General features: G+C 37.9%; 17 protein-coding genes and 2 pseudogenes across 22 annotated transcripts; 8 read left to right on the top strand and 11 right to left on the bottom strand.

The window, feature by feature from the left end:
• Nucleotides 1–4,890: 4,890 nt before the first annotated feature.
• On the top strand, nucleotides 4,891–9,214 carry LOC141819916 (pyrophosphate-energized vacuolar membrane proton pump). Its single transcript, XM_074707179.1, has 8 exons — nucleotides 4,891–5,245; nucleotides 6,532–7,106; nucleotides 7,227–7,606; nucleotides 7,686–7,772; nucleotides 7,859–8,189; nucleotides 8,267–8,677; nucleotides 8,760–8,819; nucleotides 8,892–9,214. The coding sequence occupies exons 1-8, from the start codon at nucleotides 4,999–5,001 to the stop codon at nucleotides 9,096–9,098; spliced, it is 2,298 nt and encodes a 765-aa protein (XP_074563280.1). The 5' UTR covers nucleotides 4,891–4,998; the 3' UTR covers nucleotides 9,099–9,214.
• A 536-nt stretch (nucleotides 9,215–9,750) lies between these two features.
• On the top strand, nucleotides 9,751–16,973 carry LOC141820023 (protein S-acyltransferase 24-like; annotated as a pseudogene).
• Nucleotides 16,974–17,599: 626 nt separating this feature from the next.
• On the bottom strand, nucleotides 17,600–21,487 carry LOC141819927 (homeobox protein knotted-1-like 2). The gene is made up of 6 exons (XM_074707189.1): nucleotides 20,715–21,487; nucleotides 19,969–20,089; nucleotides 18,854–19,053; nucleotides 18,625–18,756; nucleotides 18,066–18,202; nucleotides 17,600–17,936 (listed from the first exon to the last, which is right to left on the bottom strand). Exons 1-6 carry the CDS (start codon nucleotides 21,384–21,386, stop codon nucleotides 17,933–17,935), a joined length of 1,266 nt encoding a protein of 421 aa, XP_074563290.1. The 5' UTR covers nucleotides 21,387–21,487; the 3' UTR covers nucleotides 17,600–17,932.
• Nucleotides 21,488–31,654: 10,167 nt separating this feature from the next.
• LOC141819968 (putative WRKY transcription factor 4) lies at nucleotides 31,655–38,995 on the top strand (annotated as a pseudogene).
• Nucleotides 38,996–43,067: 4,072 nt separating this feature from the next.
• LOC141819924 (acetyl transferase GW6a-like) lies at nucleotides 43,068–45,059 on the bottom strand. The gene is made up of 3 exons (XM_074707186.1): nucleotides 44,853–45,059; nucleotides 44,636–44,769; nucleotides 43,068–44,059 (listed from the first exon to the last, which is right to left on the bottom strand). Exons 1-3 carry the CDS (start codon nucleotides 45,057–45,059, stop codon nucleotides 43,204–43,206), a joined length of 1,197 nt encoding a protein of 398 aa, XP_074563287.1. The 3' UTR covers nucleotides 43,068–43,203.
• Nucleotides 45,060–49,144: 4,085 nt separating this feature from the next.
• On the bottom strand, nucleotides 49,145–54,467 carry LOC141819925 (nucleoid-associated protein At4g30620, chloroplastic-like). Its single transcript, XM_074707187.1, has 7 exons — nucleotides 54,309–54,467; nucleotides 53,350–53,489; nucleotides 50,930–51,030; nucleotides 50,806–50,845; nucleotides 49,827–49,898; nucleotides 49,592–49,648; nucleotides 49,145–49,507 (listed from the first exon to the last, which is right to left on the bottom strand). Exons 1-7 carry the CDS (start codon nucleotides 54,376–54,378, stop codon nucleotides 49,439–49,441), a joined length of 549 nt encoding a protein of 182 aa, XP_074563288.1. The 5' UTR covers nucleotides 54,379–54,467; the 3' UTR covers nucleotides 49,145–49,438.
• A 3,056-nt stretch (nucleotides 54,468–57,523) lies between these two features.
• LOC141820088 (uncharacterized) lies at nucleotides 57,524–59,302 on the top strand. The gene is made up of 4 exons (XM_074707372.1): nucleotides 57,524–57,631; nucleotides 57,931–58,001; nucleotides 58,755–58,968; nucleotides 59,043–59,302. Exons 1-4 carry the CDS (start codon nucleotides 57,524–57,526, stop codon nucleotides 59,142–59,144), a joined length of 495 nt encoding a protein of 164 aa, XP_074563473.1. The 3' UTR covers nucleotides 59,145–59,302.
• Nucleotides 59,303–59,645: 343 nt separating this feature from the next.
• Nucleotides 59,646–61,805, bottom strand: LOC141820087 (uncharacterized). Its single transcript, XM_074707371.1, has 3 exons — nucleotides 61,697–61,805; nucleotides 61,168–61,598; nucleotides 59,646–60,637 (listed from the first exon to the last, which is right to left on the bottom strand). Exons 1-3 carry the CDS (start codon nucleotides 61,803–61,805, stop codon nucleotides 59,963–59,965), a joined length of 1,215 nt encoding a protein of 404 aa, XP_074563472.1. The 3' UTR covers nucleotides 59,646–59,962.
• A 523-nt stretch (nucleotides 61,806–62,328) lies between these two features.
• Nucleotides 62,329–65,587, top strand: LOC141819998 (uncharacterized). Of its 2 annotated transcripts, none has more exons than XM_074707274.1 (5): nucleotides 62,329–62,578; nucleotides 63,955–64,039; nucleotides 64,386–64,594; nucleotides 64,694–64,867; nucleotides 65,319–65,587. In XM_074707274.1, exons 1-5 carry the CDS (start codon nucleotides 62,390–62,392, stop codon nucleotides 65,403–65,405), a joined length of 744 nt encoding a protein of 247 aa, XP_074563375.1. In that variant the 5' UTR covers nucleotides 62,329–62,389; the 3' UTR covers nucleotides 65,406–65,587. The 2 variants fall into 2 exon arrangements, with proteins under 2 accessions (XP_074563375.1, XP_074563374.1); XM_074707273.1 differs by having other exon boundaries at nucleotides 63,871–64,039; nucleotides 65,319–65,586.
• Nucleotides 65,544–68,703, bottom strand: LOC141819999 (CBS domain-containing protein CBSX1, chloroplastic-like). 2 transcript variants are annotated; one of them, XM_074707275.1, is made up of 8 exons: nucleotides 68,430–68,699; nucleotides 67,123–67,210; nucleotides 66,964–67,028; nucleotides 66,673–66,721; nucleotides 66,381–66,433; nucleotides 66,116–66,231; nucleotides 65,816–65,873; nucleotides 65,544–65,740 (listed from the first exon to the last, which is right to left on the bottom strand). In XM_074707275.1, exons 1-8 carry the CDS (start codon nucleotides 68,589–68,591, stop codon nucleotides 65,666–65,668), a joined length of 666 nt encoding a protein of 221 aa, XP_074563376.1. In that variant the 5' UTR covers nucleotides 68,592–68,699; the 3' UTR covers nucleotides 65,544–65,665. The 2 variants fall into 2 exon arrangements, 1 of the variants encoding a protein (XP_074563376.1); XR_012601112.1 differs by having other exon boundaries at nucleotides 65,704–65,740; nucleotides 66,019–66,231; nucleotides 68,430–68,703.
• A 1,603-nt stretch (nucleotides 68,704–70,306) lies between these two features.
• LOC141819928 (putative E3 ubiquitin ligase SUD1) lies at nucleotides 70,307–77,212 on the top strand. The gene is made up of 9 exons (XM_074707190.1): nucleotides 70,307–70,766; nucleotides 72,012–72,707; nucleotides 73,894–74,673; nucleotides 74,770–74,981; nucleotides 75,066–75,437; nucleotides 75,526–75,683; nucleotides 75,766–75,929; nucleotides 76,004–76,150; nucleotides 76,244–77,212. The coding sequence occupies exons 1-9, from the start codon at nucleotides 70,440–70,442 to the stop codon at nucleotides 76,745–76,747; spliced, it is 3,360 nt and encodes a 1,119-aa protein (XP_074563291.1). The 5' UTR covers nucleotides 70,307–70,439; the 3' UTR covers nucleotides 76,748–77,212.
• Nucleotides 77,213–77,766: 554 nt separating this feature from the next.
• LOC141820061 (uncharacterized) lies at nucleotides 77,767–87,384 on the bottom strand. Of its 3 annotated transcripts, XM_074707341.1 has the most exons (9): nucleotides 83,451–87,384; nucleotides 83,020–83,167; nucleotides 82,723–82,873; nucleotides 81,828–81,927; nucleotides 79,745–79,829; nucleotides 79,366–79,636; nucleotides 79,238–79,280; nucleotides 79,054–79,157; nucleotides 77,767–78,610 (listed from the first exon to the last, which is right to left on the bottom strand). In XM_074707341.1, the coding sequence occupies exons 1-9, from the start codon at nucleotides 87,382–87,384 to the stop codon at nucleotides 78,161–78,163; spliced, it is 5,286 nt and encodes a 1,761-aa protein (XP_074563442.1). In that variant the 3' UTR covers nucleotides 77,767–78,160. The 3 variants fall into 3 exon arrangements, with proteins under 3 accessions (XP_074563442.1, XP_074563443.1, XP_074563444.1); XM_074707342.1 differs by lacking the exon at nucleotides 77,767–78,610 and having other exon boundaries at nucleotides 79,105–79,126; nucleotides 83,451–87,309; XM_074707343.1 differs by lacking the exons at nucleotides 77,767–78,610; nucleotides 79,054–79,157; nucleotides 79,238–79,280; nucleotides 79,366–79,636; nucleotides 79,745–79,829 and adding an exon at nucleotides 79,836–79,934 and having other exon boundaries at nucleotides 83,451–87,309.
• A 3,002-nt stretch (nucleotides 87,385–90,386) lies between these two features.
• On the bottom strand, nucleotides 90,387–91,620 carry LOC141819988 (ethylene-responsive transcription factor 3-like). Its single transcript, XM_074707260.1, has one exon. The coding sequence runs from the start codon at nucleotides 91,346–91,348 to the stop codon at nucleotides 90,725–90,727; it is 624 nt and encodes a 207-aa protein (XP_074563361.1). The 5' UTR covers nucleotides 91,349–91,620; the 3' UTR covers nucleotides 90,387–90,724.
• Nucleotides 91,621–93,515: 1,895 nt separating this feature from the next.
• Nucleotides 93,516–96,317, bottom strand: LOC141820066 (plant UBX domain-containing protein 4-like). Its single transcript, XM_074707349.1, has 4 exons — nucleotides 95,777–96,317; nucleotides 94,642–94,933; nucleotides 94,095–94,190; nucleotides 93,516–94,017 (listed from the first exon to the last, which is right to left on the bottom strand). The coding sequence occupies exons 1-4, from the start codon at nucleotides 96,268–96,270 to the stop codon at nucleotides 93,634–93,636; spliced, it is 1,266 nt and encodes a 421-aa protein (XP_074563450.1). The 5' UTR covers nucleotides 96,271–96,317; the 3' UTR covers nucleotides 93,516–93,633.
• Nucleotides 96,318–97,142: 825 nt separating this feature from the next.
• LOC141820004 (histone-lysine N-methyltransferase TRX1-like) lies at nucleotides 97,143–110,468 on the bottom strand. Of its 2 annotated transcripts, none has more exons than XM_074707279.1 (25): nucleotides 109,765–110,468; nucleotides 109,593–109,644; nucleotides 109,439–109,513; nucleotides 108,871–109,090; nucleotides 107,800–107,923; nucleotides 107,468–107,572; nucleotides 105,973–106,172; nucleotides 105,721–105,813; nucleotides 105,424–105,521; nucleotides 105,011–105,172; nucleotides 103,542–103,667; nucleotides 103,269–103,316; nucleotides 103,065–103,182; nucleotides 102,924–102,989; nucleotides 102,790–102,851; nucleotides 102,585–102,641; nucleotides 102,358–102,426; nucleotides 102,041–102,236; nucleotides 101,637–101,918; nucleotides 101,443–101,504; nucleotides 101,290–101,367; nucleotides 99,579–99,674; nucleotides 98,603–98,706; nucleotides 98,352–98,524; nucleotides 97,143–97,446 (listed from the first exon to the last, which is right to left on the bottom strand). In XM_074707279.1, the coding sequence occupies exons 1-24, from the start codon at nucleotides 110,331–110,333 to the stop codon at nucleotides 98,383–98,385; spliced, it is 3,204 nt and encodes a 1,067-aa protein (XP_074563380.1). In that variant the 5' UTR covers nucleotides 110,334–110,468; the 3' UTR covers nucleotides 97,143–97,446; nucleotides 98,352–98,382. The 2 variants fall into 2 exon arrangements, with proteins under 2 accessions (XP_074563380.1, XP_074563381.1); XM_074707280.1 differs by having other exon boundaries at nucleotides 97,143–97,282.
• Nucleotides 110,469–111,163: 695 nt separating this feature from the next.
• LOC141820042 (membrane magnesium transporter-like) lies at nucleotides 111,164–113,185 on the top strand. Its single transcript, XM_074707322.1, has 4 exons — nucleotides 111,164–111,343; nucleotides 111,449–111,501; nucleotides 111,660–111,760; nucleotides 112,856–113,185. The coding sequence occupies exons 1-4, from the start codon at nucleotides 111,271–111,273 to the stop codon at nucleotides 112,947–112,949; spliced, it is 321 nt and encodes a 106-aa protein (XP_074563423.1). The 5' UTR covers nucleotides 111,164–111,270; the 3' UTR covers nucleotides 112,950–113,185.
• A 3,284-nt stretch (nucleotides 113,186–116,469) lies between these two features.
• LOC141819917 (protein NUCLEAR FUSION DEFECTIVE 4-like) lies at nucleotides 116,470–123,802 on the top strand. The gene is made up of 3 exons (XM_074707180.1): nucleotides 116,470–116,948; nucleotides 117,067–117,932; nucleotides 123,190–123,802. Exons 1-3 carry the CDS (start codon nucleotides 116,628–116,630, stop codon nucleotides 123,668–123,670), a joined length of 1,668 nt encoding a protein of 555 aa, XP_074563281.1. The 5' UTR covers nucleotides 116,470–116,627; the 3' UTR covers nucleotides 123,671–123,802.
• A 1,386-nt stretch (nucleotides 123,803–125,188) lies between these two features.
• LOC141819920 (uncharacterized) lies at nucleotides 125,189–128,646 on the bottom strand. Its single transcript, XM_074707182.1, has 2 exons — nucleotides 127,787–128,646; nucleotides 125,189–125,306 (listed from the first exon to the last, which is right to left on the bottom strand). Exons 1-2 carry the CDS (start codon nucleotides 128,644–128,646, stop codon nucleotides 125,189–125,191), a joined length of 978 nt encoding a protein of 325 aa, XP_074563283.1.
• A 1,756-nt stretch (nucleotides 128,647–130,402) lies between these two features.
• On the bottom strand, nucleotides 130,403–131,807 carry LOC141819921 (thaumatin-like protein 1). Its single transcript, XM_074707184.1, has 3 exons — nucleotides 131,675–131,807; nucleotides 130,914–131,595; nucleotides 130,403–130,619 (listed from the first exon to the last, which is right to left on the bottom strand). The coding sequence occupies exons 1-3, from the start codon at nucleotides 131,727–131,729 to the stop codon at nucleotides 130,457–130,459; spliced, it is 900 nt and encodes a 299-aa protein (XP_074563285.1). The 5' UTR covers nucleotides 131,730–131,807; the 3' UTR covers nucleotides 130,403–130,456.
• Nucleotides 131,808–134,611: the final 2,804 nt, after the last annotated feature.

The following is a 134,611-nucleotide window of genomic DNA, read 5'->3' as shown; positions in this document are numbered from 1 at the left end:
ATATTTTATTTTATTTTGTTTATCTAATTGTTATATTAATGTAATAATGATGTAATTAGTGTGATAAATAATTTAAATATTTATTAGAAGAATTTATTTATGTTCATTTAATATATAAAAAATTAATTAAATAAATAAATTTGATCACATATTTGTTTATCTCATTAATATTCATGAATAAAAATTTAAATTACTCATCAATGATATCCATGGATAAAATTTTATAAATTATATTTATTGACAAATTTTTTATTAAATTTATAATTAAATAAACAAATATTAAACTGACTAACTAGTAAAAAATGTATAACTTTTAACCATCTAACAAAGCTTGAATTAGGAGCTACCAAATTCAAATCAAACTCAAGCAAAAAAAATCTTGATAATCATTTTAATAGTTTAATTTATTTTAAATTTGATTTATTTTGACTCAATTATCTTATCAAATAAAGACTTGTTTATCATCCTAAATGTGATAAAAAGAAATATTTTTTGCCATGCCATTATTCTTTAGGTGAGATAATGATGCTGTTAGTGATTGAAGAAAATGTGAAAATTTGAAATGTTTTAGAGGTCTTTTATGATATTATGAGGATTGATTTTAAAATAATATATAAATACGGAGGTCAATTGAAATTTCTGTTGTATTTGGAAGTTTGGAACGTTTGCCGCGAATACTAACGCTCGTAAATGACCATCTGGAAGGCAGTTATTTACGATAGTTGCCATCGAGCTGTGATTTGTTGGATCTCCAATAGTTTGGATTTTAAAATTTAAAATGCTAAAATTATTTTTTTTAAACATTGAATTTAAACTAAAAAGGTTTTAGTCCTGTCCGTTAAAAAAACAAAACGTTTTCAATTTTCTATTTAAAAATTAATCTAAATTTTTAAAAGGAAATAAAAAATTATTTGCCAGTTTTGCCATTTTTTATCTTTTATTTTTTTTCAACTTTTACCAATAGTAATTTTTTTCGAAAAGGAAATGATTCGATATGACTGCTGTACATGGTTAGAATAGAATAATTATGAATTTTTAGTAATCGGCCAACTAAAAGTAGTTAAATTGATGATAAATTAAATTCTGTCAGTAATATGGGTCGAAGATTCTCGATCTCCAGCAAAAATCAAATGCTAGTAGATGCGATTGGCGATTACTCTCTTTTGTAAAAGAAATAGCAATAAAATAATGATTAGATAAATCAAAAGGACGTAATAATTCAATTTTAGTTGAAGGGAAAAATAAAAGAGTGCAGTGTCACGCGAAATTGAAAAAGGGGAGGAGAAAAGAGAGACTAAAAGTGCAGGTAATAAATGAGATTTATAAGTAAAAAAGAAAATCACAAGATAGAGAATAATTGTTTGAATATATCTAAATAGATAACGTAGTATATAAAAGGTAGCACAACATAATTATGAATATAATATAGTATAAGTATAAAATTATCAATACTTGTGATTAGAATATCATAGATATACACTATTACTAGATCTAACTAAATATTATTATTAGATCTTGATTTTTTTTCTCTTTAATAACAGATATTTACTTAGATATAGTAATTTAGTGTATAAATTTATGGTAAAATAATTTATTAGATAATAATTTTAGCCTTAAGTTCCTTCTAATATCGCCTTATATTTGTCAATTAAATCACCCACCTAATTTAATCGATCCAACTGAACTTGTAAATTTGATCGGTTCGATTAATTTAGAAATTTAATTTTTTATTTAAAAAAATATTGCTTATATCGATTTGGTCTTGATTTTAAAATTTTAAATTAGATTAAATCAAATAAATGTTATTAGTAATGGACTGTTAAGTTTAAAAATCAAATAAATTATTTCATAATCGATCGTCGATCGTTAGACTGGATTATTTATAATCAATCGATTGTTAGAAAGCAGCAATCGGCTGCTAGTCCATCACCCAATCGATTGTTGATGAAAAAATCAATTATTTTGATCTTTGACCAAATTGATCAATGTTTTATCAATTCCGTTTTTTTAAAAAGTTCTATCAGTTCGATCGATTTAAAAAAAATCAATTTCATAGATTTTGATTTGTTCGATTTTGAATCGATTGTTCACCCTTATCTCTAGAGGCAAGCATGCCCTATAACATCTACTCCTGCCATACTGTTTGTATCAATGGCCCTATCTCCAAACGATATGATCTCTATCGTCGTCGCCCAACTTCTTTTTCTCTAGTGACAAAATAACATGTACAATGTTGATTTTATATAGTTATTTATGTTTGATAAAGTACCAGATCTAAATGAATATATAGAAAGACATACACTTATACTCTCTTGAAATATACTATACTTTAAATTAATATCTTCAAATATACTATAATTTCTTTTTTGCTATACATAATTAATATAATAGATTATATGTTAAAATGTCTAGCCTTTGTTGGAAGACTCAAAATATATGTCTATACGTAGACATCTTCTACTGCATGCACAACCACTGTCAAATCCTTCTTCAGAAATCCACAAATCTGAGAATGATCGATTCAGTCCTATAAAAAATTTTCATCGATTATCAAAGTAAATTCAAAAAACACGTATATCTATGATTAGATAGTCCAACCAATATCATAAGTGATTCGAATATCACGAATATTTGATAATCATCAACCGGAGAATTGAATCCTAATAGCATGGGGTATCCATAGCGCCGTTCACCATATATAGCATGGTTGTTCCACGTTAGTGTTCTTTTGATCACATATATAATGTAATTAATTAAAGCTCTTGTCCAATATTGATAGCTTTTAGCTTGTTTGTTAAGTCACGATTATTATTATTATTTGATAAGCACGTGATTTATCTGCATGCAACTAATGGACGGTGGAACAACCGTGCGTTAGCCCATCAATTAATATATCATCTGGCGCAAAAAATAAATAATAATAATAATAATACATATTTTAGAATTTAGTATACTATATTTTTAGCGAAAAAAAAAACATATCACCCTCTAAATTTACTTATCTTTAAAGCAATCTTAAAAAAAATAATTAGCAAAAATACCTTCCCAAACCTTTATTTAATTAGCTCTTATGGCTTCCCCCTAGTTATTCAAATAATGATTTAAATGTAAATGAAAATAATTTAAAATTTTAGGTGCAGGTTGTCATTTGAGACCTCGCGCGAGAGAGATCAAACTGGCAAATTTTTAAAAAATGGGTAAAATGAAATATTTCTAATATATATATATTTTATAAAAGATAACTATTATATATATGATAAAATAAGGTGTATAATGTTTGTCTTAATTAACTACTCATGTCTCATAAAATATATAAATAGATTACTAAAGACTTATATACATGCACGTGTATAATTTTCATTATAGAAAAAAAAATGAAATTCATCATCTATATACAAGGTCTCATAATCATTTGTGAAAAAGTAAATCGAGAAATTATAGTTGATCACAGGAAAGAGTATTTTTCTCAATTTTATCGAGATTCTGCATAATTTTCATCTTTTTCTGTAAAAAGCGAAATTCGCCACCCCAATGGCCCCACATGGTCGGTCTCATGATCATCTATGAGGAGGTAAATCGAGAAACTGCAGTTGGTCAAGACGGAGAAGGATATTGTTTCGATTTCATCGAGATTTGAACCCTTGTCTTCTTCTGCAAGTCTACTTCATCGTAACCAACTCAGTTATGCCCCGGACATAATTCTCATAGTTGTTTGATATGTTGATATGGTCCAACATCCATTGTCTATCACATGTTAAATTGGCTCACTATGTCTTACCACACCTTACTTAAATTGGGCGAAGACATTATGTATAAAGTGGAGATATAATGTGAAAGAAAAAAAAATTTAGTATCTTTTTCTTCCCTCGTAGTCAAATTCGCTCGATTTAGGATGAAATTTAGTTCAAAAACAGTAAATGAACGTAAAATGACCAATAAGAGTTATAAATTTGTAAAGGACATTTGGATAATTTAAATTATTTTAAAATAAATAAAATTTAAAATGGGATAATATTTTTTTTCATCACTTGAAAACTTTCTAATAAAGTTATAGAAAACCTAAACAATTTCCATTAAAAAAAAAGACATTTATTAATTTTATACTAATCACTACTTCTTTCTTCAGATGATTATAAATGTGTACTAAATTTGATTAATTAGTAGTTTTTTGAAAGAAATTTTCATGCTTAACATTTATAATACATTTTGTTCTAAATAAAATTACATACAAAACATACGTATTTAGAAGGGAATTTTAATATTGTAAAAATTGCCCTTTGTTAATATATTATTTCCATATAACATATATTTTTTAAGTGGAAATTTTATTTGATTTTATCTTTTCCTTTTCTAATAATGTGGTAATATTTCAACTTCAAAATCCATGATGATGTTTAATGTTTTTTGAAATTTTAAATGATGATTTTTTAAAATTAGAGAATATCAAAATACAATTTCACTCTTTATTTATGAATATATATAGTTTTTAAAATTAAAATAAGGTCCCTTGTTATTCCATTTTGAAAATTATTTAAATGAGATATATTTTTAATTTTTATCTTCTGCAAAATTAATAGACGTATACGGATTATTAAAAAAAATGAAATAATCTATTAATGAGAATGAAAATAATTATCTTAATTTTATCTTAATTTTAATAATTTAGTTTATATTGAAAGAGAAAGCTCAACCCATGAAATTATTTATTTCGCATTTATTAATCTAAAAAAAATGCCAGCTGTCCTCTCACCAAAAAGAATTCTCCTATTGTCTACCCAAAAAGATACCCACGGCCAATCTTTCTCTCCGGGAGCAACGCGATCCAAATGGCCTTCCCTCGGCCATTCTATATAAATAGCGCAGACCCCGAGGCCTTTCGATCGTGTGAGATCGCCAAGTGAGGCGGAGCTCGGAAACCTTCGAAGCAATTTCGTCCGTGTTGGTCGGTCGATCGATCGATCTCCGAGCGTATTGGACGGCGGTGTGGTAGATCCGGCGATGGGGGAGGCGATCCTTTCGGATCTTTTCACCAATGTCCTAATCCCGGCGACGGCCGTCGTCGGGATCGCGTTCGCGCTCCTGCAGTGGGTTCTGGTCTCCAAGGTGAGATTGTCGCCGGCGGAGGCTGACGCGGAGGGCACCGGAAAGAACGGGTACTCCGAGTACTTGATCGACGAGGAGGAGGGGCTCAATGATCACAACGTGGTGGTCAAGTGTGCCGAGATCCAGAGCGCCATTTCGGAAGGTGAGAGCCATCGCTATATTTGATCCTTATCAAATTTTTTTTTTTTCGGTCAGATCTGCGCGGTTCAGTATCGAATTCGAAGTGCTTGTGTGAAGTATCTTGTGCAGAAGCAGTATGATTTTAGATAACTGGATCTGCTTGTTTTATTTATTTATTTTCTTTTTTTTGGTTTTCTTCTTGGACATATTTTGAAACAAAAAGGAATTTATAGTCAAAATGGCTTTTTAAATCTATTTCGAATTTGTCTTGATATGCGATCTCAAAACATTGGTTCCTGCCGAATTTTGCACGATAAGGAGTCGAAATCTGGATCAAAACTTCTGATCTATTTTAAACTATATTTACGTTGCTCCTTCCCGAGTTGTACATTTTCTCGATTTTGGGTTCCTGTTGGTTTCATGAAAATGCACACTTGTTCATGGAATGATATTATTTGGAAAAAGGAATTTTGTTTGAGTTTTCTGGTTCTACTGATTAGTTTATAGCATCGTTGTGCGTTATCCTGTCAGATCAACTGTGATCTGCACAGTTGCGCTGATCAGGGCTACTGCAGGTGAATGTAGTGGATCCCACTTGCTGTTTACTTGCATATTCGATTAAGAAATCAGATTTTATATACATCTTACACTATTAATTACTATAAAAAATGTGAATCAAAGCCAACAATTGTACCTGTTAATTTGTCACTAAGTGCAAAATAGATTTTTAATTCTTAGCTGTGTGCTGCCAAATCAAATATCGAATCTCTTACGTAGTGTGGCCTTAAGAAGGTTAGATGTAATTCCAGCCATAACAATCTGTAATAGTAGATTGAGACTCTGTGTAGTTTAGGAATGAAAATCGTAAAAGTGGAACTTCATTGACTGTATGTGCAAACGGAGAAATTACTAGACATTACTTTTGCTTTTTTTTGCTTCCATCTCATCTGAAGGACTCTTCAGCAAAATCTACTTTTATATCTCTCATCTTACCACTAGTCGTCTTGTTAGGACTAGAATTATGATTGGCTCCTGTGCTGAATTCTTAACCAGGAAGTTTGTAAATCAGGAGAAAGGTGGTCCTATAGAATTAGATGATTAAGATTGTGTTTTCTATGCAAAAAAACATCTTTGGCCTTTGATTATTCTTTATAAATCTTAGATCTACCTTTTGTATCTTTGTTCTCGAAAAACAAGGTCATCAGTAAAGAATTAATGTTTTTTTAAAGCTAAGCTTAAGTTAATTTCATGATTTTATAATTAAATTTGTCATATCTGACATGAGGTTTCTGCTAACATTTTGGACAGGAGCTACTTCTTTCCTTTTCACTGAATATCAGTATGTTGGGATCTTTATGGCTATTTTTGCCATACTGATCTTCCTCTTCCTTGGTTCGGTCGAGGGCTTCAGCACAAAGAGCCAACCCTGCACTTACAGCAAGGACAAGACTTGCAAGCCAGCCCTTGCCAATGCCATCTTTAGCACATTGTCTTTCTTACTTGGAGGTATCACCTCTGTGGTATCTGGATTCCTTGGCATGAAGATTGCAACATATGCCAATGCCAGGACAACTCTCGAGGCAAGAAAGGGTGTTGGGAAGGCTTTCATCACTGCATTCCGATCAGGCGCTGTCATGGGCTTTTTGCTAGCTGCTAATGGACTTTTGGTTCTCTTCATTTCTATTAATTTATTCAAATTGTATTATGGTGATGACTGGGAAGGTCTTTTTGAGGCTATCACTGGCTACGGCCTTGGTGGGTCTTCCATGGCTCTCTTTGGTAGGGTTGGTGGCGGTATCTATACCAAAGCTGCTGATGTTGGGGCTGATCTGGTTGGAAAGGTCGAGAGGAACATTCCCGAGGATGATCCAAGGAACCCAGCTGTAAGAATCTTGTTGAGCATCTCTTGTTCCTTGTTTACTGCCTGCTTAATTGGTCATGTTATTGTCATGTTAATTCTTTAAAATGTTAAAAATGTATGCTCTTTGTTGTGTTGTTTACAGGTTATTGCCGACAATGTCGGCGACAATGTAGGTGATATTGCTGGAATGGGGTCAGACCTCTTTGGCTCTTATGCTGAATCTTCATGTGCAGCTCTAGTTGTTGCTTCAATATCTTCCTTTGGAATTAACCATGATTTGACAGCAATGTTATACCCTCTATTGATTAGTTCCATGGGGATCATTGTTTGTCTTATCACCACACTTTTTGCTACTGACTTTTTCGAGATTAAAGCCGTGAAGGAGATTGAACCTTCGTTAAAGAGGCAACTTATCATCTCCACTATCCTCATGACCCTTGGAATTGCAATTGTTAGTTGGGTAGCCCTTCCATCCACCTTTACAATCTTCAATTTCGGTGTTCAGAAATCTGTCAAAAATTGGTAGCCTATTTCCTGCCCCTATCTTTTTTCTTTTCGATAAAATTTTCAAGGTAACTTATTGTATGAGATGGTTTGGTAGGGAGCTCTTCTTCTGTGTGGCGATCGGCTTGTGGGCTGGTTTGGTGATAGGATTCGTAACCGAGTACTACACAAGCAATGCATACAGGTAAACAACAAAGTTTTATGCTCGCAGTTGTTTGTTGTTCATATAATCAGCTTTCTTACCTCATTTTCATGGATCTCTACTGTCAGCCCTGTGCAAGATGTTGCTGATTCCTGCCGAACTGGAGCTGCCACCAATGTCATCTTTGGCCTTGCTTTGGGATACAAATCTGTTATCATTCCTATTTTCGCGATCGCCATCAGTATTTTTGTTAGTTTCAGTTTGGCAGCCATGTATGGCATTGCCGTTGCCGCTCTCGGAATGTTGAGCACCATTGCCACTGGTCTCGCCATCGATGCCTACGGGCCTATTAGTGACAATGCCGGTGGAATCGCAGAGATGGCTGGTATGAGCCACAGGATCCGCGAAAGAACTGATGCTCTCGATGCTGCTGGCAACACCACTGCTGCTATCGGAAAGGTAAATGATCAAGTTCTTGTGATCCCTTTACAATGCCAATTTGTAAATCTATTCACATGTTTTTATCATTCTGTCAGGGTTTTGCTATCGGCTCAGCTGCCTTAGTGTCCCTTGCACTCTTTGGTGCCTTTGTGAGCCGTGCAGCCATCTCTACTGTGGATGTTCTAACACCCAAGGTTTTCATTGGACTGCTCGTCGGCGCCATGCTCCCTTACTGGTTCTCAGCCATGACCATGAAGAGCGTCGGAAGCGCAGCTCTCAAAATGGTCGAAGAAGTTCGGAGGCAGTTCAACACCATTCCCGGTCTCATGGAAGGAACTGCTAGACCAGACTACACAAACTGTGTCAAGATATCAACCGACGCCTCCATCAAGGAGATGATTCCTCCCGGTGCGCTGGTCATGCTCACTCCGCTCGTCGTCGGGACTCTCTTCGGAGTCGAAACTCTCTCCGGTGTCCTTGCCGGCTCTCTTGTTTCCGGAGTTCAGGTCAGTAGATCTCCCCCACTTCAATACCCATCCAAACAAATTCCCGCCATTTGATCAGAATTTCAAACTGTTTCATCCACAGATTGCCATCTCTGCATCAAACACTGGTGGCGCATGGGACAATGCAAAGAAATACATTGAGGTAAAGCATTGATTGTACTCTTTATAGAAACTATATATTCAGTTGCTAATTCTTGCTTCCTGAGTTGATCAGGCTGGAGCTTCAGAGCACGCTAGGTCGCTCGGCCCGAAGGGGTCAGACCCCCACAAGGCTGCGGTGATCGGCGACACGATCGGCGACCCACTCAAGGACACATCCGGGCCATCCCTGAACATCCTCATCAAGCTCATGGCTGTGGAGTCACTTGTGTTTGCTCCATTCTTTGCCACTCATGGCGGTCTCCTATTCAAGTTATTTTAAGCTGCATTTCGTAGAGTTTGTTGCTAGTTATCGATGCTTATTTGGCTCAAAGCATTACAATTTTCCTCCTTGGATAAATATTATTATGCTAATAATTCAGCATGTCCTTAATTCAATTATCGAAAACTGTAGTTTATTCTTTAGTTTTTGCTAATTTTTCATAAAAAATTTATTTTTTGAGATGAATTGCAAGGTAAAATAAAATTTAAAAGAAGGAGATGAAATAGAAATATTAAATAATGTAATCTTACATAAATTTTAAATATTAGCAACGAATTTATAAATACAATTTAAAAATTAATATTTCATCTGATATGATAATGATAACTATTCTTTTGCTTTGACAAAAATATATAAATTATAACATTTGGTAGATGATCGCATTATTACTATGAAATAATAAAATATAAAAATCTTAAAAAATAAACTAATTTACTGAGGGGTGAAATTAAATTTCTACACAATTAGTTCATTTGGGGGGCTTAAATACAAAAGTACGCGCCTGAGTCGTCTCCTTCTCATCTCTCTCTCTCTCTCTCTCTCTCTCTCTACAAGGACATCTTTTTCCTCGCTTCTCCTCCGCGTCCTGCGGCTAGGGCTGGCCGGATTGTGTTGATTTCTGGGCGCGTCGGAGGCGGCGGCGGCGAGTACGATGGCTTCGGAGATCGAGGCGGTGGACGAGGGGGCCGAGCCGCCGAGGTCGCGGGAGGAGCAGCGCCGGCGGGACGGACGAGGAGTCTTCCAGGATCGACGTGTACACTGCAGCTGCGTACGGCGATCTGGAGAAACTCCAGCGGCTGGTGGACGTAGAGGGGTGCTCCGTCTCCGAGCCGGACGGGGCAGGCTACTATGCCCTCCAGTGGGCGGCTCTCAATAACCGCACCGCGGCCGTCCAATACATCATCGAGGTATTCCTCTTCCGTCTGAGTAAAATTAGGGTGTTTTCTCTTCTGGTTCTCGATCGTTTCGTTCCGTTATTTTAACCTCTAATTCCCATGATAGATTGTTCCCCCTTCGTCCCCTGTCGGATGGAGTTATTATGCTATTGTTGACCTTCGAGATCCTGTCAGATTAAACGCTAAATTTTGTTGTTTGGATCAGCATGGAGGAGATGTAAACGCCACTGACAACACGGGGCAAACAGCTCTCCATTGGAGCGCAGTGCGAGGACACACCCAGGTCGCCGACGTATTGCTCAAGGAAGGTGCTCGAATTGATGTATCAGACTTATATGGATATCAGGTCTGTTTCTCCTCATAATTACTATGAACAAAATCGTGACTTGTTAACAGCACTTCATATTGGTTCTTGTCTGATCAATTGAACTATTCTTGGGTATCTATTGCAACAGCGAGATAGCAATCACTCTTTACTAGTGTGTCAAACAACTCGACTTCAAGATGTTTGTGCCAAATTAATCTATGTTATTCGTATAAAGTCTATATTGGCCTTCCATAGACTTATCTGTGGTTTGATGTTTGCACAATCTTCAACCAGTTTGCATGAATGAGCTTTTGTTTAAATGAAGCTTCCTTGTACATCTTGTTCTCCTAACCTGTTTCTCCTAATTTGATCCTTGATCAATATGATTTCCTTTTCACTTTTCATTCATTGGAGATCTTCATGAACTAGGTACTTTCTTTCCATATTGAAAATTTTCAGAACAAGAAATGCCTACAGGTGAGGTGGAAGGTCTGTAGAGTCATGCCGTATAGGTCTAGCAACTTCTTTAGTTTTCTTACACATTGGCCGTCAAAGTGTATTGGAGCACAGATAGAATGGTTTAAAATTTGGACCTTTTCTAACATCTTACAGAACTCCTTTTATTTATAATCTGTAAGAGTATGAAAGGCTGAAGCATTCTCTGTAGTTATGATTAAAATTGCAGCCTGTATATGTTTTCTTTCTTTCTGCAGGAACTCTATTTACCAACAAATTTAAGGTTTTCATACTCAGTCCTGAACGTTAAACTGAGCTGAACCAAACTTATGCAGTTCATTCAAGTTGAATTACAGGGGCAAAAACCACTTTATAGAATGGATTGAGAAAATAATATTTTGACCACTTAAGATTCCATAATATCGTGAATTAACTGAAAATCGATATAGCTACTTGACTTATGTTGTAGCTATACTTTTTTTGTACTTGAAACTGAAATACAACTATATTAGAAATGTAGATACAGATTTTTGTTGTTCACTTGTTCGCACGAACATACATTTTTTGGTACATTGATGATAGCTCAAATAGATCACCAAAAAATTTAAGTTACATGACCAGACAGCATGCATTTCTGGGACTAGTTAAGTGAAGACAATATGCTTATTTTGGATCAGTATTATCCATTAGCAAAACGGCTTTGTTTGACATGTAATGTATTTGCTGATTTGATTTTGTAATTACTCACTAACTGCAACATACTTGATTTTAACAAATTTACATTAAGTGAAGCATGACTATGCTAACAATGAATTCTTCTTTGGTGTCTTCATTAGCATGATTTGATCGAACATGTTAATACATGTATGATTCTGCCTATTGTATTTTTCCAGTTTGAACCTGGCATATGATCTCTTTATTGTTTCCACTTGACTGCAGAGCACTCATGTTGCAGCCCAGTATGGTCAGACTGCATTTCTCTATCATGTTGTCATAAGGTGGAACGCTGATCCAGATATCCCTGATAATGATGGAAGGAGCCCTTTACATTGGTACTTATAATTCTCCTACTTGTGGAAACTTGACATTACATCTTTATTCTCTTTTTTTCTTGGAGGCTTTCTGGCACATTAAATTCACAATCTGGTCTCACCAATTCAAGCTTATGTTGCCCAACAAATTAGTTTAAGTTTTGAAGTAAAAGTTCTCTATGAACTGTTTGTACTGACTGGTAATTTATGTTTATGCTCAATTGTTCATCATGGTAGGGCTGCTTATAAGGGATTTGCCAATTGCATACGTCTTCTTTTATTTCTAGACGCCTACAGAGGGCGGCAGGATAAAGAGGGTATGCAATTTTGTTTTGTTTTTGCTTCCTGCATCTATAATTTGAAAATTTTTGGTTTGTTTTATAATTTATTCTCTCATTAGGTTGTACTCCGCTACATTGGGCAGCTTTAATTGGAAATCTAGAGGCATGTACAGTTCTAGTTCAAGCTGGGAAGAAAGAAGACTTGATTATCACAGATAACTCTGGTTTAACTCCTGCTCAGCTTGCATCGGATAAGGGACATCGCCAAGTTGCTTTTTTCCTTGTAGGTATCATGTGTTTCAAATATATTCTCTCTCTCTCTCTCTCTCTCTCTAAGAGTGTGTCAAATAGTTGTCCACTGCATTTTATTGCTGTTTGATGGCAGATGTTTTACATCTGCACAAATTTATTTGAGAGATAATTCTAGCTTCTTTGGCATCAACCTCATCACAATAGGTGATCAAGAAGAAACCCAGTCATCCGACTTCACCCAGAGGCTTTTCGTCAGGTTATGTTTAGGTTTTCTTATAAAACCTGAGCGCATGACTGCCGCTAGTTTTAGCTATAAATAAATAAAAATGCACATATTAAGAGTACAATATTTTATAAAATAAGGAAAACTCTTCAACCCATTATCACTTAATCCACTGTATTTTACTCAATCACCCAAATTTGACTTTGTTCATGTAATCAAACTTGAATCTTCTTGGCCTTGAATATAACTAACACATTTTCAACAGGTTTAAAGTGAGACTGTTTACATTCTTTAAGTTTTATCTCTATATAATTGTTTGTTGTTGCAGCTCCAATATAAACCTTACACCCAAACTTTGGATTTCCTGGTAAAATAAACAATCTCTTCTCACACGCTATTTCGTTGTGTTTCTGTTCTTGTTTTCTGGAAGTTCCTAAAACTGTTTCCCAACATATATTTCATTCTTTTAGGGCAATGCTAGAAGGGTGTTTGACAGGCGATGTGATGGAAGTAGTAACCTTGGTAGGCTATCAAAATTAGGACTTGCACCTGTTCTTTGGTGTGTGATAATTGCTATGCTGTTTACCTATGTACAATCAGTTATTGCAGGTATATTTGCTTTAGATCATCAGAAAAATTCCATTAAATAAACTAAAAATATTCATGTATAAATCATTTATAATTTTCTTTTGTTTTTTGTGAATCTAGGTTCTTATGACTTCAGCTTAACAACTGCCTTTGGGACTTTTGCCTGGTCAGGAGTTTTCCTAGCAACTATAGGATTAGTCATGTTTTATAGATGTAGCAGGTAGACTCCATTTTATAATCAGATTTCTTTAAAGTTAGCTACAATTTTGACTAGGTTATTTGCAAATAAAGATTCCCAAGGCCGATTCTTATGTGAATTATTAGGATCAAAACATCTGTCACGGGTAGTTACTAGACAAAGTATTATGTTACATTTTTCTCTTTATATTTCTTTGCTTTATGTGAAATAGGAATATACAGTTTGTGATACACATGTACTTTTATTTCATTTATCCTTTTTAATTTTTAATGTAACCTAATTAAGATATGCATATTCCTTTCCCCAAACGATCAGGGGCTTACATGTTTCTCACCTCTGCCACATGTTTGAATCAGGAAAGATCCTGGCTTCATCAATAGAAGCACACGGGACGTACAAAGCCTCAGAGATGAAGTAAGACACATGCTCGGCTTTGCGACTGATTACTGTACCTATTTATGCTAATATATTGCAATGAAATACCAAAATCTACCAGTTCATATTTGCCTTTACTTTCTTGACTACAATCAAATATTATCAGTAAATCAACAGTAAGCTCTATGTTCACTATAACTTGGTTTGATCCAGACATGCATGCTTTGTTCAGTTGATTTTTTATGCATTCAATAGTTAGAAACTTTCTCTTTATCTGTTGAGATGAAAATACTCTTAATACATTTATTTTGGCAGTGATCAGTTGATCAATTAGAGATGAAGTTTTTTAGAGGTAGGGGGAGATTTAATAGATGGTATAACCTTGCAAAAAGGTTCAATGGCTGGAAAAGGTGTATGCATCCCTAATATTTGAGACTAAGACACGTATTTTTGTTGCACTTTACTTTGGTGTAATGAGATGTAACTATAGACAGAAGACATCAATGAGCATACACATCCTGAAGTAAGAATTCATCCATGACTATGCTGTAAAGTGAAAGTGGTACTGACTTCGACAAAATGAATAAGTTAAAAAAAACATTCTGAGGCCTGAATGTGCAATTAAGGATTTCCTATCGAAATGAATCCATTTTTTATTGTTTGCTATTGTGTGAACTGACTTGTGTGTCACAGTGACAGTCAATTTAAATAGAGAATTGCAGTTACTGCTGTGTCTAATCAATTTCTTACACACTGCTTATCAATCCTTTGCTATGCTAACACATGAATGACAAGGACACACTTCCAGTAAAACCTTAGATAAACAAATTTACATCTGTGTAGGGAAATAAATACGATTTTATGGTATTTCAATCTAACGGCCACAATTATGTTTGAAAAATCAAATCTGAGACGATGACATGTGCAAGTAGTGATTTAAGTGAAAGCATCTATTGATAATGAGAATTTTCTGGGGGGCTTCTTTTCTAGGGTTTAAGTGAAAGCATCTTTCGATAGTGATAGTACTCTCTGGGGCTTCGTATTCCTTTCTTTCTTTGATGCTATATCTTCTTTGAAAGCTCTTTATGTTTCGTATCATGAGAGGGCCCTTCAGTTTTTTCTATTACTGTCCATAACATATCCCAAATGCTTTAGACTAGAAAAGGCAATCGGCAATCTGATTTCTATAAAATGGCTAAAATAAAAATAAAATAAAATTGTTGTATTACCTATCAACCTTGGCATGCCCCTAGGATCTTATTATTGACTTCCAAGTATGTGGTATAGAAATGAACTCAATTCTCCCTTGAGCATGCTTTGTCTATGGAGGCACAAGTATTTTGTACCAATATTGATGTTTTAATGAACTAAACGATATTTTCTTCAGTTTTTTTAGCATAATGATCTATGGAGATTTGAATTACAGGAATATTGATGGCTCATTTCCCAAATACTAACAACAAAACTGGTGACCAGATAACCAACAATTCTATGATTCATCATTGCTATTTGTGCTTATAGGAACCCTTACTAAAGACAGATTAAATCACCCTGCCTTGTTGGCCGGAAATTGGTCTCAGCTGTGTGCAACATGCAAGGTAAATCTTTTTTTGTGTGCATCGAGGCAAACTGACTTTGTTTATCATTTTTCGGTTGCATTTGATTTAGTTGCTTGAATTGATACTCAGATTGTCAGGCCAGTACGTGCGAAGCATTGTTCCACTTGCGATCGATGCGTCGAGCAGTTTGATCATCATTGTCCTTGGGTATCTAATTGTATTGGCAAGGTCCTTTACACTCATGCACGCCTCTCTTCGTTTTTGTTTTCTCTTTTTTCAAGTTCTATCATATTGTTATTCGTACGATAAATGCTTTCCCTACTTCACTAGTATCTTGAGGTTCTGATTCGTTAATGATCATTAATCTGCAGAGAAATAAGCGGGACTTCTTGATGTTTCTCCTTCTTGAAGTTTCTGCCATGGTCATTACTGGTTTAGTTGCCATTACGAGTATGTCTCTTACAGTAGGCTTTCTTTTAAGCTTCGTACGAGATACAGTGGCATGCTCACTGAGAGGAGCACTACCAATCCTGCAGGAATAGTGAGGATCCTTCTGTGCCTTCTTTCGGTGGATGGTTGAGTCATAATACGACGGAGCATCCTGGAGCCGTAGCATTTCTAGTAATGGACCTTTTTCTTTTCTTCGGAGTGGCTGTTTTAACTTTTGTCCAAGCATCCCAGGTATGCTGTTACATTCTCTCCCCCACTTCGTGAAAAACTGATTTCTTTTTGGATTCTACACCGCGACAATCTTTGAACCACATAAATTGCTGTTTCCTTTTCATTATACACGACGATAAAAAAATATAGTCATTGCCTGGTGGTTCTCGTCGGAGCAGGCTTTCAGTTTAATTAATAATTTACTGGTGTGGTTGATGAAGTTGTTAGCTGAAATATGATTTTGAGAATTGATTAGAATTGCATAGCTTTTTTATTTTTCTTCTAGTGGAGTTTTGCAGACAGATGAGCTGTACAATGTTCTTCGATCTATTGCTTTCGATAACCCAAAGAGAACCTTTATCTGTGTTTTGATCTGTTACTATCACTCACTATTTGCTGCAACCAACATTATTTCTTGTCTTCCAGATCTCGCGGAACATAACAACCAACGAAATGGCAAATGCTATGAGATACAGCTACCTTAGAGGTCCAGGTGGGCAGTTCAGAAACCCATATGATCATGGAATTCGCAAGAACTGTTCGGATTTCTTTTCAAAGGATACAATGAAGATGTGGAGCTGAAGGAACAGACACCGCCATTTGAAGAGATGGGGGTGACTCAGATGACCAGAAGCTTGAATTTGCAGAACGGAGAGCTGCATCAAGTAAACGGGCATGGCCGGAGTCATGTCTGTGTCGATGTTCAGGTCAAAAACTCAAAATCTCATGGCCATGATAATCCCTCCGTGTTGCGATAACAGCAGCAAGACTGAGAGTGTGCCGCTGGGGCTTGGCTCGGGCCTCGGTGAAACAATCAGCACAACTCGAGGATTCTTCCATTGTGATGCTCAATGCTGCAGGAGCTTCAGCTTCTTCTTCTTCTTCTTCATCATGTATCATAACTATCGAAATGCTTTATTGCATTCTTGAGGGAGTCTAGATCATTGTCTTAGACTGTTGTATCATCTGGAAGCAGTTTTGCCTTGTGGTGTTCTGCCAAACGATAAGATTGTTTATGACGAAGAACATTCTCGGATAAGAATTGAAATAGTTGCAAGGAAAAGGAATCATCAGTTGAGTACATGAAAGGAGAAACTTTTCTTTCACGAACAATCTTAGTGTTCGGCTCCATAAAGGTTGTTTATATTCGTTTAATAATAAAAGAACTATGAAATATACAAACTTGAACACTTGTAAACTTAATTTGTTAACGTTCATTCATGAATGATTAACTTATGTAAATTAATTATAAATTTAATTTTTAATTTTATTAAACATATAAAAATATATTAATTTATAATCTTTAATTATTTATAATGTGCTAAAAAATAAGAAAATAATATAACTTTCGTGTATTAGATACAAAATTTAACCTAATTTATAAGGACAACAATGTTATTACTTGAGCTCTATAAAAAATTCGAGTTTGATAAATTTTTTAATAAATATATTTGAATAGGAATAAAGAAGCTTGAACACAATTCAACTCTGTAGTCAAGACTTGAAGTACAAGAGGAAAATATATCATATTTAGATATATTACTACTGATAACCCCTTTTAATAATATTATACAGATTTAAAGCCTTATATATTAATTAAAAGCTTTATAAATCTAATTTGTCAACATTAGATTGAATAACTGTCTAAATTTAAAACTAAAAGCCTCATCCACATAATCCTGAAAACAAACACATTTGTTTTACTGAATGCAAATGAACATCTACTTATATTCACAAGCCACATGTATACATAATCCTGGAAACTTCAAATTTGTGAGTGGACAAGAAGATTTTTTTTTCAAGATTTTCTCAAACATTTTTCTTTTAGCAAAACAATACAAACCTGTAGCACCAAATATTTCCATGCCACTGGCATGGCTCAAATCAAATCATCCTCCTTCATAGAGATTTAATATTAGTCATTAGTTTCTGGAAGGAGATTGCTGCTTCACTTGATGGAAGTTGTCGATTAAGTCTTGGCAAATAGAAGGCACCAACAATGGCTCTTTATCTGCACAGTTTATGAATCGTGTTAGTTGAAAATAAAATGATGATAGAAAATTAGAGCATGTAATTAACACATTGATCAATCCTTTTGTTTTTATGAAGATCAAATATTTTTCCATATAAAAAAGCAGACCTTTTGCGCTTGCTCTTTAGAGAAGTTGATGAAGAGGGATTGCTATGCCAGTTCCTCTTCCTCTGGTTGATGAACCAGTTATTAATCTGCTTTAGCTGCAATCCTGTTTCTTGCACTAATCTTGCTTTGTCATCCTCCTACATGAATGGAATAGAGATAAAATTATGGGAAATTAATGTATCACTCACAAAAACACCACTGTAAACCGACTCTATTTGATCTGAAGACTTAAATTTTCCACATGGTTCTATGTCAATGGAATAGAGATTAGCTAATGTCTCACTCATTTACAGTGAGTTAGCTTCATCGATTGGATTTGAAAGCTTGAAGTTCTCTCATGGTCTATGTTAATGAAATACAGATGGAGCTAATGCTTCTTTTTTTCAGTCTGAAAAAACTTTGATAAACCAACTTGATTCAAACTGAACTTTCATTTTCCTCATGATCTATGTTAATGAGATAGAGATGAAACAAATGTCTCATTCATTTATGATGAGTTATCCTTGTTTCACTCCAAAACAACCTCAGTAAACCGACTTAATTGGATCCGAAAACTTACCGTTGGATATGGCCACTTGGAGTGGGACTGCCACCAAGCTTTCAGCATAGAAGTGCTATCACCTGGCAGTTTCCCAGCTCTTCTCTTGCGAAGAATCTCGTCTCTGATGTCTATAATCTTATCCTTGTACCCCTACAACACAAACAACAAGAAATTAGTATAGATAACAGTTTCTGATCCTGCATAGAGCTCTTAGTTAATGTATCTTGAAAGAACTCAATGAATCTACCTGTTTTAGCTCAAGTTTCAGTTCCTGTCTAACTCGTTCCATTAGGCCTCTTTCACTCTCTGTTGGAATAAGTGGGCCAAAGCCCATGCTGTCTGGTCCATCAAAGCTTCCATCAAACAGATTTGTTTCGCTATCGACCTGATCGTCGTCGTCGTCGTTATCAGACATAGTTGCACCTGTTCCTTCCCCAGGAGAAACACCTGTTGTATTTGCCATAGTTGAACATTCATGATATAAACATTTAGGCCCTATCAACATGTGATGTAGTTGTATGAGGATAAGATCCTAGCAGTGATTTAAATCCTTATCATCAAGATGAAGTCAATATTTATAAATAGATTCAATATTAAAAATGTTAAATTTATTAGACTAGTGAAAAGTTACTAATAATATAATTTGCATAGAGCTCAACAGAGAGGGATTCATCTAGTTGATCCTAAAAGTTGGGATGAACAAAGCTTCATGGTGACAAACTAGCAACAAAAGACTTATGCTAGCATTTTTCTTCCTCAGCAGCAACTCTTAGGCCGTGTTTGCTCTCCAGTAATGGGAAGGAGTCACGAGATGAAAGGAAAAGAGAAAGAAGGATCAAAAAGCCACCACAGACCCTCTTTTTGCTCACTTGCCTCTCCCACTATGCCACTTGATCTCGGCCTTCACTTAGAGAGCCCTCAATCCAAGTGTTGAACAAGAACCCCAACTTGCTCTTCTTTGATGAAGCCAGAGCTCCCATTTCACTCGTCGTTATGACCAAATTTGGACCTTCGAATTCTAAACCTGTGCTAGCCACCTAGTGTGATAAGGCTTGGTTATTATTGTCATTGTTGCTAATCAACAAAGGGAGAAAGATGGACTTTGTGCTCGTGGCATCAACAATCTTGCCTCCTCATCTCCACCTCATTCTCACTCATTTCCCTCCATTGTTCCCCTCTGAAAATCACCTCAAAATCTATGATTTTCCTTGTTTAAAACCCTTAAACAAGGAACCCATACGCGAGCAGAGTACTTTCCATGACAGCTATTTTGACGACAAACTTAAGAAATTATCATGTCTAGACAAAGATGAAGCATTTATTATATGGAATCAGGATTTATTAAGAAGATAGGACAAATACCTGTCAAGCTTTGAAGTGCTTGCTCAAGCTCCCAACAAGCCATTACTGCCTCCATCGCATGCACGCGCACATGCTGCTGAAGCTGTTCTTTGAAGGAGCAAAGCAGCAAGACGTAGTGTGTCTAACCAAACCATCAAATGTTTCAGGCATCAGGAATCATTTTCAATACAAAGAACCAAGCAAAAAGACTAAGTACTTGAGCAAATGATGGCAGAAGAAAGGTAGAAGGTCTCGTCTTCTTAGGGAAAAGTTTGATCAGGATAATAAATAATTGATCAATTTTAGAAGGATGTCAGACAAAGTGGCAGACAACATAAGGAAGAAGAAATCTTGTGCTTCCTTTTCATTTCTCAATTCTCAGCTAAAAAATGTGGAAAAGATGAATTTTAAAATATATATATATATAAAATTATGGAGAGATTGCTAAGCAAATCCTCATCTGAAGCGAGCATATCAAAAGTACAGATATCGTGACGTAGAACACAAGATGCGATGGGGAGCTCCTCTTTTTTGAATATTTTTATTGTGATCGAGATGAACACTTTTCGGCTTATCTCCAGATCAAGCTCGTAACAAGAAACGAATTAAAAATTAGCACGTTTTTTTTTTCTAAGGGAAACGGATTAAAGAGGTAAGAAATCAGCGCAAGAAGCCAAAGGAGCGTTGTTCGATTGGTAGAAATGATGAGGAGTTGGTTTGGGGGAGGGAGAAGAATCGACGGAGTGATGAATCGCCGGAGTTATTACCATGAACTGGTCGAGCTCCTTGTCGTCGCCGAGCATGTGGCCGCCGTTGCCGAGCACCGAGTACTTGGACACCACGTGCTGCGATTGGGCGAGCTGCGCGTCGATCCGGGGCAGCTGGTCCACCGGCGTCGCGATCCTCAGGCAAGCGACATGCGCCGACAGGAGCTGCTCGTACAAGGGGTGCGCCAAGATCTCCGCCTTGTACCTCGCGTTCTGCCACGTCCCCTCCCCAGCAGCCGCCTCCGCGATCTCCCCGCGTGCGCCAGAGATCCCCGCGGCGTCGCTCGCTGGGGCGGGGACGTCGTCGTCGCCGTCGCCGTCGCCGCCGCCCCGATGCAAGATCGGAGGGCGGGGGAACCAGTGTCCCGCAGACGCGGACGATTCGGAGGCGGTCTGGAGGTGCAGGAAGCTCCCGTCGCCGAAGGGCTGCCCGGTATCCGGCCGGACAATTCCACTGTTGAGCCACGTGGGCCCGGCGCCCTTCACGAGGCGGTGGAGCTCCTTCCCGCCCTCGTCGTCCTTCGCGGATCCACCGGCATCGGGAGCAGAAAAGTGGTGCATCGCTGTCCTGAGCACTACCGATCCGTTGCCACCCCCCAGCTGATGCTGCTGCGCCTCCGCCGCGTATGGCAGCGCCGTCAGCTCCCGCGGCAGTTGGTTGTGGAACGCCATCGGAGACTCCTCCACCGCCTCTTCCGGAACCCAATCCGAAGCGAACCGATCGATAGAGGAGAAGGAGGAGGAGGAAGGAGGAAGACGAAGACGAAGACGAAGGCAAAGCGACGACGAAAGAAACTACAAGTAGAAGTCACTTTCCCACGGGAGGAAACTTCTCTTTGCCCCCCGCATTTTATCAAAATTTTAGATGACTCCCTTGAACCGTTAAACCAAGGTGGGAAAATGGAGTTCTTAACGATTCCGAAGTAAAATTATATATAAAAAGGGGCATTTTAATAAGTTTTAAATGCTTAAAGATATCTTAAAGAATAAGATAATTAGAGGGCATTTTAATAATTTTAAAATTTATGATATTTTAAAGTAAAAGACCAATAACAATATATAACAAACTATGAATAAATTAAAGTCCAATCAAATTTAAACTGTCAAAAAAAAAAACTAAACTTAAATAATTTTAATAAATTTGATGGCGAAACTGCAATTTCCCCCGCCAAGAAATCTCTCTATTTAATTTCTTAATCAAATCCTAATCGATCCCCTACCAATCCGCCAGAACGACGATCCGACCGTAGCTTGCCCGCATCGCCAGATCGGACGTCCAGAAAATCGACACGTCGTGAACTTGGCTGATAATGGAAGACGCGTGTGGGAGAAGGTGGGCCAATGCGCGTGCTCCACGTGTGTATGAGGCGGTAAGACCGGCGTGGTCTGATGCGCCGCCGGTTCGCGACGCGGCATTTTTTTGGTGTCCTGTGCTTTCAATGCTTTTGAACCGGAATTAATTTAAATTATTAATATTTGAGTGATTTTCATTTATTTAATAAAGTTTTTTTAATTATTAAAAAGAAGAAAAAAAAGATGTGGAGAGGTGGTTGCTGGTCCCCCTTTAACGCCACGTTTGCTAATACCGTTAGCTGACGGTTGCTTATCAACTTAGACATCTATTATTATATAACAAAAATAAACATATATAATATAAAAAGACTTTTATCTTAATCGTTGTCCTTAAAAATAATTCATTTAAAATTATTATAGCAACTTAACCAAAGCTCGTTGATCAAAATAATTTTATATTATAATAAAATAAATTAAAATATTTTAGATAAAATGTTATTATTTAGTATCAACCATTTTAATTTTATAAAGCACCTGAAATTATTGAAATTACTGTCCATATTTTGTCCAATATTATATGATTGTAGGACCGTTACGTGCAGCCGTTGACGGTGTAGCGGCGTTACGTTATTTGGGGACCACGACGCAGCGGAAGTTGTGGTCCTGGTCCCGGGCACTACGCTAGAGGTCGCAAGGTGTGGGTCCCGGCGCGGTCCCCACGTTCTCGTGTGGTTCTGATTCGTCCACGTAGCTGCACACTCAACGCCACAAGAGAGCTCACCCTCACCCACGCATCCCTACTCATACCTACTACTAATAATAATAATTATTATTAATATTATTATATTATTAATAAATGCATTAAAAAAGAATGTTGATAATTATACAGACATCATAAATAATTTAATAATTTTTAAATATTCTGTGGGCTAGAAAAGATAACGTCAACTCGAAGCACGTGCGTTGACTTTCAGCAAAGACCTAGTCAAATTTAAAATATACCTATTGAGCATGACCAATAGTCTATTTCTACTTCCTTCTTCTTCATTATAGTGATCTACCCATTTTACCCTCAATCATTTTATAATCGACTTGAAATTCAAATAGGATTTAAATATCGACTGTTTGTTCTAAATTGAGAGGTCAAAAAAATCATAAAGTAAAAAAAAAATTATTATATATTGTTGTAGAATAAACCCTAACTTTGTACTTACTTTTATATCTTTGGAGGTGTTGAGTTAAACCCTAAACCATGCCGTAAAGGCAGTCCCTCTTTTGTCAAAAGCTTCCTCCTCCTGGCTCCTGGTGCTGCTTGATCAGGCACCAGCTATGGAGGTGGCCTGGTTTGGGCATCTTGTTCATAATTGAAGGGCAGTGTCCTGCCCAATGGGAGGCATAAAAGGAAGCTGCGCCCCTCTGACGAGTCCCTGAGCAGATCCCCATACCTTGTCCCTATTCGCGCTCAGTCCCTAAACCCTAAACCCTACTAGCTCGATCCCCTAGTAGCTATTCCCCAGGTCCATGGCTCCAGTTAGGGTTCCGCAGGAGGGCACAGAGGTCCCCCCCCACCGCCCTCCCTGCGACTTTTGTCATGGAATCGCGCAGCCTGAGCACCGCAGCAATGATATTAACCAATGCTGCGCCATCGCTGCATGGCCGGACACTTTGGGGGCACACTGCGCAAGGGCTAGCTGCCCTGCCATGGACGTCCTTGTCGAGCTCCAAGTCCGAGCAGATAAGGAACCATTTCGCAGCTAGCTAGCGCAATGGAACAGCGGCAGCGGCAGCGACGACGTGACGAGGGCAGCTCGATATATCGCTCACATTTTGCTTGCGCCTCCATCGCTCGTCACCAAATTAAAGAGGCCTTCGGAAATGGAGTTTAGGGTTGTAGAAGAGCACTCGGTTCTAATGAATTTAGGGTTTAGGGTTTAGAGTTGTGGGATATTATTCGTGGTTTAGGGTATTTTGAGTTCTGACAACAATTACTGAGAGTCTGCTACTGCTAGACGAGAATAAGCACTGTAGAAGAATGGGCCTCTTTGTAAAATTAAAGAAAGGACGATCGACATTAATTTGTTATCTTCCGTCAGGAGGCCAACGATCGTGAGCTGAGGCTGCAGCAGAGGTGCAAAAAAATCTGTCAAGTTGAATAGTATTAAAATATTAATATTTAAGTTTAAAAAATATAAGTAATAATTAAAGTTAAATTCGAGTTTGGCTACTGAACAATTAACAAATGCTTAAGTTATTTGGATTTTAATTTAAATATATTTAAATTATAATTATGTAAAAAATAATTATAGCTCAATTGGAATTTGGCTCATATGAGTGATTTGTAAAATATAGAATAAAATAGTATAGATTCAAATTGGATTTGAAAAAAAAAATATCAAATATATTTGATAATTTTAAATACAAATTAAATATTTTTCGAACGAATTTGAAACAAGCTTTCTTCGTTTGCACTCCTAAGCTACAAGGGTGATTGCTCCTGAGTTCGCAGCACCTGCACAAGCAACCGATTTGCTACAAGCTCTCCTTGTCTTTCCCTTTCATTCTTTTTCTTTTTCGTTCATCCCTCTTCTATCCATCTAAGCAAATTCTTAATTCAATCATTATCGAGTATTATAAATATATTGTTTCCGTCAGTTTCTGGATGCGCGACCTTTCCTCAGCAACACGCCGGAATCAAGATGGATGGGGACGCTAAGGATCGCCGGAAACCTGCAAGCACAGACACCGTGAAAGGAAGGCCGGGGTGATCGGCGCGACCACTCCGATGCCTAAGTGAGTCTCTGAAGTGAGGAAGAAAAGGAATGAGACCAAAATGAAAAGGAGAGGGATGGAGAATGCATACCTCCCCCCGGCGGGGGACTCACCCTATATATATTGGGGGTGATTGTCGTACCATGGGGAGAGTGAGGCGACGGTCACTTCAGAGGTAAAGCCCGTATGAGTAGGGGAGTGGTGCATAAATGATGATGGTACCTTCAAGGACGGAGGTGTACGGCGGGCGGCGCCTTGCCATACCTAGCAAGGGGATGTCAGAGATCGAACTATCGTACGAGTACAAGAAGTGGTCAATGAAGTGGGAAGAGAGAAGGTTGTATAATTCGGCTTTATTCCAGCCTTGTTCCGACTCGGCTTTCGGAGCGGCTCGGAGACTTTAATTAGCATGCTCGCGAGGAGTCGGCTCGGACGTGTCCTCCGAATCCCCTACCGCCAAGCCGGACTTGAGGGCTTAAACCAGGTTCACATCAGAGGGACTACTAGGGGGCTTGGGCCCAGTGTCTATCGGGGGAAAATACTTTGCCCGCACCCTCGAGAAGGGTCGACTCGGTTCGGGTGCCTCCACTCGAAAATATTTTCAGTGTCTTATACTGTGTATCAATATAATACAGTATCAAAATCGTATCATTTCGAGATCTAGCCGAAATATTCCTTAAATGACTGTACAATGATGTATGTGTTGGATATGGAATTGTTCGGGCCACACTGGAAGTAACATTGAGAACAAAGGTGAGTGGTGGCGACCTACCTTCTCATCCAATTTGTTTAGAGTTGTAGTGTGGCCCAGTGGCTCAAAGTTTTCACTCAAATGATGAGAATGTCGCAATCTATGGTTGTTGTTATCCTCATAGTCGTTTCAGTCTAGCTAGATGGCCCTCAAGATGTCAAAAGAAAGCAAACTGATCCGCTGGGACCGGTCGACCGATCGATTGGCTCATTTTTGTGTCGTGCTGAACTAAGCATGGCACCGGCTGTTGCGGGTTGGGCACATGGTCAGGGGGTGTCTAACACAAGCATGGGCTCAACCCTCGCCTCCACCGATTGTTACTGAGGCTTGCTTTAGTCGTGGTGCCGACTCTTACAACCAAATGGACTGGAAAGTTGAGAGATTTGAAGAATATCGAACAATTGCCTACAATTATTGATTGATTGTCGATTGTTTGTGTGGTCGATCGTATGTGATCGCTAAATGTGATGAATTCCACCTTTGATAGAAGAAGATTGTCGATTACCTAAAAAATTTATGAGTAGACCGATGAAAGTCGTTAAGTTTTTAGATGATTTTTTTATTATTATTATAGTAAAACAAAAGGCAATAAAATAGGATTTATTATTACATAAATATTAGTAATTTGCATCATCTTATTGGAATTAAGGTTTCTTCTCTGTTTCCACCGGCGGAGTCAGCTGAACGTCTCCGACGGGCACCAACGGCGGCGGAAGAAACGTACGCGGGGCCCCGTCTCTTGGAACTTCCGGAGGGAATAACGTCGGCGGGCTTTCGAGCAGTGGAACCAACGGCGGGGGAAAAGGGATAGGCGGTTGTTCTATTCCAGCAGGAGGAGTCGGAAGGAGGCGTCCCCGATGGGCACCAACGGTGGTTGGAGAAACAGGGGAGGGGTACCATACGTCGGGAATTGAGGTGGAAACATCGGCAGTGGCGGGAATTCTTCCGGGGGGATGCCGCCTACGGGAAACAACGGCGGTGGTGGAACGGCCGGGTGGTCATCGCTCGTCGGAGGCGTGCCGATAACCGGAACTAGCGGCGGGAAAGGAAACGATGGCGGGAACTCCACTAACGGCGGCGGAAATGCCGTCGGAGGTGGGTCGAACGGAACGACGGGAGAGGGTGGTATTCCCGGGAAATCAGGGTCCGCGGGTGGGAGCGGAACCAACGGAGGCGGCTCTATTTCCGGAAAGCTTGGCGGAGGAGGCGGCGGGAAGGCGTATACTGGAGGTGGAACGTAAAGAAAGGGAATTAAAGGCGGCGGCGGCGGCGAGGGAAACCACCGAGGAATCTTTGGTGGAGGATTAAGATTAACCAACGGAGGTGGCGGAGAGGGTACCAATGGCGGCGGCGGCGGCCGGAGGAGGAGGCAGGAACACTGGGGGCGGAGGCGAAGGTGGTAGAGGACTTGGCACAGGAGGTGGCGGAGATGGAACAAGCGGCGGCGCCCGAAGTGGCGCGGGCGGAGGAAGAACAGGGGGAGGCGGTGGTAATGGAACCACCGGAGGAGTAGTAGGCGGCGGCGGAGAAGGAACGAAAGGGTTGTCGGGGAAAGGTGTGGTAGGAAACGGCCACCGTCCGCACGCTCCGAATAGATATCGGAACAGAGGATCACACAACGGTGATGTCTGCCGTGGCCGTGGCCGCGGCCGCGGCCACGGCTGCCGCCTTCTACTACTTCGATTTCGAGTTCTGCTCCTTCTCAGCCCTTCTTCTACTACGTGCCCTTGGCTCAGTGGTTTAGGAGCCAACTCCGCCGGAGCTTGCACTACAACAGAGGACGCCACGAGGAAGGAGCATGAGGAAGAGACAATTAGGAGGAGGGAGAGAAGAAGGAGCAGCGCCGCCATTGATGGCCGTGGAAGCAAAAGACTTGCAGGGAGAGACTTGAGAAGGCATCGGTGGCGGTGGAAGATCTCGGTGTCTGTGCCAGCTCTGCTGCGAGCATCAATGAGTCTTAAATTGGGAGGTTGAAATGGCGAAGAAGACGAGAAGCGTTGAGAAGGTGAAGACCTTCGAAGAAGAGAGAGAGAGAGGCATCAATGGCTCCATGGGAAAGCTTGGAGCTGCATTAATGGCGGGTGCGTCTTGTTGGGCGTGCCAAGGAAGAAGAGATGTTTTACAACTGTTGGAACCAGAAGAAGAAGAGGAAAGACGATACTCACTCATTGTGATAAACAAGACTAAAAAATTATTTAATTCTTATTTAAAATTATTTAATAATTTTAAAATTAAAATTAAAATTATAATATTTTATTTAATTATTTAAGAGCCATATACACAATTTTGATTTTCGAATATATTCAAATTAAAATTTAAATAATTCAATTTAAATTTAAATTTGAATCGTACTATAATTTAATTTTAAATTTGAATTAAAATTCCCACCTTAACTGATAAAAAAAACTTATAATATTTTTATAAAAATAATATTATTTTACTATAAAATAATTTTTATAATTAATACAATCGAACACCGAAACAAATAATCCTTTTCATGAATAAATTATCATAAAATTAATGTTTCAATTGAATAAAAAAATAATGTAACTCTTGAAAAAAATCGAATTGCTCCTATTTTAACCAATATTTTTTAATAAAAATCAAAATTAGAAATTATTTTTTATGCACAAACAATTGGAAAGAATTTATTTATTTTATCACTTTCTTTTTAAATGAAATAATTTTATATTTAATGTGACGAGTTTAATAAATTTAATGAATGTATATACATAAAAGTTCCTTGAAAAAAAAAATGATTATTGCATTCAAACTAAAATCAATTTTGATTTAGTCTCGTCACTTGCGTCGTATCTAAACGAAAAATGTCATCTTTGTTAGCGATTATATTAATGTTATATAATATTTTAAATTATAAAAGACAAAAAATATATATAAATCATATAATTTAATTTTTTTTTCAAAAATAGATGCATGCACGAAATAGAAGACTCTAACCGTTTTTGTTTTGTTCCACCATCATCATCTTTATATTCCATTGCGATCTATAAACCTCTAACCGTCGAGGTCCTCTTTCTCTTATTTACCGTTGTGCTGTCATGGCACTCCAGAGCGATTTCCCCATGGGCATGCGAGTTCTTGCCATCGACGATGATCCGGCTAGCCTTAAGTCGTTGGAGAACCTCCTAACTCAATGTCAATATAACGGTATTTCATCCTTCACTCTCCTTATAGATTTTCTAATACCTATAATAAATATTATTATTCAATTATTATATATAGTATGTGTTGAGTATATATAAAAAAATTTACTGAAAATATGTTTGTTAGATATACTAATTAATTAATTAATTAATCGTGTTAATTAACACTTTTAATTATATATTATTTTTTGTTCTAGTCGAGGTGACTACCCGCCCTACGATTGCGATGAGAATATTGAGAGGGAATAGAGGCCGTCGATTCGATATGATCGTCACGGACGTCCACGCGCAAGGCGTCGATGGGTTTAAGTTCATCAAACTCATCGATAATGAATTCCACATACCCGTGATTAGTAAGCTAATTCATTCTCATGATATTTCTCTTCGATCTAATCGAACACCAAACTTCAATTGGTTTCGATGCAGTCGTATCGGAAGATGGAAGCCGAGAGACGATCGCCAAGGCGGTGGCTCACGGCAGCTGCGACTACTTGCTGAAGCCGGTGAGGCTTCAGGAGCTACGCAACATATGGACGCACGTCCTCAGAAGGAAGCTCGTGTCCAAGGGAAGATTAATCACCGGCGACATTAATCTCTGCGTTTTGCAAGACGAACGGGAGCAGCATTCAAACGCCGTCGCTCCAGACGAACACCAGCACAAGCTCAGATCACTCGATCCCGAAGGAAGCCAAGAGAAAGAGACGACTGCGGTGGACCGAGGAACTGCACCAGAAGTTCCTTGCTGCTGTTCACGCCCTCGGATTAAACAGTAAGTCATCAGACCTGATCGATCGATCACTTTGGATCGATAAGATGATCATCGATGTTCTTTAATTTTCTCGATCGCAGAGGCTGTGCCCAAGAAAATACTGGAACTCATGAACGTCGGCGATCTGACTTTGGATCATGTTTCCAGCCATTTACAGGTGGATTTGCTTTCTTTGCTTTCGATTGTTAATTATTTGGTTGTGTTTTTAGCATTAATTCGTTGTGATTGATCGCAGAAATATAAGCTTTATGTTAAGAAGCTCAGTGCAGTCACCGGCCACCATGCTCTCGTAGCTGCTAAAACAAAACTCGTGCCTGCATCATTTGAACTCTCGGGGCAATCGCAGCAGCAGCAGCAACAACAAACACAACCAATGATGATACAAGATGCGAGTGGAAACAACTCTTTTATTGGTGCCATAGACAACTTTCAAGATCCGAATGACAACACCGACAGCCTTCCTCCGGACTGTACCGAACTCTTCTGCGACTTGATCGACTTCGACAGTCTCGACCAACTTCTGCAGCATGATCAAACATGGCAATACGGTGTTGCAGCAGCTGATCAGGCACCTGCCACTGTGCTGAGTGATCTTCCTTCAGTTCTGATGACACCCCTCTTCGGTAGTGATTCGTTCGACTCCGACTCCGATTTCTCTCGAATTCTGCAACCGATCATCTCCGCCGACGACGACGACTCATCGCCGACTCCACAAGCAAACTTCAGTAACCATCTCATGCAGAGTCCTCAGCAGGAGTGGCACCAGACAATATATGACCAAAACTCGTCATCCTCCTCGATGCCAAACTTTGAGGTAACTGGTACCGATTTGCTGCATCAGGCATCATCCGAAGAAGCCGATCGCAATGCGACGATCGAGATCCTTGAAAGTGGCCGAGTTCTTCAGTATGCATGACTCCGAGGAGGGCCAGTAAAGAATGCTCTCACTTAACTTGTCTCCTTTGAATGAACAAAGCAAACCACCTTCTTGCAAGTTTCATACTCGATGCAAATGACTTTTGAACGGTATTTTTGCCTTGATTATTCAACTTTTTGTTTGGGTTTTCTTTGCAAAGTATTTGAAATTTGAATTCTGATTTTCTTATTATTATTCCCTTAAGTGTTTTATTATTGTACTATATTTAATGTGATATTGATTTCATCGTAGATTTAGTAGTTAAATGGGACTACTATTTTTAGTTTTTTTCTTCGTCCTATTCTTAGTCCATTTTAGGTTTGATTTGCACCAAAGATCTTGAGTAATCTTTTTTTGGATACGTTATTAATTAGAGTAATTTTAAAAATAATAATTAATAAAAAAATCACCATCATTATTTTCCTCACTTTATTCCTCTACTCATGACAGAACAAAACAAAGAATAGAATAAAGAAATAGGAAAAAAAACTGATGGAGTTAATTACTAAATATGAATAATTAAATAATTAGAAAATTCTCATTTTGCCCTTAGAATTTATATACTTTTTGAAAAAAACCCTCATATAGTTTCAAGTTAGAATTCCGATACTCAAGCATTTACAATTCGAATCTCAAGATATATGATCTAATTGTAAAAATTACTATTTATGTGATGTTTGGTGAAGTGCATCCAAAATTTATTAATTTTATATTTGTTTAATATGTACAAAAATAAATAAATAAATAAATTTTTATTGAACTGAATAAATAAATTTAAACATATGTGTATTATAAATTATTTGTGAATAATATAATAAATAAAATTTATCAATTATCTTAATCAATAAAGTTTTATTAAACTTGTATCTAAATAAAAAAATTTCTAACCATGAAAAATAAAGTCAACAATTTAATTTATTTTAAATTCAATTCGGCTTAAGTGGCTTACCTTATCAAATAAAATTATGTTACCTACCTCATTTAAAGCACTAAATAAAAAATTACCACTAATTAAACTGTTGTTAGATGATGCCACGTGGACTATTGAACACTGCCAAATTCAAATTACATTTTCGATAATTATTATCGTACAATAAATAAAAAAATAATAAGTTTCAGGCCTTGGTTGTTGCTTACTGTGCTGAGGTCAACCCCTCAACTGTTAACGGTCGTCAGTGTCCGTCAAAGTTGAACCGGTTTATTCTGTAAAGGAAGGGCAATAATGGTCAATTAAAGCCGGTCCATCGTTGACGGAACCTGAATAAATCAAACGGCGTTATGTTTCCTGGTCAAATCCAGTCAAGATGACAAGAACCTTTCTGTTCCTCCTCTTTAATGCTCTGCTTGCTTTCCTCTCCGAGCGAAACCCTAGGATCTCCGGAGGAGGTGGTTCCGATGGCGGAGGAGGCGGATGTGCCGGCGGTTAAGAAGGAGGAGAAGCCAGGCAGAGACGGGGCTGACGGCGGAGCTTCGGATGCTGAGAAACCCGCGAGCGCTGATCTCGCGCAGGCGGAAGCGCCGAAGGGACGAGGCTCTGGAGCCGAGACGAAGGCTGTCGCCGACGGGAGGTCGTTTTCGCAGCTTCTGGCGGGTGCCATGGCTTCGCCGACAGGGAGTTCCCGCTCGTCGACGATCCTGACCGTCCCTGTGGTCGCCGTCCCTTGCTTGTTGACCCCTGCCGCGTTGATCGAGTCGCCTACGTTCACGGTTGGTGTCGCTAATTTCTTACCCTTTCTACCTTTAAGCTTATGATTGAACTATGCTATTTGAACGCAAAACGAGATTTTTTTTCCCTTTTCCGGAAGACGTTAATATTTTGTGACCTCGTCATCGTTTCCATTAGAATTGGATGTTTGATAGAATTGAGTGATCAATTTGATCATTGAGCTCCTATTCCTCCAGAACCCAAGCGTATTCAATTTTTTTCCTTTTTGGAGAATCGAAGTTGTGATTTTGATGGCGAACCAATGATTGCCTTGTGACACTGTTAGCTTGATTCACATTATGAACGCGAGTTTCCATTTTCTAGATCTTATGTCAGGAACAAATTGTAGCTCATATTATGCACAGTGATCATACTCCTACGTAAGAGATCCAAACGTAGTTTTATTTTTTTTAAAAAATTTAGTTGAGAATTGGTAGCAGTGAGGTGAATACGCTTGGCAATCATCCACTTTTTATCCTTTATCAATTGACGACTATTTGCAAGTGCAAACATATTAGGAGTAACATGGAAGCTGTAGGTGGGACATGATTTTGTCTACAAGTTGCAGATAAATACAATATCATGTTAATTCAACTACGCGTACTGCAAAGGCCTCTTTAAAATTTCTTTCTAGCCACTTAAAGTGAGTGCAGTAGTGCATTATACTCTAACAGCTTGCCTAGAACTTTTTATTCCGTTGACTCACAATTATGTTGGTTTTCGCTATTAGGTAATAAAATCTCATAGCTTTGAGATATTGTGAAGATATGTAGGTAACTTAATCTTTTTCTATTATTCTTACGGGTATAATTACATGTCTGCATATGTATTGGATTAGTAATTTAAACCCAAAGAATTTGTTTCAGCTTCAATTCCAGGAACAAAAGTATTATCACCTAATGAAAATTAAGAAATTAAATTTTAAAAATTTTAAGATTTGGAAGAATTTACTTTGGCAGGTTCTTTGTTTTGCTTTGGATGGTAGGAATTTTTTGCTAAAAATTTTATTTAATTTGGTTCATTCCTAATTTGCAAGTCAATTTATTTCCTAGTTTGATTGGGGTCCTTTTTGGTATAGGGAAATCTCTTTACTTGAATGGTTTTAGCTTGTTTCCAATTCTATTTGGGTTGAAGCTTTCAAAAGGGATCCAATGCCCTCATGTAAATTAATAGTTTGCATATTAATATTTCTCTTTTTGAGGTTTTAGTCTCTGTATGAAAATGTTTGTCCCTTCTACTGTATGAAGCTGTATAAATTCTCCATGTGAGATTTGATCCACTTTCATGTTGCATCATTAAGCTTATGAACTTTATTTATTAGCCCACAACTTCTAATGCAGGACTAAATTGGGGAGTCACACAAATTCAATCTAAAAAAATGAAATTTAACTCATTTATGAACGTATTAAATATGTTATAAATAGGTCTAAACAATCAAATTTAAGTATAAGATCCTGTTTACATATGTAATATGAGTTTTACCTATATATTGGTGTAACGCAAGTCAGAGAATTCTCACATAGAGATTAAAACAAGACAAATTTTTATTGAATTGAAAGCCAATAAATTAAATCAATCTAATTAAAACTTCTACCAAAGTTTCTCTCTCTAAGTTTAAACATACCAAAACTATTTAACACCCTCAAATAAAACGAAGTACCAACTTAAACACATCCTTACAAAATTATTCTCCTAAACAGGAGATCTTACAAAAATAAATCCTTACCAATCAAATCTTCAAGTAAAGCAGAATTCCTATTTTGCATCATGTACACTGTGGCTAATGTTTAAACTCTTCATGGACTTGATTGTTTGCTTAAGCTGTCTTGTTATCATGTTGCTTCAAGGGCCTTAACTCACTACAAATGCAGGGGCTTTATTGATTTAGACATTCACTCAACACCAAGACTCTTGCTTGTCATTAAGAGGTAACACATGATCCTCACTGGCAAAACCCTCACCTCGTGATTGCTCAGTTGTAAGGCATAGATGACAAAAGGACAAAGTCCAAACACGAAATTTATTATAAGAAAAAGTATCAGAACACAATTGATTGAAGACTAGATGGAAGGAGAATGGAACAAGCTCACCCATCTAACATACCTTCCATAGGCATGGACTACTTGTCCCAGCAGTAGGTTCCACTGAATTAAAATTAATGTTTTGTCTCAAGCATTCATACATGATTTGCATGAAGATAAGGTGGATAAGAGTTGTGTCCATGATAATCTCCACAATCATGCTCAACTTCCTTGTGGTTGTGGTGGTGTATTAAAATTGTTCTAGAGAATTTTATAAAATAACAAACAATCTGAAAATGATAAAATGAGAATCTATTAGATATTTTCCATCAAATGTAAGGGTAACTTTGTATTTTTTTTAAATTTAATTTTACGGGTAAATAAGCTCATATGGATTCTAGGTCATGGTAGGCTTGCCGACAGGTTGAACATGCCTGGCAGGACCCTACTTTGTGCCTAGCATCATGTAAGCTGGGAAACTCACACCTGGAATGGGCCCGCCTCCTTGTGTTGATCACTATTCATTCTATTTAGTCTTTGGCTCTGTTTGCTACTGCTCAGCTCGGTTGATACCTTTTAATCCAGTTGATGCAGGTGGAGAAACACCTAGCCCTTGAACTAGAGCACATAGTGAGGACATTATGCCATCCACATACATGATGAAATTGCGGTGTGTGCATCATTAAGACCGAAGAGAAACTTAACCATCCAGAATTTTTACATCTACTCTCAAAAAATAGTAGGATCAAAGATTGGGCAACACATGACAAGTTCACCTCTTTTTCCAACAAAGAGCAGCAAATACTCCTGAACTTATTGATCATTTTTAAGATTGAATATTTCTTCATGTGCCTGGTAAATGAAAAAACATTTTTATGTGTACATTAGTTGTAAAGCAGTCTGTATTTCTTTGATCATATATAGGAACAGAAAAAAGGAACTAAGTGGAAGATAGCTCTCCGTCGTCGATGAGCCCTGCAGAAATGGACCAAGCGTACAATAAATCTCCATGCAGAGGCATCTACATCATTCTTATTAGGAGCTGGAGAGGTGAGATGATGATTTTCTTCATCATGAAATTTAATGGTGGGGTTGATTGGGACCTTGAATTTGGACCAATGGGAGAAGGATGCCATGAGAAATGAGAGGATTGCACAAGGTAAAAATCTAGGGATAATGAATTACGAAAAGGAACATAATTTTCTTATGAGAAGATGAGAACCAATAACCTAGTGTTAAATTTAGAGACATCCTGATCTTTCTTGCAGTTAATCTAGCTACAATACTCACATGCATGGATTTAAGAAGCCCCCACTTGGGTCACATATGATGTTTTCTAAGTGAATTGGCTGGGAAATGCATAGCAGCCACATATGGCATATGCAATCTGCACATACTAACAACAACCAAGCCTTATCCCACTAGGTGGGGTCGGCTATATGGATCCTTCTGCGTCATTGGACTAAATCCTTCTACGCCACTAGCAATCTGCACATACTATTAAAAAAATTTACTCGGTTCATTTGAATCAATTAAGATTTTACCAAATTGACTTAAAACCTAAATCTGTAATTTAGTAGCTTGTAACTTGTTTTAACTTAGACACTTAAATAAAAATTTTAGGTATCAATAGAAATGTCCTTTAGAATTTTCATACCAACTCTTTTGCCCCTACATATCACATATGCGTTATTTAATGGGTTGACTGCATGCTCCCTTCGTAAGCTCGTTCAAACCCTGGTCGTATATTGGGGGAGGGATGCTAGAGGTGGGGTGGGGGAAAGGGCAGCAACAGGGGGAGAGAAATAGGGAAACCATGATCTTTGTTCTCACACCAAGTTGAGAGGAGATGAGAGAAGTATAGTTGAATTAACTAGGGTACTGTGATTATATCACATATATAAGAGACACAATAAGCATTGGGTAACTATAAATATTTATTCAACTTTCTTGAACCTGCACACTTTTATTGCACTGGTGATCACTACAAAAGTGGAAGCTATGGCTGAAGCAAATGAAGAAAAGAAGGCCAAAGTTTGGTGGTGTAAAACGTGACCAGAACATTTCAGTATTTATACTTATCTTACCTTGTGGTTGGCTTCTAGTATGAGTTGTGATAATTATAGAGGCGGTTCATTTGAATTTAATATTTCAATTTCCCACCTCTATTTAGATATTTGTTTACCATAAGACATTTTTCATTATTCTATGATCAGGTAAGACATGGAGTCCTTACTTTCTCTTCCTTTCTATTCAAGAAAATTGTGCAATCTAATATGTTCTTGTTATAAACTGTACAAATTAACATATGTGGTGTATTTGAATTGCCATCAAAGAGATAAAATGTATTTTCGATTCAATGTGGTATCAGTCGAATTGTGGTATTAGTCGAATTGTGGTATATTAAAAAAAAATTTTAGCAGCAAAAAAGTTTCAAACAAAATAATAGTTACAATTTAGTCGAGTCATTTTCAAATGCCTCATTATTTTACAAATGCTATAAAAGATACTTTTGTTGATACTTGATACATGTTTATTATATTAAAAATTGTCTTGATTAGAATTAATTAGCAGCATTTTAGAAAAAATATTGCCGATACTATTGCCACAATTTTCTTAATTTGTTTTATTGTCTATGAATTTGTTATATTATGTTTATCATTCAACTTGATTTCAAGTTTCTAATGAATTCCTGACTAATTTCCTAGAAAAGCTGCAATAACTCTCTTATTTCTGTTCTGAAAGATTCTTAAATCATTATTCCATTTCTAATGCAGGGGCAATTTGCAATGACCCATCAAGCAGTATTGGCAGCTGTCACAGCTCAGGCGCAAATGCAAATGCAAGTTGCCTATCCTTCTCCATCAGAAACAAAAACAAATTCATTTCCACAACCTATTTCTCCAACTGTCAGCCCTGTGCCACTGCAACAAATATCACCAGCATCTGAGGTAAATTTTTGCATCTATAAAGAAAAGTAAGAGATCTTTCAATCTCCATTGATTTCTGAACACAATTTATGTTATTTAAAAGACATACTCAGATGATATTTACCACTGGCGGAAGTATGGCCAGAAGCAAGTGAAGAACACTCATAATTCTCGAAGCTATTACAGATGCGCAGCCTCCAATTGTGCAGCCAAGAAAAAAGTTGAACGCTGTCTGGATGGAAAGATTTATGAAGTAATCTACAGAGGCAAACATAATCATAATCCACCTCAAAGGCATCGGTACGCAAGGGACAAAGGATCTCAGTCTGGGGGACCTTCTGGGGAGAATGAATCTTCAGATCATCCGAGCAATGAACCAAATGAATCAGATCCTTCAACATGTAAGAGTGTAGTCCATTCTGGCAATGACCCTCTTGAGCAACACTTGTACTGCTCAAGTGACTGTGAAAAGGATATTGACAATACGACCAAGAAAGACCTTGCCATGGAACCAGATCGAAAACAAAGGCAAGTGATCTGGAGCTGTTTGTGGATTCATGTTTCTATTTTCAATCAAGTCAATTGATTTTCTGCTATTTGTAATCACAGGCTAACTGAAAGTTGTAAAAGTCCTTCAACCCCTGTGCCTAAAACAGTTAGGGAATATATTGTACAGACTGAAATTGATGCTAGACACTTAAGTGATGGCTATAGATGGAGGAAATATGGACAAAAAATGGTGAAGGGCAATTCTAATCCCAGGTATGTAGCATATGGATCAGGCAGAGCTATCATCTTTATATATTTGTTCCCTTCTACTTTTATATTTCTGATTAAAGTGTTCATCGAGGTGGTTGCTTTTCTGGGAATCTCTAGACTTGGTTTGGTTGAGAACGTCAACATTGCCTTGGATCTCTAGTCTTAGCCATGTATTTTTCATTTTTAGTAGGTATATGCAATGCACTATTTACTATATATCACTTCTGATGTTATTAACTCTTATGTAATTTCAGAGTGGTATTGTAAGCGATAGTCACTCTTTCGCATGAATTTGTATTTTTGATCTCTATGCAGTTGGTAAATAAACAAGAATGGGATGCACTATCCCATGCCAAGTTAGTTGGCATTGATCATGCGAAAAAGCAACCGGTCCTGAATAAAGTTGATTTTCTGGAGCATGGTTTTTCTTCCCTTTTATTGCGTTTTAAAATTTTCTGGGACTATTGATTGATTGGCATGGTCTGATTTGGTTGTATTAGTTTTAGGAGGTGAAAATTTTAGTAAGAGTAAATTCAGATGGATAAATTAAATAGTGACAGAGTGCCTATCAAACTACTATAACCTTTTTTTTTTTCTTTTCATTTTTTTGCAGGAGTTACTATAGGTGCACCCATGATGGATGTACTGTTCGTAAGCATGTCGAGAGGTCATCCCATGATGCAAAAGCTCTTCTTATCACTTATGAGGGTAAGCACAATCATGACCAACCAACTCCCAAATATGCCAGTGATCAACAAACTGCTGAGGGTACCGCATCTGGCACCAATAAGGAAGTTGTTACATCTAGTACACAAATGAACTCCTCCAGCCTGGCTATTGAAGTCAAAGAATTATCTGGCGAGAAAACATCAGAATTTGGAGGTGACAAGGCACTAGAATCTGCTGAGTCTCTCACAAGCACAAAGGACGCCAATGGAAGGATGAACTCTGATGGTGTGGTAACCCCTCTTATTGACAAAAAGACTACAGAAGTTTCAGTAGAAAACACATGAATTGACTTGTTTGTCAGTTTTCAGTATGTGTTGTAGTCCATTTATCTTGTGACAGATCGATTGTTGTATTTGCATCTGTATAGTCTTTACTGGTGTAGCTGGTGCGGGTTCACAAACAGCTCAATATAGTAGCCTTGTTTTAAAAGGATAATTACTAATCTCAGAATCACAGGAGTCTGTGTCTTGAAAAATCATAAACTTATCCTCCACCTAAAACGATAGTAGCCTGAGTGACACATTCGATCCCTCTGATTATGCAGAAGTAATTTCTAGAGGTGGACCAATGTGTGGCTAGAGAAACTTGTTCATTTTTGGAAGTCAAAATTTTGCCTCAAATTTTCATAGCAAAGGATGTTTAGATGTCTTTTTACATTATGGAGAATGTTGACATGAAAGTTTTTTTGTGTAATATGCTACTTGGAAAAATAATGAGATCATCTGCAGTTTGTTTATTGTATTCAAATACATTATGATACTACAGGTGACAAAGTGCAGCATCCTAATTTCTGAAGTTGATATATAGAACATTTTGGCTCCATTGGGTCCTTCAAACTCAAGATCCTAATTCCTGTTTCAATTGCTAGTTCCAGCATTTTGTGAATGACAGCATCAATGGCTTTTACCTATTGTCTCATTTCGCTGTCAATATTGGTAGAATTCATTTGATAGTGCCTGCTTTCTTTTGCTTGAATCATTTTTATGAATCACAACATGCAAAACTGAGTTTCATAAAGAATGTCATAGCTTTCTTTTCCCTTTGTTTGATTCCCCATCATTGAAGTTTGCCTATGAGTTTAATTCTCTGCTGCTACTAGTTATTCACATGAGACTGAACTCTTGCTACAGTTCAAATGAAGTGGAATGCTTTCTTCTGTTTTCTCAAATGGTGCTGCATTCTTTGCTAGTTGTGTCATATTAATGATCTACAGTCGTCTTATTATTAGTGGCATAAGGTGTAGAAAAGTTGTTTCATGTAGTTCTGCATTAACTTCTGTTGTAGAATTTACAAACTTAGATGATGATCTTTTGACCTTTGGATCTCACAAGAAATGCAAACTTAGGTGCATACTGTCATTTTCCTAGGAATAAGAGGAAAGCAATTTGCTCTTTTAGTAATCTGTAGAAAAGTTGTTTCATGTAGTTATACACAATAAAACTTCTGTTGTAGAACAAAGATTGGATGATCTTTTAACCTTGGATCTCACATAACACTGAGACTTGGTTTCTTACTGTCATTTTCCTAGGAATGAGGAAATCAATTTGCTCTAAATCTATAGAAAAGTTGTTTCATGTAGTTTTATGGATAAAGCTTTCTGTTGTAGAATACACAAGATCGAATGAAGATCTTTTGCTGTTCCTTCCTATTTGATGGGTAAGAATCATACTTTGCAATTACATTTTTATATGTAGGTTGATAATTTCTGCAGATCATCACATGCTTGAACTGGAAATGGTGTGCATTTATCCTAAACTCACTGTTACATGACATTTTCCTGATCATGAAATACTTTACCTGTCAAAAGTTATTGATGATAGCTCCTTGACCGTTGCAACTTAGACATAGTGAAACACAAGGATGTAGGTCTTGTAAATAGATATCCATTTATCACTTAGTCTATGAAGAACATTAGGGTTCAAGATTCAAATGACTTACTCCCCAGATGACAAGCTGTTCCTTTAGCAATTCTTCCCTTGGTACTAGTTTATCACATCCAAGTCTTGGTGGATCACTGTGCTCAATCCATTTCTTAATCTGCACACTGTTTTTGTTCCAGTATTTTCATTGCTCCAATCCCCCTCTTAAAAGCAGCAGCAAACCAACTTTTATTCTTATCCAAACTTCCTTTCGATCTACAGTATCCACAGACCTTATCCCCTAACCCAAAGGGTACCTTCTTCCGGGTTCCTTGGGCAGGAACATTATTATATCATGATGTGGGAATGAGAATAAAGGTAAGTGTTCGAACTTAGAACTTGACACATGGCTCTCCTCTCTTGCTTTTGTGTTTTTTTTTCTTTCCCTTGTTTGCAGTTTTCTAGTAACAGCAGAAAGGTCATAAACTTTATTTACTTAAACTTATGCAAAGTGGATAGCTTAATGATGTTGTATCAGCACTTGCCTTAAATGTATTCCCTTTCGGTTTGAGAGCTACAAAAATGTTGTTGTTACAGAGAATTCTTTTGTTCTCTTTCTGAATTCTGTATCTGACTACTTTGGTGACATGAACTTGACTGTACTGTGTGTTCAGGCTCATGGATTGACACTCCATGAAAATTGAGATCCAGTGAGGTGCCAAAAAAGAAAGTTAAGGTGCAAATCTGCTCTTTATTGTTCTTCCCTATTATATGAATCTGTCACAGTAAACTTCACTTCACTGTTCATTGACATTCTCTGCTACACTGCTCATGCATTAAAACTTTCAGTTTATTTGAAATAAGTTAATGAGGTAAATATTATGGAGAATCTTGGATGTGAAATAAAAATCATTACTTTTCACTTTTGTGGAGAAGGGAATAATCTGCAATGACATAATTTTGTAGATCAGGAATGCCAGGGCTAATAACTGGAGAATCAACTAGGGTTTATACTAATTAATGAGCTGAACTAGAGTCCATATGTTCATAGTTTTTGATGCAGATGATGCTGTGAAGTATTGATTGATTTGAATAGGGAATATATGGATCGGGAAATAGCACGGAAGGCGATCAATCGATCAATAATAGAGGTCAGTTGGTCTTTTCAGTTCTTCTCATCTCTGTTCCTTCCATTATAGATCAATAGGGAATATGTGGATCACAACAAGATGCTGCTGTTAACTATTGATTGATTTGAATAGGGAATATGTGGATCAGGGATCAACTTTATGCTTTCCTATGGTTGCTTCCTTCCTCCTCTCTTGTTCTTCCTTCTCTAGTGATCCAAATTTAACACAAATGACTAGGGTTTTACATCCTATTGCCGAGTCGACTAGCACTTCCAGTCTATTTAGCCAAACACACTCAAAGGAGATTCGCTTTCTTCTCCGGGCACTTATTCGCGCATGCTTTAGCTTGACTATGCAACTTACAACTCTTAGAACAACCAATAGGTAAGTGCCTTGCAGTTTAACACATAGCACACACATGGCACACGATCCCAATGAAATCTCCACATAGAATCGACAATTCGGATGTCGATGCTGTGTTTTTCGTAACTATTTGGATTGTTTTCTTCTCCCATTGTCCTGGATTCCAAGCTTTAAGTTGCAGAAGATGTTTTCATGTCAAGCATGATTAGTGTACTATTACTACCACTCTGCAGGAGCTGCTGTTGTTGCGTACTATTCGCCTGCCTAGTCCAACTCAAATCAAATCCATCGATGACTCTCGTGCGGTATGTTCGTCCTTCTAATTTCATTTTTCTTCTTCAAAGCATACCGCCAACTTCTAAAATTATGAGAATACCCTTGACGTTTCTAAACTCTTGTCATTTTACTTTTATATAATTGAATTTGCAGAGTCAAACTCAAATTAATCAGTCAAATAAAATAGTCTTTACAGTTTAAAAGAATTTTTTTTAACAAGAAGGTAAGTGATAATGTTATTTTGCTTTTTAGACAAGATAGAATGTCAATAAATTTTGAACCCTAAAGTGAAGTTTTTTAAAAAAAGAAGTTAATTTTGGAGGTAAAATGAAAATTTCCCATTTAATTTAATTGCAGGCTTTTGGCTTCGTCTGCAGGTGCTCGATGGGACTACTCGCGGCCGGTGGGGCCCTGTTTTACGGGCTCTGATTGGTCGGAATTGGATAAAACCGGGATGCGGTTTGTTTTTTCCGCCGTTTTAAATTAATTTGGTCGTTGAATTCTTCTACCTTCTTGTTGTTATTATAATGAATAAATAAATAAATTATAATAAAAAAATAAATATTTATCCACTTCACAATTAATTAATTAAATTTATTAATATATATAATTTTGATTCCAATTAATCTAAATTCAATTACCTTTTGAATGGCATGATGCATCTACTTCATTTACAAAGTTTCACCTATTTTGTGTGAATAAATAAAATAAAATGTAGAGATAATATTAGGTGTAATTTAAATTTTATAATAATCTAACACATTTCAATAAGCTTTTTTTTCATATTATTATAAAAGGTGGTTATAAAGTCCAGAATTTTGTTATATAACTACAAATTTTTGTAGTCGATGGAAAATTGAGAAAAATGTGTTTAACGAAAAAACTTAATTGACTAATTAATTATGTAGTGAAACATTGAGCATACACTTGGCAGTCTCCTTCATATTTACACCAAAATGGAGAGAAGACATGCATAATTAAGATAATTAAACGCATGATTAACGTAATTATATATTCATAATTTATAGGATATTTTATAATATTTATTTATATATTCAAAACTCGCGCGGGTCCACGAATATGACCTCCGTCGCCGGCTGCGCCGCCAGCCAGTCGTCGCCGTCGCCGTCGCTGAGGCCGCGCAGCCTCTTCATGCACCAGACGTCCTCGTCGTAGGAGAAGCGCTTCCAGTGAGGCACGGCAGCCCGCACCGGGTCGCCGGGTCCCACCTCCGCCACCACGGCGGCGCAGTCGCCGTCGCTGACGGCCGCGTTGTGCGCCACGCGGCACAGCCGCCGCATCAGCCGCGGCCCCTCGCGGCCGGACATGTGCAAGCCGTACATCAAGTAGACCCCGAACGGGCGGAAGACGTCGCGTACTGACGGCACCCTCAGCCACGGCGCTCCGCCGTCCACCGCCCGCAGCACCGCCAGAGCCGCACGCGTGGCAGCCGGCGCCCCCGCCACCCGAAGGCGGAGCACCCGCGTCGAGTCCCACAGGCTCATCACCGCGAACGACGCCGCAGGGACCTCGCCGGAAGCGGCACCGGCTGCGGATGACGAGGGGACGGCGAGGAAAGTGCCGATGGTGAGGGGGTGGGAGAGGAGGTCGGGAAAGTCCGCAGGGAGGAACTCGACGGCCGAAGGGGGGAAGATTCGTTCGTAGAGGGCGGCGGCGGCGCGCGGGGGGAGGTGCAGGACGGTGTCGGAGGAGGAGACGGGGAGGCGGTGGGCGTGGACGGGGTGCGCGAGGAGGGCGGGGGAGCGGAACCGGGCGTAGGCGAGGCGGCCTGTAAAGAGGTTAATAGAGGCGGCGTTGGCGCCGTCAGTGGCCATGTAGGCGTACTCCGCCCCGCGGGCGGCGCTCCACCACTCCGCCCCCTCCACCAGCTTCGTCCCAATCCCGAGTCGCCTGCACCACACAAACTCGGACGCCAAAACCGAGTCAGTAAAACCGAGTCATCACAATTAACCATAAACTCCATAAATGAAAGAAAATTTCATTTTAATCCCAATATTTTACTAAAATACATTTAACTAACATAGAGACAAACCATTAGTAAATAACTCCGAGCTACACAACGATGTAGACATTGTCGTCAAGCACAGAAAATTATAAAAAGAAAAAGCAAAAATAATGGAGTAAAGTGAAAAGGTTTATAACTACGAGACTTATTTTCAAATCAAGAGTCCAATTTCATTTATTTACAGTTTTTATAAGAAAAAAGAAAGTTGATACCGACACCGAACCCGTACACTTGTTCATCAATAGGAATTTGACTCGAAATAGACCAAACAAAACAGTAGGAAAATATTAAAACTCCATCGCAATATTTTTGTCCATTTCCTCCCAATTAAATTCCCACCAATAATTCTAAATATTTCTCTACTAGCCCCTTAGATATTTACTCATACACCCCTAATGTTTAAACTTATTCGACAGTGAATCGAGGATTTACGACTAAGTTTACTTGGTTGAGCGACTCACCGATGATAAGGAGAGACTCGGAGGCCGAGAATGTAAGCAACTTTGACATAGATGGAATCCTTTCCTCTCGTCACCATCTTAATACATGCTCTTACCACCCCCACCATCTCCTTCTTCTCTCCTAACTCGGCCACCTAATGAAAATCATATCGTATTGATTGATAAAGTTAAGTTCAAATCATAGCATATAAAGAGTGAGACACAATTATGAGCTTACAAGCATGACATGGTCAGGGCAATGACGGACTCGAGACAATGGATCACCCAACAAATCTACGAAGAGAGAGAGGCTCTTCTTCTTCTTCTTGTTATTTTCTTTCTTCGTGCCGCCGACATCAACCGGAGGGCCAACATCACACCGACGCTCCAACTCCTCCACCGTCTTCGAGTCCTTCTCCATCTCAAACTCCCTCACCTTTATCATCCTTTCTATCTCTTCTTATGTAGCAAGTTGTGTCCAAACTTGTGAGGAAGGGACTCTATAAATAGAGTGTGTGTGGGGTAGGAGAGCATATATAATATTTTAATATTATATATATATATAATATTTAAATTTGAGTTTAATTTTGATGAGAATATAATGATTAGATGGTTGTGATTAATTAATTTTTTAAATATATAAATATAATATATTATAATATAAAATATTCTTTTAATTTGCCATTTTGGGAAGATAAATTAAGGTATGCATTAATTCTAAGTTTTTTTTAATACAATTTAATTAAATTTATAAGAAGAGGTAGGTCACTCATGACAAATGAGTGAAAATTAATTGTTACTTAATTAGGAGAAGATAATTGTCAAAGATGAAAAGGTTTAAGACCTTTTTTCAAGTGATTAAGATTAATAATTAGTTAGTTAATCAGAATGATTTGGTCAGCTCTAAGGGTATGAAATATCTGATTAATATAAAGCACCAATTAAATAATTAATTAATAGAAGCCTAAGAGTGGTAATGGTGGAAAGGAATAGAATTTAGGTCCATTTAGGGCATAGATTATAGCTAATTAATCGCAACTTGAATTAACACCCTTTTTTTAGTATTCAAATTTTATGTGTAAGTTTAAATATTGCTAATTGTTATTTACATTAATATTTAATTTCTTCATAGACCATTCGTATAGAAATATAATTTGAGTTGAACGGAGCCTCATATTGCACCTTCTTGAGCAAAGAGAGCATGGTCTTAGTAAGTAACAAGGTTGATGAGCCCTACCTTTTGAATGATGATCAAGTACTACATATCATTCGAATAATGCTCTATTGAAGATATTTACAATCTCAAACATGCTTTGCATGACATGTAAATAACAAGGTGATATTGTACAAGTATTGTGACTAGTCGTGTTGCATTCGGTGTTTGTCGAATATATGAGGATAGGGGGAGTGTTTCTCCTCCATGCACTTTTGGTCATAGACAAGTTGAGAAATCGACAATTTGACCTAACCTTCTAACTCCTATATAAAAGGCCAAGTAAGTCATCCTCTCAAGGTGGTATCCATCTCTACCGATAACTTGCTCTTAATGATAGAGTCAAGTTTTTAGAGCAAGAGGTGGGTAAATCGAGACAACCACAAGACTGCCGCTTCAACGTAAACACATATCTTTCACCTCCCTTCTCTTTAATATGAAAATTTTGATTTTGTCTTTGCTTGCTCTTTCACTCCGTTGAGTTTATTTTCTCGTTGTTTGATCATTAACAATTAAATCTTCATCAAACTAACCAACTTAAACCTATCTCTTGTTTTTTCCCCTATAAACCTCAAAATTTTCACTAACCTCATTCTAAATTATTCACTAATCAACTTGAACCTATCTATTTCCCCCCCTAAAATCTCAAAATTTTCATTACCTCATTCTAAATTATTCCTCGACAAACATCATCATTTTTATGAATTTGGTGATGTGAAACCCTAAAAATTCTCAACCACCATAAATGTGGTACACAATGAGGAAAGTGCAAGATTTTTACACAAATGGCATTGCTAGGGCTAAATCTAGGGCACTGACACCCCCCTTCAACACATCCCCTTGTTCTTATCCTCTTTGAGCACATTTTTTTTCCCTTCTTTTCTTTCTATTTTATATATAATTTTTACTATTTGTCTCTCACATTTTTTCCCCCCTTCAGTCAAACTTCATGCCTTTCTTGAAAATTGTGCTCTCCATGTAATTTAGTTTTGTGTTCAAATGTTGTTGGATGCATGTGTCCCTTGACTACTTTATCTGTTCTGGCTAGGGTTTGGATTTGCTAGGGTTTCGGCATGGTAACATGTGCCCTCTTTTGGAGTTTGTTTTAAAATAATATAACAACAATAATTAATCAAGTTTTATCCTATTTAAGGAAATCGACTATATAAATCCTTCTATAGATTCTATCCTCTACTATATTATCATTTATACTTAAATAAATTTTATTTTATTTTATTATTTCTAATTAAGTTTAATTTTTTTACATCTTTCTCTTCTTTATTGAATATGAATATTTATCATAGTTTCACATCACTTAATTGAAATATTTATTAGTCGTCTAAGTACATATCTGTATCATCTTAAACGTGTCTCCTAAATTTTTTTATAATAGATACAACTCTGACTTATTATTTAATATTTTTATTTTTTATCATATTCATCTTTGTATGTTCGCATATCCACCTTAATATTTTTATCGTTTCAACTTTTATCTTTGACTCACATGCTCAACTCATAGTTCAACATTCAACTCGATATAATATAGTAGGCTTAATTATTATTTTGCAAATTTTTTTTTAAGTCTTAGAAATATTTCAACGATCTCTCACTTATATTATATATAAAATATCTTTCAATCCTTCCTTTTTTTTGTTAAAAAAATAATAAATTATTATATTTTGTAATTGTGATAAGAAAATAAAATAATTATGAGATGATATATATGTTCATGCCTTCAAAACTATCAAATCTAACTAGCTAATAATTAAGGTCATTGTGTATGACACAATGATAAAATACTTAGAAGAATAAATAAGAAAATGAAAATTTGAATTCTAATAAATCTTTATGTCATTCATGTTGATTGCTGTATCATTAGTTATAATATATGAATTATGTTGACACAAAGGAGACTTTGTCAGCAACTTTATCGACCAAAAGTTTTGAAACAAAATTAGGATAAACTATACGTTTGATATTATCAAAATCGTACGTATGGGAATTTTTTATGCAAATTTTAGAATATATATTGTTTTATAAAAAGGGTTTAAAATATAAAGATGAGATAAAATTAGACCGGAAAGGCAGAATTGTTGCCGGCTTGTCTTTTTCATGTATTCGTCGATGCAATAATTGAACGGATGGACATTCTTTATTTTTATTATCAAATGGGATTATTTAATGTTATTTAAATGGTTTATTTGTAGATATATACTCAATTTTTATTAGCTGTCCATTAAGCACATGATCAAAAACTGCTATTTTTTTTTTGAATAAATTATTTTAGTAAGACGGATTTATGAATTCATCAGCGAATTATTTTTTCGTAAATTCAAATCCGATAAAAAATAATTTCTTTTTTTTTCATCAACCTAGCACGATTATGATTGCGGCACCGCACGAAGTCACCTCTTGCTACTATGCTCGGTGACCCCACCCGAGGTCGCCTGGACTTCGCACGACCGCGGCTTCTCTTAGTTTTTTTATTGCCCTAAGATTTTTAGAATTTTTTTTTTCTATTTCCTTTCCTTTGTCTTGCGCTATAGATTTTTTTTTTCCCGGAGATTATGGGGCCCACGTATCTTGTCACGAGTTTGGCGCCACACGAGTTGATGGAGCATGCATGCATCCCATCAAAGTCAGAGGATGCAGGGGGAGGAGGGCCCCACGAGTTGATGGAGCAGTGGGGTATGCCCACGTGTCAGAATTAAATGACGTGGCAGCGTGACTTTTGTTTGCTACCGGTTAACTTTATCTTCAGACAAGGCAGAATCCACAACCACACACCAGTCGTGAATATCCAAAATTATAATAAATAATAACAATTATTATTATTATTTGAATATAAAAAATATGTTTATTATTTTAAATTTCATTAAATTCGCTTCATGACTTATAGTAAGTTCTATCGTATCATTCTTATGCAGGTAATAAAATAAAATAAAATACCACAAATAAAAATGGTCATATGATACTGATTACCAATGATTGCATACACATATTTATTTATATGATAGCGAATGATGATAACATGTGTTTACACATATATATGAACTAATCATCTCAACTAAGGCTAGGTCTAAAGGCCTTGCTTGGAGCCTTCTTTAAGTGGTCCTCAACAACATATCTCAATGTCCAAGGTCTCTCATATCATGCCAACTTAATAGGGATTTTTAAATACCAAATTTTGGGAAGACAATTATCACATTGAATTAATCAGCATATAAAAAGTGGCTTTATGTCTCTATGAGTTGCTATATAAGACTAGATATTATTTGAGTAGCAAAAGGAAAAGACATAGCTACCTCTATAGTGAGTGGCAGCCGATCGGCCAGTAAACACATGCTTCAAACTCAATAACTCAAAAGAATCAACCTTGTCGACAACTAGTATGATTTATGGAACGACAAACAAACACAAGGGATTCGAGATTGGGTGACAGAATTCATGATAAACAAACACAACAGAAGAGAGAGATTATGATGAATCTTTCCTTTGGCTTCTTCTCTTTTGTAATACAAGAAAGTTTGAACTCCAGCACAGTGTGCTGCTTGTTAGTGAACCATGGAAATGCGTCGAGTACAAAAGCAGTGGCGAACTGCAAAACAGTCTCATTGCTTCATGAGGCCGGGTGGCATCCCCAAGCTCTGGGCAAGATTATTCATTCTCTCTTTCATAGCCTGAAAAACAGTTCTGAGTAAGATGCCGCCGTGGATCTGAGATATTCAAAGATGAATGTCAATTATATGAACAATAGATTTAACCTGAACGCTTTTCTTGTGCGCATCCTTGTATGCTTCGGTCACAAGCAAAGAGAGCTTCTGCAGATAATTTCCCATTCAAAAGTATTATACTACCACAAATTTTATCACAACCAAGAAGTCACTATAGAAACTCCATGGAAGTTGTCACTACAGAAACAAACACTATAGCACTTGACCAGTAGAAAACAGTTCATCTGAGAAACTATCATGCTTTGGAGTAAGAATTCCAACTTACTTCAGAACCCAACTCCATGGCAGCCTCTGTGATTTCAATACGTATAGGTTGTTGGTTTCCAGAAAGTGTTGCCTGGAAAGAAAATTCAATAATTTTTATTTTTGCAAGCTTAACAAATTGATTTCATTACTCTCCATCTACTGGAATAAATGGTAAGGCACAAGCAAACGAAAAAGCATAAATGCAATCTAAAATTGATGGTTGCATTCCACTACAATACTGAATCTACCATCCTGAAAATTGAGATGTTAGGCAGCTATATGACAAAACAGCTAGAACCTAGATTATGTTTCTTAGAATTTGTAGAACAAGAAATATGAATGAAATAATATTATATGAAAAAAAAATCTTGCCAATCAATGACTATTATAAATTAATTTGAGCAACTGGAGCAATTTTCAACAATTTAGATTGATCGAGTAAAAAAGAACTGTTTCAGCAGTAAAACTAAGAAGGAATTCAGATTGATCGAGTAAGATAATCACAAAAAGAAAGAAGGAAAACAAACAAGGCTTGTAGAAGTGATTATTTTAGAATACTACCCAGGTATGTCTAGCCATGACCTTGACAAGGTAACTTAGTTAATATTGAGTACAGCAGAAGTTTCGACACAAGATTCTCTAGAGATGTAGTTTTTGATAACTGTGGTAGTGATCAGATTGATTCTAGTTATCTAGAAATGGGGAATACTAGTGGAGGCGATATCCAACATAATTTTACTTCTTTTCACAGTCCATACTCTCATTGTGGATGTTATTTCTCCACCGGGGATAACGGAATCAATTGCATTTATATTTTTATCAATTAAAACAGAATACAAGTCTTGATATGTTACTTTCAATATACAATAAGCAAATATAGAAGCGTTTAAGCGATGGATAAGTTTTGGAATTCCAAATAATAAATGACATCAAATACACATTACGCAGGTCCACATGCAAATTTGCAAGGAAGAAAATGAACAACTACCAAATCATACCTTGATTAGCTCACCTTCACAATAACCTTCAAATTCTGCACTGCAAAAGAAAAAGGGTGGACATCAAGTGTTAAAGCTACACAATCAGAAAGGATAACTGTGTAAAATAGTAGCCAGTTCATACGCTTCAAGCTCCTTTTGTACACGAACAGCTTCTACTTGGACTACCATCTGGGCTTTCTTAACAGTCTCATACAAATTCTGCATGTTCCCCATAAGACCTGCCTGTAATAGGGATAAATAGCCAATTGAAAATTTGAAATTTGAGATACTCTCTTGTAAAATGTACTCAGACTGAGCTACTAGGAATGCCAATAAGAATAAATGAGAAAAGATATTGCCAGTGCAAGTTAAGAATTGCTTTAGTAGAACAATTCCAAGTGGATTTATTAAAGCATGCACGTAGAAAAAAAATTGAGCATAATGATTCCTTGCTAAGTCAACCAAAAGAACCATTGTGTTGTTGGAGGATTTTTATCATTATCATCATTTAGAATTAATTTTAGAAAAAATAGATGAATAAAAATTTAGATGGATTCAAATAAGGGTAAATAAAAGTTAATTTCAAATGAAAATTCAAAGGATAAATCTGAAAGGTAAAATATTATTAAAAAATACTTTTAAACATTATCGTGCATAAAAATATATTATAAATCTGCCTTCTTGTTTGAAGAATTTCACTTATAAGATGGATATCATGATATCTTTTCATGTTTTGTTATTTCAAAGATAAATAATAATAATAATAAATATATAAATTTTGTAAAACAAGAGAAAAGAGAGTCAAAAGTGGAAGGGATAACTATTCAAATCTCCCAATTAACTGGAAGCCTTCATCTCTAACTGGGATGAGATCACAGCTTCAAAATTATAAAAGGGGCAAAGGATGCTCTAGGTTGGTATCAATCTTTCCGTCCTAGACTTTTCAATCCCCAGCCCAGAGCCTGCTGTCCCTTTTATAATGTTAAAGTAGTAATCATGACGAAAGATGAGGAGTTTATGTGATAAGTAAGGGATCCGAACAGTTATCCCTTCCATATCTTCACTCTCCAATATCTCTTTTCCTCTTTTTCATTTTCGAAATACCAAAATATGTGGAGATGAGATGATGTATATCTTATCAGTTGAATTCTTCACACGAGAAAGAGATTTATAACAATTTCTTTTATCCATATTTAAAATGAGGAGAGAACTTCCACTACTTTGTTAAGTAGTCTCTAATTCATTACTTCCACTACTTTTTAAACTAGTCTCTAATTCATCAGTGATGAGTTGAGGTAAAAGAGGCTGCTCAAACTCAAGAGCATGAAGTATAGAGAAATGCATAACAATGTAGATGTTAACCTTATTGACATTCACAATCCCAATCTAAACAAGGACAAAGGTAAAGCTCCATTGTGTAATAGAGGAAAATAACAAAAACCTACTTAAATGCTTGATGTGGTTAATAATTGCAAGTAGAGCATAGATGAGACTTCCTTTATTCTAATTTTGTAGTTTGAGATGAGTCAAAAAGATTCAAGGACAAGAATCTAGCAAAACTACATTCCTGTAATTGGAAACCTAAGATTAGGCAGAGGTGTAGAACTTCAGCATTTTCATAAGGAAACATAAATCATTGGCATTGAAAAAGTTATATGCCAAAGATAAAAGTATGAAGATTAAACAATAAAAGAGAACGAAAAGATCAATTGAATTGACATGAATGGAAGCTCCTCCCAGTCAAAATATCACACCAATACAACCAGACTTGAATTATATAATTTTTAATCCATGATGGTAGAGCAAGGATTCGAATCCTTCTTCTAAGTGCTTTGTCCAAGTCCTTATGTCTTAGCAACCATACCATCTCATGATGTACAAGGGGATGGTTATGGTTTGTTGCATTAGCAAAAGATGAGCTACTGTTATCAAATATCCTGGGAGGAATATCAATTGTGGCCATTTCTAGCTTATGTGACAATCATTACAACCTTGATCACTCGTTTTACTAGTGGGACTTCCATTGCTAAGTTATTAGAGTAAAGATTTGACCAACTCCATAATAGACTGAACAAATTCACTTCTGTATTGTCAAAACATATAAATAAAATCATACATATATGCTATCAAAAACAAAGTAATTTGCGAGTTCTAATCTTTTTAATTTTGATACATCAAAATTTTACTCATATTATGATTACTACTAACCTCTTTTGTTTTACAATTAAAATAAGCCTTATGGGAAGGTTGGTCAAATTATTTGGCAGAGGAAGCATAGTCATTCTTGACTTTATAAGTATCTTAAGGGAAAGCCATTTGTTCATTACATATTTGTATTGTGTTTGGAGTATCTGTCCATTAGCATCTTTGGATCTCCTAGCAAAATTTCAAGTGTTAACATTTCTCTAAACTGATGATGTTTGTTGCAGCAATAAAGAAATCTTTACGGTCGCAACTTTGCAAGTGGTAACTCAACAATTACAGTAAGCACAGATAGCCAATATAATAACTGGCTCTGTGCTTTTTTCATATTGGACGATGATAGTATGACAATTCACTTACCTTAGCTGCTGCATCGTCATCCTCATTCTTGTCTTTCTTTCCTCCAAATAAAGCATATATACGCAGAGGCTTCACTTTCTGTTCTCTTCTACTAGGAGGCCATAATACACATTGTACCAAACTTTCATTTAGTCGACAACCTGAAAGATTGATAAAGATATAGTCAATCTGAAAAGTTCAAATCCATATCTCAAGAATGTGGAACATCTCAAACAGTAAGTTCCTAAGAAGAAGTAACATCACAAGCTATCATCCAGTCAAGCCAGTTCAGTAAACATGATGTTTGAATGATTAGACTGGAGCAAACATATGTAATTGCAGAATTGAATGGATCAATAATAGTGTTAGTTTACTCAAATGAATGAAAGGATCTAATTAAAGCATAGAGATTATTCAAAGAAAAAACGAGTGTGATCATTTGATGCTTTACATGAAGCAGAATGCAGTTGAAACATTTCAATGAAACAGATTTCCCGTCACCACCTACTATCGGGAAGCTCAAAAATTTGGTTGCTAAAAACAACAGGATCTAGATTGCTCAGTGTCCCGGTAGGAGGTGGTTCAATTTCTAGTCAGTTTGGATCAATCCATGAAGAAATTCATTGCCTAGACAATATGCATCCAGTAAGAACTCGCTTATGAATTCAAGGAACAATTTGGAGTATAAAAGAATTCCATGCTCAATAAATACACTATTCTCGTGACAAGTCAATCGTTAGCCAACATAAATACGAAACTCTCGAGGCGCAATCCAATCTCATCTTCGCATATAAAAATATCAACAAAATGGAAGAAACCTAAACGCAGTGATGCAAATAAGGAAATAAAATCCAATTTGTGGAGCTTGAACCTGCGGAGTAGCTTCATGCGTCTTACAATGAATGAATCTAACCAAAGAAACCGGCTAACACGAAGAGGAAAGCAGCAGGCACGGTCCTAGGCAATAGACGCTTACTCACATGAGGGTTTCCGAGGAAGAGGCCTCAGAGAATTGGAAAAACTGCCGCCAACAGCACTTGTGGAAGCCATTGAAGGCACTGTAGCAGCCCTAGATCTCGCCGAGAGAGAGAGAGAGAGAGAGAGAGAGAGAGAGAGAGAGAGGGCGATGAGAGTGGCAGGGGGACGGGTTTCGCGGATAGAATGGCTGTGGATATTTATCATGGTCTGCCGTTTCGGATCGGAATAAAACGGTATGTAAAAATGTCGGACGACATATTAAACTTGTAAGAATATTGTATAAGAGTCCCAATACTTTATATATTTTCTTAAAAAGCGATAACTCCCAAATTCAATGTTATCAACATAACCCAAAAGTTTCAATATTTTCATTTAGATCACTGTAAAGTACGGATAACAATGGGTATTCCATAACCATTTGCAATTGCAATTGCAATTTGACTTCTCTACATCCACTTATATTGATTTATTACAACTTACATATCATTGTCAACGACTATTGATATCGTTAATATCTGACATGTTCGAAGTCAATAGAATACGTAAGATTCAAATATATGATAGATGGTGGAGAGTGAATATCGCTTATTTAAATTTTTTTTATAAAAATAAATTAAAGTAGAAGTGAAAATATTAAAAGTGAAATAAACTCGATCGATTACTTGATTTACAATCTAACGACTATTATTTCAAGGTCTAGATCCCTTGGATTGTTTTTAATAGGAAATCCATTAATATTCTTCTCTTTGAAAAATTTTCGAATAAAGAGAAAATCGTATAATATTAGAGGATAGTAATAAGTTTACTAAACTTTTATACAATAGAGATAATGATACGACAACATAGAAATGTAGAATTATAACATTGATTGCCGGAGTGCTTTGGCATATCAATACTTGCACAATAGAATAGAGCAGCATAGAGAGATCGTCGAGTGAAGAATTGAATTGTCATTGAACTTCGGATCCCAAGGTTTTTATAGTTTTATCTTGTCGATTGAAAAATTATCAGTCGATTGAACCTCCTATTAGGCGATTGAACCCTAAACTTTCTTTATGTACTCCGATTTGATCAGATCAATCCCGTGAAATTTACTTATTCAGTCGACTGATCCATTTGATCAAACGACTACTCTCCAAAACTTCTTTTACTGTTTGATTTGATGTCATTCGATCTTTTTCATATGTGATTGATCGACTGATCCTCCTAATCAGCCATTGAACTTTTATTTTCTTTTTTACTGAATCCGAATCTAATTTATGCCTATATGTCTGGATCAGTTAACTGCGCAATCATGTTTGATCTATTGAACACTTTGATCGATCTAAACTTTATTTTTCTATAAAAATAAAGTTAGCACAATAACAATAATAACAATAGATTTGCAAAATAAAATTAGACATATATATTAGTACATATGAATCAATCTTAATAGTTGAGAATGTCTAATCTTGACTTATAAACTTCTGTAGGCTTCTTCAGTTGGATCAATGCTTAAAATTATCCCAATTGAGACACGTCTTCACCGCCTTTCAAGACGAAAGGTCTCTTTAGGACTTTCCTTACTTATTTGTCAAATGTTCAGTTCAACTGATTTGCTTGGACTTCTTCTACTTAATTTCTGATCAATCCTATCCACTAAGACTTTCCTGCAACACTAAATTAGTATAATAGCAATAATAGTAATGTAAAACAGTATTAACAACATTGTACTTTAGTTAATTAAAATCTGTTGATCTGGCCGATCAAAAATGTTATTTTGGTCGCTTGAATCTACTGGTCTCACTTGCTTAGAGTTTACTCTTTTAAGACTTTTCACTACTTAAGATTCATTCCCTTAGGATTTTCTTTTTATTTGGAATTTACTCCTCCAAGATTTCTTACTATCTAAGATTTACTCCTTTAGAATTTTCCCTCTTACTTAGAGTTTACTATTCTAAAACTTTTTACTATTTAAGATTCACTTTCTTAGGGGTTTTTCTTTTGTCAAGCATCCAGTAACTCTTGACCTATTTGAGCTTTTCCATTATCAAATATTAGGTCAACATTGACTTGTTTATACTTTGTTATTACCAAGCATCAGGTCAATCTTAATCTGCTAGTCATCCGATCAACCTTGACTCGACTAAATTTTACTTTATTAATTATCCAATTAATCTTGACTCAACTAAATTTCTCTTTGTTAGTTATCTAATCAACCTTGACATTACTAAACTTCTTATTTCACTGTCAAACATCCGATCAAGTTCTTAACTTATTTGGACTTTTTACTAAATTATTTTCAAACATCTAGTCAAACTTTATTTGTTTGGATTCTATCACCAACTTGGTCAACCTTGACCAACCTATATGATCATAACCCAATTATGCTGAGTCATCATTATTTGTGTCAGCTTCACTGAATTACCTGAGTTGAGCACCTAGTCCGAGTCGAACTAATCCAACCTACCGAGATAATTAAAAAGGGTCTTCTATAATAAATCATTTACCTCCTATTCATTTTCTTTACCGCAATGATATTTCATTTGTAAAAGTCCAAAAAATATTAAATATAAAATATAAGTTACAATTTTTAATAAATCATTCGAAATACTTTTTAAAACTAATAAATTTTATATTATTATTATTATTATTATTATTATTATTATTTTACAGTTCATATTTGTATATCAAAAGATTCTCTACACTAAAAAGGGTATTTAAGAAAATGGATAAAGTACAAGGGGCAGAATGAAATTTCTCATACAAATGGCTTCACATCATCTCCCACGTCCCCGTGCTGCACCAGCAGCAAGCAGCCGCTGCAGGAGTCTCATGCTCATCTCCTTCCTTGTCGACCATGCGCAAGAGGAGCCTCAAAAGAATCTCCACCCTCCAAGAACGAGTCCATGGCTTGTTCTTGATGGTCCATCCTGAAGCCAAAACCGAAGGCGAGCTCAAAAGCGTAGGAGAGAGAGCAGGAGAGCGTGGCGGGAAGACGAGGCAGCAGCGGAAAAGATATGGATCGCCCAACCTACTGTCGGAGGTTGCCAGATTTGCCCCTATGCAGACCAGAAGAGCCTCCACCGAGCAGCAAAACCCTAGCCCGCCCGCCCGCCCTTCGCCTGCCATCAATTTAAGTGGGCCTTTCGGCCATGAAAGCTGGGGGAGGAGGAAAGGGGGAACATTGACCCATCCGGTGCCTGCGATCTAGGGTTTCTTCCCTATTCTGCCTCAAATGCGAGATCTTGGGGCGGTGGCGGGCAAGCCTCCGGGTGCCGGCGAGCGGACCATGGTGCGGCTCCGGCACCGGATTCTGTTGCAGGACCACGAAGATCTGGTAAAGGTGAGATCTCTGGGTTTCCCTTCCAATTTGGTGTTTGCATTTCGTGTGGAGATACGGGAATCTAAAAGCCTAATTTGGCCCGACCTTTGCGCCAAAAAAGAGCACCGTGATCTTCAGGCTCTTCTTGTTCTTAACAAGTGGAGATTGGAGAGTGTTCAAAATGGCTTGTGTAGCTTTTCCTTGATCCATTTTTCAGATTAGACAGAATCTGAAGAATCACTAGAAATCTCTGAGATTTCGTGAACAACATTAATCATGTAGATGTAAATTCATCTGATGAACTACAAATTTTGTTGCAGGAAACAGAAGGAAAGAGGAAGAAATTGCAAATGGCTAATCAGAAGAAATTCAAACTTATTGCTGAAGTGAAGTTAGTATATTTTCCTTCTGCTTATTTACTTTATGATACACTACTACTTGTAGAATCCTCTTTGGTTTCAGAAACAACAATTCAGTCTTTATTAATTTAGAGCACATGAAAATAAATTTAACAAGAAAAAAAAACAGATCAACTGAAGTTTAAGGTTACTGTAGGTCAATGCTGGTCACAAACTCAGATGGAAAAGGTTTAGGATTTGGAAGTTAAATATTTTCTAAACTTGTGAACATGCATTGCAATCTTATTTTTTTCTAAGGTTAGGTGATGATGACAACGACAATGATGTTGAGCATTTTCGAGTTATTTGGGATCAAATATATGGATGCCCTCTCTATTAAACTTTCTACTAGCCTATATAAAACTAGGTGAATACCTGAGTTGTCGAAACTCCCATGTCAACCAATATTAAGGAAGGCCTAACACAATCCTCAATCTTTCATCCGAGCTTAGCATAGGTATTGGCTGTTTTAGAAATTATGTGTTGTCTAAAGATCCATATCGAAAAATGAGAAACAAGTATTGTTTTTACTTCAATATTTTTGGCAAACATCTTAATTTGGGAATACAAAAGGGATTGAAGCCTAATGCCTGTTACCTTGCCATTTTGCTTTTGGTATTCCTGGATATCATTTTGAATGATTTGGAAGGTTAATAATGTGAAAATTCATAGTTGTGAGTGTAACATACTTAGAAGGCTTATTTATTCTTTTGGTAACCCAAAGTGGTTTATATGCAACACTGCAGATTCTTGCACAAGCGATACAAAAGCCTATTGCAGAATCCTTATCGAACGATACAAGTTAACCTGAAAAAGAAACCACAGAGTCGGATCTTTATCGGTCAGCGATCAAGAAATGTATCTTCTCAGCTCCCTGCTAACAACCAGGGTTGTAAACTAAGAGATGCTGCTACTCCAACCACTGCAGCAGTGATAGACTTGAATGAGGCCTCCTCGCCGGTAACTACTGACAATTTCCATAACAAGAAAACAAATTATATGGTTTCCTCTTACAGTGAATGTTGTCATTGCAGATTAGTTGGGATATGGACGATTACCAGTTCATCGCGGAGTCTGACAAGTTCAGGAAGAGTTCAATGAAAGGTGACCCAGTAGATCACAAGCTCTCAGTTTGATTGTCAAACCTGGTGGCGAAGAAGCAGATCACATGGCAAGATCAGGTAGCATTGAGGGTGTAGAGTGTAGATCATTCTTCAACCACAAAGGGTGAAAAATCTGAGCGCCCTTCTTGTATAAAGCAAATCTAGGGATGTCTTTGTTTCTTATACATGGTACTTTTTAGAACTTGTGAATGATATTCTTTCTTTTTTTTTTTGTTTTTATTGATAATCTAGGTGAAGGTAGACGGCCTTCTTTTTAATTCGTCTACCAAATAAATCTAATCTATGCAAATTCAAAAGTCGACTTTTAGGATATTCTTTTCAATTGAATGATCCTCTTGTCATTCCTTGTGTTAAGAGATAGTACAGCCAGTGTTAAACAGTAGACTATGAAAGCACAGATTAATCATCCATGGAGCAGCTAAAGGGATAGTTAGCTTCATCCAAGTCTAATCAAGAAAGTAAAACCAGTTTTAGACTACTAATACACGCATTAATTATCCATGGAGTAGCAAAGAGGAGATTAGACATATAATCTAGAAAACAAATTGCAAGAGCTACAATAAACGAGCATTACGATAATCAAACCACAAATATGATTAGTTAGTTTCATCCAAGTCTAATCCTAATTACTAACCATGCCAAATTGAGAATACTCAGTGCAGTCAATCTAGATCATGGGAACTCAGGAATAATAAAGCCAACAAGTTAGTTGGTTTTCGCCAAACTAGGACTGGCAATAGGTAGATCATCCTCTTTGCTCTCAGTTTCTTGCTCCAGATTGATCACAGCATCATTCTTAGCAACGGGTTCTGCAGAATCTCTCTAGCAGTTCAGTGTTTACATGTCGTTGGTCCACCCGGACTGGGAACCTTCTCTAACTTTGCTAGACCTATTGCTTTCTGCAACTTCATTAGGGAATGGTGTTTCTTTCCACTGAGATGTTTCGTCATCACGACACTACTGTTGCATTCCAAATTGCACAATTTGCACCAAAGATAGTTCCCCTTTTTCACTACGTTGGGCAATTCTTCAGAATCTGTCTTCTGAGGTTTGGTGTTGCATGTGTTTGTTACTGCTGGACTGGGATTTTGCTCTGACTTCAACTTCATTTCGGCACAGTGTTTCTTTCCATGTAGATGTGTCATCAGCATGTTACTACTGTCGCATTTCATCTCGCATAACTCACACCAAAGGTAGATCCCCTTCTTCACAACACTCTGCATTTTCCCATCGACTTGGATCATTGAAGTTTTGTGTTCTTCATTGACTCCTCTGGTTTGGTTCAAAAAAATGCTCTCGCTATTCGACTTGATTTCCTTTTCAGTGTGTCCAAGAACTGCCAATTTGGATTTGTGTTTTTTCCCATCAAGATGGTCATTCAAATTCTTCTCGGTTGTAGCAGTGATTTGACAAAGGGCACAACTCCACTCCTTAGGTAATAACTTGGGGACTTTGTTTGATGCAGAAACAATTGCAGCTTTCCTCTTGTTATTTGATTGTCGAACCTGTATGAAAAATGAAACTAAACTAGTATGGTTGATCTGAGTTGATATACAAAAGAGTTTACAGAATCAAGGAATGAACATATATCATAAAGAATGATAAACTATTCACATTGTACATGTGCATGATAATAATGTTGTCAAAATTGAAAAAAATTCCCTTCTCTCGATTATCAGTTTCTTAAACATACTACCCGAAATATAGAGAACAATCTGCATACTCTGATGAAGGCTACATACTCAACTGAAATGCAAATAACACCTTGTATATGCTTACATTAGACTACTACCAGCAGTACATGTTGTAGGTACTGGATGTTCTTCCATGCTGCTCACAAATGCATTCATTTAAGTTTTTAATTTGTTCTTCTTCAGAACATTTTACAGAAGGATAAAGTTCTTCTTCATCCATCCATGCAAACAAGTTAAATAGCCATATGTAGAGACATTAGTTCATAGCTTCTTGACATGATCGAATTCTAAACACAGACAGGTGCATAAACAAAGAAAACAAAAGGTTGTGAGACAACCACCTGCACATTGGAGGGAGAATGCGATTTCGTGTGATCCAGCATTTCAACTGTAAATGCTGAAAAATTCCACATTCCATTCCACTGTGGCAGAGCCTCAAGTGACCTTGCCCCATAAAACCCAGATTGAGAAGCACCATTCAATCTACAGACACCCCGCGCATCCGCAAGTGTTGTTCCTGAAACGATCGAGGCCATTGTATTCCGATCCCGCAGAACCCACTCCGTCGAATGTCTCCCAATCCCCAGAAACCTTTCCATCTCCAGTTCCCTCCTTACCTCCTCCTCAAGCATCCTCCTTTCGACCACATCCCGAACATACATCTCTTCCCGGATTCGCTTCTTCTCGATAGAACGCTGTATAGGGTTCATCAGCGACACCGACCGTGCTATACTCGTCCTCCCCACTTCTCCGGCGGCGCCAAGGAAGTCCTCTGGCAACCCAAACCGAGAAGAGATGAAAAGGCGTTATCAGAAACAGAAGAGACGAGGATAATATTGACGAAATTTCCTAGAAATTGGGTCTTTTTACCTCGAACTGCCGGCATTGTGAGGTAACTATAGGGGACGGTGACAGCGGAGGCTATCGATGTTGCGGGGTGGACGGGCCGCACATCGCCGGCACGGAAACGGAACTCCATGAGAGCAAGCAGAGGAAGAAACTCGATCGGAAAGGGGGGATGGAGATCAACGTCTCAATTTGGAGAGAGACAGAGTGTGAAAAGGCTAGTTATGCACATGAAAAAAGTTCCACAAATTAAAGCAACCGCCGGAAAGTTTAAATAAAATAATATTTGAATTGTACTACGCAAGAAATTTGAACATTTTCGATTTTTATAATCAAATTTGAAAATAATAATAATAAAAAAGTGTTACAGTATTTAAAATTGGAGTCTGAATTCAATTTTTTTTATTTGTGTAAAACGTAAAAGAGAAAAAGGAAACAGCTCCCACGTAAACGATACACGAATCAATACCCAGAATTTTAGTGGATAAGAGACTGATTTGGTTGATCAAATCACGAGTTGGCCAAAACGAAGATCCGACCGTTACAGCGGGTTATCGGGTCTGTCGTCACTCACTTCACTGAATATTTCCCAATTTGGGTTTCTTTACGCCAATAAATACGGATCTCGGCCCAACTATTTCCGTGGTGGCGTCTCAACTGCTCAAGAAACCCTCGTTCTCGATCGCCGGCCACCGACGACCTCACCGATCGTTCAAGATGTCTGTGTTCATAGATTGCCGGAAGAGGGGTGCCTCGGTGTTACTCGATGACGCCTTCTACGATTCTCCGTCTCTCTCGAAGAGGATCCGCCTCTCCGACGCTGCTGCTCTCCTGGTAACGCAGTCTCCGCCGCCGCAGAACCCTCTTGATCTTCTTAGGGTTCGCTTTCCCGAACTGGACATTGAGGTGATTTACTTTCTTCTTTTGCTATTTCTTCTTTTTCCAGAAATTAATTTAGTTAGTTTCCTTTTCTCCATGTTATTTTTTGTCTGGGACGACCTGGAAATGTTGATGAAAAACTGTGCGATGCATTCTTGACTTGGTTAAAGGTTGAAAAAAAATTCTATTGCGGCTATTGTCTTATCTTAGAAATCATAAAGATGTGGAAAGTATGTTTTATGATCAATGATTCAATGACCAGGAGTATACTCACTATCCTACTTAACAAAGTGAATAAATACATTGTAAATCAGACTTGTAATTCTGCTTCCACCTACGGGGATAAATTTGGGACCTGACAATGTTGATGAGAAACTCTGAGGATGCATTCTTAACTTGGTTAAAGGTTGAAAATTTCTATTGCGGCTATTGTCTTATCTTATAAATCATAAAGATGTGGAAAGTATGTTTTATGATATATGATTCAATGGCCAGGGGCATACTCCTTTCCTATCCTACTTAACATAGGGGGAAAATCAGTGAATAAATAAATTGTAAACCAGACCTACGGCAGTAAATTTGGAAATACTTGGAGTTTTGAGATTGTTTCAACTGACTTGTGTAAGCTTTTAGTTATCAGCATTTCTGTTCTGATATTATTGATTGGGGCAAATTGAAATTGTAGCTTTAGAACGTTCATATACTGAAATTCCCACATTCTAGTTATAACTTTGGCTTTTGTTAGATAACCAGCTCCCTTGCTGTTCATGGTGTTGATCTGCACAAAATATGGTGCCTTCCTGGAACTAGTTACAGAAGTGTTAACATTTTTGTTTCATACAACCATGATCCACCTTCCTCTCAGTGAAGAAGTGTGTTATCTGTTTTTTTTTATTAATTATAACTGCTTCTAACGCTTGCTTATAGGGTATGTTTGAACAATGACCCAGTGTGAAATTTTGTTGTTAAAAAAGCTTCCACTTATGCTTCTTAGTTGTTACTTTTAATTATTAAAAGAAAGGCAAATAAAGAGGGAGGAAAGCTTGTGTGTGTGTGTGTGGTGGGGGATAGGTGCTATTTTTATCATATTCTTACCATGTTTCTTTAAACAACTGCATAACCTATAAATCATTTTGTCAGTTGATGTTGTATATTTATGTCTATGAATCAGATTGATTTTTTATTCTCATGCCTTATTTTTTTTCCCCATATATTGCTCCTGAAAATTCCTTCTTTTGCTGATTCCAGAAGGTCTAGAATGATTAATATTATGGATTACCTTGTCAATTTCAGCTTATAATTTCTTTCCTTCTTTACAGCTTGTACAAAGAGTATTTGAGACATCTGGTAGTAACTTGGACACTGCCATCAAGAACTTGATCGAACTTTTATCGTCATCACAGGGATCACAGGGAAGGAGTCCGGATTCTGCTCCTGTGAACAATTCAGCGCCCGTTGCTCCAGATGTTCTTCTACCATCTGAAGAAGGTATTTGACACACATTTTCTGTCATTATGCTGATGCCACTGTACTCTCTGAAGCTGGACACAAGTGTGTTTTCATTTTTAGTAATTTTTTCTATTGAAAATCACGTTTGACTTAGAGCCTCGAACTAGAAACTAGGGATGGTTTTTTATCATGTGGCTACAAGAGAATGAATATTTTCATTACTCCACATTTTTCATTCACAAATGTGCACTTTGTATATTTGAGCTTGCCTAGGAGGGTGTCAACATTGCAAACTGTTTATCTTTTGTTTGACAATTTGATGTTGATTTCACATCTCTTTTATTGTGTAATCTTGCACGGGTCTCATAGCTTGGAATCTTGGCAGATAACATGGCAGGTTCTTCATCAGGAAGACCAGATGCTACAAGCAATCTCCCAGCCAACAGATCAGGATATGCCGAACTGCTTTTGAAAGAATTAACATCTGCCTCCGACCTTAATGATGCAAAAACGCATGCATCAAGAATCTTGGAGCTGTTTGAGAAATTTGTGGCTGCCCATACTAGTCACGAAGCACTCCAGAATCTCAGCAAGGTAACACAATTTTCACTCTAGTCTCCTGTCTCAGAAGCTATTAATTCATGTGTTTGGGGGGTCTACGTAGATATCCACTTTCGATATCCTTATTGATAGGAAAACGAAAAGTGGAAGCAGCAGGTTGAAGTGCTGCTTCACGAGAACAATATCCTGAAACAAGCTGTCAGCATACAGCACGAACGGCTGAGAACATTCGATGCCCAGAATGAAGAGGTGCAACAGCTGAGGCAGATGCTTTCTCAGTGCAAAGAGCAGATATGGACACTTGAGGTTAGTACTAATTAGGACGCACTTATGTTCTTAGAAATCTCGTGTCTATCTACTATAACTTGCCTCCTATTTGAATGCTTCTCACTTTTTTGTTAGCCAAATAGTCCATGTATGTGGCAGATTTCCTTTATTGTTAAAAGTGTGGTTTATTCTATTAAAAACTTAACGAGGGAAGGAGCCACTCTCCTCTCGTTCTTTCTCTTTTCGTACTTTGATTGATTTTTTTTTTTCAAAGGGTTTTGTTCTGTATCTCACTTGCTTCACATTGTTTCTGATGAATTTGAGTAATGATCCGCTGGGAAATAAGTTGTAAAGATAAATACATCTATGGGACCTCTGTAAATTTGCATTCTATCTACTGTTTAAGTGGCTTATTTCCATTTAAAAAATTGTTATTCAAAATCTGTAATCTGTACGATTTATTTGTTGTTTTTTTTGTCTGGCTGTGCAGATGAACAATTATTCACTGGGGGTTCACCTCAAAGTGGCTCAGCAGAGCAGCTCGTTTCCTGGACGCCACCACCCCGATTTCTTTTAGCCAATATATATATTTCACTGTGCAAAAATGCCTAATGCTGTCACGCTCTGCCTTTCTTGTTCATCAAGGTGGTGCACGAACTGTGTTGTATTTCGCGTAATATATAGCTTTGTGGTGTATGAATTAGGTCGACTTCACTTGTACGAGATCAATAATCAATTATTTAGGAGTTTTTACAACATATAATCGAATCTAATAAAAAGTCTAAATATATCAAGTCTCGTATGAAACTCGGATTGCAGATTACATATATACATCCATCAAGTGGTCTTGTTGGTTCTATGCTTGATCCGCAACGCAGCTCTAACTACGGTTCCCCTTGTAATAATCCCAACCTTCAATGTTCAAAGCCACCATGATTAAGCAACCAAACTAAGTGCAAAGTAATGGTCGATAGATATTTCACTCACCACTTTGCCATTGCCGTCGACGACTGGAAACCTTCTGTACTTTGTTTCGAGCAATAGCCTGTGATCAGAAAGGATGAAAAAGGATATCATCTGTTTTTCACAATAGGGACTTTCAAGTGTATGTAATATGATGAGCACGAGGAAGAAGCGATCAAAATAACAAATAGTTGATGATCTTATGAAGCCATATGAACTATGTCGACCTCAAATTATTCATTGTTTGTTTTTTATCACTCCTTTGCAGCTTCGTCAATCATCCGTTATTTGTTATTTTGATCGATTTTTCGTCACAATGAGAACCTTGCAGCATCTTCGAGGTTGGTTGATTCTCGAACAGCAAGAGGGGTGCGAGTCATCACCTCGCCGACAACTTGACCATTGGTCTTGCTCAATAGTTTCTGGATCTCATTGAATGTCTGCAGCAGTGTGAAAAATGTTTAGCTTAAGCTTTCTAAATCAGAATGCTACGAGATGAAGTAGCTGTTTGTTTAGGTATCGAAAATGTAGGGAAAGAATAAATGCAACATAAAATACTATTGGTAGGAGATAAAAGTGAGAAACATACTTTCCATGAACTATCGACCTCAGGAAACATGCTCATCTCGGTCCGTCCACTTCCTGAGAAGGGAAAGAGTTTTTTACACGTAAATTGCCTTGAGAACTTCGAAGGAATGATATCGTAAGCATTTATTTAAAATTGAAAGAATAAAAAAAATATTTGCACGAATAAAAAATTTTCCATTGGCCATGAGAAAACTGGAAAACATTCTTTGAGAAAATATTTCACGCAAGACACAAGGACACTAAGTGAAAAGGAGAGATTGAGAAAGAAAAATAAGCAATGGTTAATGAAGAACCTGAAATGGAATCCAATGCCAACAAATCATAATCCGAGACCACTCCGACCTGTGACAAAATCAAACAAGCAATATAAGAAGACAAATAATCGAAAGTATGCCAATAGCAATGATGAAAAAATAGATGCTCTGGCTAGTTTTTAAAAACATTACAATGGAATTATTTCTATGAATTTCTCATGTTAAAATATCCAGTATCTTGAAAACAAAATAAGGATGAACAATTTTTTTTTTTTGTGACACAAAATCCTCGTAAACGAACATTTTAATGTGGAAGGGAAGAGTGTATACCAATTTCCAATCGTCATCGATCACAGGAAAGCCACTGATCCTGTTCTTCACCAACAGTTCCAGTGCTGTTGGCATGACAAGATGAATAGGTCAGTTAAGCATGTACTCACAAGATCTAACAGAAAACGCACAATGAAGTAAATGATACAATGACCGAACCTTCATCGACTGAAGTGTAGGGCTTCACTGTGAGAAGACTTTCCTTTCGGGTCATAAAATCGCCAACTGTGTATTCACCATTGCTTTGCTGCAAATACTCAGATTGAGCCCAAGTTTAGAAGGAAAAATGTTCACTTCTATACTGCAGTTAGCTAAATGGACTTCGTTCTAATACTTGGATCATCAATTTCAAATTCAAGCTTATCTTCATTAGATTTGTTTCCTATATCTTCACTGATAAATACAAATACAGATTCACTTGAAGAAACATTCCTTCATTGTTCAGTGAAATGCTTCATTTACTGGAAGATATATACTTCAAGATAGCATGCATTTAAACAGTAATCTTCAGTCAAAAACAACTTGGTGTCAATTCGAAAATTTTGAAATGAGTAAAGTGTAGAAAAGGAGGGGAGAAACATAAGAACAAAACTAGGAAATACTTGGGCCTTCTTTATTCTAAATGAATATCAAAGTAGAATCCTAAGTCGATCAACAGATTCACAGAAGAGTTAGAATTGACTAAGTGAAAGGCATGTAAAGGATAGCAGGAGAGAAAACAACACCTTAGTCAATTAATAAAATAACTCAATTGATGTGCATAAAGCTCAACGGAGGGATTAAATTATCATAGCCGACATATTATTGTTGGGACTTTGATGAAGACGATAAAAGAAGAATCCTACTGATCTTACACAGCTTTGATTAGACATAGAGTTAGGTTTGGTTAGAAAAATATAGATAGATAAAATAACCAACAATCTTTGTCATGGAAATCTTACACACTTAGAAAGTGACCAACAGTTGATGCTACGCTTGGTGAAGAATTAGACCACTTGAAATGGTTCTAGCTAACAAAAATCTAATACAAGTTAGGTTTTCGATCTTTCTTCTACAATATCCACGCGATTCAAAGTTGAGCCTGGTGATGAAGATTGAAAACGACTTCAAGCAGTAATCTTAATGAAAAAAAAAGTGATGAGCTATGTATTTCCAAGGGCAATCAAGCAAATTGAATCTCGCGAACCGAGTCAAATTAGGTTTGTCGTTGGTATGATAGACGATCAATAGATGATAGCACGCGGAAACGAGATACAATAGTGTCTGCTTAGGGTTCCACCTAGGAATCGATCATCCAATGGATTTAGAAAGAAACAACAGAAATTGGGCGAAGGGAGAAGCTAAAAGCCTAACAGGCAAGAAATCATTTTGAAAAGTTCCATTTTTTCAAAAAAAAAAAACTAAAAGATCCTCTCCGACAATGAATCGCAAACGAAATTGGGCGACGGGAGAGCCGAGAAACTCACCGGCAAGGATTTCGACGCCAAGGCCCCGTTCCACGCGACCGTGGCCGAGACGGGCAGACGGAGGAGACGCACCGGCGGCCGCCAACCACGGCCGAGGGCACTGCCGTGGTGGCGGTGGCGGTGAGGAAGCACAACGAGCGGTTTGAGAACCAGAGAATCCATCGACGGCGAACTTACCTTTCCAACTCGCACCTCGATCGGTCTCTTTATAGACTTTTCCGATGTGAATTCGCAGGAGACGTTTCAAAGAAGCGCACCGAAAGAGGAAGAAGAAAAAGATTATTTAAAATATAGATCAATATTGTCATTTCAGGCGCTTTTCTCCGGCGTGATTTGCACCTTTTTTATTTGATTTTTCTTCTTTCATTTTGTTTTCCCTTGTTTTTCTTTTTTAGAAAGAAAAATCTTCGAATCTGGTTAAAGATTCCAAATTGAGTACGATACATATACTTGCACGTTTCTACAAGTAGAAAAAAAAATTGATAGGGACGTCAAATAGGTCTAATACAAAACTAGGTAAGAGTGCAATGTGACTATATGAATGTTCCGATTGAGATCAACTTCTGGATGTATCAACGATGTCTCAGCACCAAGATCTAATGAGGTAGCGGGAAGAGAGGACCTGAAAATTGGAAGAACCTGCAAGGCACAACAACTGTGAGAAGGAAGGTCAGGAGGTGCCCTGGTGCGACCACTTCAATACTTAAGTCAGTGCGTGAGGAAGGAGAAAGAAAAGCAGAAGGAAAATGGAGTGTCGAGTGCGTGCTTGCATACCTCTGCATCGAAGAAGAAGAATACCTATATACATGAGGGGAAGGTCACGTCTTATCTAATTAAGAAAGATGTCCCATCATTGATCATGATCTGGTCAGAAGGAATGGAATGATCAGTATGACAGTCCCGTCGTTGACTTATGATTGTAGTATCATTTCACACGTGAATGTCAGAACGACGATCATAATTAAGGCACATGGAGCTGTCAGGGAGAATGATGGACAAAGTAATATTTAATGAAGCAGGACACCGAGAAGGGAACTTCATATGGGTCGAGCCCGAGCTGAGACGGTGGAATTTGGCTGACAGAGAGGAACCGGCTCAGAGTTAAGAGTCGGTCGGAGCCAAGAGTCGACTCAGAGTTAAGAGTCGGTCTAAGCTAGGAGTCGGCTCAGAGTCAAGAATCGGTCTGAGGTGTTTGCCTGTGAACTCGAATTCAACGATTAGAATCAGTATTCCTGTGAAGCTGACTCGATTAGGGGATCCTGTCTCCTCGAGGATTCGGCTCAATCTTAAGATTGATACGGTAGGGGATTCGGATCAGGCTCGAAAGTCGATCTTTATCGGGATTCGACTCGGGCGTAGAAGCCCCTATCTTTGAAGACTCGGACTCGGGTCGCGAGGGGATTCGAATTGGTCCTTGGCTCTAGTGTTCGAGGGGATCCAACCGAGGTCCGAAGGAATTCAGTTCGAGTCTGACACGCTACTACCTGATTTGACTTTCGGAGCTTATTCCTTACGACCATAACAATGAATATTTAATAGATTAACTTTTAAGTATATATAAATTATATTTTAAATTTATTTAGTAGAAGATTATCTACTTCGAAGTGATGCATGGACACTTAATAGTTCCTTTTAAAAGATATATTATTCCAAAAGCATGGCAATCTCCGGCCCAAACAGGCCCATTTAACTTGATCCAACAACAAATAGGCTTAAGCCAGTATTCTTTGTAAAAACGTAAATATAAGTGTAGTTGTTCGTAAAATAAACACATTTGTTGCCTTGTCGGTGACATTTTAAAAAGGCCACCTCCAATTTCTATAATATCAATTCACGCCTTCATTCTTTTCCTTTGAAGCCTCTCGTTTCCTGAACCTTCGCATCTCTTTCGTCGCCCCTTTTTCCTTCGCTGGAAGGGAACGCGAAAGGGGAAACGACCAAATCCAATCATTCGCCGGCGGGCCGCGGGCGGAGGCGATCGGTGGCGAGATAGAAGTAGAACGGCGGGCTATGGAGGACACCGCTGATCACCCCCTCCTTTCCCTCTCCGGCGACAGGCAGACCGCCGTGGACCGTCCTTCGTCTTCCGCTGCGGATTCGCCGCCGCAGCCACCTTCTCCTCCTCCTCCTCCTCCTACTACTACGACTACCACGGCTTCGGGAGCCTCCAGGTATGACGACGACGACGACGAGGGCGACGTGTGCCGGATCTGCCGCAACCCGGGGGACGCTGACAACCCCCTTCGGTACCCTTGCGCGTGCAGTGGGAGCATAAAGTTCGTGCACCAGGACTGCCTCCTCCAGTGGCTTAACCACAGCAACGCGCGCCAATGCGAGGTAGGGCGGTTTCCGTGTCCTGATTTTATGAATCTCTGGTGTTAGGGTTTCTTTGATTCGTGCGGGCCGTGTCTGTTTTGTGTCCATATTTTCTGGTCGTTTTTCTCTGACAATTCGCACGGTGTTTTCAGTCAACGAGATTTTTTTTACTGAATTCTTAGAGAGGAAATGACCAGAAGTTATGTTAGGACTTGAAGGGACTCGTCTTCTTGTTTATATTGTGCTTGCCGGTTGGGATGTCATGACTGGGTTTCTGGAATGTCGGTGACGATAAAGCCATACATATGGAATAGTAAATTTAAATCGTAATATAATTTTGGTTTAGTTAAAGGAAATTTAGTGCATATTTAGATGTTCTATTTTGCCTCTGGTTGATGGAAAACTCTGAGAAAAATAGCAAGTTATTAGAGAGAAAAAACCAGAAGATATGCCGGTTTTGAAAAAACTTATCTTATGATTGTATTGAGCTCTGGATGTTGAGACTTCTTGCTAGAATGTCCATGAAGATAAAGTCATACGTATGATCATGAGGAATAATAAAGTTAAGCCATGATATAGTTTTGTTTTAGCTGAAAGAAAATTAGCGGGAATTCTTTTAGCTTTTGGTTGATGGAAAACAGGAGAATGTTAGACAGAAATGACCAGGAGATATGGTGGACTTGAAGAGACTGATTTTGTGACTATATTGAGCTCTGAATGCCATAACTTGCTTGCTGGAATCTTGATGAAGATAAAGCCATACATATAATCTTGAGGAATAATGAAATTAAATTGTGATATAAATTCATTTTAGTTAAAAGGGAAAAAACTCATTATGATCGCACCCAAAAGTTGGTATTTTTCTTCTATGTTTTGTTAGTTCATTTATGCTGTTTTACATTTACCAACTTTTGTCTTAGCTTTGGTGTGAATCTTTACCAGTCATGAAAGATGTCCATGTTTTGTGGTGTTTATCATCTTTCTAAAATCAATTCCTCCTGAACCTAGCTATGCATCCCAGCAATAATGAAAAAAATAGTTTAGTGATTTCCCATGTTTGGAATGCATTGATAGAAGGGTCCAACTTTTTTTTTGTTTGTTTGCACCTCAATTTATTGCTTACGTAGTGGATGGTTCACTTTTTCAAAGCATATATTATCACAGGTGCTTCAAATATTTTGCAAGTGAATCATTCTAATGTGTGGCACTTTTGATGGCTGATGTCTTTCTTTGTCCACTGATCATATTGATTCATCATGTATGCAGGTCTGTAAACATACTTTTTCTTTCTCTCCCGTGTATGCTGACAATGCTCCTGCAAGGCTTCCTCTTCAGGAATTTGTTGTTGGAATGGCAATGAAAGCATGTCATGTTATGCAATTCTTTGTGCGGCTTGCTTTTGTTCTTTCTGTTTGGCTCCTTATGATACCATTTATTACATTTTGGATTTGGCGCCTGACCTTTGTGAGGACTCTTGGTGAAGCTCAAAGGCTATTTTTGAGCCATCTATCTGCACCTGTAATACTCACAGATTGTCTGCATGGGTTTCTACTTTCTGCTAGCATTGTGTTCATTTTTCTCGGGGCAACCTCCTTAAGAGATTATTTTAGACATTTACGTGAACTTGGCGGACATGATGCTGAGAGGGATGATGAAGGTCAGGAAAGGAATGGTGCTCGTGCTGTTAGGAGGCTTCCTGGTCCAGTTAATAGGAATGCTGTTGGTGATAGAAATGCTGAAGATGATGGTGGAGCTCAAGGAATTGCTGGGGCTGGCCAATTAATTAGAAGAAATGCAGAGAATGTTGCTGCTCGATTGGAAATGCAGGCTGCTCGTCTTGAAGCCCAAGTTGAACAGATGTTTGATGGACTAGATGATGCTGATGGCGCTGAAGATGTGCCATTTGATGAGCTTGTAGGAATGCAAGGACCTGTGTTTCATTTGGTTGAAAATGCTATCACGGTAAGTAGTGCTCTCTTGGACTGTTTATACTTTAGACTAAAACCTCTTTGCGTGTTGATTAATTTTTTATTGCTTTTTTGTGGTTTTGATAGTGCTCAAAATATCCTTAAGTCATTTACAATAGTGAAATATACTGTCTCGCTTAATGCAACTCACAAGTAAAAACTAAATATCACATCTTAGTACTACTTTAATTTCATGTACCAAACTTCAGTTTAGTTGAAGTGGATGTTCTTAGACATGAATAAAGTGTGCAATTTTTCCCATAATAAAAGGAAGATACAATTGTCAGTGTGCATTGTTTTCAAATTGTGTAAAGCAAGGAGTGCAAACATCTTTCTTTTTTGTCAATCCTGGATGATGAGAGGAAATTTTGCTAGAGCACCTAACATGCTTGTTTTTGTAGGATAGAGGTTTGAGATACAAAGAACATTTGCTATGTAGTTTGTAATATAACTTGACATGCAGTTATGTGCAATGCTATCTAGTCAAAGTTATTTGGTCATTCAATGCACCATTGTGGTGGAGGTAAATTTTCTAGAACAGATTAGCACACAGAGCGATTGTGTTGAGTTCAGTGAATAGCTGATTAGGTTCTTTTAAGCTAGTAGTTTGTTCTATGGTCATGCTGTTGGCAGCTCAAGTGACAGCTAACACGCTCCAGGTGATAATAACCTTTAGGTACTAGTTCAGGCTTCAAGATCTGTTCTGACACACAAGCTTATGCCTGACACATGCAACATGACAATGGGCCTGACGCATGCATCATGGCAATGGGCCTGACACATGCAACTCCCAGAACATTACCAAAGGACTACTAAGACCTGAGTCTTAATTAGGCCAATGATGTTGTAGCCATTTGCTCGACAGTCCCTTCATCTCTGTTGAAGATTTTGCATATTCAGTTTTATTGTGTATTTTTTCTTAATCATAAGATGATGAGAGTGTACTTTTCAAAAGTTTAATTTGTTGCAGTGGAAACCAAATGATTCATTTAGATATGTTTCCTTGCTGGCAAGTCTTTTTCCCCTTGCTTCTTTGGTTGCCCATTTACACTAAATATTCTTTCTGGAATTTCTGCATGGATTGCAAAAATATTTCTTTTTGATAATAAAGTTTTCTTGTATGGCTTCTTGTTCTAATACTCTTCCAAATTCTTTTTTTTCTTCTTTTTGACACTTGGTAGGTGCTGGCAAGCAATGCTATCTTCCTGGGTGTTGTTATTTTTGTTCCTTTCTCATTAGGGAGGATCTTTCTCTATTACATCACATGGTTCTTTTCATCAGTTTCTAGCCCATTGGTGACAAAAAGGTTGCCCATTTCAGAATCAGCTCTCTCAGTAGCCAATAATACATTGAAGAACGGACTGATAGCTATGAAGAACTTGTCGACTGAGAACCATACTGATGGCATCTTGGGCCGGATAGTTGCAGTGGTTAATGGATCCCAAATAATGAATGTCACTGGAACAAATGAGGTCTCTAACACTGTTGGCAGGTCCATTGCCACTGATCTGCTCAAGGGAACAATTGCTGGATCCTCCCATCTTTCTGATGTGACTACGCTTGCAGTCGGCTATATTTTCTTATTCTGCTTTGTTTTCTTTTATCTTGGGCTTGTTGCTTTGATACGATATAGTAGAGGCGACCGCATTATATTTGGGAGGCTATATGGTCTACTTGCAGCAGCAGAAGCAATTCCTTCTCTCCTTAGGCAATTTCTTGCAGCAATGAGACATCTAATGACGATGGTTAAGGTTGCATTTTTGTTGATTATCGAACTGGGAGTCTTTCCATTGCTGTGTGGGTGGTGGCTTGATGTGTGCACCTTGAAGATGCTGGGGACAACAATTACTCAAAGAATTGAATTCTTTTCAGCCTCACCTTTAGCTAGCTCCTCAATCCACTGGCTTGTTGGCATAGTCTACATGCTCCAAATCAGCATTTTTGTCAGTCTTCTCAGAGGGGTAAAGTTGCTGATTTTTGTTTTTCATGCTTAAATATTATACATACATTCATACTTGTTAAACCTGGAGTAACAATTAATGTTTCTGTTTCTGTAGGTACTGAGGAATGGGGTTCTATATTTCCTGCGAGATCCAGCAGATCCAAACTATAATCCATTCCGTGACCTCATCGATGACCCAGTGCATAAACATGCGCGCCGTGTTTTACTCTCTGTTGCTGTTTATGGCAGTCTGATAGTGATGCTCGTCTTCTTACCTGTGAAGCTCTCTATGCGCCTTCTACCTTCCATATTCCCTCTGGACATAACGTTGGTTGACTTCTAGGTTAATTCATTTGACAGTTGAATCCTTGGTTTATCTGCTTAACTAACCTAACATCTCTCATTATGCAGTATTTCTGATCCATTCACGGAAATTCCTACGGATGTTCTACTGTTCCAGATTTGCATACCATTTGCTATTGAGCATTTTAAGTTACGGACAACAATAAAATCTCTTTTGCGCCATTGGTTTACTGCAGTTGGTTGGGCACTTGGTCTGTCTGATTACTTGTTACCACGGGTGGAGGTTAATGGAACTCAAGATGCCGGCAACATTGAACCAGTTAGACGAGAGAGATTACATGATGCTCGTCTAGGTGGACCTCGTCAGAATGATCTACCTTTGGTGCCAAGAATTGCTGATGATGATCAAGGTAGGGGTGATATCATTGGAAATACAGATGTGGCTGAAGAATCTGATGCAGACGATCAGGCAGATTCTGAGTAAGACCCCTAACATTTCAATACTTTGCACCTACATGATTTCTATATCAATACACAATCCAGTATGCTACCTGTTTAACTTTCACAGGTATGGTTTTGTACTCCGCATTGTCTTCTTGCTGGTATTGGCATGGATGACTCTTTTGATTTTCAACTGCGCAATGATCATCCTTCCTGTCTCGCTCGGTCGTGCAGTATTTAATGCCATTCCTAGGCTGCCAATTACTCATGGCTTCAAATGCAATGGTAATGTTTACAATCCTTTTCCCATTGTAACTTAGTAGTATTTCTTCCAAACTATGGAGACTGACACAGATGCTCCTGTCAGATCTCTTTGCTTTCAGTATTGGCTGTTACATCATCTGCACTGTAGCTGTTGGAGTAAGGTATTCTGTTGATTACATCAAAACCCGTAGAGTACGTGTTTTGCTTTTGCAGATATGGAAGTGGTGCGCAATTATAGTGAAGAGCTCTGCCCTTTTGTCGATATGGGTGAGTAACACTATCCTAATGGTGTGTGAACTCATTTTTCCATATTTCTGTTGCTGACTGTTTCTTGCCCACAGATATTTATCATTCCAGTACTAATTGGCCTCTTGTTCGAGCTTCTGGTGATCGTGCCGCTGAGGGTTCCCGTGGATGAAAGCCCAGTATTTCTCCTCTACCAAGACTGGGCTTTAGGGCTTATCTTCCTGAAGATCTGGACTCGCTTGGTATAGCCACATTTTTTTTCGTGTTTGTATGTTGTTTTGTAGCGATAACTGATGTTCATTCCTTTAAATTGACTGATATCAATTTCGCAACAGGTGATCTTGGATCAGATGGCACCATTAGTTGACGAAAACTGGCGTCGCAAATTCGAAAGAGTAAGAGAGGATGGCTTCTCACGGCTGAGGGGTCTGTGGGTGCTACAAGAGATTATGATTCCAATCATCTCAAAGCTTTTGACTGCACTTTGCATTCCCTATGTCTTTGCGAAAGGCATCTTCCCTGTCTTTGGTTATCCGCTGATAGTGAATTCTGCCGTGTACCGTTTCGCTTGGCTGGGATGCCTCCTGTTCAGTTTGTTCTGCTTTTGTGCGAAGAGGTTCCACATATGGTTCACCAACCTTCACAATGCCATCAGGGACGACAGGTATCTTATCGGGCGAAGGTTGCATAACTTTGGTGAAGCAATTACAAGCGATCAAGAGTCGAGGCCCAATGGTCAGGAGGCAAACTCCACAAATGCTGGTTTAATACTTCATGAACAAGAGGCTGACATGGGGTTGAGGCTTAGACGAGCTAATCAGCGCCAGCATGTGAGGTAGGGTTTGAGCTGGAAGATGCGTCAGGCCATTCACCTCCGCTGATAATTTGTGTTTAAGTTGCTAGTTCGTTATACACCACATCCCATGAACGCTGAAGGTTGTAATATGATGTAGTTGCTTGCCGATGTTCTAAGCGATACGACATCTCAATCCGGCGCCACTGCCTCCCTGATATTGATGATTCTCGATCGGTCCCTGGTTTTCATTGTCGAATACCAATTTGTGTGAGCGTCTGGTGCTGTTGTAAGTAGGTCTTCGTAAGATTTTTTGGTTGAAGTCGTGCAGTTTTCAACACAATATGTAGCTCTCATTAAAGGAATTTCAATTGTTGTATGTTTACCAGGAGACGGATTCTGTAGATCAATGCATAGCTCCTTAGGGATGTGATCTGTCTTAACCCTTTTCCCCCTTCATGTGCATCGATTTGATGCAGGAATGGAATAATATTGTGTATATATTTTGGTTTATGCTTTGTAGAATGGAATAAGATCTGCAATATTGTTTTAGTATTTGATTTATAGAAATAACAAAAAGAATAATTTTAACAATGAGAATTATATTATCTGAAATACTTGTTTGATTCATCTTATTTATTGGAATAGGTTGTATAAGTCGATGTGACCAAATCTACCTTGCTCGGCTAGATGGTTCACGCAGCTCGATCATTTGGCCTTCCAATAAGTAGATGGTCTTTTTTTGAGTAAATTTGAAACACAACTCCATTCAAAAGTCGACATCGAAAATATTCATCCTTAATAAAATTTAAATATTTAATTCGTTTAATTATTTAGGGATTTAAATCTTAATTCTTTTAATTATTCTTTTAAATGTTTTATCATTACACCACACCCATAAGGGCACCTTGAATCTTTTTTCATAGGACAAGCAAACACACCATCATCGAGAATCATTATTGAAAGTTTGATCCACAAGAATCAAATTGAGATGATGGAGATGAGCAGTAGGAGGCAAAACCACCAGTAAAATATAAACCAAATGTTTCCACAGAGTATGAATTTTTCATTTGTATGAATAACATCCTTTACATCATTATTTTTTCCCTCAAAACGGTATATATCGATACACACTTTGGTTAGGTTGCCTATGGAAAAACTAGGGGCATTTGTGTTTGCGAGTAGTTTGATGTGCTATTATCAAATTTTTGATGCAGTAGGTTTCGAAACCATCTCGCGGCTTGCCGAGATGCTGAGAGCTGATGGATGATATTTCAGATCAATATTGCTTACCTGGACCTCCGGCCAACTTCACCCACAGCCATAGCCAAATGCTGCAGAGAAGGAAGCAGGAATCCATCCAACCTGAAAAGGAGTCAGTATAAAAAGGGAAGAACATGATATGGAAGAATGGATTTGGTTAGCTGGGAAAAGAAATGAATCGCTAGTGATCATCACTTCAAGAGCCATTTGTGAAGGATGGCAGTGGTGGATAATCCTTTCTCATGATTCGAATCGGCTTGATTGAAGTATCAGGGTCATCATTCTGCAAAGCATCGTCGCCTGATCCGAAGTGGGATGGATGTGCAGCATCCTCAGAGTCCATGAAATATGCTTCGCAGTCATTTTCATTGGGGGCGAGGGCAATGAACTCGGCAAACCGACCATTGTAGAATAGGTCATTGGCCTTCTTCTCGACTCTTGCATCTGAAGAAACTACAAACGACTCACTGACCTCACTTGCACCAGAACCAAAGTAACGCCCCCAGGTGTTTCCTTGTACCATGATGTCGTTCCTCTCCTTCCGCTTGTTCTTGATTTTGGGGTGATGGAGCTTGCACTTGGATCCTTGTAGGCACTTGCCTGATGCTCGATACATAGGGCACACGTAACTGTGTTTCTTACAGCACTGGTAGTTGATAGACACAGAATTAGAGACTCATTAATTGTAGGGGACTAGAGGAAAGATTTACCCCTCGTAAATAAATTTTTAAAAAAACAAACACTGAAGAGGCTTTTAAGATTCCATCCAAAGATCAAATCTGAAAATTCATCAACTAGGTCAGAATTCAGTATGTGTTTCCTTTGATAGCATGATAATTGATTATATTCAATGCTCTACTCCAGATTATTAAAAATATAGTATTGTTTCGAGGCTCAATGTAATGAACATGTAGTTATTTTTAACGTAACAAAAACATGAGCCAGAGCCAATTCAAAAAACAAATGATGGCGAAAAGAAACCGCACACAACATGACGTATAAATCTAGAAATAAAAATTTATGTAAAAGAATGACAGAAATGGAGATATTAAAATGAAAGAGTCCATTTATATAAAAGATAGTTTATACCTCATCACCATCGGCGCAGTACCCCTTGAGAAAGCCTTCACAGACTGAAGCATTGGGGTTGACATTTACGTGCCTGTAAGGGCAACTTGTATTGGTGCATAAACCTGCACAGCTAAATAAGTTATCAAACAGTTTTTTTGCAAGAAAAAATCAAACAAGATGACAAAATTCAAACAGGGGCTACCTTGTAGAAAATAAGAGCAATCGGGCATTCTTTCCGGAATGATCTGTTCAGGATTGTTTGTGTCAATTAGGAATAAGAGAGATTGCGAACAAGTAAATAACAGAAGTGTATATAAAGGCATCTTTCACCTTGTGAGTAAGCTTGCAATCTGAATTTGAACATGAATCGTTAAGAAATTTGGTGCAAATGGCTACTTTAGATGGGTCATGAATGTATGGACACTTCCCTCCCTTTTTATTGCACTTGCCGAATCGAGTAAAAAACTGACAGTATTGCTTCTTCTTTGCCAAGCGCAATCTAGCCATGTGCAAACTCCATCTAACCTTTTCACTGGCTAAAATGCGAGTAAGTATCTTGGGATCTCTCACCAGTTGGTTGCCATTACCTATCCGAACGTATCTGTTGGAAAAGATGAAACCAAAAATCATGAAAGGTAAAAATGCAAGAAATCCAGGTGAATTTTCAGATGTATGGAACTTCAAAGGAAAAAGCATGTGATAATCATACTCATTGCTGCCTCCCAATAATTTTGGCGAAGCCGAAGATATACCGTCATTTCCAATTCCCACATTACCAGCACGTGACTGCTCATCTGCACATCGATACAGAACTATGTATTGCGACAAACAGCATTGTGAACCAGGACTAAATCCGTATTACAGAAAATTGTGTGGTAAGCTTAACCGACAACCTAGAGCTGAAAAATGGAAAGTGATAGAAGAACAAAGGAAGAGACACTCATGTACTATCTACTGTATTTTGTTTACTTAGAAATTCAACCGTAGTAATACTTAAATTGTGAATTTGTGAGAATAATCAAGCCATAATAAAGGATACTAATAGTGATGTAACATTGCATGGAATTTTAAAACAGATAAAACCATACAACCAATCCCAGATAATTGAGATTACACATCTTTGCTGATGTTGATGGGTATATTGATCCTATTTTCCTTTACACGAATCTTCAAAGTGCTTTGTGGCCCAAATAACCATTTTCCTTTGCGATCAAATAAGCATATACTACTAATACTACACAATGGTGGTAATATTCCCTTCGGCTTTTGTTCCATATGGAATCGCGCCTGTATCCATTGGGCAGTAAGAAAGTGATCCAGAAGATTGTTTTCAATTAAATACTAGATAGCAAATAAATGAATTCATAATCACAACCAGGACAGGGCAAGGATGTAGTTGATCAACATTGAACCGTAAAACTTTGCTAGGTCATCCTATTGTTTATCTAACACCCACCAGAAAGAATATTACAGGAGCTATTTCTGTGATGTAAATTAATAGGACGGACTGCAATGATATGGAGCAGAGAAGCGAGTTTGACAATAATTTGAGTCACTTCAAGAGAAAAGGTTGGCTCTTCAGTCTGGCCTGTCAATAAAATAAGATTGGATAAGGTTATACTAGCATCCTAAATTTATTATATAGCCCTAGGTTTCACCTGGGAGGGGAATTTAGAATGTTAAGATTCATTATGCATGTTATTTGGACTCCGACAGGAGTATCTATCAAGGGTGTGGGCCTAAGTGCTGGCACAAGTGTGCAACTAGGAGTACTGGGGTCTAACATTATGAGTATCTGAGGAGCAAATAGTCTGATTTCTTTGCTTCTCTCATAGTGTAACCCGCGTCTCAATGGCCACCCATTTCCTTGGTCCATAAAGACAATTTAGGACTCTCTTGCGAACTTTGAGGAAATTCTCATTGCAGAGATCAATTTAACTGTCAACAACTTTGTCCTTTCAGTTGCATATGCAGACTGCCATCAGCTTTGTCAGCCTCCTTTCTATCCTCAAAACCTTTTCAGTTTTGGAGGATGCTCAAAGGAAATATCATGGTTTCATTCTCTCTTTCATTTCCACCAGTACAATCAGTGTAAATTAATGTAAATATACATCAAAACTAGAAGTCATTGTCAACATGCCGAAGAGTGATTTATTTCTTGAAAGGATAGTTATGCTTGGATTTAAATAATCAAAAAGTCATGTAAATTTGATACACAACTGCAAATAAGAAACTTGTGCTTTTCTCCATAAAAAAAAATCCACCACAATACTTAAATAGGAAGCACTAAACAAGTTCCTACCGTTAAGTACTTAAGGATCAAGGTATGTTGAGGACCAATACTAGAACAGTCAACAGAACAAAGTGCGCCACCAATCAATAACCCTTCAATCCTTTCAATAATACCTAGGCTCAGCATAAAAAGCGACCAAATAGATTAATAAGGCTGTAGATAAACCAGTTACAGTTGTAGTTAAACGATATTCCTTTGTTCAGGGGTGTGTTTATCCCTCAGGCTCATTTATCAAACATGGTTGAGCGTTAAAATTTTTTGCATCATATAATCTTTGATCAGTGATATAGTAGAGTAAAAAACATGTGGAACTTGCACACAAAGTATCTAACTAGTAACTACACTAAGATAGATAAAGCCGTTGGCTAAGATCATAAAAATATTCATAACACCATTTTATGATGATGGGAAATTGCTAAATTTTTGTAAACTATATGCAAGAAAAATACCAAAATCTAAAAAATCTAATAATTTTGAACAATATAAACAATTGACTTACTGAGCAAAGAATTCATATTATGTTTCAGGCCAGAAACAGAGGGAAGATTGTTTTGTTCCCTATTCTTCCTCTCAACTTCAGCAACTGCCAATTCAGCCTCCTGTAATAAAGACAGATCAAATGAAAACTAAGGCTGCAATCATCGGCAGTTTCAGAGAGGTCAAAGAATTTGACTCGACAGAAACAGAAAGTGAGTTATGAGATTGTAACTAACAATAAGCATAAAGCCATCAATTCCCAGCACTTAGTTTTGAGATTTTAGCCAATCTACTGCAAAGGAAGGTCGCCAATATCTTGAAGTTAGATTATACACACACCATTTATAAAATTAAGGTCCTCAAAAGTTTCATTAGCCACAAAAGTATCAACCTCCCCTAATCATCCATTAGAATCTACAAGCACTAGCAGCTTATCTATTGTAAGCCATCATATTTGCAAACATCATAACATTCCTCCAAAATTCAGCAGTTCCATTATAGTTCAGCAAATGTCGTATACAGACAAATAAATAATGAAACTAAGAGAGAGAAAAAAGCACCTAAGCAAACATTATTTTCTGTGATGAAAGAAGATGAAATAGATATGGCCCATGCAATTGAATTTCTAATCCTAAATTCTTGTAGAATCACCGTAAGGTGCTAAAACAACTCAAAACTTACAATTCAGAGAATGAAAATTGCATGTACATCTCAGTCAATCTCTACTTGCATATACCACTTCTTTAAGGGAAAGGTTTGATTGAAGGATAGTAAAGTTAGATTATAATTTAAATCGTGTGGGTTTAATATTCACACGAAACTACATTATCAGTTTTAGAAAATTCACACAAAAAAATTGTTAACCCCCATACATTCAGAAAAATGAAATCCACAAGGAGGTTCTGTTCTCCACCCACCTTATGAACTACTTTTGAACGTCTTTGCATGGACCTTGACCATTTCAAACTAGATTTACCAAGACGTGACACCCCACACTTCTTCAGAGAAAACCCATCAGTCGATAAAGAGTAGAGTATACTTTTTTTCCTTGCAAGTTGCAATTTGCAGCTGTATGAACCATGGAAAATAATTCTCCATCAGTTGGTTTCAACACAATATGGTGAAGAAACAAATGGGCCAAATAACTAATGATTCTAAGTACATGAAAATGAAATAGTTGAATCAAGGATCTCATTCTTCACATAATAGTTTACCTTCGTAACAACGTAGCTCTCTTCCATGGAAATAAGTAAGGAAGAACATCCATATGAGATAATGATGAGACACCTTTTTTAGATGGCTGTTTCCCACTCAATGTCCAAACATGAGAAAAACTGGAGTACTTGTGTTGTTTGTGTCGAGCTGCATAAACACGCATTGAAAAGGATAATCTTTATCTCTCATGCTGAGTATGTATCTGTAGGATACTCATCTAATATTTAAGAGTTGTTCAAAACCACATTCTAAAAACTAATTGATTGGAAACAGAAAGGATCGTAATTGATAAGGCACAATAACTCATCTATATTTGCAGGTCTAAATAATCGTCAAGAGAAGTAAAAATAACAAACAAAATGAAAATAAGATAATTGAATTATATGGTAGCAACATAGAGAGAGTAAGTGAAATAATTTGCTGTACAGACCTTTGTTTGATTTTTTCTTGAGTACGCTAGAAGCAACACCATTAGCAGTAGATATAGAAACCTTCTGGTCACCCATGCTTCCATTTCCAGGAAGCATGTCGCTACTTTGCCCTTCTGAAGAATAGACATTCCTTACAAGTTGATTCTTATTTTTCTTATAGTAAAAGTCAGATAAAGCTGAGGAAGCTAATGATGGAATCTTATCCAAATAAGGATTAACTGAATCCTTGATTTTGTGGGGTGAAGCAGCAACCAACTGATTGGACCTGTGTTTCACATATATCATTCTCTTACCCAAAGGTTCACATATTTTATCCCTTGTGACATTTTGATTATCAACAGAAGGCAGAATAAGTGGTGTATCCTGAACATCAGTCCTAGCTTCAGGAACAGAATTCTCTGACAAGGGATGAGGAACTTCAGAAGACAGATCTATGGTGGAATTTGATAACTTGGCAACAAGAGGCAAAGGAGGTGTCTTCAGTCCCTCAAAATAAGGATTAGAACAGTTCAGAATATTGTTTCCAGAACTGCTTTTCTCTATGATATCTTTGTTGAATTTACATGTATATCCCAGCGACTGTGATGGCTGAGTATGCTCCGTAGACAGTTTACTCTCAAAAGGACTAGGACAAGTATGAATATTGTTTGTACTATCATTACTTCCAAAAACAATGCTTTTCTCTTTGATATCTTTACTCAATTTTCTTGAGCTTCCTTGAGAATGTGATGGCTGAAGAGTTCCTGTAGATGGTTTCCTAATAAGACTGTTACCTTTACGAACATAAGAATTTTGAATCTTTCCAAGCTTCCTTGGGGATAGCTTTGACAATGAACCACCTTTATGAGATTGCAAAATCCCCTGAAAAGTTGAAGAGGGAGCTTCCTTTCGATGCCAAGTCTTGTGTCTCAAACTCTGGTGTGAACGAGCTGTTTCCTTGGATGAATTAACTGAGTTAGCTCGAATTGGAGTGTCTTTTGGAAGTAGATCAGTTGGCATTGTATTCTTGCTCAATTGCTCTTGTCCATTCATATCTTTTGATTCTGAGGTTTTTTGCTTCACAGTATCATCTGATAATAAGCTAATTTCTTTATCATACATAGGCTTACAACTCATGTTCTGAGCTGATGTAACACCTTCGGCTTTTGCTGCCAAAGATCCTCTGAAAGCCAACGAATACTTGTCTTCTATGAATACTCTCTGGTCTTGGTTACTACCATCTTTAATCAAACCATCTTCACTGCAACCATATCTATCAGGCAATCCTGAATGAGGCTGTTCAGAAGCTATACAAGGTGAAACATCTTGAACTTCAGACATGAAAAAGGATGAAGCTACTAAATCTTCCTCCCTAGGTTTTGATCTATCAGATTGACGTGATTCAACATTGGCATGTGAGGCAAGGCTGTTGCCTTTCTCATCTATGGTAATATCTGGAGGGTATCCACCTGAAACTGCATCCATTAACTGTGGAGCCAAGTCGACTGAAAGATTCTGTGTTTCCATGCACAAATAACCCTTACCAGTCGTACAGTTACCTCCACCAATTTCCTTTAGCTCTTTTGCATGAGCATTGATCTCTACATGCTGCTTACCAACAGGATGTTGTTTCATTTTTAAGTTGTCATCTATAATGCTATAACTGGTTGAAGAGGAGGCAATATGACCAACTGACATGACTAACTGCTCACTATTTCTTAGTGGTGATGAAGAATACTCACTGGAAAATGCAGCAAAACCTCTGTCAAGATCTCCAGATTTCTGACCATCATGTGACCCATCAAAATTTTGGTTATTGTGATTCTCATCCATGGTGTTTTGAGCCTGGAGAACTGTTGGCGACTGCCCAGTTTCCTCATCTACTTTATCCTCAACATTGACATGATTGGGACTTAAACTGCCATTGTTTACAACTCCAATCTCCACTATTGCATTGGTGCAGTTTTGGTTGACAGTTTGTCCAAGTTCAACAAATTGCTTTCCCTTTTCCTCCTCAGCATACCTAGAAGGATCAGTTGAAATACTTTTATTTTCTGCAGCCTCTGTGTCTATGAATTCTGAAGAACAAGGATCTAAATTAGCAGAAATAGCAAGTTTGATTTCCTGTTTTTCTATAATACAGTTCCTTCCTTTGACCTTTCCACCACCAACAGAATGGAAATTTTCTTTTTCTTCCCCTATGTTCTCATCTATTGACATGGTGCTAGCAGCCCTCCTTGATGAATTCTGAAGGCTAGCATTATTTACATCTTTCATGGAGGAAATTCCCTGTTTATCTGACACTTCTTGATCATCTATCTTTTTCTGATTGTTCAGCATGAGCATCTTAGAGATTCCATCATTCTCTTCGGGAACCACTGATACAGAAACAACAGGAGTAGCAAATTCCTCCCCCTTCCTCACTAACTTCTTTTTCACTACCTTTTTGGGTGTCAACCTCTCATGACCTTTTCCATCAGAACTCGGTAAGGCTGATCTTGGAGAAGACATGTCACCAACAAGACTACTTGTTTTGAGTGAGAGATAAGGTGTGCTTGATTCTGCTTGATGCTTAATAAAAGTAGTGGGTTGAGAAACTGATTCAGGAGGTGGAGTGCCAACCAATGTTTTATCCTGTAGCCTGCTCCAAACAGATACCCCAGATTGTATCCTAGAAAGAGCACTGGGCCTCTTTGCAGGTTGTTTCCCTGGTGAAGATATCATAATTTGGTCATTCTCCTTATTAAAGAGCTTAGCACTGGGCCTCTTTGCAGATTGTTTCCCTGATGATCGCATTAGAATTTGATCGCTCTCCCTGTTGGAGAGCTTTCTCTTACCTCCATTGTCACCAAAGTAATTCTCCTTATAGGAATAAACTGTGCCCGTGGTGGGCTCTTTATATGCATCTGAACTGGTTCTAAAATCCTTGTTTATATCCGAATAAGAATTGCCTGGAGATCGCATTGTAGGAAATGGTGTTCTAAGATGCCGCTCCAGAACAGGACCAAGTTCTCTCACATTCTCTCTATCTCTACCTATATCCCTATTCCTATCTGAAAACAAAGGCAACTGTGGTGATCTTTCTCCTCTCCTATCTTCTCTATGTTTATCAGAATAAGATTTCATCGGTGGCAACAAATACTGCCATTCAGCAACAGAAGCAGCTTCCCTCTTTCCATCCATGGCAACAAAGTGGTGTGGAGCCCTAGGGGACGAAGAATGAGCTGGAATTACAGAAGGACCAGGAAGCAAGGCATGGTGTGCATGGTCGATCTCTTTGTCCCAAACCCTAAGATGGCTCTTGCTTGGGCCTCCCAGCTCAGCGTCTTCCATCCATCGCAGTCTCTTTCTTCTCGCCAAATCTCCATCAAAACCCTCTCTATAAACATTATCACGGGAATAAGCCAGAACGCGCCGCTTTTCCTCACCCTCCCACCTCAATCGAAGCAACTCTTGGCTCTCCTCGACGACCCTAAACCTATCGGCGTCAAAAGCACGACTTTCCAGAGAATCATGGACGAAACGCTCGCCGTGTCCCACGAGATGCGGCCGGGGCGAAGGGTAGCGGTCATCGAGAAGGGGCGAGCGGTCGGGGACTCTAAGGGGTGGCTGCGGGAACGGATCTTGCGCGTAAGGGAGGCGAAGGCGGCCTCCGTCATCTACACGAAGGAGGCGGGGTTCGCGCTCGCGGCGAAGGGATCGGACGAGGTGGTCAGAAAACGGCGGCGGGTGTGGTAGAGGGGGCGAGGGGAACGAAGCATGGTGGTGGCGATGGGATTGGCGGGAGTAGTAATCGGAATTCACCAAGTGGTGAGGCGGCGGAGGGTGCGGATCGTACCTGGATCCGGCGGCCAGGCGAGGTGAATCCAGAGGACCCATCGGCGATGCTCGATCGAAGCGCTGCTGCGGAGGAAGACGAGGAGGCGAAGCGAGGCGAGGAATTGGGAAAGGCATTCGACGATTGGATGACGACAGCGGCGACTCGTGGGAGTGTTCTAGACCAAGGGCGGCGGCGGCGTCGTGACGTCGTCGTCGTAATTTAACTAAATTTTAAATAAATGGAACTTTTTCATTCTCGCCCTGCCTTTTATTGTTTTCCAAAATTGCTGCCGAAAACTCGAAAACACAAATTTTTCTATGTTTGATTAATAGTCAAAAAAAAAAATATATATATATATATATATATAAAAAAGAAAATATAAGAAGTCGATGACAAGGAGGCTAAGTGCTGCCAACTCATAATAGAATTGGTCCATTTATCAAAAACTCATCATATATATGATGAAAACGAAGAAGATTAACCTATAAATTAACAATATTAAAAAATCTAAATCGGATTACAATTTACAAATTAGACGAATTAACTTACAAATCTATCAAAAAAATAAAAATATATAAAAAATATTAAAATTTTAAATTTTAAATTTATGATTTAAATAAATCAAATTAAAATTTTTAAATATGAATTACAATTTAGACAGATAAATCAGTAATCCATCAAATTTTTTATTTTAAATTTAAAAAATAAATAAATTTTTTCAATTCACATATCAATTTAAAACTGAACCGATCCATATGGATCACAAACCTAAACAAATTAATCCACCAAACACACCTTAAAATAAATTAATAAAATTTCAACTTAATCTATTTAAATTATTTAACAAAATGAATCACCTCGACCAACTCAATCTAAATTGACAGCTCTAAATGACAAAAACGATTAAGCTTGCGGTGATCAAGGTTCTATTATTCATCGTCGTCGTCGTCCAAAACAAGAAGGTTGAATTGTGACACAGAAGAACTCTAAACAAGAAAAGCGACCAAGACGCCGCAAGATGAAGATCAATAAAATCTCAAAGATGGTTTTCCCGTCTATTTCACAAACATTTCTTGTTCTCATGATCATCTTTAACTTTGGATGTGGTGGTGAAGTTGTGGTGGTGATACTCATCCGTCAGTCGTATTATCGTCAAGATCTTCGAGTGCTAAATTCATTTGTGTTTGCAAGAGACTGGCATTGTTTCTAAGACAGGAGCTGAAGATGTCATGACCCTTTAGATCGACAAGACAATTGTGTTAAGAAAAAGAGCCTTATCGTGTTCTTGAACAAAATGCATTTGCAACTGAGTATCGGCACATTTCAATAAGGAAAATTACCCTCAGGCAGATCCCAATGGCCTGCACATAAGGAACAGCTAGTTAGTGTACCTTCAGAAGTAAACTATTTAGATAATGAAGTTGGGTTTTGCAGGATGAAGAATGCAAAACCACACCAGTTGGAAATCAGAAGTTCATCATCATCATATATGAAGAAAAATTGTAAGAATTTAATATATTTTGTAATAAAAATAAGAAGATCATTTAGTGGTTCAACAACTCTAAGAACATTTCATCTTTTCATTTCTGCCACCATTCAAACAGAAACGAAATGAACAAGTTTGTGTGCCTTTTAAGTACTACAAAGTAAACATGTAGAAACAAGACTTCCATCCACTATTTTCCAACCAGTCATTTCTCTCCTCATGAGTAAACAAGCTTTAAAGTTTAGCCATCGACACTCGAAAAACAAACTGAATGCAACAATGGTTGGAGATTGCTTGCGCTAGAACTAGAAGTGAATACATAAGCTCAAGCCTAGCTTTCAAATCGAAAATAATTAGATTTCTGAGAGCAGAGTGATTGAGAAATCTTAACCAATTCATAGCAACCATATGTTGAGTGAATCGACTAGAACAAAAGATATTGCAACAGTAACTACTACAAAACAACAAAAACAGTAAAGTAACCAATTTGCGGTTGAGTTGATCATATTTATCATAGCAGATATTACAAAAAGAAAAGTTCGCAAGTTCGTTTGACAATCAAAGTCAAAAACCAGAAGGATGATTAGTTGAATGAGTAATTGAAAAGTTGCATTCCTAAATCATGCACTGCCTCTAATTCAAATGCAAACGAGAAAATACTAGATCAAATTAAATAGGCTGTGATGCTCAACAAGAGAAACTAAATGAATTACAAACTTGATGAAAAAATTGCATATCGCTTCGAAGGTAGCTCGCTCTAGAACAATAAAGGAAAGGAAAATTACAAGCCAGAATTTGCTGCAGCTTAGTAAGTAAATGCAATATTTTCAGAGCCTTATTGAGCTACAAAAACTTGTATTGCACAAGCAAATTTTTTACATTGCCAAAGAAAAGAAATTGTTGGACAACATCATCAACTTAAAATTTTCTCCACCAATTGTAGGGAAAAGGAAAGTAATAAATAAAACAATATTTTGTAAGCATCTACTAAATAGCTTCTGCAATGAGTGAATTTGGAAGCTAATGACACAGCAGGTTTTTAAAAAGATGTGCACTTGTGCAAAACCCCTATCAAATAAGAGCACCAGGAAAGAAGCATAGAAGCAGTAGTTCAAATACCTGTTGCTCCAGGAACATGTTTAAGAACAGAATGTTATTCATCTAAAAGCCCCCAAGTGACAAAGAATCTACCAAACAAGTGAGCATAAATTTGGTGTAGAAGAGTAGAAGACAAAGAAAAAACCTGCAGATAATTAATTCCCAGTATTTCAATTTTCAACAAGTATAGGATCAGATAACACCAACATTAGCTTTATGATAATCCAAGGCATCAAGATCTAAGCACCACAATTAGTGAATAGCAAGTGAAACTCAACTATGAAATCGAACAACTGTCAAACACATTTTGTGCATGACTACCGCAAGAAACATTCCACAGTAGGTTGAGAGATCTCTTTTACCATTTAATGTGCTAAAGCAAACGAAGAACAGGAAGAAAAGAAGCACAGTCAGAATCCAAATACTCAACAGGATCAGTTTAGAGATCTGAGAAGGCAATCATAAATGATAAGAACTGTGAGTTCTAAAATCTTACTTTGGAAACAATATTTCTCTGGGGCTTCTCATGGCATGATCACCAGAGGCTGTTAATGAAATCACAAACAGGGGGGAATATCTTGGTCTATTGGAAGAAAAAGGGAAATTTTACATTCATTTTGATTTTTGTTTTCCTCTTTTTAAATGAATATGAGGGAATTGTTTCTACAGAAGACAAGACCAGATCAAACGCAAACCTCAGATTTGGTTTCATATCACCCCATTCATATATTCTAGACCAAGCTTTTAAACTGCAAATACAACCCCATAGACGTAGATCTAAGTATGCAGTGACAAAGATCGATCGATTTTGTGAGAGAAGAAACGCAATCGATAAAGAGGGAAAAAAACATTTTTTGAAACTATTTTGTCTTCTAGGCCGATAACGAAGATCAGAGGCGGAGGATGGTGTCCCGGAAATCATCATCAGGATACGGCGGGAGGTTGAGATCAAACGGCAGTGGATGCCGCCAAAAAGATACGATGTCGTCGTCGTTATCAACAACGGAGGAAGAGGATCCGCAGTCGCTATGGCAGTCATCGTCGCCGGTCAGAACACGAGGGGCCGGCGGGGGTTTGGCATGCTGCCGTATGCGTATCGGCATCGACGAAGACGGTGGCCTCGGGCCGCTGAAGGACTCCACGGTGCTGCTGTGACTGCTGGAAGCCGGACGTTGAGCAGGCATCGGCGGACGGTGATGCTGGCCATGAAAGGGGAAAAGGCCAGCCGCCGTCACGGCTCGAGGAAGGGGAATCGGAAAGGCGGACGCCGACAAGGGGAAGTTAGTTTTGGCCTTAGGACCCCGTAGAGCTACGGCCGCCGCGTCGTAGGCTCGGGCGGCGTCCTCGGCGGAGTCGAAAGTGCCGAGCCAGACCCGCGTCTTCTTCCCCGGGTCGCGGATCTCCGCCGCGAACCTACCCCAAGGCCGCTTCCGCACGCCGCGGAACCGCTTCTCCGACGCCGGCGACGCAGACGCGTCAGCAACCGCCTGCGCACGGCTCTTCCTCATCGCCATCGTTCCCGACCCCCTTAAGAAAAATCGGTCCACCGCCCTCTAAGCTGTGAGCAACTTAGTATCAGAACCCCGACGCCGAGAGGAAGCTAGGAACGAGAAGACGCTTAGACGGCGGATCTCGCACGATTCATCGCCATAATCGCGCTCGTTGTCTTCGCGATTTGATCTCCCGCTCGCGATCTGGATCTCCACCACCGCCTCCGCTTCGTCGTCTCTTCCATCTCCGCCTTCTCCGCCGGCCAATTTATTTTATGCACCGCGGTGGTACATTTCTGGGTAGGAATTGACGAGAATGGCCAAAGTTCTTTTAATATTTAATTAATGAAAATTAATTGCTACTCTGTGAACGCGGAGGTGATCTGCGGTGGGATAACGTTATTACTCTCTTCTACACACAAAACAGAATACCAGACCAGTCATTGGTTCTTCCCTGGGACCTACTTCTAGTGCCGGTCAATGTGGGCAACGCTACAGAGGTGATCGGAACCAAACCCGTGAAACCTGCAACTGCGGGTCGGGTTTGAATCGGATCCTTGAATCCTGTAAACTAATCTGGATAACATTCAGAAAATATATTTTTATATATTTATTTATATTAAAAATACAGACATTATTTGGATTTTATTAAATTGCACTTGATTTGGATAAAAGCATTTCTTTTGATTTAATATTAAAATAGAGTATTTTGGTAAGGTGCAGTTAATTTTAAAATATAACTAGCACGATATTGTGAGCTGTGCCTATACGTGCATTTAATTCGTCCACGTGGCTTCGTGTCCGGTGCCATCGGGAACGGGAAATACATACCAAACTCGACCGGGAAAACGGGTCAATCCGCCGCCGCCCCAAAACTTGGTGCGGTGACGTGGCCAGCAACGCCTTGGCTTGCAAGTTTCGTATTTGCAAGAGCGCTTGCATTACATGCGACGGAATGGTAAAGGAATGGGGCACAGAAGGTAATTGAAGAAAGACACGTGGCCAAGTGACATCCTTTATCGTAACCCGAGGCCGACACTGACCCGTCGAACCCGCTCTGGATCGCGGCCAGACCGGACCGGTCAAAGGCGTGCAGGCCTGCCTTCTGAACAATAATAATTCTCAAATCGACTTTTTTATTCCTCTTTAATTTCTTTTTCAAAAACATTTAATAAAGAAAAGGAATTCCCGTGAATCGAGATGGAGAGAGAAAGTGAGTTTGAAATCGACAGGTAAACGAAAGGCAATGGGTTCGGTTCACCGCCGTGGCTCGTGGAGGTTGGCCCGGTTCGGTTGACTCAATCGACTCAATTCAGTTGGCGGTAAGATTGTTCTAGAGAAACTTTAGCAAAAGCTGGATTTTTCTAGAACTTACTCAAATCTGAAAGGGAGAGCCGCGGCCCCACCGCTCCGGGCCGCCACCGGCACCTCCGCCGCGTCGTCTTCTTCCGCCCGCCACGTCCTCGTCAGGCGCAGGACATTAAAAGTTTATTAATGAACAGAATGAATTATTCAACATTGTTAATATAATTAAAAGTTCAATAATATTATGGTGCAAAACTATTAATTACTTGGGCTTCCTGACTCTCCCTTGCCTTCATCCTGCTCACTGAGCACGACTCTAGTGGTAGAATAAGTCGCAGTTGATTCAGTATGGTCGAAGAGCAGGAGCATAAGGGCAACTGAATCGTCAACGCCATGGAATTGTTCGTAGGACGGTAGTCATTTGGTTTTCGAAGGTTTCTCGAACTACCAAGCTAAGCAAAGTGATGGAGGACTTCTGCAAGCACAATGGCATTGAGCTCAGACACACTAATTTCACTTTCGACTTCTGCGAGCACATCTTATTTCCCGTTTGCAATCACTAACTGTTTCACACTACATTCGATATGAAACTGTCTTCGGTTATCCGAGATGGAAGCACATAAATGGTGTCATGGCGCGCGAACCAGGTTGTAGGAAGAAAGACTTGTTATCTCACTTTGCCACTTTGTGATAGCAAGACGAAGAAGACACCAATGAAGACGACATATGGACACTAGTTAACTCACGTTACTAATTTCAAATGTTTGTTGCCATTTGTTTGAAAACATTTATTGAAGCTGGATACGATAGTAAATAAATAGTGAAACTCAACTATTTAAGATTGACTCTGCATTCTTATAAAGAACACTCAAAAGACACCAAGATGAGTTCATGATATTTTCTTACCAATTAACGATTAGAAGCAATTCCCTAAGGTTTTTTCAGATAGTTTCGGCAGTTGCAATACGACTATGTAGTCCAATAGCAATGCAAATAAAGGAAAACTAGCCTTTTTGAATGATGACTGAGTTCGCAAGGCCTGCTTCATCGATCGTCTTGTCGAGATCATTCAGTTGCTTGGGCGGGAAACCAACCGTCTGCAACTGGTAAGTCCTAGACGAACCAGGCCTCGATGCGTCGATGAATGCTCTGATGTGGCCTACAGTATGATGCAGATTGAAGCGTGCCACCATGCGTGTGCCATCTGCTAACCTTAGCTGAATTGAAGTGGAAGGCAAGAGAGGATCGACCGAAAGGCCTAATAATGATGGAGCAACAGCACTGGATGCATCACTAGCAGCTGTAGGCTCAGTGGCTGAGTTATCGGACGATCCACCTCCGAGAGTCCTTCCTACACCTTGAAATGCAGTAGTACGTCTCACAGGTTCCTGTCGAAGAGAGGCAATCTAGATCATGAGAGCTCAGCCTATAAGAAAATGCAGAAGTAGTTTCCAAGGAAACATACAGAATAATCCTCTTGCCGGCGTATGAGATTCACATTTACAGCAGTCCTCCGATCTGCTGGTTCAAGCTCTTTGGGGCATTCAGACTTTGTAATGCTCTATGAAAGAACCACCACAATACATTGAAAGATAAAGCGCTAAAATAGTAACTGTGCAAATTTTGGACGAAAACCATAAAAAAAATAGGAAACAAACAAAAGTGGAGACTATCCTCGGGTGTGTTAGATAGCACTCTTGTGATTTCTTTGGATATATACCCGCAATAAAAAAATGTACAGACCAGTTAACAAACCCAAATGACATAAGGATGCTATTGGTGTTTGGTGAAACAGAATTTAGTAGCTATTATTCGACCTCTTAAATGCACAGTCAATAATAATGTTGGACGAAGTCAACATTAAGAAAATATCAACTGTTATTTGCTGCTGAGACAGTAAAAAAGAAGAATAAAATTGATCACGAGGAAAGATGAGTGGTAGTCTTTTGTTAGTTGAAGATCATAATTAGTTGAATACTTCTCAATGGATGAAAATAGTAGAAGCTATTTACCTCCAGAAAGGAAGCATTCTCAGGATCCTCAAACCTCCGTAATGGACCATCATTCACAGTAAATCCATTCCTCCAGAAATAAATGTTGTGCACAATATTCTCCGCCCGATCAGGAACAGGAGCAGATGGTACTGATTCACCAGACAAAAGCCTACCAGTTCCAGTAAAACTTCTTGAACTAGAGGATTGTGAAGGCTCAAAAGTTCCTTGGCCGGCACCCATTCTCCGGGCTTGTTCAAATATAGCATCTACGTTATTGCCACCTTGTGATGGATCTTGAACAAGCATGCCACTGCATGGTAATTATATAAACAGCATAAAAATCATTAATATTTCACCATGTCATATTCTAATGAATATCAATAAGAGGTTTGGTTATCTTATAAAAGTTGAAGTCCTTTAGGAATGCATTAAGTGATATCAAGCTCAAACACAAGAAGGTTAGTCAAATTATAGGTCAAGGTCATTAGTTATGTTTGGCTAGAAGTGGTGTTATACAAGTTTAATTGAGATGTGTTGATTTCATATGCAAGTCTTCCTTCCTTCAAATCCTGATGCAAGTATGATTTGGTCGCAGACCTAAAAATTCAATCATGACTAACATCGGAGCAAATCATACCTGGCCAAGTTTAATGGCACAGATTCGGCATTGTCACCAGAAAATATTGTCTAATTCATTCAAATCATATAACTACATAACATAATAAGAATCAAATGTTAGGTCAAACCTAATGCATACAACAAAAATGTGATTTGGATTTTGCTCTTTTACATGCTTTAATTAGATAAAATTCTAATAGTAGCTAGGTCTCAAATCACATTTTGAGGTACCAACACTGTGTTAAGAAAATGAGTGATTGAATGCCAATCTCTGGTGAAGCATGCTTAGGTAAATCCTTCAATAAAGCCAACAAGAGTTTCCTGTCACTAATTTGAATTTGATCATATTGAGCTCGTCTCTGAACAATGATCTGTAAATTGGTCGATTTCTCACTGATCTATAATTGTGGCACTCAAAGATTCACAATACTCTAATCCTCCTCATGTGAAGCATTCAAGAACATACTAAAACCAGTAAAGTAGAAGAAATAGATTCAGCTTATTGAGATCAAGAATTTCATCGTTAAAACAATACCTTTTCTCGCCACCGGTGTAGTACTCCTGCGGCCCATCCTCGTCGCTATCAGAGTCCGGATCTGCTCTCCTGTTGAGATCCGCAAGGGTACGGATGGTCGACCGGCTTCCCGAGGGCTTGGATGCCTTCTTATCCCCTCTTGAACCGGGTGCCGTCGCCGCCCGAGTCTCCCGGGGTGGTGACGCAGCGGCAGCGGTCGTCGAACGCGTCACCCGCGCCGGAGGCGCAGAGTCAAGGGACTCCTCCGTTGGGAGGTAGTCCTCGTCCTCGTCGTCCGGGTCGTGGGCGTCGTCCTGGCCTCGGTGGAGGGGCGATCGGTGGCCCTGGGGATCGGCCTGGTGGTCGTAGAAGGAGACGATGGCGGAGTCCAGATTCCAGCCGTGGCTCTCGAGGAAGAAGAGGGCTTCTTCCTGGGTGGAGGCGGCGATGCCAACGAAGGTCTCCGCAAGCCTCTTCTTCTCCTCCTCCTCCGGACCACCGCCACGTGCCTCCATCTTCGATACCCTTTCGCTTCTTCCCGTTCCATTTTTAAAATCTAGCAAGAGTTTTCGAATTGGGCTGTGTAATTGGGCTTAATTGAGTTCCAGTGAGTGCGTTGAATCGTCAGAACTTTCTTGCCAATCGTTTATATTTTTATCTTAAAAAAAACTAATATCTTACTATATTTGTTATTTGATGTTGATCGATAATATTTTATTGTTATGAGAAATTCAACAATTTCATTTATTTGTATTTAGGTGGATATCAGTTTTTAGAATTTATGCAGATGGTCAGTTTAAGTAGAATAATAAAACACTAGATTTTATTAGCATCACTAGAACAAGAGAAACTAGATGAGCCAGATAATCAAGGCTCAAGTGAGCCTTGACGATTAAAAACTATGCCCACAGGCTGAATTAATATGTAATTATTTTTAAAAATAATTAAAAATTTTAAAGAAACATTGAAAAATTTCAAAAAATAGAAAAATAAAAAATTGGAAAATGAGCATAAACAGCTAGGCCAAGCTTGGAGGCTACTACCCGACCGACCGGAAAACCTAATCAGGCACGACAATAACATGAAGGATAACAGTGTTCAAGATTATGAAGTCACAAATTTGAAAATATTAGCAAGTGTTTTAGCAACTTGAAAATACCAAAGGACATTTAAGCAAACAGAATACTCGCCAAAATAACCGCAGCAAATTAGCTTTCCTAAGTAGAACCAGAACAAGAAGAAGCACTTGTCATATAAATAATTGAACATGATAACAGATACACATGCTGTTCAATATCTCCTACTTCGAACTATGTACACAGGCTTTTCTTTCGCCCACCGAAGGTAATCAAGATAAAAAAAAAATTAAATGCATGGAACAATCACATGCAACTAAAGAAATCGATGACATTAAGTATTGGGGGGAAAAACATCTCGTTTAGGATAATCAAATCATACTCATATCTGACTATTTGTCAGAAGCATAATTAACAAGGCCGAAACAATTGATGCATTCGGTGATGAAATCTGCAGCAATAAGAGGATAACAAATAAGTGATTGGAATTGTAGAAGAATGAGAAAGAAGCTTGTTCAATAGCCGTCAGATGTTCTAAATCTATTGCTTTTCCAAGTAGAATAACTGCATAGTATTGATCTATGAAAACTGCAAGACCAGCCGTAATGTTCGCTTCTGGAATATAGAAGAAAACCACATGTTACAAGGATTGCCACGAAGAGAAAAACTACTACATGGCGTTAGAACAAAATTGGCATAAGCATAACATCTCAAAACCACATGTTACAAGGATTACCAAGAAGATAAAAACTACATGGCGTTAGAGCAAAATTGGCACAAGTATTACATCTCATGAAAGGTCAAATAAAGGCACAGGTTAAATCATAGAACGAGTACAAAAATACTTTGTCAATTAATTTATAATAGAAAAAGGTTGCGGAACTCAATTAATTCGTCAAACTGATTTCCCATTCAAGGTTAAACAAAATAATGACACTTTGGTATTGCTTTACCTCAAAATCCTGCTTGAACACGTTTGACCAACGTAGGATTCTAGTATGGCGTTGATACTGACTAAACCCAATTGGCAATAATGCAGTGGACAGACCAAAAATGGGATGTTAATAAGAAACACCCACTGACAAGATCTAAAATATTGTTGGACAACAAAATTTTATTTAACATTTTTATTTAGAAAACTTAGTTCAACTGGCCAAATAGTCAGGGCATTAGACTATTTTTCTTTGAAGCTTTGAAGCAATAGAACCAAGTGAAGTCGGATTTATCATGAAATGATCCAAACAGATTTATTTTAAACCTTGAGCAATAGAACTATCAAAATAGCATCTAGATAACAGATATAAAATTATTCACCACTTAACTATTGATTTTTGAGGACCTTCCAATATCCTACTGTTTTTGATGTTTGGAAACTTCTAAAGCTATATCACGGCACTACAAGGTGTTGGATATTCACTTCATGCATAAAATGTTGCTTATGTTTTTAAACAAAGAATACAAACATAAAAAAAAACATAAGTGAGATTCTCAAATAAAGGGATTATCAATCAAATACCCACCCTAGGCTCAATGGCTTGACCAAACTAAGCCTCATTCACCTTTCAACTGAGTTATTTCACTTAGAGGTACACGGATTTTGGCAACCTGTTCTTCTGCTTCAGTGTCATTGACAATCCCTCGACATCTTGGAAAGCCACAATAACAAGCAAGTCGTTCGTCGCTTGAGAAAAATCTGATTCATTGTTTACAAGTAAGAATATACATCATAAGAGAAAAAAAAATAGGCATAGGAGCATGTTTCAAGCAGTACCTATAGTCATATGTCAATTCCTCCCACTGGTTAATATCACGCTTTGCAAATATAATTATATGCTCGTCACCATTAACACTTATGACCCTCGAATAACAATTGGGCTGCAAAAGTGTGAGCATATTAAGAATTTTAAATTAGCTGGTAAGGAAATGGAAATATATATAAAAACTAATATTGCAGAAAAAAAAATATGGATCAGAATGAATCGGTCATATTGAGCTCCAGAAATAGAAAACATATCAGAAAACCACCTTTCAAATATCAATGCAAAAGAAACAGTTTTTCATGATGAAGGGTAACTGCAATATAATTGATCTGCAACCTAGCTGGGACTGAGTCAATGACAGATGCATACAAGATAAATCAACAGGTTGATGCAACAAACTTTTCAGGATAAAAATGGAAAAATATATGGAAGCAATAATGCAAGTAAAAGCAGACTGCAGAGAATCACCATTTGGTGTACTAATCTTCACTCGAATTTATGTTTTGGTATAAGCTTGGAGTGAACAAGCAAAAGATGCATTCAAAAGAGTCAGCCTTTTGGAAGAGTTCGAGATAGTTTCAGATTGCCTACATAAAACACTACTTTGTGCTAATAAACTAGGAAGTTGACATGAATAAAATTTTCAGAATTACTTTAATATCTAATCACCATAAATAATGGAGCGTATGGATCCAGAGAAATGTAAAATGTACAATATATATCATGTTTAACTAATAGAAGATGGTCATTATTAACTCATTTCAGAATAAAGAATGGAAAATGGCAGGCTACTAAACTTGCTGTATGCATAGTTAGTCCAAGTACAAGCAAAAAGTGAAATGCAGCTGGAACAATTAACAGAAATTAGCTAGTACATCAATGATAAAGAGATGAAGGTATTTCCTTTCTTTTGAGACAGAGATAAAAAATGCTTTTTGCAAAATTCCACAATAGAATTTTAATTAAATTCAAGATGAAATATTTTACTTCACAAGAGTGATTAATCAAATGAGCTATGCTTCCTGCCCTTGTTGCATCAATTACACGCTCATCATCTATACGGAACATATATGTCCCAGCACCCTGCAAACAAGCACAGGTAATTAAGTGTTTGCAGTTGTGTTTCTCTTTGGCAACAAACAAATGGGTATATTATGTCATTTATTTCCCAAGCAATATCTTGAAGAAATATAAACAATCGGAAGATAGTAGCAAACATAGTTAGAGAAGTTTTATGACTAGGCCAAAAGCCCTCACAACATGAAGTTATTGTGATAACAGAAAACAATGAATTATGAATTAAGGTTGCCAAGGTGCTTGTATGAACCATAAGCAAATCAATCTTGGCATTTCCTAGAACAAAATTAAGAACTTAAATACTCCAGGAGGAGCAAGTTCAAAGTAGCAAATAGCTGCAAAACAATTGCAAAGAAATGCAAATGTTGCAAATGGCATTTACAACTATGTTGTTTGGTTGACAGCAAATACAAAACAATTCTACATAAAACTATATCTATTAAAAATATTAAGATATATGATGAGGGACATGTTTTCATTATTTATACTTATTATTGGCTCATTTTAATACCAAATAAAATGACATGATGATAGAGTAAAGAATTGGTTGAACACAAGTACAAAAACAGAGTTCCTAGACAGTTATTATGATGGATTTTAGAAAAGAAACAATCATCTAACAAGGATATTGATATGATAAAAGATGATGATGTAGTAACTGATTGGACATATTTCTTATAGTTACTGGGTTACTCAAATGTCAAAAGTTAATTATTTGCAAATGAGAAGCCATGTATTATTTGCAAATGATATCATGCTAATTAGTGAACTGTAGAGAAAAACTTTAGAAATCATATGTTTAAATTGAGTAGAAGTATAAAACTGAACAGGGGAATGTAGTTTCAATAATAAGAAAGGGGAATAGTTGAGGTGGATGTATATGAAATTTCCATAAGAATTATAGATGTAATGGGTCTATTATTCATCAAGGAGTCATCAATGAAGACGACATTAATAGGATAAAAAGTAGGTTGAAATAAGATGAGTTTTTAGAGAATTGTGAGACCATCGTGTGCCTCGTGGCCAAAAGAAAATTTTTCAAAACTATAATACAACCTATTATAGATTATGGATCATAAGCAGTTACAAAATAATACATATAAAAGTTAATGGAACAGAAAATGAAAAATGGTAAAATGAATTAGTGGTGTTACTAAAAAATGAAAAGTATTAATATACAAGAACAACTATGTGCAACTTCAACAGATCAAAAATGAGAGAATTAAAAATTACACAGACATGTTCAAAAATTTTCAATGGAGTCTACGGTTACACAAGTTGAAGCAATAAATTGAAACTGCAAGAAATACAAAGAGATGAGATGAAAGGATTCCAATTGACATAACAAATAATGATTTAAGAGATCTAAATATTAATGGTTCTACAGCTTTGCATAGAGTCAATGAATAAACAAAATATGAAGTCCTTAAATTGTGTTATTTTCCATTGAATATAGGATTTAATCCTCTAAACTGACATATGGTAAGGTGATTTCTAATATAAGCTTTCCATTGAAATTATATTTGGAAGACAAAAACCAAATATACTTACACTTCATTTTATCATTAGAACAATGTACCTGACTTCAGAGTAGAGAAACAATAAGACAAGGAACACTTACAACCAACGAATTATAAATGAAGCGCTCTCTTATATCTGCTATTGTTGGCCGAACAAGTTCGCCTATATACTCAATTACCTGCATCAAAACAATACTTACTTTGATGAGATAAACTATCCAACAAAATCCAGAGAATCAATCAATGATGCATACCATGTCCCCAGCCTTGTGCAAAAGTTTAGCAAAAACACCAAACCCGTGAATTTTCGATTTTCCTATCAGAGAAAGCGCACATGTTTAATGTTACAAATATAGAAAGCTACTGGATTACAACCATTGAATGGTGAAAACAATACAATGTCAAGGTATTTGACTACGAGTAACTTAGTTGAAAATACTGAACTGACCAAATGCAAGACGCCTTCTGAATGTTGTCTTCATGTTTCTGTACTTTTCAGCCATTGAACAAACACTACCATGCTTCTCAGACTCAGAAGCACTCTGATTAGAATCATCCAATATGCACTGAGCTTGTGAAGAAATACTGCTTGATAAACCACAATCATTTGCATTTTGACGATAACCTGTGACCAGATATGGCTGGTTCTCTATATACAATCGTTTTCGAGATGCAGTGCCAAGAACCTGAGGTTGTTTCTGACCACGTCTCCCAGAGAAATTATATGGCTCTATTCATTAAAAACAAAATGTTCAATGTTCAAAAGAAGCAAGTCCTATGCCATTTATTACGTAATTGAACAAAAATGTAATCGATGCAAATTGTGTTAGAACATATAGCACACATCTTTACCATTCCTAGCACAGCCAGAAGCATTGGGTGCAGGAACAAAACTTGCATCTAGCTCTGGGGGTAAACTTAAGCTGTTATCTGTAGGCGGCCTTTCCTTTGATGGCTGTCTATGTTTCTTGCAGAAAGAAAGTAAGCGGATGCATTGATCATCATCCTCGTCCAGTGACATGAGATGAACTTTTTCTTCATCCTCTAACTTTATACAAAAAGATAAACAGTGCAAAATATACATATCAAATAGTGCAACCTAGAAGTACAAACAAGGATATCAAAAAATAAAGATCCTGAATGAAGGGATGCCTGACAATAACAAATACCTCAACACATAGACCAGCAGCACGTGCACAGAGAGGATGATATGCCACTCGACAAGTGTTGTGAGAGCACTGTTAAGATATAATTTTATTAAGCTAACATGTTGTTTACTGATGAAACCAGATGGCTTACATGCATACACAGTTGATAGGGATTTATTTCATAGGAAAAGAAATGGTTCGATGAAATTTGAATATTGGTAAAGGCAATAAATTTTACAAATTAAAACCTGTATGCAGGCTCCATAAGCTACCCCACAGATGCTGCACAAAAGTTTCCACCTATCCTGGTATATCATTTCAAAGAAAATAATATCAATATTGAAAATTTACATTGAGGAGAACAGAATTGGTATAGTTCCAGAGTACCCAAAAAAAATACAAAACAAAATAAAATGTATCCAATAACTTGTCCATAAAAAATGAAATATGTACTTTGTGAATTCTGCATATTCCATCAATAGGCTCCATTCTCTTCACATTTACAAGGCATGTCTCTGTGGATAATTTATTAAGTTAATCATGATCAATTTATCCATTATCACTCAAATTTATGGGTCGTCAAATACCAGGTATCCACATTGCACAGGTGAGGTGAGCCCAACGACCATCTGTTGTAGGTTTAATTGCACCACCTATTAGAATTATAGTTTTAGGTTTAATCGATGACATCAATGCCAAAGATCTCTAAGATAACTATACAACTTTACCAAGAACAGGACAGAGACAACATTTTGGAGGAATCTTTGGTGCCCCAGGCCGACATAGATTGCAGAGCCAAATAGCTTCATCTACTGGTTCCAATTCACCATAGCACTTGGCATGAACCTTGAAAAAAAAGCAGGTATTAAAAACTATGGATTGGATCTATATGTAATTGGATACGAAGTAACATTAAACTTAAACAGGTGTACCATAATTCGGCATTTGTCACACTGCAGAAATAAATTGTCCTCATATTCCTGCATAATAGATCAACTGTTTTACATAAAAGACTCATAAGAAAAGAGATTCCGCAGACACAAGTGATTTTAATTGATAGCAAATAATATATATATATATATATATATATATATATATATAGACACACACACAAAGGGGAAAAAGAAAGAAGCATGCAACCAACACCAACATTTGTAGCCAAACTAATGTGAAGGAAATTACACACTAGGACAAAAACACTATACCTCGTCCATGTCACAAACGCCACATCTGTCAAGATCTTTCCAGTCAACGCGAACAGCTCTGTATCCCATGGACGAATCGCCACAGTTTTCAGAATACTTTGAGCACAATCTAGAGTTCGGAAGTTCCTAATGATTTAGAAATTCATCATGAAACCAGATTAATACAGAATAATCATACGCTTAATTAGACATGCACAACTGTTAGTCTATGAAGCTTTGTAAGTTAGTATCTATAAAAGACAGCAATGCCATAAGTTAATATATATTAACTTCAATTTTCATTGTGAGACTAAACTAGGATGTCACAAATTGTGTTCTCCCTATATCATCCAGCTATAATGGATGAACATGGCAACATACGTCTATATGGATGAACTTTCCAGAAAAACTAAAAGGAGGAATAATAATTAGTTGGATGTCAGAACTCCACTACATGCGCTAATTTGAATTCAAAATTATCAAGATAATGCGAGGGGTTTCATTACATTCACTGATTCCTCCCTTTGAGTTTTATATTTCTTTCCAATATCTTTAACAATCATTACAAGCTTTTTTGCTCCATCACCTTATTGAATCTTAAGCATCGAATAGAGGCTAAAATTTTAATTTCCTCCTTCATTGGTTACATATAAATAATGTGATATGCCTTGGTCCTTATCTTTTAAAAAATAAAACATGTTGAAAGATAAGGTTATGTTTGCTAGCTACAGATAAGTAGCTTTTCTATTCTACACAAGCTCCTCCATTTGCTTTTTTTACTCAATAGGTACTGATAGCAAATAAAGTAGGTGAAATTGCCATCTGCAATCAGATTTCCGCATGCTTAAAGGATTGAGAAGGAATCATTTAAGTTGCCTTGTAAAGTTGGTTGTTTCTCAGCACTGTGGTTATAATGACATGAGTTAGGTACTGACCTTTCATCAGCATGAATGCTATCAGCAGGAATATATCCCTCCTAAATATGAACTATTACTTTTAGGGACAGAAGAACTTAGATAAACTATGCTATCATCCAATTACAGGTAAAGGTGTTGATTTATGCTGATCTTGCTCTAGTAGACACTAGCTAAGCACCATGCTAATAAGGGAATATCTGAAAGACTCGCTAACCAAAAAATCATAGCATGAGATAGTCAAAAATTAACAGAGCCTACAACCAAATTCCAAATAAACCAAATTCCAAATAAACCAAATTCAAGAAAGAAGCAAGTTCTTAAACGGCAGCAAAACACATATCATGGAAAAAGAAAAGATATGGTAAACAAAATACACCAGCCACGAAGATGGTACAGAAAATCTCAGACTAAAATCTAGAAAAAGATAAATAGCCTAGAAATCATAACAGAAGTTTTTTGAGAAATAATACTATGCATAAGATTTTCATAAACTAAGGTAAAGGAATTCACACAATGACATGATTCAAAGAAAATGTAGGAAAGTATGTGGCATTAAATGAATATTTGACAAACCTGGATCAGTTGGGCTATCTGTGAGTTGGAGAATCCAAACATGCAAGACCCAGATTTCTGAAGATCACTTCCCTCCAGTTCCACTTGAATCCCATTGCATTGCTTATTCTTTATTCTGTTAAAGATTTCCTTCCAACAAGCACTTGGGGTTGATCCATCAATCTGGCATTTAGATGTAGTCGAGGATGATGGAGATAACACAAAAACTGAAATAGTATATAACACAACGATTCCTAATATACAAGATAATGTCAAACAAACCTAAAAATTATAAAGTGTCTTTGTTTAGCATGTTAAAATTCCCTCTTAAATGATAAGTTCATTTAATGCAGATTTAAGATCTATTCTTGCCAAGTTATATGCTTTATACAAATAAAATGGCATTTTATTTGAAAAAAAAAAAAGAATCAAACCTGCTCCCCATCTTCTGTAGTGACTCTAAACAAAGGCCGAGTTTTTATTTTAGGGTTCCTCAAAATTTCCATCTTATACAACATGACTAAACTAGGATCTGCAACACAAGTATATGAAAATAAATTAGCGGAGTCAAGTTCAAAAGAAAGGCCTAGATATTAATATTATTAAAGATTCATCAACTTATCAAAAGAAATTTTTCTTTCAGGAGAAGGAAGGTGAAAAGCCAGCTTTGCTAAGCTGTGATTTGTCAAATTGCAAAAAGGCAACATTAGTAGCAAGATGCAACATATTACCTTTAAACGACGTGAACTTCCGAAATGCTGTATATCCTTCAGGCCAAATGTGCTTCTTGCTATGGAAATAATCCGAATCATAAATTATGCTTCCTGAAAATTGATTGCAATACAGATATATAACTACAATTTCATTTTAAAAAGCATAGTTTCAGATGCATTTGTCCTACTATCAACTAGTTTGCATGATGTATGCAAGTTGTATAAGTATATAAAAGGATTTCAATGCTGAACATTCTAAGGATTGATTACCTAAGCTAGTTACACAAAGATTTCCTATTTCAATAGGTGAGGCTATAGTATGTTCACCCCCACTAATTGTGTAGCTTGCTGAAAGATCATCATCAGAATTTTCTCCTTCATCCTCTCCTGACCCAGCCCTAATATCATCAACCTCAATACACTTTTGCAAATGCAGCATGCTCTTCGGAAGTTGTTGCTCGATCAAATACCTGTTGGGAAATACTTTTACAGGTAAAAAATAATGTGTAGTCCAACTTATACAGCTACAGATGAAATACCTGCCATTCAAACATAAGTGAAGGGCAAAAAGGTAGGGGAAAAGGTATAGCATTTGAAAAGAAACACAATAAGGATACTAAAGACAATACGGAATCTAAGTGGCGATCGAGTTAGAAAGTGGAAATTGCAATACTCAGCTGAAAAGTCAATTTTTAGATTGTGAAAATCTTCAGAATAAGATAATGTATTAATGGCACATCAGTTTAGTCCCACACCATTGCAAGTTGAAGCTTTATAAGATTAGATGAGCTATTAATAACTTGGCTATCAGCATTTTGTTATGCACAACCGGAGATACTAAAAATAAACACAAAAGAACAAGAATAGACCAGAAAGAATGATAATATGATATGTTCTCCAGTCATGACTCAGATGAGACATGTGACCCACTAACTTGTAACACAATAACTGACTTAAAATGCTTATATGCAGTTACAGTCTTTTGCTCATTCATTTTTTTTATTATTTTTTTGTAATATCTTCAATGTTTTATGAAATGTTTAAATTGAAGTATAGTAGCTCAATTATCAAAGCTTATAATGCTTCGTTATTAGCCCACAGCTCAATCATATGGGAGTAAACTAGGGCATCAGGACATCATTTCTTCAATTTATGCAAAAAGGAATAGCTTGTGATTCTAGCAGTTTATTAACGACTTTTGGTAAAAACTTTAAACTATCAAAATACACCTCTCATTTTTCTTCATTGTATAGGCAAAGAAAACACTGAACAAAGGTCCTGGCAATCCAAAATGCATCAGAAAATAATGCATTGCACCATATGTTAGCCTATACATGGAACTATTGTTGCACATCTTTAGCAATGTACTTCCAGATACCATTATGTAGCTATTTGTGATGGTCGTACCTTCATGGATTGGAAATGACAACCAAATACAGCAGTTGCAGCTCTGATAACTTTAAAAGATACTTGGTTTATGGCATTTTGTCATTTTCAACTTCAAATGAGTAATGAAGAGCAAAGATTATATATGTGTACTACATGCTATTTGCTATATATATATATATATGCACTTTCAAACACGGAACTTGCTTACATGTAAGAAAAAGCATGGCAGTGAAACAATGGCCATATTATATGAAGTTCAAACAGACATAGCAACCTACAGAGTGCTGAAACTAGATGCAACAGGCAATCGGCTGTATGGTTTTTTTTAACTTTGAAAGAAAAGAATGGAAAATCACATATCTAAGAAAGCACATACATTTTTGCTTCATCCAAGCTTCGACAAAATCTTGCCTGCTTGCACTTCAGATGCAAAGAGGAAAGGAGGCCATTGAGAAACGGAATAGCCTGTTTCAACTTGATCCTGTAAAATAATTATTAAAAATGACCTTTAATGGTCTACATTATTCATAATAACGAATCCATAATCGCATATTGGTTTCTGAAAGAAGCACAATTTTCATGTCAAGCTCCTCTCTTATTCTAAGATCTGAAATTTTCAGAATCCAAACCAAAGTTTTTTTAAAAAGTAGAGAAAATGACTTTTATGAGATAATGTAAAATACAACAGCTCTTAAATAAGAACTCAACCTTGCAAAATCATGAGTCCCGAAAAACTGTACAAGGATAGATTCATTTGTCCGGGAGGGCTTCAAAGCTTTCTTAGGACCAAAATTTGATTCACTAACAACAACTGCTGGCCACATAGCATGCCCTGTCAGTGAGAATGTATATAATTAAGAAGATTCTTTAGAAGACTATGCAAATGCCAAACATCTTCAGCCCATCTAGCAAAGACAAATACAAAATTATGATATTCATGATAGTAGTCCCAACTGTTGGCATTTCAATCTAGCAATCAAATGTGAAACAATGTATTAGAAGTTACTTAGATCAAGAAAAAAGTTGGCCTCATAATTCATTAATGCAAAAGCATATCTGTATCCTTGTGTTCCAGTTTGAGCAAACATATCCAAATCCTACCAGTAGCAAATTTAAAATGTTCAAGCACATGCAACTAAGATAAATATGAAGTCATCACACATATTTATGCAACTTTATTATAGTCTAGCTTCCTCCATGAAACTACATTATAAGAATAGCATATTCAATCATGTTAGAAATTCCTATTATAAGACAAGAATGAAATACTCGATGTTGTGCCATCAGGGCAACTGATCCTTTTTTAGTACATAAAGTATTTCAAATAAGTATTAGCAGCACCAAAATGTGGATTTAATTAATAATGCCGATGTCAGATGTGAGAACAGATGGCCATAGAGTGAGAGCAAGAGAAAACATAAAAGAGATGCTATGTTGATCGATCTTGCAATATTCTGTCTCATGATAAATTGAGGATATATTAAGTTTTTACAGAATTTTCATGGTTGCAGCCACTAGCTACAAAGCATGTTAAGCAACAAAGTAAAGTATTAAATAATAAATTTACATTACTATCATATTAAATCTTCAAACAGTGTTGAGGGCATTCATCAAATTTGATACCAACATCTACGATAGTTACATTTTAAATAATTATGAAGATAATCATAAAGAAAATCTTTTCAACGTTCAATCAACTTCCTGCATAAAAGAATCCCTAATTTGTAATCAGCAAGAAACAGGTTGTATTAGATAACTACACCATAAATTTACACATACCTGTAAGTTTTGCCCATACAAGTTCACCTGGTTCAAGACCTTGACAATCGTGAAAGTTAAGTGCTAAAGCCAGCAATTCATTGTAATTGAGGCCTTTCTTCTCTAAGTTGGGGACACCACATTTCAAACATAAATCTTTCATTTCTACACAAGATAAATGAAACTTTATCTTTTCATTTGAGAGAATCAAATGCTCGACGTCATCATCCGCATATTTAACCTGCACTAAGTTGAGTTTGTTTGAGTTAAAAGATAAGGCATAATGTGCATTGAGTAACGATCTAGGGATATATAGGAAAATGCATATTAAGTGTGAACATATCAGCAATTAATCATGATAAAAAAAATCAGAAGAACGATCACAAAAAGCAAGCAAACGAGCTTTCAAACTTCCATATGCGTACTAGAACATATCACAGGCTCCTTATTTCATTTAACAGAATGCCACGAAAGAACTAAACAAGAGAAACGATGTACAGCAAGCAAAAGGTGAAGCTTCCAGACTGATGGTTTTTGGGAGGTGTTAGGAGATGAATGGACGATTCTCCAGACAAAATTCAATACATACTCTATGCTGCTTGGTGTCTGAATTGTACTCCGTGATGGAACCCTTGTACCAATCATCATCTATAGGCCAGAAAACCTGAAAAGGCTCAGTTAAAAGCTGATATCCCCAGAAAATCATTTAGTCGGCTACTCAGACAGTCATGGGAATTACTTGCCTTGCATTCCAAACCAATAAATGCATGCGGGTCTACGCCTTCAAGTTCCAGCCTACAAGAACAGAGGAAGCACCTAAGTACATACTGCTACTCAAAAATCCAAGAAAAAAAATCAATTTCTCTCATGAAACACTGTGTGACATAATCGGCATAGTGGCGAAGAAGAACTCACTCGACCCATTTTTTCACTTTGTTCCACCCAGAAGAATCCTTCTGAGGACCATGAACGTTCTTTTTCGCCTCAGAAAAATTGACCCGCTTACGGCCTTCATTTGATCGCAATCGCAGCCCGGACATACCGCTCAAAGAACCGGAACCAGATCCTAACCTAAGCAATTCGTACTTCATACACGTCCTCGCCTTAACAATCCTCGCATCCCCAATCGAATCAGCCGCGCCGTCGAGCCTCCCCTTATCATCTCCCTCACCCGACTGCTCCGACCCCGATTCGATCCGGGGCCGTTTAGCCTTCCGCTGGTAGACCAGAAACGGCTTCGCGGCGTCACCATTGCACATTCCCACAGGCCCGACATCCGAGGTCTTATCCTTACGACCCGCCTCCTCGCCCCCATCCGCCGACTCGCCGGTCATCCGGGCCTTCACCTTCTTGTACGCGACGGAGGAGGATCCGCTAGGGCTGACGCAGAGAGCGGAAGAGGAGTACACGCGGCCGAGCGGCATGTAGCGCACGGGGTGCTCGACCTCCTCCTCGTGGAAGAACTCCTCCGCCGCGAGCGCCATCGGCGACGGGGCGAAGCGGAACCGAAAGGTTTCGGCCCGACTAGGGTTTCCACAGGACCGAGAGAGGGAAAGAGGAGGTTTCCTAATTTTCGCCTTCGGGCCTCCCAAAATCGCCCGTTTCCCGCCCCGACTGGAACTCGGGTACACAAAGGCGTGTTCTCCTTTTGAGCCCCGAAGGTATTTATAGATACACCGTCCGAACTGCTCAACTAACTCCGTCATTTGCACTTCTTGCTTCGCCTTTGTGCTGAAAGCCGAAGCCAACTCTTCAGCAGACACGGGAAATCTGCTATTAATTGTTCAACAAATCTATTGCGTTCTTGAATTTTACTTATCAGATATTGATCGACAATTTAAAAGGTCTCATTTGTTTTGTTTATAAGTTTGTTTTTATAATCTAAATATCCAAATACCCAATTAATCCGGTAGCACTCGTGATAATTCGTTCAGCAGCCTACTTTCACGGTCAAAAATCCACTATAAAATAGGCTCTTGCCTCAATTGAGTTTTGAATCATTGAATCCACCAAACACCTTCTCCAGTGATCTTTATTTCTGCAAAGCAGAGTTTCCTTCTTTTCTTCAGTTCTATTGATATCAGAAATATCGATAGTTTAAATTCAATTATATAAATTGAGATATCTGTAGCCACATTCTACAAAATTTTAAAGGATGTTTTTGATGTTTTAAAAATGTTAGTGTTTTTTTTAATGGCAAATTTTAAGAATAAATGCAATTTCACGAAAATGCCGGTTCACCCTGACATTACTCCGGTCTAATTTCGCAAAATAAGGCAGGCCGATCGGTCCGACCGACACTCGACCATTGCAGCGTAACGAATCGAACCGCCTCCTCGCTTCTCCCCCAAATCCCAAATCCTGCTCTCCCAGTCGAGATCGAGATCGGCGGCAGAGAAGGGCGAGAAGAGCCTCGAGGAGATGAGATTCGGATTCATTGTGGGGATCCTCGGAGGCCTCCTCCTTTCTCACGCTGGCTATGCGACCATCCAGTGTAACAAGCAAATTTATCGGATTAGTCATTATTGTTTCTTGTACGATGTCTTGGATCTCATGGTTTGATTCATTCGCTTGTTTCGCTTTTCTATTTGTGATGTAGACAGAGGAATGCTGAAGATCGTGGAGGAAGAGTTCTCTTGTCCTCCAATGAACGTAAGATGCAGTTCCTTTCCCCTTTCCCTTTGGTATTCTTGTTAAATCCGCTCCTTCATTTGCTGATTTACAATTATATTTGTATGTCTTGGATCTGCGAGGCGTTTGATGTTCTTTACTTTCAGCTGCCTGTTCTGATTCCTCTGGAATTTGTTTAGGTTGTGATTGAACTACTATTGGGATTAGCTTTAAGCATCTGGGCAGCTCTTGCGTCTCCGTCAAAATTCAAATCAATACATCCGGATTCTGAAGAAAATAGGTATTTTACTACATTCACGAATCAGAAGAAAAATTAGTTTTTTGGCCAGTTCAACTAATTTTGCACATTATCTTCCTGAAATATTGAGATAAAATTTACTTCTTTAACTATGAGATAGTATTAATTTGTGGAACTAGATTGAGTTTGGTGTTTTCCTTCAACTAGATCGCAAGATATTCCTTTTCCTGACCAATCTAGAAGTTTACGAGCTAAATACCTCGTGTGTAAACAGAAATTGACATAGGAAAATTATCAAAGGACATATCTTTTTTAAAATTATTCTTCAGAATTGTAGGAGAATTTTTCCAATATTTTAGATAGAGTTATTCTCTATAATTATTTTATATTTAGTACCACATTTGGATAGAATTGATCTCTTAACTGTAGTAGAATGAGTCACATATTTCTGATATAAATATCTCATGCATGTACTATGAATGAAATATTAAGAAATCTTTTTCTTCTTTCCAAAACTCATTTGCCATAGTATTACATCCAAACCTATCTAAAGGTTGGGTGTGTTCTACCCCAATCCGCTTAGTGGTACTTGATAGTTTAATGTGACAAAGGAACATCCCCTCACCCACTCTACTACTGCAACATCTTAATTTTTGTTTCTCATCTCTTCTCGTTCAACTCCAATTCATTTTTCCATGTCAATATTTCTTCTGTTGAATTAAGGATTGTGTTATCAGTTGTATCATTAGATAATTCTGTCACCTTAGGATCCCACAAAAATGCTTGGATCATCCATAGGATAGGAGGAGTCTTTCAATCAAGTGGAGGCAATCTGAAAGCCTTTCATTGATAGTGCATTTATTCTGTGAAAGGCGCAGCATCAAATCAGTTTGTTTTTTTTTCTATGAAAGGTTCTTCTATTCTTTGTTAAAAGAAGGGGATTCCATGAGAATGGGCACCCTATATATCTACTGTATATCTCTATTAATCGCATATAAATTTCTTTGGAAAAAAATGATTGTGTTGGACACTTCTATCAACAATTATCTCGGTATTCATGCCTGAATCTGAGTAACATAGCTACTTGATATTTGTCTATGATGCTTGTAATAAATTGGTGTGTAAAATGAATTGTAGGGTTGTGTCCTTGCCGGCCAACTTGGATTTCATGATCTTCAATCACCGTGGTAAAGTGTTCCCATCCAACACAGAGTTCAAGTTGAAAAAGTAGGATCTTTTAGAGACCACGAAGAATCCAATGATTTCAGCTTTGATCAGACTCCACACAGTACAAGTCTCATATCGGAAACATGCACGGCACTTGAGATTTTTGCCTTTTGAAGTTTTGCTTCATTGCTATCTAGTTCTAAAGGCCAACATGTTTTGAATCTTGATTAGTTACTATTGCCATAAATGTAGTTTTGTCATCAATATTATGAAACTGAATCCTGTGCGTGAAACGTTGCATATGCTTTGGAAGATTTGCATTGGTTAGAATTTCTAAGTTTCAAAGATCTGTATTTGATTTCAAACATAAACTCATACACAAGATACACATACAACGTGAATTTTATACTGTGTATATATTTTTTTTGTTTGAATATTTCTATGAAATCCAAGATTAAAATTATTCATCTGTTGTGTGTTCAAATAAATAAATTAAAATTAAACTATTTTAAAAGACATTTGTTTTAACGACAAGTAAATTTGAACAAGTTCAATCTCGGCTTAACTCTACTATTGATAATATAAATAAACTGAGCAAAATCAGATTGCTCAAACTTGTTCCTCTGTCTTAACAAATGTACAACTCCTTGAATTAAGGTGGGTTTGCTTTCTTCGTTTTTTCAAAGAAATCCAAAACTATAAATAAAATAAAAAGAAAACTGAATCCTAACACTTCAGATCTTACAAATAAGGAGACGAACATCTCTAGGGAATAAACACACCTGGCTTCATTGCCTATTTTTGGCTTTAAACCTTTGCAAATGACAATAATATATATATATATAAGATATTTAGATGTCATGAGTCAATCAATTAATTTTTAGATGTCTAATCCGGTCTACATTCGGCAAACCAAATAGATTCAAAAAGTAAAGTGTGACTCTTGACATGACTTTTCAACGTCATTAGTTATTCAAACACCGCATACATATACTGGGTGAGTTTTAAACCCTGATTATTTGAAAGAAAAAAACCTTCCTACTTACCACCACACCAAGTCCTAGAGGGCGCAAATGACATCTTAACTTTTTTTGTACAAAGATAAATTGTATTAAAAGTCAGTCATGGATTTACATTTACATAGTAATCACTCAAAAATTGAAGGATATGTGTTTGGACCTTCCTAAACTTCCTATCTATATTTGGCACACCTCCTTCGTATTGATATCTATTGCGAGTTTGCCATATTAAGTACACCACTCCTTATATGCCTAAGTATTGAGCCTTGTTGAACATATTGCCTCCACAGAACCGCTAGTGGAAGACCTCCAACATCATCGTCGATGTGTTGATCACCTAGTTGATGTGCAATCAGCTTCTGACCTTGTCCCAAAGAGGCTTGCTAATGCCACGATTGAAGAAGAGGTGGTCTGATGTCTCAATCGCTCGTTGGCAAAGTGCACAGGTCTTGCATGCTACATATGGCAATCTGTCTTTGGTGCTTATCCTGCCGTTTGCAAGCAGCCAATCTGTGAACTGGTGATTTAGCATGATGTATGACTTCCACACAACGGATGACAATTCCTTTTTATTGACCATACGAAAGATCAGCATATTGCATATATCTTGTCGATCACTACGCAAGGGATGGATAAGATGGAAAGTCAAAAGCATTCGCATTCAATACCTTGTAGGATCGTCTTCACCAATTCAAGTTTGCCGACATAAGATAATGTTTGCTTAGCGAAAAAGCAAGCTTTCGCATGATTATCTTTGTCAAAGCTCCGTAGTTGTTAGTCCTTAGTCTCTCTGCTGCAAGGGGAATGTCAAGGTAGCGGAACAGAAAATAGCACTTTTGAAATCCAATGATCTCCAACAGCCTACTTGTGTGGTCGTTGACACTAGCAAGGAACAGATTAGATTTGTTGAGGTTCAGATAGAGCCCAACCTTGCCGCCAAAGTCCGCTAAGCAGTTTGCAATTGAGTTGATTGCGGATTCATCGACTTGGGCAAAGGGGAACAGATCGTCTACATAGGTCAAATGTGTAATTTTGATACCGACGCACATAGGATGATAGTGGTAGGCGGACACCATTGATGCAGTCTTGAGTGATCATGGCTGGTGGGAAACTTCCGTAGGGTTGAATCGGTCATTTTCAAAGATAGTCAATGAAGCTCATTGAGATTATCATTTTTTTTTTTTGAGTGATCTCAAGAAAACTTCCAAGCATAGTCCGAAGAGAAAATGGGAGAGCGGGTTTCTTGCCGCAGGCCCCTCCGCCCCTTGAAGAATCCATATACAGTCCTTAAAGAATCCATACACAGTCCCATTAATGCCCACCAAATAAGAGACGGCGGTTATACACTCTTCAACCCAGATTACATATTGCTACGGAGATCTAAATCGACAAAGGATAGCAGGCAAAAATGTCCAGTTCGCCATGTTGAAAGTCTTTTAGAGATCCACCTCGATGAAATTCTTTTCCGAGCGTAACTTTTACACACTATGTTACTTAATTCATAGCCTTACCGAAGGAATCCATGACTGGTCAGGGATCGCTATCCTCCTCAATGAACACATCTTGGGAGATAACGGGGAATATGACGATGGAGACAATTATCAATTAGTTTTTTTAAATATCAATTTAATTTAAAATTATACAATTTATATTAAAATCTGAAAAATAATATTGTAATTTTTATTGTTTGGGCTATACACGTAATCTCCAATTGCATGTTGAGTGGTAAATGATAAGGTTATCGATTCAATTTTCATGCGGAGTATTTTTTAACATCCGTGGTACTCTAACTATTGATGATATTGAACCGTTGGATCGTAAACATCTATGTTTATCGGACTTATCCTAATGGGCAATAAAAATTTTTTGTGAGATAAAACTGTTCACGTGTAAAATTAATCTAATGGTAAGATTGAATATCTGAATTATATATATATATATATATATATATTCACTCCCAATTCTAATTTAAATTTATATGTTTTTGAAAAGAACACTAGAATATATTAAAGGAAGCGACTCTTAAGATCTTTTCTTTTGTACCTCATAACAATGAATAAATTTTAATATTACAGTGGATTTAATTAATTACATACCAAGTGTACCATCCAGTTTGATGGTTGGCCTATAATTTTATTTTTTAAATTCTGATTTTATACGTTTTTATAGGGGATAATATCTATAAAATGGATGGGTCTAAGGATAACATCTAATTAAAATCCCAAATAATATTTGATAAAGTGAATTTAATGTGTTTTGTAAATTAGAGAAATATTGATTTTATTTTATTTCCGATAATTTTGTTTCTTTACCGTATTTTTTTTCTCCTGAGGTTTAGTTTCTGTGTTAGTCTTTAGTATTAAAATAGACATATACCAGAAAGGCAATTTTGCGTTTTTTTTGTTGTAAAAACAAAAATACCGAATACAATAGCACAAGAGGCGTAAGAGCAACGCCTGCCGTCAGGCGTCCGTAACCGCCTTGCCTCCTCGGGAAAAGGTGCGAAGACGCAGAGCAGAGTCTCTTTAATCGTCGGGTCCAATGTGTCCCCTTAAAATTAGCAAACCATTCTGCCCCTCTGGGCGGGCGTGCTTTTGATTCCGTCGGTAACTTGGTTCACGTTCACTAGCTTCTTTCAAACAAATCCCTCCTCCGCCCTTTCTTGCTCTATAATTAGCCCTTTCCCGCTGGGACAGAGAGAGAGAGAGAGAGAGAGAGAGACGATGGAGACCTGGGGCACGGCGACGGGGCGGTGGCTAGGGCTCGTCACGGCGGTGTGGGTGCAGTGCATCTCCGGCAACAACTACACCTTCTCTAACTACTCTGACGCCCTCAAGACGCTCATGGGGCTCACCCAGCTCCAGCTCAACAACCTCTCCGTCGCCAAGGACATCGGTAAGGCCTTCGGCATCCTCGCTGGCCTCGCCTCCGACCGTCTCCCCACCCCGATCATTCTCCTCATCGGCTCTCTCGAGGGCCTCGTCGGGTACGGCGGCCAGTGGCTAGTCGTGCGCCAATCCATTCGCCCCCTCCCATACTGGCAGGTACTACTACCGTCTCTACCTTCGTTCCGATCTGACTTCCTCAGTTCCTGACGAAGAATTTGGTCGAAGTTGTTGAGATCGCTTTGGTAATTTGGTTGCTTCCTTCGATCCCTCGCAGATGTGCATCTTCCTGTGCATGGGAGGGAACAGTACGACTTGGATGAACACGGCGGTGCTCGTAACGTGCTTCCGCAATTTTCGCCGGAACCGAGGGCCGGTGTCGGGGATTTTGAAGGGCTACGTGGGGCTCAGCACCGCCATCTTCACCGACATCTGCTCTGCCCTTTTCTCCGACGACCCCGCCTCGTTTCTCTTCCTGCTTGCGGTCGTCCCCGCCGCGGTTTGCACCACGGCGATGCTCTTCCTCCGTGAGTCACCGCCGGAGGACGTGGCGGCGGAGGACGACGGCACCGACGCACAGTATTTTGGGGTCATCAACGCGATGGCGGTGGTCATCGCAGTGTACCTGCTGGCCTTTGATCTCACAGGCAAACACGGACCGGTCGTCTCCAGGGTCTTTGCAGCGGTGCTGCTACTCCTGCTAGCGGCGCCGGTGGCGGTTCCGATTTACATAGCGCTAAAGTCGATTTGCAGATCGGGGATAGGTGAGAAAGCTGATGTGGAGGACGGAGGAGTAAGTGAGCCATTGCTGACGGCAGAGGCGGAGACGACGGAGGCAGAGGATAGTCATAGTCCGAGGCCGGAAGAGGCGGTGGTGGAGGAAAAGATTGAGAAGGGGAGGCGGCGGAGACCGGAGATCGGTGATGACCACACGATAGTGGAGGTGGTGAAGACGGTTGACTTCTGGGTCTTGTTCTTGTCGTTTCTATGCGGGGTTGGAACGGGGATGGCGGTGATGAACAACATGGGGCAGATGGGTACGGCAATGGGCTATGCGGATGTTTCCATCTTCGTCTCTATGCTCAGCATCTGGGGCTTTTTTGGGCGGATCGCATCCGGAACCATCTCGGAATACTTCATCAAGTACGTTCATTAATCACTGCATTAGTTACATCTCTTTTTATTTATTTCTATCCTTCTATCCATTTAATATCTAGTCGTTTTTGCTCATCGTTCATTAGTTTCCTACTTTGGATTATCGTTTTTGTTTTGCTCTGCGTTTTTGCTCTAGTAGGTCGATTTGATAGCTAATTTAATAAATTTAACTCAGGAATATACGGTAAGATTACTTAGATAGGCTTAGAATCATCATGTAGTAGATTAGATCCATGGATCAGTATCCCTTTGGAGAACAAGTGTTTTTAAACCCACGGTTAAACTAGGAGGAGGGTGTTAATTGGAAGGGAAAAAACAGAGACATGAGCAGAAATAGGTAGACTTGGTCTTTGCTAGAATCAGATTCAATAGCTCGATGATATGAATGTTCTTGTAACTGCCATATGCTAGGAGTTCCCATAGATGCAGTTTTTTTTTTTTTTCAAATTGTTCTAGTAATATTCAGAATAATATTTTTTTGTTTATTTGTTTAATTGATTTTGAAATCTTCATCTTAATTTTGTAAATAAGGATGATAATAATAATAATAATAATAATAGCTTTGGATAATTTCTGGTATTTATTTTTAGCTACTCAGAATATTTTACAAATAATTATAAATTGATGATATTTTTTGGGATTGGTGGGTCTTATTCGTTTGATATGTCAAAACTAATTGACCCATTGCCTAACCGATTTGAGAGAGCCATCTATTCGTTTTATTGTCTATTTATTTGTCGTCAAGTTCATTTTGCAAACACATCCTGTCGTTGTTCATTGTTTGCCTATACTTCTAGTGATAAAGTATGCTTCTATTTTGTATTTTGAGTCGAAGGTATATTGGATGAGGATTGCCAATAACTCTTAGGTACTTAGACTACGTAAATATCATTTTAAATATATAAGGTTGAACCCTAATCTTGGCCTTACCTGAAAAGGTAGTTAACACCCTGAAGGGGTGATTCAATGATCGATAATCATAGAATTGGAAAGGTGTATCAAATTAATAATCATGACCCGTGTCGCCATGATTACTTTGTTGGCCTAAGCTACCAACTTATGACGAGCTCACTATCCTAGTGAATGAGAAATAAATATTCAAAATGGTTCAAATAATGTAGTGTGAGGATACTGTGTTTTAGATGATAATTGTTGATAATCCGTAGTCTATTGGTAAGGTAATATCAGATAGGGTCAAGCTCTTATTTCGGCCTTATCACTTACTAAAATGATATTTTGACATCCCAACAACTTGCATGGTTGTTGACATCATCGCAGTTGGTAATCGAAGATGTTGATTTAATTTGTTTATTATGTACCTTTATTTTCAGAGTATTTTTCTCTCATTTTTTAAGTGACCGAATATGTTGACGTATAAATAGCCACTTATTAAATAAAATAGAAAATAGGTAGATAGTTGTCATTTGTCTTGATCTCAAAGTTCTAGTGATCACCATCAAAATCACTTTTTATACAAACTATTAGAGTAAACAAAACAAGCCTTACAATTTACTGTCCCTTGGTTTGCCATAAAATAAAAATGGCAAATAAATAGGCAGGTCACAGGTGCTTTGACAACTTCCTTTATCTTAAAAATCATAACCTGTTCGAGCCTTGGAATTATTCCAACCATTTGGGTTGTATTTTTTTTACCCTTAAAAGTTGAAGTAAACGAATCGGACACTTGGCTTAGGTTCTTAAATATATTGCAAAAATATTTCCGATCTTCTTGTCTTTTCTACAACTGGGGTGGGTAGGAGTGGTAGGCGTAGCAAAAGACAGGCTTGGCGCAAGTAGTCATGATTTTGTGCTTGTTTATCTACGAATTGACAATTGCAGCAAATGTTGCAACGGTGATCGTCGAATCTTGTGTGGACCGGCACCTTTTGTCTCTGTCTCATTCTGGGACAGAACATGCCTCTAAATCATGTCGTGCCTCTCCACTGATCTTTCACTGATTGGGTGTCTATTTGCGGATGAAAACTCTACACGAAGGTACTCGTTCATCCTAATATCTTCAGTTTCTATCGTCTCGCATGGTTGCTTGTGTTAGTCAAATCCAACTTTCTTGCAACATTAATTGCATGTCTCAGTCCATCTTTAACAAATTACTGTAGATTACTGTTGCATGTGTTAGTCCAATCGTCCAATACACGAAGGTAGTTGATTCTTTGTGCACATTTTCACCTCAATTTCTCTTTGAATGTCCTATTGTTCTTCACCGCCAGTCACTTTTATTCGCCCCTCTCCCTCTTCTCTTCCGTACTAGTCACGCCACTATAAATTCGACAGGTGGAATGTTGCCCAATTCTTTATCTTTTGAGCGGAGTGGTTTCGGTTGTCCTAGATTTTTTTTTCTTTTATAAGCCTGCCTACTTCTCTTGGACGTTTTTTTCTTTATAAGCATGGTTACGTCTCTTGGATTTTTTTGCTCCCTCATATAAATTCGTTAATTTTTCTTAGACATAACTGGCTTCAACATTAGTAGATGAGATCACGCAGGTGGCTTGAATCATGCTGCTTCTATTTGTGCCCGGGAGTTTCATGTCACGCAGTATAGATAGATTAGATAGATAGATAGAGATAGAGATAGAGAGAGAGGGGCCAGTGCAGAGGCCAGTACATGTGGTCCTTCACACCCGGCGTTGCATCACATTTGTTTCCAATAGTGATGCTTTTTGAATTTATTATTAAATTAAAATTTATTTTGTAAAATATAAAATATCTAACTAAATTGTCGCATAGGCATTGAGTCATTGATAATGAATATCTTGAATCATTCAAGGATAAGGGGATGATTTATTATCTAAAATCATAAATTCGACTTTCCTTTTGAATTGATTGATAAATAATTATATCAAAGTAAAACAGTTAATCTTTAAACTGATCAAATTAAGAAATAAATCTATTTGTGTGCCGTTTGATTTTTTTTCTGTTTTAAATGATAGGACATGGTTCTTTTTCGTTTTTCGTTTTTGCCTTTTCAGATCTGATCTTTATTTTTACTATTTCGTCTCTCTTTTAAAATGTCTTTTTTTTTTTTGTTTTTTTCCCGGACACAGTGCGAATGACTAGACGAGTGATATAAATAGGAGTATTTGGGTCGATTTCAACAAAAACATTTCCCTAACATGATTGATTCTGAAAAAAAATCTAGTGCGAGTGTTGTGTCATTTTGTGTTTTCATATTTACTTGATGGATAATAAACTTCTGCGTGGTCAAATTAAAGACATATCTTTTCCATATTGTCATATAGAAAATGATTTTCCACCTACCCTAGAAAACGATTGTCCAGCCATCGCTTTCCCAGTTGCTGAAGAGGTATGAAAAGGACAGAAATGAATCCAAAATGAAAAGAAAACCTCTAGGAAAAGTAGAGAAGGAAAAAAAAAAAGATAGGAAAGAAAAAATATCACTTGTGCTTTGCGAGCAAAGTCGCCTGCGATAACGTACAAGGTCGGTCGTCGCTGCGTATGGCAGCTGCGCGGCTGCACCCACAGCTAATGCCCGTGCAGGGCCGCTTGTGGCTCTCGTGGCCGTGCAGGGTCACTCGCGGCTCAAGGTGGGCAAAGCGCAAGAAAAAAATATATTTCGGTCATGAAGGAAAGTTGTTCCCAGGGAGGATAAAAAAATGTTTAGTTTTTATGAAATAAAACAATAGAGGATTTGGAAAACCAATTTTTATTTCTATCCTTCAAATAAATAGGTGGTTAGTTATACTCAAGTATTTTTAAAATACTTTTGATTTTTTTACTTTCTAGCTGTTAATTAAATATTCAAACATAGTTTGCAAATTGTACCAATTCTTTTATCTTTTGACTAACTGGGTTGTCCTATATTTTAACGTAGCTTGTGCACTGCTTATTCTTTTGTAGGCATACCTACTTCTCTTGGATTTTCCCCTCTTTGTATAAATTTGTTACCTTTTTTAAGACATAACTGGCTTCAACAATAGTAAGTGAGATAACGTAGGCGACATGATGTACCTTTTTAATTTTCTAACGAGTCCCGAATCATGCTGCTTCTATTTGTGCCTGACAGCCTGAGAGGAGTAAGACATCAGAGCTGCTGCTTATATCACTGAAGAAGATCAAAAATTTATATATATAAAAAAAACACTAGGCCAGTACCCGTGGTCCCATCTAATTAAATATAAAACATCTATTTTAATTAGGACCAAGTTCGTGTTTTTCTTTTTTGCCTTAGTGCATCAGATCGGATAAGATCGTTGTTTTTGACTATTTCGTCTCTCCTAAAATATGTCCCTTTTCATATTGTCACATAGAAAATGATTTCCCACCCGCCTAGTGACGGTACGTTTGATGCATCGCTTTCTTCTCACGCCTTACTGTCTATGATAGTTGAGTTTTTATTACTATAGTTTTTTAAATATACTTTTGATAGTTTTACAGTTTTACTACTAAGTTGTGCATTTAAATATTCAAACAGTGTGCCCACATTTTCTTGCCTGTCCCAAATTTTATTGGAAGATAAAAAACTTATATATAGTTCAAAAATGTTAGACGACTCTCTATATAAACTGTATATTATATTTTGAGAGTTGTAGAAAACTTGTACTAGTTGTTGATGTTTATAACATGTGACAATATGCTAGATGGGATGACTTCTTATCCGTCTTACAGACCAGATTGAGCATTCTCAACTCGGCTTAGATTTTTTTTTTTTTTTTGTTTAGGAATGACGGTGAGACGCACGTATAGTTGTTTATTTATTCATATTTTAGACCTACTTGTCCGGACAATGGATGACCCTGCCTGACCCATTCAAGTGCATTCATTATCATTTTAAATGGATTTGGGTATTCGATTTAAATGGGTATGCATCCATTATCATTTTAAATGCTCAGTGATAGGTCCGTTTTAGTAACTCTATAGTTGCTACCCAAATAGATTTAATTGAGTCGAGCAGTTGTCAACATTAATGTGTGTACATAATATGTTTGATAGGATTTGGCCATTAGATTTAAGTTAATGTATCATCTCATTTGCTTTTTGATTAATGATTCCGCTTTATTAAAGTATCTCACATATATATGTTTTTGGTTAAATTCAATCATAATCAACATGAAGATATATGATACACTAATTTGCGTGATCGGATATGTGATCTACATAGGAATAGTTTCTATTCTGAAATAAAATCTCCATGTTTGTAATTTAATATTTCTCAGTTTTTATGGTTGACGGTCGTTGATGTACATACTCTACCCCAACAAACTTGCAGGAAGCATGCGACACCTAGACCCGTATGGAATGCGGCCTCGCAATTGCTAATGGCCGCCGGCTATGTGGTGATGGCTATAGGCATGCCGGGCTCCCTCTTCATCGGCTCCATGGTGGTGGGCTTGTGCTACGGTGTTCGTCTTGCAGTCTCAGTGCCGATGGCGTCGGAGCTGTTCGGGCTCAAGTACTACGGCCTCATCTACAACATTCTCATCCTCAATCTTCCCCTCGGCTCCTTCCTCTTCTCCGGCCTGCTCGCCGGCATCTTGTACGACGCTGAGGCCACGAAGACGGAGGGCGGGGCTAATACCTGCGTGGGAGCGCACTGCTACCGGATGGTCTTCGTGGTGATGGCCTTCGCTTGCCTCGTCGGCTTCGGGTTGGATGTGTTGCTGGCGTACAGGACCAAGGAGCTTTACCGGAAGATCTATTCGAACAGGAGGGCGAAGAACACGAAAGCTGCTGTGTCTGATCGCCACTGATGTTGTGATTCTTTCCTAGGGTATCTATATTCCTTTTTGTGCTATTTTGTATATGATTTTAATATGCTCTGTTTAAGATGCCGCGATTTTGTTTTAAACATTTGAAAATGGCGATGAAGGGAATGTTTACTCACTTCATATCAAGCCTATATATGATGAACATATAAGTTAAATATAATTATTGTTAGCCTAAAGCAGAGTCCGGCGATTGAAACTATTTCTGTTTCCAATTTTGATGTTTTAAAAAAAGTTGAAAAAGGAATTCATGCTTATCTTGTTTATTTTCTGTATAATAAAATTTATTTTTATGAATTAATCTTGTTCTCATCAACAATGGGGGAAAAAAATTAACGTCAGTTTCTTTAAAATACAATTATTTTAGATTTTATACATTAAAACCAAAATGCAACTTCTGCCACGCTCTTGTTTTAAAATTAAATGATAAAATATTACAATTCGCGGGGTATGTTTAAATTAACGGTTTCCTATTTAAAATTTTATATTAAAATATTGGTCAAAATCGGCAAATTGGACTCATGGTTTGGCTGCATATTTTTACAAAGCGGAAATAATTTTTTTAAACAACAGTTCGGCTTATATTCACTGTTACTGTACACTATTTATATTAAAGTTAGGTTAAGCTATACACTAAAATATGAAATAGAGTAAAAGAACAAGGATAGCAAAGCAACAAGCTTACATCAATTGTTATTTGTATGGGTGAGATCGAGTTGAACAGTATCATTTTCCAATCCTGTAAAGTCAACCACAATATTGAGACAATTAAATTTCTTATACATTGAATCAACTATTATGCAAACTTCAAAGAAAAAAAAACATGATGCGAGAAAGTAGCTCCAGTTCCGGGTTGTTTTGGTGGAATATTGAGGTATTTCATTAGTTGGTAATCGATTTCTATTTCATGAGTGCATTGAAAAAGTTTCGATAAACGATATGGATAAAAGAGAAAAAGGGAAAGAAAAATTTAGGCAAACCCTGACCAGAAGAGTCCTTCCTAGTGAACGAAAGTACAAAAGCCCATCATGCACCGACTATTCGATCCAAATTAAACAAGAGTTCTGAATTCCGTAGATTAGTGCTAAAAGATTATAAAACATAGTGTAGTAATAGCTAGATCAACAAGCAAATGACTAACCCACAACAAAGTGAAAGCACAAGTTCAAAGAAGAGATGGCACAAACCGCACATACCTTGTTAGAAAGGTCGAAAGCTTCATCCACTTTCCCAGTGACACCGTGCACGGAAATTCTAGTCATGTCAAATCAGCTGATGAAAGGGAAGGATGTTATCATGTATTGGAAACCTTTTAAACGGAACACTTTGTATAAGCCACATACCATATCTCGCTATTAAATTCAGAAGATGCCTTTGGATCATTCTGGTCTATTCCAGACGCAATGTCTTCCTTCAAGCCAGCATTATGATGAGGTAAGTTGCATTAGTAGCTAAATAACGAATGAAAATATGTATTTATATATACAAAAGGGAATGCGTTGCTTAGTTAGCTACCGATGATTTTTCTGCAATCCATTCTGGAACATTTTCAGTAAGATGACTGATGTACAATTCCATGGCAACCTCTGGATCCATGTTCCCCAATCTTTGCCAAGCATGCCTACCACAGTAAGAAAGGTATCCTCCATCATATATGTTTTTGCACACAGCTACCTACTAGTAAAAGGATGGACAACATTCTGAAATAGAAATTAGAAAAGGTGCGATAGTCGTGTTACATCGTCCTCTTTGTAAGCAAGAGACTAAAGCACAAAGAAAGTAAACATGATTTGCAAGCATGATTTTTTCCCCCCTAGAAAATCGAATCTCAAAGAAAAAAAACCAGGAATGACGGAAAATTTTCAAGAATGTGGTGACAAAATTTGGTTGGTTACATGGGTACAGAAAAATCAAGTGATTATCCTTGAAAAAAATATTTAGTTGTGAGGCAGTAACTCAAACAAGATAGACAGTCCCACAGTGGGCTTTCTCATTAGGAAATACGGAGAGCAGCTTCACAAGCTTCCCCCCTCTCCTATCGACACTATTAGAATTTTCATTTATGGGAAAATACTTTCACCTTTTAACAAAGCATGGTTGCGTCATTTATTTCCACATAAAGATTTGAGAATCACCAGAAGACAAAATAAAGCTTAACACTTTGATAACACCAATTCACCGATTTCATGAATCATATCCCTCCAAGCTATGATTGAAATTCACATCTATAGGGTCTAGATAAATTTTACATTAGCTGCCACTTTGTCAAGAGCTAACATAACCCATTAACTTAATTTTGAATTTGCGAATTGCATCAGCCACTATAGGTTCCCATGACACCACAGAAGATTTGAATGGTCTACACATAAAATTTGGCTGCAGAGTTTAACTGAGTTGTCCCATCTACACTATTAAGTTTAATTAAATCTATTATTAAGAAGAAAACAGAAAAGAGAAAACTTAGCAGTAGTATGTGAATAGACACTTATAACACCGCTATCTAGCACCAACATTTGCACCAAACACAGTCATAAAAAGAATAATTAGGCATGCTATTCCAAAACTAATTGATATACTAAATAATTAGGTCTGTTAAAGCAGGAAACTTAAAACTTAACAGTAGTATGTGAATAGACACTTATAACGCCGCTATCTAGCACCAACATTCGCACCAAACACAGTCATAAAAAGAATAATTAGGTCTGCTATTCCAAAACTAATTGATATACTAAATAATTAGGTCTGTTAAAGGAGGAAACTTAAAAGTTAACAGTAGTATGTGCATAGACACTTATAACGCCGCTATCTAGCACCAACATTTGCACCAAACACAGTCATAAAAAGAATAATTAGGTCTGCTATTCCAAAACTAATTGATATATCTAAATAATTAGGTCTGTTAAAGGAGGAAACTTAAAACTTTGCCATTGGTGAGATACTTGAACCAGCTCTTCAAGATTTGATCAAATAAGATGAGTATATTTAATAGATTCAACACAGATTTCATTGGTATGTTTCATGTTCAGCCAGGTAAACAATTACAATGGTTTCTCAGTCAGTTATCTGCATAATCATACAAGATGAATATGTCTGGTAGGTTCAATAAGATTTTTATTAGACAATTTTATATTGACAAAATTAAACATTTACTAAGGTTTCATCAATCAAAGGCTAGCCTTAGTTGCCTACATGATCATACAAGATGAGTATACCTGATAGATCCAATTAAGATTTTTTATTAGCCTATTTCATATTGGCCCAATTAAACAATCACAGATGTTTCAACAGTCATGGTCTCGCCGTAGTTGCCCACATGATCATACAAGATTGAGCATATTAGATAGGTTCAATACTGATTTTCATTGGCCAGTTTCATGCTAATCCAGTTAAATGATTGCAAAGGTTTTTTTTTATTACTCACGGTTCAATCTTGTCTACATGATCATAAAAGATGATTATACTTTACACAGATTTTCAAAGCACTATTTCATGTTGACCCTGTAATTTCATCAGTCATGCTCTATCCTTGGTTGTCTTCATGATCATTCAAGATGAGTATATTTGATAACTTGGATACAGATTTTTCATTGGCTCGTTTCATGTTGAGCCAATTAAACAATTACATCTGAACAAAAAAGGATGCATTCAAGAGAATATGTTCTAACAGAACAAATTTTTTTCAGTTTCTTCAACTAAGTTAATTGAATTAGTTGGCAAAAGATTAATCTCCTTATGCATCAAACTTAACTGCATTTTGATTGCATTTCAAAATTCATTCGAAGTAGAAGATCATAATATATATATATATATATATATAGGAACCTCAAACTGAGATCACCAGGATGTTTTACCATGTTTTAAATTTCTATAACCTACCTACTTGTTTTGAAAAAAAGTTCTCACTCCAAACTCCAGTGAGATCCATCAGGCTTCCTAGGGACAACATAGCATGCCCCATTCCTCATCCTTAAGAGAAACATGATAAGGATAACACATGACGGCTAAGAAAACATAAAACCTTGAAAAATTTCAGCACTAAATATATTAACACTTCAATATTGTAAAAGTGTTTAACTAAAGAAGCGACGTTATAGATCATACCATTTTGAGCGAGAAGAAACCTTCAATGCCATGGGTTGTAGCTCATAGCATGGACCTTCAATCGCAACCTTGCGGAGTCCATACAGCTGCATCTGCAACTCGTTACTCAGTCTCAACACTGCATCCATGCCGTTATTTGTATCGACAAAATGGGTCGCAACTCTGAACAATTTTTCCACATCACTCAACTCGATCCCTTCCCACTCATCGTCACAGTGCAACAAAGATGCTCCTCTCGTCTCACTCAATTCCCTAGCATCTACCTTCCCTTTCGCATCGCCTTCAGTCGGTTCCACAACTTTCTCGCCCTCTTTTTCACCACCCTCTTCATGCTTGACCAAATCATCATTACCTCTACCAACGTCCACCCTCTTATCCTCTTTTCTTCCGAAAGACTCTTGCGAGCATAGAACGTCCAGATCACCCTCCTTGTTAACATCCTTCTCGAATCCAACCTCACAAATCTCTCGGACGATCATCCTCTGCTCACCGAGATCGGGTGGCGAGGGAACACCACCTGATGCGCTGGCTTCGCCCCGGGTCTTAGCGCCACCCCGTTTGCTCCTACTCGGTCGGTCGGAGCTAACGACCGCAGCGGAGGCGGTCGGAGGCACTGTCGACCGAGGCCTTAAATCGCCGACCGTCGACTCCTGGTTCTTCGTCCGTCTCCTCCGCCTTGGCCGATCCTTGCGCGGCGACGGCGAGGTGAGTGCGGCGGTCGCGGGCACTGGGGGCATCCCGATCTCGGTCAAGCGGGGAGCGGCAACCGGCTCCTCGTGCTTGTAAGCGAAGTAGACGACGACCACGGGCAGGAAAATGCTGATGAAGAAGAGGAAGGAGATGAACCAAGGATCGGCCATGGCTTCCTCCTCCGATCTCCTAATCCGTGTTGGCTTGCGCTCCAAGGCAGTCAGGAGGAAAACAAAGATATTTATAGGAGAAGAGACACAAGGTCGGTGGTTGGCATTTCAAATTCAACAGAAGAGAAGAAGCGAAACGAAGAAGAGCGCCAAAGAACATTCTTACCTTCGGTGCCAGCTAAACTTATCAATTCTTCTCCTACTAATTTACCAGATCCCATCACGATACCTTCATTTCTATTGGCTAACTTAGTTGGACCCACTCGTCGCTTGCTAGCACAAGTAAGGTGACGCCGCATGGTTTACCTTCAAAGGCATTCTTAACATTAGTGGAGCCCACATTGGTCGCTGGAAGAGACATAACGATACATTTGTTTTCAGAATTTCCATTTTGGGAAAATACTATAAATAAAAAAATAATTACTAATTTCAAAATTAATTTTAGCTGGAAATAATTCTATTTAAGAAAAAACGGGTTCCAAAATCCGTCCAAAACTCAAGCTCACATAAGTTAACTCATGTTAATCAAAGTGTCGAAAATAATAAGATAAGCCCTCATTGAACTCTTGCAAATAAGTGAAAATCGACACTAGATCATAGTCCACTGAGGGGTTTTAATCCCCGGGGCCATGGTACTGCGGTAGGACATCGATTTTTTCTTACCGAGGTTGTCACCCAGGCATCACGCCTTCTATCCCCAACTACGGTGTATTTTTTTTTTCTTGAAGACGGATCACAATCAAAGGAGGCTGGGTATCTGAGATGGCCGTTGCGTGCGCTTCCGATTTACCCTGATGGCTGGCCGGAAACTTTCATGGGATTGGACCGGTCACCCCCATGCCCCTAGGGATTGAGTTAATGCGACTAAATTAAAACCCTTCTTTCTCTATTATCTTGGTCTCAATGAATTTATTTTAAAAGATAAAATTAAGGGAAATGTTGTCTCGATAATTTTGAATTGTTTTTTGGGGGTAAGTAGTTTTAATTTGGTAAAATTAGAGTAAGTCCGACTCATGAACACAACCAACTTAGTCGTTAGAAGTGAGTACGTGTAATAGTTTATGACCTATTAATGTGAATTATATCGATTGTGAGAATGGTAAATTAACTTATCGAATAATTGATGGACTAAATAAAATGAATAAATGGAGAATACGAATCCTACCGAAGCCATTAGGAGTTAGGACACATCTAATACCTTCTCTTTTATATCATCTTCAAACAAGGAATGAACCTCTCATTTTCAAACAAGAAAAAATAAAGTGATGCTTTTGAAGTCCTTTGACCATAAATTAATAATTAAAGTTAGACCGAATGATATTTTCTTTTTTTATGAAATTTCTAAGTCCATAAGCACAATTTCCACTTGCGATATATCACGACCATGGCTTACTCGTGAGATTGCAATAGTTGTTGCGAGCGAGCTAGTTTGTAAGTTTATGATCAACTAGTGGCCTAGTCATAACGATCACTTGCCACTGATTGAGAACTTATTGGTTGTCGACTATGAGCTATTATTTTCTATCTTTCGATTAACACAAGTAAACTAAGGACTTCTCTTTACTTTTTCCTTCCCTTTTTTACACAATGATTTATTTTTCTGCATCCCTTTATTAGGAAGGATTAGGTTTAGAAGAAGGATCCCTTCTCGATTCTTTGATAAAATTAGTATAAAGAGGGCTTTTATGTAAAATATCTTATTGTTTTATCATTCTTGGAAGGTAATAGCGTCTTGAAAAAAACAATGTAACCAAACTTCTTCAGGGCTGAAATGAAATTTTGCCTAATTGTCAAACAAACAGCTACACCCTCAAAATAAGGAAAAATACAGAAGGAGGCTTGTGATTGAATAAACTATTTCTTTCCTTCTTGCTATTCTCGAGGGGTTGGCGTTGCCGATAGCGAGGCTTGCGAGCCACGACTCATCTTCTTCTTCCATTTTTGGAGGGGTATTATTTTTGATGGATTTTTGACTGCAAATTAATAATGATCAAAAAATAATATTTCATATTTTTTATGTATTTATTATTTGACCTAATGATATGCACTCTGAGCAATTTTGAGAATTAATTCTTTGATTTTCAAAGGTGCAGAAGGTAAAAAAGAAATAAAATCATTTCAATTCCTGAAGTTTATTATTTTTATATTTATTAAAGTTTTTAAATCATCAAAATACTTTGCAATATAATTCTAAAATTTTCTACGCGGATTTTTGAAATAAACAAAATTGTAAGTACTAAAGTGAAATTATCAAAGTAAAGTAATACCTTGCGGAGGATTCGGGGCAGAAGGTGATGGAATAGGCCTGCGCTCCTCCGGCGGCGGCGACGGCGCAGGTGAAGGTGGAGGTTGCGTCGTCGAAGGCGTAGCTGTAGGACCGTGGGCACGCCGCCTTGAACATCTGCGCGTACGGCGACGGACGGCACGTTTCCGGGTTCCCGTACTCCCCGCTGCAACAGAACTCCGCCCGCCCGAACGCGTCGCAAGCGCTCCGGCACGCAGCACCATCCCCCGCCCGGAGCTCTGCCGGGCACCTCCGGTTTATGTCCGCTGCGCAACCCGTCGACGGGCACTCCCCGCCCGCCGCTTCCACCACCACCGGCAGGTTGTACCCATCCACCAGGCTCACGTCGTAGAAATCCTTCTCCCCGCCGAGCGTGAACTCGACCAGAGTGGCGGGTGGCGCCGCCCCCGAACCAGTGCACTCCACCCTACTAGTCCCACAGTCGCCGGTGCCGCAGGAACCGTTACCGTAAACGTCGAAAACACAGCCGGTGCGAGCCCAGAAGCGGCCGGACCAACCGGAGGGGGCGTAAAGGGACCTGCTTTCGCCCGCGGCGAGCTCGAATCCGGTGCTCTCCAGCGGAGAACTTCCGGAGCTCGACAGGACGCCCGGCCAAATGGTGTCGCCGCAGCGGTTCACGAAGGTGAACGTCGCCGCGCCTTCCCCTGCGCAATCAAACCACGAATTCCGCCATTAAAATCGCAGCCATTTCGACTCAAGCCCTCCACAAAATCCACAAATTACCTGAAACAAATCGCAGAAACAGAACAGCGAAGAAAAGGATCGGATGGCGAGACATTGAGTGATCGTCGATCGCGAATGATTAAGAAGCAGCAAAGATTAATTGGTTCGGAAGGCGATGAAGAAGGGAAGGAAGTGGAGATTGGCGACGAGTTCTTCGCCATGGTGTTGAAGGATTTATACGCGAAGGGGACGGAAAGCGAGAGGCCGTGGGTTAAACCTCGGGGTTAAAGTTTAAACACGGTTCTAATGACAATATAAATATAAATGGAAGACAGTGAGGATTAACGCGTAATTAAGGAGTGAATTATTTGAGCACGAACTCTCTTAGATCTTGTTTACAAGAGAGATGAGAGGAGAGGAGAAAAACAATGCTTTTTTTTTTGTTTATTTACATTGTCTAACAGTTTTTTTCCTCCATATTTTGTTTTTTTTTAATGTGCAAAAGGTTTAATTTTATCATCTTAATTTAAAAAGTAATAAGGACATCGCATCATTAAAGATATAATCACTTTATCAAAAGTCAAAAAATAATTATATATCTCCACGACAAAATATCAAAAATAATATATATATACACACACACAAATAAAATTGATATGCTACACGTTTTCTCATGCACGCAGCATCCGCAACTGAATGTGTATCAGGATGAATCGAGAAGTCCAAAAGTGATTCGGATGTCCGACTCAATCATGAACTAGTGTCGCGCATGAAAAGATGCACAACATATATATTGATGGTCGTTAAATTAGTAAAAGCAATTTCATAAAGATATGTGAATAATTTGACCAACATTAGAGGTGTTTAAGTGATAAGGTCACTAAAGGAACAGTAGTATTTGAAATGGACGCAAGGTCACCTTTCACTTATAATGTTAGTTAATGAATAATAATAATAGGTAGCAATTTGAAAGAATACAAAATATTCAATAGTTCATTGTTGTGAAGACATATGGACTCTCTACTCTCAATTTTTAAAACCTCAAGGGGTATAAAAAAAATGCATAAAAGACACATTATCTAGTTAAATATTATGCACTATAAATAAAAAGGAAAAAAGCTTATTTAATTTCATTAAGGTAGAATATTGAGAAAAAAAGTAAAAAAATCATCTAAGTCGATAAAATTAACTCTTCATTTCATTTATTAGTTACTTTATACATTGATAAAAAAAATTGAGAGTGCTCTTGTACCCAACTAAGAAAACTAAGATCCAAAGGATCGTATGGAGATTTCAGGAAAAGTAGCGGGGGCGTTTGCGATTTTCACTCCGAGAATTTTGTTCAAATGATTGAAAGCACGTCAGCCGTTCGTTGAAAAGGCTGGAATCTCTCATGGCGGCCACGTGTGCAAAAGACGGTCGTCGAGATGAGACCGCGGAATGTCAAACTTCGTCCTCGCGAAGCTTTCCCGGACGCTCTGTAAAATATCCCATTTCGTCCTCCTAGAACTTTACCAACTGTGGGACCCTTGTCCAGCCTTGATCGAATCAGGCGTTGCTTTCCTCTTTTTCGACTACCGGCTGAAGCATATTCCTTTTTTATCCCCAATTTTCTACAGAGAGAAGAAAAAAACGCAATATATTAGAGCATTTAAAAAACAACAACAACAACAACAATAATAATTTTTTAAATTTACTTCGCGGACGTCATCAGAAGGCACAGTTACAAATAAAATATGGTTAAATTGATTATTGATTAGATTTACTATAATGAACAAGAGTACGAAGTTAAAATAGTTTTCTTTTTTATAATGGTCAATCGTGATCGTGTAAAATCGCTGGAAGATGAATTCATCGTTTGCTGTAAAGTGTAAGGATAGTAGTAAGGATTAATGAAGTCACGGTACGTTGGCAATTAAATGCTTTGCATGGAAGCAATCTGCCGTGTAAAGCTGCATGGAGTGGATAAGCGATGACACAGGCAAATCCTTCTTTTTTTTTTTTGCAGTCTGTTAAAAAAAAATTTTGTAAGCTTTAGAGAAGTTTCCTTCTTCCTCCTTGTTTCCTGTGTTGTCACCTCGCACTATTAGTCGCGACGAGCTCTCTTATCAGAATGTAAACGAGGGAGAGGGGGGAGCAGCGATAGGTCAAAGGAAAGGCAAAGGGGAAGCTTATCATCTTTCCTTTGCTGAGACAAAGTGAGGGGGGATTGACCTCAGAATGGATTAGGGTTTGGAAAGAGAGGGAATTGAATAGAGAAAGGTGCGACCACAGTGGCTGGGGGTATAAAGGAGTGTAAAAGGCGAAAAGGGTGAGATGGATTGGTCGAGTTGGGATCGTGCCGGCTGTGGTTGCCGTTGCTTGCTCTTTTTGGAGGTGTGGGGGGAGGGTGACTTGGACTCGGGGAGGATGGCAATGCCAAATTTGCCTTATGGTTGTTGTAGTGGGCATTACATGTTCTTTGGCTAACAAGATAATATTACTTAATGTGCTCGATCGTTGGTCGATGCACCTCGACCAAGTCTACATCAATCCACTTTGATTCAGAGCGGGCCAAGCATGTATGGCTCAACAGGGCTGTCCCCAGACTACTTCACTGAAGCGAGTGAAGAGTAAGGGTGGAGTTCACTGGACCGGCCCAAGAAATAGGGCAGAGTGAGGATCTGAACAAGAGTTCACCCACCAGACAACTCCTAACTGAAGTTAGCTGGTTCAGAAATGTTTGAACTTACTGACAAGAAACAACATAGAAGTTGCAACCTTTATAGCTTTAAGTTCACATTGGTTCGGTAATTAGGAGAAATGAAGCAATTGATAAACATGAAATCAAGACACTTACTGCTCAAATTCAGTCGTGCACGGAGAAGTGAAGAGTAATGTAAGATAAAAGCTTTGAACACATATAGTAACAACCATAGTTGAAGGGATTCAAACTTGACAGATTAAACACGCACGCACGCACACACTAACTTCACTTAACATTAGTTTATCAAGATT

Source organism: Curcuma longa, unplaced genomic scaffold (genome assembly GCF_044706935.1).
Source record: "Curcuma longa cultivar G26 ecotype Majalengka, Jawa Barat unplaced genomic scaffold, ITB_CL_G26_1.1 utg2646_np1212_2152390_RagTag, whole genome shotgun sequence".
NCBI lineage: Eukaryota > Viridiplantae > Streptophyta > Magnoliopsida > Zingiberales > Zingiberaceae > Curcuma > Curcuma longa.
The sequence above is the reverse complement of the archived record's forward strand: the minus strand, read 5'-3'. Positions and strand labels throughout refer to the sequence as shown.

Bases quoted from the DNA above. Each gene is read 5' to 3' on its own strand.
- LOC141819916 (XM_074707179.1), top strand. From the start codon at position 4,999: ATGGGGGAGGCGATCCTTTCGGATCTTTTCACCAATGTCCTAATCCCG. The intron at 7,107-7,226 runs GTAAGAATCTTG...TGTTGTTTACAG, and splicing joins ATGATCCAAGGAACCCAGCT to GTTATTGCCGACAATGTCGG. The intron at 8,820-8,891 runs GTAAAGCATTGA...TGAGTTGATCAG, and splicing joins ATGCAAAGAAATACATTGAG to GCTGGAGCTTCAGAGCACGC.
- LOC141819927 (XM_074707189.1), bottom strand. From the start codon at position 21,386: ATGGCGTTCCACAACCAACTGCCGCGGGAGCTGACGGCGCTGCCATAC. The intron at 18,757-18,853 runs GTAGATTCATTG...TTTGTGTTGTAG, and splicing joins TGAAACTTGAGCTAAAACAG to GGGTACAAGGATAAGATTAT. The intron at 18,203-18,624 runs GTAAGTTTTCGG...CCATTCATGTAG, and splicing joins CCAAGTGGCCATATCCAACG to GAGGATGACAAAGCAAGATT.
- LOC141819924 (XM_074707186.1), bottom strand. From the start codon at position 45,059: ATGATAAAGGTGAGGGAGTTTGAGATGGAGAAGGACTCGAAGACGGTG. The intron at 44,770-44,852 runs GTAAGCTCATAA...GATTTTCATTAG, and splicing joins GCCCTGACCATGTCATGCTT to GTGGCCGAGTTAGGAGAGAA. The intron at 44,060-44,635 runs GTGAGTCGCTCA...TGTGTGGTGCAG, and splicing joins CGAGTCTCTCCTTATCATCG to GCGACTCGGGATTGGGACGA.
- LOC141819925 (XM_074707187.1), bottom strand. From the start codon at position 54,378: ATGGCTTCCACAAGTGCTGTTGGCGGCAGTTTTTCCAATTCTCTGAGG. The intron at 51,031-53,349 runs GTAAGTGAATTG...TCCCTATTACAG, and splicing joins ATGACGATGCAGCAGCTAAG to GCAGGTCTTATGGGGAACAT. The intron at 49,508-49,591 runs GTTAAATCTATT...ACTGTTTTTCAG, and splicing joins CGCACAAGAAAAGCGTTCAG to GCTATGAAAGAGAGAATGAA.
- LOC141820088 (XM_074707372.1), top strand. From the start codon at position 57,524: ATGCGAGATCTTGGGGCGGTGGCGGGCAAGCCTCCGGGTGCCGGCGAG. The intron at 58,002-58,754 runs GTTAGTATATTT...GCAACACTGCAG, and splicing joins AAACTTATTGCTGAAGTGAA to ATTCTTGCACAAGCGATACA. The intron at 58,969-59,042 runs GTAACTACTGAC...TTGTCATTGCAG, and splicing joins TGAATGAGGCCTCCTCGCCG to ATTAGTTGGGATATGGACGA.
- LOC141820087 (XM_074707371.1), bottom strand. From the start codon at position 61,805: ATGGAGTTCCGTTTCCGTGCCGGCGATGTGCGGCCCGTCCACCCCGCA. The intron at 61,599-61,696 runs GTAAAAAGACCC...TTGGGTTGCCAG, and splicing joins CACAATGCCGGCAGTTCGAG to AGGACTTCCTTGGCGCCGCC. The intron at 60,638-61,167 runs GTGGTTGTCTCA...TTTTTCATACAG, and splicing joins ATTCTCCCTCCAATGTGCAG to GTTCGACAATCAAATAACAA.
- LOC141819998 (XM_074707273.1), top strand. From the start codon at position 62,390: ATGTCTGTGTTCATAGATTGCCGGAAGAGGGGTGCCTCGGTGTTACTC. The intron at 64,040-64,385 runs GTATTTGACACA...GAATCTTGGCAG, and splicing joins TCTTCTACCATCTGAAGAAG to ATAACATGGCAGGTTCTTCA. The intron at 64,595-64,693 runs GTAACACAATTT...CCTTATTGATAG, and splicing joins CACTCCAGAATCTCAGCAAG to GAAAACGAAAAGTGGAAGCA.
- LOC141819999 (XM_074707275.1), bottom strand. From the start codon at position 68,591: ATGGATTCTCTGGTTCTCAAACCGCTCGTTGTGCTTCCTCACCGCCAC. The intron at 67,211-68,429 runs GTGAGTTTCTCG...GAGTATTTGCAG, and splicing joins TGGCGTCGAAATCCTTGCCG to CAAAGCAATGGTGAATACAC. The intron at 66,722-66,963 runs GTATACACTCTT...ATTTTGTCACAG, and splicing joins TCGATGACGATTGGAAATTG to GTCGGAGTGGTCTCGGATTA.
- LOC141819928 (XM_074707190.1), top strand. From the start codon at position 70,440: ATGGAGGACACCGCTGATCACCCCCTCCTTTCCCTCTCCGGCGACAGG. The intron at 72,708-73,893 runs GTAAGTAGTGCT...GACACTTGGTAG, and splicing joins TGGTTGAAAATGCTATCACG to GTGCTGGCAAGCAATGCTAT. The intron at 74,982-75,065 runs GTTGGTTGACTT...CTCATTATGCAG, and splicing joins ATATTCCCTCTGGACATAAC to TATTTCTGATCCATTCACGG.
- LOC141820061 (XM_074707341.1), bottom strand. From the start codon at position 87,384: ATGCCTTTCCCAATTCCTCGCCTCGCTTCGCCTCCTCGTCTTCCTCCG. The intron at 79,830-81,827 runs GTAAGTCAATTG...ATCGATGTGCAG, and splicing joins TAATATGAATTCTTTGCTCA to ATGAGCAGTCACGTGCTGGT. The intron at 79,158-79,237 runs GTAGCCCCTGTT...TTAGCTGTGCAG, and splicing joins TTGCTCTTATTTTCTACAAG to GTTTATGCACCAATACAAGT.
- LOC141819988 (XM_074707260.1), bottom strand. From the start codon at position 91,348: ATGGCGATGAGGAAGAGCCGTGCGCAGGCGGTTGCTGACGCGTCTGCG.
- LOC141820066 (XM_074707349.1), bottom strand. From the start codon at position 96,270: ATGGAGGCACGTGGCGGTGGTCCGGAGGAGGAGGAGAAGAAGAGGCTT. The intron at 94,934-95,776 runs GTATTGTTTTAA...ATTACCATGCAG, and splicing joins TACACCGGTGGCGAGAAAAG to TGGCATGCTTGTTCAAGATC. The intron at 94,191-94,641 runs GTAAATAGCTTC...GTTCTTTCATAG, and splicing joins AGAATGCTTCCTTTCTGGAG to AGCATTACAAAGTCTGAATG.
- LOC141820004 (XM_074707279.1), bottom strand. From the start codon at position 110,333: ATGGCGCTCGCGGCGGAGGAGTTCTTCCACGAGGAGGAGGTCGAGCAC. The intron at 107,573-107,799 runs GTTGAGTTCTTA...ATTATTTTACAG, and splicing joins GGGACTCATGATTTTGCAAG to GATCAAGTTGAAACAGGCTA. The intron at 102,852-102,923 runs GTATTTGACGAC...AATTATCCACAG, and splicing joins CTGTGCAATGTGGATACCTG to AGACATGCCTTGTAAATGTG.
- LOC141820042 (XM_074707322.1), top strand. From the start codon at position 111,271: ATGAGATTCGGATTCATTGTGGGGATCCTCGGAGGCCTCCTCCTTTCT. The intron at 111,502-111,659 runs GTAAGATGCAGT...GAATTTGTTTAG, and splicing joins TCTCTTGTCCTCCAATGAAC to GTTGTGATTGAACTACTATT. The intron at 111,761-112,855 runs GTATTTTACTAC...AATGAATTGTAG, and splicing joins CCGGATTCTGAAGAAAATAG to GGTTGTGTCCTTGCCGGCCA.
- LOC141819917 (XM_074707180.1), top strand. From the start codon at position 116,628: ATGGAGACCTGGGGCACGGCGACGGGGCGGTGGCTAGGGCTCGTCACG. The intron at 116,949-117,066 runs GTACTACTACCG...GATCCCTCGCAG, and splicing joins GCCCCCTCCCATACTGGCAG to ATGTGCATCTTCCTGTGCAT. The intron at 117,933-123,189 runs GTACGTTCATTA...ACAAACTTGCAG, and splicing joins ATCTCGGAATACTTCATCAA to GAAGCATGCGACACCTAGAC.
- LOC141819920 (XM_074707182.1), bottom strand. From the start codon at position 128,646: ATGGCCGATCCTTGGTTCATCTCCTTCCTCTTCTTCATCAGCATTTTC. The intron at 125,307-127,786 runs GTATGATCTATA...TTACTGTGGTAG, and splicing joins GTTTCTTCTCGCTCAAAATG to GCATGCTTGGCAAAGATTGG.
- LOC141819921 (XM_074707184.1), bottom strand. From the start codon at position 131,729: ATGTCTCGCCATCCGATCCTTTTCTTCGCTGTTCTGTTTCTGCGATTT. The intron at 131,596-131,674 runs GTAATTTGTGGA...TTGATTGCGCAG, and splicing joins GTTTCTGCGATTTGTTTCAG to GGGAAGGCGCGGCGACGTTC. The intron at 130,620-130,913 runs GTATTACTTTAC...ATTAATTTGCAG, and splicing joins TGCCCCGAATCCTCCGCAAG to TCAAAAATCCATCAAAAATA.